General features: G+C 44.1%; 6 protein-coding genes across 10 annotated transcripts; 3 read left to right on the forward strand and 3 right to left on the reverse strand.

Annotated features, from left to right (window-relative positions):
- Positions 1-2,586: 2,586 nt before the first annotated feature.
- LOC120810820 (retinol dehydrogenase 13) lies at positions 2,587-6,091 on the reverse strand. The gene is made up of 7 exons (XM_040165748.2): positions 5,819-6,091; positions 5,337-5,477; positions 4,978-5,169; positions 4,638-4,799; positions 4,358-4,474; positions 3,894-4,098; positions 2,587-3,745 (listed from the first exon to the last, which is right to left on the reverse strand). The coding sequence occupies exons 1-7, from the start codon at positions 5,892-5,894 to the stop codon at positions 3,649-3,651; spliced, it is 990 nt and encodes a 329-aa protein (XP_040021682.1). The 5' UTR covers positions 5,895-6,091; the 3' UTR covers positions 2,587-3,648.
- A 234-nt stretch (positions 6,092-6,325) lies between these two features.
- Positions 6,326-9,107, forward strand: tmed3 (transmembrane p24 trafficking protein 3). The gene is made up of 3 exons (XM_078085513.1): positions 6,326-6,784; positions 7,010-7,255; positions 8,044-9,107. Exons 1-3 carry the CDS (start codon positions 6,641-6,643, stop codon positions 8,275-8,277), a joined length of 624 nt encoding a protein of 207 aa, XP_077941639.1. The 5' UTR covers positions 6,326-6,640; the 3' UTR covers positions 8,278-9,107.
- Positions 9,108-9,728: 621 nt separating this feature from the next.
- LOC120808420 (isocitrate dehydrogenase [NADP], mitochondrial) lies at positions 9,729-13,673 on the forward strand. Of its 2 annotated transcripts, none has more exons than XM_040161326.2 (11): positions 9,729-9,917; positions 10,750-10,841; positions 11,019-11,184; positions 11,313-11,473; positions 11,550-11,693; positions 11,822-11,958; positions 12,092-12,243; positions 12,343-12,455; positions 12,860-12,957; positions 13,039-13,131; positions 13,292-13,673. In XM_040161326.2, the coding sequence occupies exons 1-11, from the start codon at positions 9,806-9,808 to the stop codon at positions 13,374-13,376; spliced, it is 1,353 nt and encodes a 450-aa protein (XP_040017260.2). In that variant the 5' UTR covers positions 9,729-9,805; the 3' UTR covers positions 13,377-13,673. The 2 variants fall into 2 exon arrangements, with proteins under 2 accessions (XP_040017260.2, XP_077941638.1); XM_078085512.1 differs by lacking the exon at positions 9,729-9,917 and adding an exon at positions 10,410-10,480.
- Positions 13,674-14,566: 893 nt separating this feature from the next.
- On the reverse strand, positions 14,567-33,423 carry znf710b (zinc finger protein 710b). 3 transcript variants are annotated; one of them, XM_040202996.2, is made up of 5 exons: positions 33,065-33,423; positions 19,281-20,852; positions 17,426-17,617; positions 17,161-17,332; positions 14,567-16,262 (listed from the first exon to the last, which is right to left on the reverse strand). In XM_040202996.2, exons 2-5 carry the CDS (start codon positions 20,808-20,810, stop codon positions 16,081-16,083), a joined length of 2,076 nt encoding a protein of 691 aa, XP_040058930.2. In that variant the 5' UTR covers positions 20,811-20,852; positions 33,065-33,423; the 3' UTR covers positions 14,567-16,080. The 3 variants fall into 3 exon arrangements, with proteins under 3 accessions (XP_040058930.2, XP_040058922.2, XP_040058939.2); XM_040202988.2 differs by lacking the exon at positions 33,065-33,423 and adding an exon at positions 22,218-22,374; XM_040203005.2 differs by lacking the exon at positions 33,065-33,423 and adding an exon at positions 22,096-22,288.
- A 17,504-nt stretch (positions 33,424-50,927) lies between these two features.
- Positions 50,928-94,657, forward strand: sema4bb (sema domain, immunoglobulin domain (Ig), transmembrane domain (TM) and short cytoplasmic domain, (semaphorin) 4Bb). Of its 2 annotated transcripts, none has more exons than XM_040203234.2 (15): positions 50,928-51,138; positions 68,938-69,398; positions 79,424-79,584; positions 79,803-79,865; positions 80,451-80,549; positions 82,223-82,334; positions 82,635-82,751; positions 82,985-83,142; positions 86,794-86,975; positions 87,336-87,486; positions 88,017-88,227; positions 88,416-88,531; positions 89,056-89,213; positions 89,585-89,673; positions 90,049-94,657. In XM_040203234.2, the coding sequence occupies exons 2-15, from the start codon at positions 69,278-69,280 to the stop codon at positions 90,819-90,821; spliced, it is 2,511 nt and encodes an 836-aa protein (XP_040059168.1). In that variant the 5' UTR covers positions 50,928-51,138; positions 68,938-69,277; the 3' UTR covers positions 90,822-94,657. The 2 variants fall into 2 exon arrangements, with proteins under 2 accessions (XP_040059168.1, XP_040059160.1); XM_040203226.2 differs by lacking the exon at positions 50,928-51,138 and adding an exon at positions 57,718-57,968.
- A 6,244-nt stretch (positions 94,658-100,901) lies between these two features.
- On the reverse strand, positions 100,902-102,545 carry serf2b (small EDRK-rich factor 2b). The gene is made up of 3 exons (XM_040165880.2): positions 102,354-102,545; positions 101,465-101,573; positions 100,902-101,301 (listed from the first exon to the last, which is right to left on the reverse strand). The coding sequence occupies exons 1-3, from the start codon at positions 102,358-102,360 to the stop codon at positions 101,229-101,231; spliced, it is 189 nt and encodes a 62-aa protein (XP_040021814.1). The 5' UTR covers positions 102,361-102,545; the 3' UTR covers positions 100,902-101,228.
- Between the last annotated feature and the right edge of the window lie 3,940 nt (positions 102,546-106,485).

Here is a 106,485-nt window from a genome sequence, read left to right on the forward strand (position 1 = left end):
GCGACTGTGACTGCGACACGGAGGAGCTCAGTCACCGCGGTTGCTGTGATTCGGCTCAACACGTGCACGGACTCGTCCAAAAGGTAATCACGGCGTGGGCTGCACTGCCCTGCTACGCCTTGCTCTGCTTTACGCCTGTGAATGCTGCGAAGCTGCATTTCCCACACCTGCCCGAGGCGTACCCTGTTTGTCTCTGTACTCCGAAAGAGAGACACTGGGAAAGTGAGGCATACACGGGGAAGAATGGGGAAGAAAAGGGAAGATAGGGGAAGAAAGTGACGGGGAGAGAAAGAGAAATGAGGACAGACGTTGGGAAAATGTCGTTGAAAGGAGAAGGAGTCGGAGGCCTGCATACCAGAGGGAGCAAACAACGCAACCCGCCTCGTCACACACGTTCTCGTTAAGACTTTACGATCTCCGGAGGGAGAAAAACAGACACAGATGATCGGATGTTCTCTGCTGGGGGGGGCACATGCCACTGCCTGCACCTGTGTGTTAACTGACTCCACATTTCAGGGTGTATCGTGAAATGAGATCTGACTACGTTGGTTCCTGGACGACAATATGTAAAAACACAGTGCTGCCTTTATTTACTACTACTCACATAGTTCACGGGTTGCTTATAATGACTCGCATGAGTTTACACTCCAAACAGCCTTCAGGCACAAAGGGAGGCTTTCATTTACCTCTACAATGACGTCATCATCGGTGACATACATGGAACGAGCAATGATGTAGTAAAACAACGGGTTTGCTCCAGAATGAAACATCATAACTTAAAATGAAGTGCTTTGAGAAAGAAATGGAGATACACACGGCATGAGTGGGTAATCGCTCGCTTGTGCAACCGAAAACAGGAGGCATTTCCTTCTCCCTCTGCACGGGCCCCCACGAGGGGGAGAGGGGAGAACGAGGGCCGTCTAGGGACAGCTGAATACCCGAGGAGCTGACGGGTATGTGTACATATTGGAATGTGCTTCTCAGCCACACCTGTGGGCAACACACCCGCCAAGCCCAGCCTCCCTCATCCCACTGGCTGATCTCCGCGTGATTGGCAGCTGAAAGAACTATTTGGCTCCAGTCCACCAGAGCCGGGGGGCAGGTATGGAGGGTTCTGAGCGTGAACCAATGGCAGCAGAGAAATCCCTGCGAGCCAGGCGGGGCGGCAGTGAAATAAAACTCATCAATGGGGTGTGTCTCAAACGTTCGTCAGCAGTCAAAGAGTGAAGGGCCACAGCCGCGGGAAGCCCACTGGTCCCTCGCCGCGTGAGGATGCGAGCGGCTTCAGCTGGCAGGGATGGTCGAAAAAGAGACAGGTATTCCTCTCCTGCCAGCGAACGATAGAAGAAAGAAAAACAGATCTCGTCTGCTGCGACCGGGACCTCGAGGGAAAACGGACGGGAGTTTCACGCCGTCCACGATCGGGGACTTTTTTAAACCTTTCGGGACTTTGGCCCCCGAGAAATTGGATCATCACAATTTGCTAAAGAGTGTTAGAATTGTTGTGGCACTTTGGTCGCCCACATCTCCTTATCACTTTTCCAGCCCAGCTATAGATTATGTTTCCGTTGGACGGAGAACTGATAAGGGCATGTGCATGACATTACCTACAGACACTGCAGACACAGCATCTGAGACAGAAAGCCTTCGGTAATTCTGTCACTCAATTTATATTTGTTAATCCTGTCGACCGCTTTTATTAGTTTTCGTGCTTCGGTTGTTTGCTTTTGCTACTAATTCATTTTGTGAGGGAATTGCATATATTGTAAAGAAAATTACGGATGTATGTGACTTTGTGAGTGACTAACAATAACATTTCTGCTGCATTGTCATCTTATGATTTGTAAATAATGCAATGATTTTGTCCTTTTTAGATCATTTAGTGATGGGTACATTGGGTTGAGCTTTACATCCATGGACTGGAAGCAGTAAAACCTTTTCCTCTCCGGTAAAATGAGAGGCAGCGAAATATCAACATGGATTCCCCTCAGGCAGCTACGAGCACATCTGGTTCAAGGCCAAGTTTCCCCCGAAAATATGAGGGAAAGCAATCATCTTTGCCAGGTGCGGCATTACTGAAGACTGTGTTCTTCTTTAAAAACGTATATGAAAGTGTTTTGACATAATCAGTATGATCCGTAAAAATGAAATACCGGTATTGTGCACGCACAGTTCATGTGTCCAGGGGGTTAAGAAGCAGAAAATCAGTTATCCTGATATTACATATAGAAACCAGCTAGGTAAAAGTTCATTTTGAGACCCTGACATGATACAGCATGACTTAATCATGATGATGCAACAGGCGAAGTACTTTATGATGCATAGCAACATTCTGGTACCATTGCCACACCTACAAATGTCAGCGTCACCGCTGAGATGTTCAGGAAAAACCTTGTTACTTTATTATAAAAATCTATCAGAGATCAAAAATGTATTTTTCTTTCAAACTCCTGAAACAACTGCATTCACTCTTTTCGCCATCATTCTGCCTTAAACATACTTTAGAATGTACGTTTTTGCAACCGCTATTGAACAACAGAGAAAAGTAATAATCTTCATTGCAAAAAGTTATCACACTGCTGATGGTTCCCAGTTGTACACTTTCTTGACTTTATTTGGATAAGAAATGCTAACAGTTCAATTTTCACATCAAAACAATGAAAGCAACAAACCTTGACACGACAAACGGCTTCCGAACGCACACACACACACGCGCACACACACACACACACACACACACACACACACATACACACACACACACACACACACACACACACACACACACACACACACACACAGCAGGTCACTCCGTAAGCTGACGAGTCCTCTGGATCAACTGGCTGCTTCCTAACAGCAGTCCTCCGAGGTGTCCACTCCCTCTCAACCTGGTGGAGGATCCTCTCCCTTCTGGAGGGCAACAATCTTTTTGCCTCGGAGCCTTCATGCAGCACTTCAACGATACGGATATAGTACGGTTATAATACCCTTCAAACTGTACGCAAATAGGCTGTCTTCTAGCTTTCCCTGTAATTCTCAAGAAAACTGCTTAACGTGATTTTTTAATGATGCAATAAATTTGATGATAAAAAGTACTATACGATGATCGTATTGTATGTTGACGTACAAGCAGTTTGAAGTCTTAAAATTCCTTCGGGAAAGTAGACATTTTAGTATTCCGAATGAATGAAATTAAAATGTTCAAAAAGCAACTGCTCATTTATATAACGCCTCTATACTTGACTGGACAAAGCCCTTTAACATTGGCCACCCAGCCACACACTGCTGGTAGTGGAGCTGCCGTGCAAGGTGCTGGCCTGCTCTTCAGGAGGAAGAAATCAAACAATCGGCCTTGTTATTAAAAGGAGCCAGGGTGGTCGATTCAAAAGTGAGCATTGCCTCTTTTTGATCGAGACATAGCAGCATATAACACAGATATAAGCTAGGAGAAATAATGCATGATATAAAGATGAAGCAAAAGGTTTACGTTTCAATATTCACACAACTCAATGGAGTTTGAGATTAAATAGTGCAAAACTTTGGTAGCAAATCTTTCAGACCCAAATGATTGGTTCATGGTTCATGATTAATGCAATGCCCCTTCCTATTATATGATAAAAACACAGTTTAACAGAAGGAGCAGGTTGTTTAAGCTAGGCCGACCATGGAAGCACTGATGTCCCACAGCTTCTTGGCTGCAGCATCATCCAGGGCCTGTGGTGCCGGCTTTTTGGGCGCGCAGTCACTGCATGGGGAGATGAAATAGGGAGTGGAGATCAATGAGAGTCTCATATTATAAAGTGATCGACCACACTCGCTAATAGCCATGAATTATGGTTTAGTTGGCATTATCTGCAATTGTTCAACTGGTGGAGGAACGGTCATGCGCTTGCCTGTAGTAGAGGCCACTGGAGTTTGCCTGGCTCTCGTCCACGGCGCAGTAGATGCTGGTCTGGGCTCCAGCAGAGGGACTTTTGATCAGGAAGAGGAAAGGCTTGAGAATCACCCTCTGCCACAGAGCTAAAGTAGGGAGCAAGTGGCGGCCTAACTCGGTGCGGATGACACCAGGGTGAAGACTGTACACTGTCACACCGGTGTCTAATGAGAGAGAGAAGACCAGTCAGTGCATAAAACACCGCAAGGACACCATTAATGAAAAGAGAAAGAAACAAAATGGAACAAAAATAACTGACATGAATACGTCAGACTTAATTTAGGAAAATAAAAAACTGAGATGTGGTCAGGTGATTTCACCCCCCCATCAACTTAATCCTATATCCGAGCAATAATGATGACTTTCATCACATATTTTGGAACAAAAGGGTATTAATGAGACGCAACATGCATTGGACCCTACCCTGCAGTCTGGAGGCCAGTTCTCTGCAGAAGAGCACATTGGCCAGCTTGCTTTGCCTGTAGCTGTCATGGCGACTGTAGTCTTTATCAAGGTTGATGTCATCAAAGTGTATGCTGCCTGTAAGAAACAGTCCGCTGTAGTCCTTAACCAGAAATGACTGGCATGCAAGTTATTTCTGTTTTTTTACTTACCAAAATGTAATATTCCATGTGGAGCAAAATGCCATATATACAATTGTCACTATGTAGTAGATTTCATGAACAAAAAGCTTCGTCCGTACCTTTCTCGTGTGCCAGGCTGGAGACGATGACAATGCGACTTGGAGTTGACTTCTTCAGCAGGTCAAGAAGGCAGTTGGTGAGGAGAAAATGTCCCAAGTGGTTGACACCAAACTGCATTTCAAAGCCATCCTCCGTCTTCCACTTAGGACACATCATAATACCTAAAAGACAACAGATAAACGTAAAAATTCATATGTCGGTTGAAGCCAAACTGAAGACATATTTTGTCCACCTTATGGGATGCACTTGGTTTGAATAAAAGGTTGTTAAGAGCACTTATTCTGCCCCCTCTCTATGCGTTAGTATTGTATTACTCTACATACAGTGAATTCAAAATACCTGCATTGTTGATGAGGATGTCCAAACGATCTTCATTCGCCTGGACATCTTTGGCCAGGTCTCTGACAGACTGCAGTGAGGCGAGGTCCAGCTTCTTCACCACCACGTTGCCGTTTCCACTCCGCTGTCGGATCTCGTCAGCTGCAATGCGGGCTCTGGTCATGTCTCTGCAGGCCAGGATCACTCTGGCTCCTTGACACAATACGGAGGAGTGTCAGTGTGTTTAAACAGGAATAGTGGGAGTAGCGATGAATTAGTCGTCGAGGTAGCAGGAAATGTATTTTGTCTAAAGACAGTGACAAGCACAAAACGACAAAAAACAACAACTGCGAACATTTCATAGGGGGTGAAGGTGTTACCTCGCTTGGCCATATCCAGGGCCGTCTCCTTCCCAATGCCAGTGTTGGCCCCCGTGATCAGCACGGTTTTCCCGTCCAGTCTGACCTTGCTCCAGCACACTCCCCCAGCCAGCCACTTGCGCAAGGCCATTATGCCTGCCCCTGACAGGAAAACACATTTTCACTTTATTTATTATAATCTCTGGAGAGAATAAATATATTCAACTCCTGCTCTGTTATTTAAGTTAAAGCTTGACATCCAAGAGAGTAATACTATAAATTGTCTTAATGTTTGTGAAGTAGCTCACTAAGCTGTTTCTAGGAGCTATATACTTTTTATACATATAGTGCCTCTGTCAGGATGGAATAAACTGGTTCTTCTGCCTGAATGATGGGTTATGTGATTATTTTCAGCAGCTAGTTTCGATCGCTTGCCCTCGTTCCGACATTTAAGAAAACTTACAGCATATACAATATTAGTTATGATAAAAAAATGTATTTACCTGCAACAAAAGTAGCAGTGAGAATAGTCGCGTGCGTCTCTGCAAAGTGCCTGATTGTCTCTGCGTAGTTTTGCATATTTTAGCTTTAGCTTAGAAAATAAACAACTTAAATAATTCAAAGTTTTAGTATATATAATATCACTAATTGATGGTAAAATGGTCGGGTTTAGCAAAACAACGCGGTCGTCCTCAGATGGAACTACATCTGATACGATCACATTGCTTACTTAAGAAAACTATCTGTCCGGAAGTGGGAGCGTGGTCTTCCCCGTTGGGATTTTCGCAATAAGACTCTGGTTCGCTGTTTACTTCAGTTGTCTTGGCAACTGTTTGAAACATAAGCTGCTGCTTCTCGGGCTCTGTTCACAATAAAGATAAAATAGGTTGTAAGGAAGCAAAACTTCCTCCGTAGTGTTCACGTTTTCAGATTGAGAAATATATGTTTTTAAATAATGAGTGTGCTGCCTTGCTAAAACAAACTGACACTTATTTTGAAAAGTGAACTTCATGACAGTTGGTGCTCTGATTAGATCAGATAAACAGCACCGAGCGCAGTGTACATGCGACATAGAAATGTGGCGTTTCGGGGCCTTAACTAGTTTAAAAATAAATGTTCTCACGTTTAGTATCACCGTGTGTCTTTTTGACAACATTTTAGATTTGAAAACACCGGGCCTTTCAAATTTACTTGACCTAAAAAAAAAAATAACTTGACCCGGAAGTTCTTCGTACTCGTGCCACGTCAGAGCTACGACTACTAATATATCACATATACACCGGCCGCTACACATCTATTACACACCTATTTTCTCTGCTCTCACGATGCTGTTTCTGGGATGGATCTGCCTGCTGCTGCACGTGTTTGTGGCGTTTGGGACCGAGCTCACCTTCGAGCTCTCCGACAACGAAAAGCAATGTTTTTTCGAGGACATTGAGAAAGACGTGAAGTTTGAAATTGACTTCCAAGTAAGTTACACTGAAACGCCTCGTCCCTTCCTAACGTCGACAAGATACTGAATGAGACGTATAGCCTACACATGTTAAGCTTGTCATTTGTTTTGTCCATCGCTCTAGTTCTTATTCCAAATGCTTCAGTTCAGGCAAGCTCATTCACGTTAACGCCACCTCGATTTTATCACACACCTAAACCTCTCATCGGTCTTTAATCTGTGTTTTGTCCTTTTCTTTTAGGTCATTGCGGGAGGCAACTATGACGTGGACTGCTTCGTGACCGGCCCTCAAAACAATCTGTTGTACAATGAGAAGAAGAAGCAGTATGACAGCTTCTCTCACACCGCCACCATGTCGGGAGTCTACAAGGTCTGCTTCGGAAACGAGTTCTCCACCTACACGCACAAAACGGTCTACCTGGACTTCCGCCATGGAGATGAGAAGCCTCTGGTGGAGACCATGGTCGGAACATCACCGCTGACTCAGGTGGGTCTGCTGCAGGGGAAACATTTGGGTTGATTCCTGTGTGTGTGTGTGTGTGTGTGTGTGTGTGTGTGTGTGTGTGTGTGTGTGTGTGTGTGTGTGTGTGTGTGTGTGTGTGTGTGTGTGTGTGTGTGGTTAAAGTGCACAGACAAAACCACGCAACTCGCCTTTTCAGGCAGAATTTAAATACATATAATTCCTGCTGCTTGCTGATCATATTGGAGAGTTTTAGTTTCTGATTTTAATGACTTACTTACAGCAACTACTTCCTGGTAGGCGAGCACACAGAACACATACAGAGAAGAAGAAAGCTACAATCTGAACATCCACGTTTAGAGTAAGAGCCAGGTTAAAGAGACACTCAGGGGTTGTTTTCTCTCTAACTGATTAGCTGTTTAGGCTGTGCTTGACCCTTTGCTGTTAGGAGGTGTAGGTGGTTGTAACGTCCAGCAGGTGGAGCCAGAGCTGCCTTAACTTCAGTAAAAAGACAATTCATCCTCAGGGACATTGTGTTGCATTACTAATGCAAAGTTGGAAGAGTGCAAATATTAACGTGGAAGATGACAAGTATTGCCGTGCAGTGCAAATTCGCCACGGCTAAATCATATTTGCAAATACTTAAGCGTGTTCTCCATAATACCTGAAACACTCAGGTCTGTTAACTTTCAATTTGATTACACAAACTGGACTCAAACAACATTTTCATAACTAGTGCAGCCCCCCTCCCCCGCCCTCCTGTCTTCGTGGCCCTAGGTCTCTTCGTTCATCCGTGCTGACCTTTCTACTTCCAGATGGAGTCGTCTTGCGTCTCCATTCACGAGGTGCTGAAGGTGGTGGCCGACTCACAGACGTGGTACAGGCTGAGAGAGGCCCACGACCGCACGGGCGCCGAGCACCTCCACCAGCGGGTCACCTACTGGTCCATCGGAGAAACCGTTCTGCTGTTTGTCATCGGTGTCGGTCAAGTCATGATGCTCAGGAGCTTCTTCAGCGAGAAGAAGGGCTCCGTGGCCGCCGCTACTTAGTGTTTGTTTTCTTGATGTGCCGTCAGAGAGACGGGCGGAAGCTCGTCAATGTGAACACATTAGTGCGCCTGGAGATTAGCACGCGGCTTTCCGTATTTTCAGCAGACCTATTTGTTGAAAGGGATAGTTTGGGAAGACCTTTAAAAAAATGTATATATATTTTTCTTCCCCACCTAGTTTCATACAAACTTGTGGGTTCCCTTCATGTATCCTGATTTGTTCTTACGAAGCTGTTTCGGAAAAAAAACAACCATTATGCTTCTTTTGAAATTGAGATTGACACCTTGCACACATTATTTATTATGTTTTTTTTGTGCAACACAGAGCAGGTTTAGTTGGATATGTCTGTTAGTAATTAGGACAGAGTTGGGTTATATTGGTTGCTTGGTAATTACACAAGATGTTATGGCAGTTGTGGTTGTTGCTGAATGTATGTTTACTTTTTTATGTTTAATTTATGTGTGAAAAAATATAAAATGTAAGAGCTCTGTCTCCCTCATTGTGTCGCATAAAAAGTGCCAAGAAATCTTAGTTTAATTTCCTACCAAATGAAAAGTTTACGTTTTTTTGTTAATTGGTCTGTTACGTACAAACCTGTTGCTGATTGAATGGATTCTCATTTTTCACTCTTGTGCTTTATAAATCCATGTTTTATAAAGAGATGTTTAATGAATACTGACCCACTTATTGTGGCTTTTCTTCAACAAAAAAAAATGTTTGCTGTCCTTCTGGTTTATCTGTCTCTTAATCTGGGAAACGAGTCGGCAGACTTAATATAATTGGGAAGAAAGCTGTTTTTGGTAAAGACGAATTAAAAACTGATGTGCAAAGATTTGTCCCAAGATAGTATCTTCCCTGCTGCATCATCGAATAGGCTGTGTTACATGCAGTCCCCAAATTTCATTGTGATGTACAAAGTGCCACAATTAATTCTCTTTCTAGTTTATTTCACACCTAATATTATTAGATCCTAATTACTTTGTGAAGGAATAATAATCAAAGTATTATCAGATATTAAGATAAAATGATTAATCTCAAGATGGGATCTCAGGATGGTAATTCAAATTATTGGCTAGCAATATTATGCCTACCGTATTGGTATTTTAAGTAGATTCTCTAGTAGACTACTTTATTAGAGAAACCTTTGGAATGCTTTCACTTTCACTTTTTAAGTATGTCTACGCTGTGGCATTGCTAGTTATAGTCAAATATTAAAGTACGCTTCTTATTCCTCCACCGACCATGTGAGCAAAGACCCAACTCCCACGGTCCACTTTCCCCAGCTGCCGTCAGGCCGAAGACAAGAGGCAGAAGAATCAAAGCGAACTCGAACCCCAAATAAAATCGACCGGCGGCTCATCCAAGGCGCGTACTTCCTTCTGATTGGCCCGGAGCCGCTTCGGCCGGCCAATCAGGGCGAAGCGGGCCCTTTCCAAGCCGACGTGTGTGTTATGCGTTAACACCTGCGTCCCGGGGCCGGACAGCCAGCGGGCTTCACACACTATTGTGTTCCAGCGGACTTGTCACCATGTCGGGTTACCTCAGAGCTCTGACGTCAGCAGCCGCCGCCGCACGGTGCCGGCCCCCCGCTGTGCTCTCACCGGCCGCCGTCGGCTTCCGTCGACAGCAACAGAGGAACCGTGAGTCAGCCGTCGATTCAAATTCACACTCATTCGTGCTTTTTTTTCCCAGAGAGGGACAGTTTTGTATGACGAGCACTAATGGACACCGGTATCTGGCTGATCGACCATGTGCCGTCTCTGTTACGTAAGATCCCCAAAAAACAGACAAAGAAATGCCAAACTCAAGGCAGGACAGACAGTTAAAACGAAACAATGAGAGCTGTATCGTGGTGAATGGGAGATTAAGTCGTTAGTTGTAAAAGTCTCCCAGGTGACCTTTGATGTGTTCAGCATAAACTGTGCACTGCAAACACAAAGTAGTTTTATGAAGCCTATTTGTATTTCTGCGTGGGAGTTGAAAGGCTTGCCAGGTAAAAGCTGCTGTCAAAGCAGTCGTATAATCTCCAGATCACAATGCCGTGCAGGTTGTTTAGTAACTGCATAACTATAGCATGAAGTCATAAAAAGGGACATAAAACCAAAAGCAGGTGTGTTTGCTGGCAGGTGATCAGACAGTGTCACAGGTCAGCAGACTGCAGGAAACGTTGGCGATATTCTCAAATGGAGCTTTCCATTCGCATGTGAGTTAAAGGTTCCTTCCAAAATTGCAAAAGTCCTGCTAAATGAAAGTTAAACAACCAAGCAGCAGTTTCGACTGAGAGGAACATAGGATTTTAATGTGTTTATTCAGGGTCGACGTTCCAAGAAATTATTAGGATTACTTAGACCAAATGTGTATGTTGATTCCCTGACTGTTTTTGTTGGTTTAAACACAAAAAACAAAGATAAAAAACGATAGTTGAAAGGTTTCTTTGTAACTTGATAAAACATAAATAGCTGAACTTTTCAGATGCCACAGGGCGCATCAAGGCGGCCCGGCCAGTGGTGGAGATGGACGGCGATGAGATGACTCGCATCATATGGGAGTTCATCAAAGAGAAGGTAAATCAAATGATTTGGACTGTTTGAAGAACATGTTGGTGTTCTTCGCTTGAGAGCCAATTCAAATGGCTTCAATGGGTTTTAATCGTCAGAAAGGGAGAAACATTTTTTTCAGTGGTTCCACTTCAGTGCTGTTGTCCTTATCCAAACAAAACATCTGCATCTCTTCGCGTGCAGCTCATCCTGCCACATGTGGACGTTGAGCTGAAGTACTTTGACCTGGGTCTGCCCTACCGGGACCAAACGGACGACCAGGTCACCATCGACTCCGCCGTGGCAACTAAGAAATACAATGTGGCTGTGAAGTGTGCCACCATCACCCCGGACGAGGACAGAGTCGAGGGTGAGTTCTTTCGGCATTGTGTTGGTTCCTACCAGTCTCTACTAATTGTTGTTATTGGTTCTGTAGGAGTTCTTAAATGGATTATTCAATTGGGTCTTCAAATGGTAAAAACTGTTTTTTTTTACCAGAGTTTAAGCTTAAGAAGATGTGGAAAAGTCCCAACGGAACCATTAGGAACATCTTAGGTGGCACCGTTTTCCGCGAGCCGATCCTCTGTAAGAACATCCCTCGCCTGGTTCCCGGATGGACACAAGGCATAACAATCGGCAGGCACGCTTTTGGCGACCAGGTAAGACGTGCAAATGTGCGTTCGGCTCTTTGCTAAAGATGCTAAGAAATGGCCCATTTGACGGTTAATCTCACAGTACAGGGCCACAGACTTTGTTGTCGACCAGCCTGGCAAGTTCAAGATGGTGTTTGCCCCAGCCGATGGAAGCGCGCAGAAGGAGTGGGAGGTGTATGATTTTCCAGCTGGGGGCTGTGGGATGGGAATGTACAACACTGATGAGGTAAGGGAGGGCTTGCTCTTATGTTCAAATAGAATAAACTAATTAATGAGTATTTTCGGAAAAAAAATCGGATTTTCTATATGTTTCAAATCTATATGTTTTGATATTATTCATTTTTGTTTTGCCAGTCCATCACTGGATTTGCTCACAGCTGCTTCCAGTATGCCATCCAGAAAAGATGGCCTCTGTACATGAGCACCAAAAACACCATCCTCAAGGCCTACGACGGGCGCTTCAAAGACATCTTCCAGGACATCTACGAGAGGTAAGATTTCCGACCTCATTTTGGGTTGTTCTATGACGTTGCCCTTGTCATGTGGTGTCGCAGATTTTCATGTGTCACGGTCCACGAGTGTCCCTCTGACACGGAGACCTGAGGATTATTCCATCTTTTTCAGGGAGTACAAGCCAGAGTTTGACAAGCTGAAGATCTGGTACGAGCACCGTCTCATTGACGACATGGTGGCCCAGGTCCTCAAGTCTTCCGGAGGGTTTGTTTGGGCCTGCAAGAATTACGACGGAGATGTGCAGTCGGACATTCTGGCTCAGGGTCAGCGCGCCTTCCCTTTGGATGAGAGTTGTTTCATTGCTCAGCGAAGGCCACGGCCTGAAGGTTCGTGACGCACGCTTTGTCTTGGGTTGTGTCCAGGTTTTGGTTCTCTAGGTCTCATGACATCAGTGCTAGTGTGCCCTGACGGAAAGACCATCGAGGCTGAGGCTGCCCACGGCACAGTGACCCGGCACTACCGCGAACACCAGAGGGTGAGAACCGCCGGGGCCACGCCAGGCTGGGACTGTGTATAAGGTTTAAGGTTCTAATCAAAGTGGAGATTCTTTTTTTTATTATCAGCATTCAATTGCTGTTGATTTGAGTCGTTGTTATTTCACTCAGTTGGGTGAAGTGTGAAAGTGGGCATGAATATATTTTAATTCTTTGTTAAAAAAAATCAGTGAACATTGAGTCAACATGCTTGTTGAAACAAAATTAACAGCATTTCTGTCTGGTGAGTGTTAACAGGTTAAGTCATTTTGTGATATTCTGCATAGGTGATCAAGGTCATTAATAGTTTATACTGATGCAGATTATGTGGGAAGTTCTTTAGAAGAACACAAGGCACGTTGGCGTTTTTTGTACCTAAACCTGACTCTGTCCTCGCCCGTGTAAGGGGCGACCAACCAGCACCAACCCCATCGCCAGCATCTTCGCTTGGACCAGAGGACTGGAGCACAGAGGCAAACTGGATGGAAATCCTGATTTGATAAAGTGCGTTGTTGTAATGTAATATCCCCATGCAGCTCATTTCACGGCCTGATAATGTGTCACTCTGCCGTTTGTTCTCTCCAGGTTCTGCCAGACGTTGGAACAGGTCTGTGTGACAACTGTGGAAAACGGCGTGATGACCAAGGACCTTGCAGGCTGCATCCACGGCTTGGCCAAGTGAGTTCCCATTATCAGGTCCCTCCGTAATACTAAGTGCGTGTAGTGTGTGTGTGTGTGTGTGTGTGTGTGTGTGTGGTCTGCAACCGTTACCAATGTTTAAACATAAAGACAGATGTTATAATTCATTTCAAATTAAACCTCTGCACTTGTCCTGCAGCTGCAAGCTGGATGAACATTATGTGAACACGTTGGACTTCCTTGACGCCATCAGGACCAACTTGGACAAATTTCTGAACAAATGAAAAGTAATATGAGGACACACTTGCCGACGTGGATTGTAGATTTCCGACGCTTTTTATCCTTTTGCTTCTATAAATCTTTGAATTATGTTTTGAAGGAAACAACTTTACGTGACATTTTTGTGTTTGTATAGTTCACTCACACTGCTCATGCCAAATGTTCAGCCATGCGGTGCAGTTTAAGGTCATACTGTTTGAATCGTTATTAATTGATGTTAACATTATGTTACGTTTAAATACTGTTGTTTTCTATTGTATAATCAGCATAAATATATAAAAAAAAATGAATGGAGAGAAAAACCTGCAGTTTATCGAGTCATTTTGTTCATATCTTCTTCTCAGCAATACCTTTCCGTGCTGTTTAACCCAATAACAGATAAAACGCACAATTATTATGTGGGCGGTTGGATGAATTTTCCCAACCATCGAACATCATGTGCTATGATGACACTCACCACTTGGATTAGTTAGTCAGATTGAGGGGTTTTAATTAAATGTAAAAGGTGACAGAAAATTTTAGCTTCAGCTAATTAAAGTACTTTTCGGTTTTTGAGCTGTCAGAATGGAAATGGAAAGAATCTGTGTCACCAGTGGTCAGCGCTGAGCCAGATTAAAAAGGTTTGGCTAATGCGTTTACAGGAGAACACCAGCAGATGTCGACATGGTCAGCCACCCAGTCGTGTGGCTTCATTGTGTCACCTTAATGGACGCAACGGTGGTTTCAACTTTACATCTGAAAATCTATTCCGGCGTCTGCGGATCGTTATTAAAGTGCAGAACTCACTTCACACAACAGCTTTATTTTTTTGCAATCGCCAATACTGCAGGTATAAGTTACAGTAGTCGACCACTGAAGCTCAGCAGGTCGGTACTTGATTCTAAATTCTATATAAGGCAATAACGCTCCCTGCACACTGGAATCAATACTCCCTTCAAATTGTATTGGCAACGTTTGTCTCCACAAGATGGAGATAAGGGATCACATTCATATGAATGTTATTACACAATGTTGCTACTGGCTGTCTTGCTAAGTAGTTCAAATCCCTTCATTTTCCTCCACCGGCACTTGTTAGTCACTGGTTTTATTTCCAAATCGACATCTCTAGCACCATCAGTCCGGCTAAAAATAGCCGACTGAGGATAATCCCCTCCAGAAACAAAAAAAGACAGATTAAAAACACAAGTCTCCATCATTAAACTAGAGAACCTTTATTAAATAATTCATGGTAAACTTCCATGAGGTCTCAGTTTGATATTCCTCATCTGAAAAGAAGAACTAGTAGAGTGTCCCTCCGGTTTAGTGTGCATATCAGGGCTGACCTGCATGGCAGGACAGGGGGAGCTGAGCGTCTTCCCCAAAACAACATGATGAGTAACCGAACTAGTGTCAGTCCACTTTCAATTCAAGCCACACAAAATGCAATCCAGAGCTCCCAAGAAGCTTTTTCTTATCTCCAATCTACCGACGGGATTTGACACCCGCTGTGTTTTGTTTGAGTGGGGAAATACGTTTCTGAAGTGAATTGAAAGTGAAGTGAAAACCGGCCCGAATTGAAGAGTGCTGAAACTACAAACAAGAGAAAACGCATACTGCTGATTCTTCTCATAATCTGCTCATTCTTCAATTCAATTCAATGACACCGTGAAATATCCGCATTGAGGAAACTGCAGTTTACAACAAAAAAAAAACTACTAAGAAAGCACATCTGTTTGTGTTTAATAATATTGCCGTTAAGGGGGTTTGGAGAATCGTATTGTCTTATTTCCCACCGCTTTTCTCCTTAAGTAAAATGAGTTCACTGTCTTTGCCGGTCTTGATGAAAAAGGGCTTGAGGTTGTTCACTCGGTAGTTTGAAGCCGTGCATTCGCCACACGGGAGAGATTATCCATGTTAAGCTAAACCATGTGAGTCAAAAAAGGGCGCTGTCTGTTACAGAACCCAATCGCCTGCACAGCGACGTGTGCTCACATCGTATTCGGGCATCAGCTGACGCGGCGCAGGAGCCGCTTTGGGTGGTAAGACGAAAGCTACAGTGTCCTGTGCAGAAAGCATGCACGCATGGAAAAGGGGCCACCTGTTCAACACTGAGGGCTGGGAAGGAATGGGTGACTACAATAAGGAACCTTTTAGTAAGAGCATTCAAACCTATGAATATGTTGTGACTATGTATCAAAAAGTTCTATATTCAGTGAGCAAAGAGCCGGCGTCGAGGAAGCTTAGTTGCGGATGTTTCCAGCTGGCACTTTCAGACAAAAATATAAAAGGTCATACGTTGGCTGTGAATGACAAAACTGGCAAAATGGTAAACAGATTTCTATCACATCGAATGTAACTGATGGCTCTGAAACTTTTTTTCTTTTCTTTTGTTTTTTTTCCTCAAATAAGTGATACGTACACACAACAGACAACTTCCACTGTCCGCCAGCATGAGTCTTTGAGTCGCTCAGCGTAGTGATCCCCAGAAACCAGGAGCTGCGGACCAGCGTCCTCTGCCGTCACAGTCGCATCGTCTCCTGTGAAGTGCGTCTCCTTGCTGACCTCCTGTCAGAGGCCCTTCAGTTCGGCCTCTTCTGGAAAGGAGGCCGTACCCAAATGAAATCCTCGTTCCCGGTGTCCCCCAAAGCTTTGATAACAACTGCGTAATTTCCTTCTGCCTTCAAAAAAAAAAAAGAAAAACCCAAAGCGTGTCCTCCGGTTGATCAGCGCTCACGGTGTCGTGTAGCTGCTTGTATCCTTCCCGAAATTGTAATACTCCTCCATGTCCTCTATGTTTGCCGTCGTGAGTTTAGTGAGGTTCTGGGAGCCGCCATTGTCCATATTGTCTTGTGAGGTAAAGCCGAAGTTCTGTCCTTCATACTCCCCCTGGCCGTCCATTTCTGGAAGAACTTCTGAAAAAAGAAAGAAACATTATAAAGTGAATTTCTGAAGCGATCGTTTTCCCTTATACAAGGTTTGATCAGTGGCACCACGGTGAAGATGTTCATCGGCGTAAAAAAACTCATATATTACTGTCCTGTTAGAAGCTTTGGGCTCTTGCATCGAATTAAAAACATACGGAATTATTAATTACTGACTTTTGTCAAAGCCGTTAAAATTGTTATCTCAAATCCTAAATCATCCTCTTTACTGCTGGATATGTATCATTAAAAAGAAAAAGCAATAATCCCTTTGTCATATCAATTTAGTTCAACGCTGGCTTCATTGGAACAGCGGGTGTGAGAATAGATCATGTCTGATTATTAATGACCCAGCACCAAAAGATTCATCAACCCGTCATCAGATTACTCTTTTTGTCCACCTCCAACTAGTGAGATGTTCATAAAGGAGAAAAAAAGAGAAACAGAAATCTCTCACGTTTAGCAGAAAGTCGTGCGGTCATGTAGGATTGCATCAAACGTAAGACGTTGATCGAAACATTCCTGCATGTTGCAGCAATTGTAAAACTATTACATTTATGAATTAAACTTTGCCTTATGTGGACAACAAAATAAAACTGAATAGAGCCTTTAGTATTATTGTTGCCTGTATAAAAAAAAGAATCACTGAAGAATTACATCAGTGATTAATCTTTTGATCAGATAATAAGTTTAGTCTTCTTGCATGTCTGATATAAAGATAATGAGCACGACGGGGTCCAACGATATGGAACGTTCCGTCACCATCAAAGCCAAACAAGGAGGTCACTTGTGAGAACTGTGGACTAAAGAGCAGCACTTGCATACAATGGACCTTCACCTGATAAAAACCAGTTAAAGAACTCGTGTGACATCACGAGCGGCACGCTACCTTGTCCTTCCGGTGAGACGTCCATTCCGTGCTTGACCTTCATGTGCCTGCTGAGGTTCCCCTTCAGGTTGAACTTGCTGGTGCAGTACGGACACTTGAAGGGCTTGCTGCCGGCGTGGAGATGCATGTGGCCCAGCAGGTTGTACATTCTGTTGAAAGACTTGCCGCACACCTGCAGAAGAGAATGCATCATAGCACATCATTTCACAATGAGATGAATTAGAAGATCCTTCACTCCCCCCAGAATAGGACTTCAAACACTCACCTTGCACTTGAATGGCTTCACGGGCAGGTGGACGATCATGTGGGTCTTGAGGGTCTGTTTCTGGATGAAGCTCTTAAAGCAGACGTGGCACTGGAAGGGTCTGACGCTGTTGTGGATGAGCATGTGCCTCTTCAGGTTGGCGGACAGGGTGAACTCCCGCGAACACACGTCACACTTGTGTCCTTTCATCCCCTGACGGAGTCCAGAACAAAACAGGACAAAAGGGGTCGATCATTCAAATGCAGCATACTGTCAAATCCTTAACTACCGAATGACGCGATAAGTGTGAAAAAATGTGAAAAAAGGAGGCTAAAATAGTTGTAGCCTACTGCGTTACTCACTGACTTCATGGCATAATACTTCATTTACATCACCCATGGCATTATGGGAGCTGTAGTTCCAAAACATTGAGACGATTACCTCTTTTTATTGAATGTCAGATCAACAACTGCCGATGCAAACTATTCATTGGAATAGTTTTGAAAGGACTACGGTCTGTTTGTCTGGGAGGTTGTTTTGGTGACGTCATGACATTCACATCCTGCCTGTGACATGTGGCCCATTTGACCAAATCAAAATCCACGGCAGCCATTTTGGATGTAACAAAAAGAGATTACTACAGTACGGGGGAGGAAAAAACCCTTGCCGCCAGTCTTGCGTCTGTTCCAGTAACATCCTCAACCACGTGCGACAGGAAATGTGGAGTCATCGAGAAGCAGGTCACACTGAGACAATTCACAACATCCAGGGCCTGGAGGCTCGTCTAAATGAACGTGCTGCTGCATTACACACTTCACTCTGCAGTCGGTCTCCGCAGACAAACAAGGGAGCCTGAGTAACTGCTTTCTGGTCTAATGAGAAGGACTAATATGTACTTAAAAGGTTGCCAGCGGGTTGAGAGACTGCGGCCGGATCCTGCAGACGGTCTCGGCCTGCACAGCGAGTGTGTGGCGCTGCGGTTGTCCACCAGGGGGAGCAGTGAACAGACAGCCGGCCCAAAAGTACAAAAGAACATTCTCTCTACTGAGAACACTGACTGCTCTCTCATTTCCATGATGAGTGTGTGGCTTAAGGTTATTGTTCCCCTGAAAGTAATCAAATTTAGGTAAATCCTCAGGAATCCAGCATTTAAACTCCACTGCTGCATGAAGTAAAAGTCTGACAAATTGAGAAGAGAAAAAGAAATGTCAGAACCTCACATGTAGCGACTAATCGAGTCCTCAAACTGAGGGTCCAGTGGTGAGATCACTCTCTCTTCCCCACCTGTGTGTGTGTGTGTGTCTGTGCGTGTGTGTGAGCGAGTAGTCAGGGGCCGCTGAGCACATTACAGACATTTCAGTATTGTTGTAGATGTTCCCAATCAGTCTGTCTGACAGCCATGTCCATACTTCTTTTCATTTCCTTGATTGAAACGTATTTTTAAGTGAAAGTAATCTATTTTGTTCTGTCCTTGTCTTTGTTGCTAACATAAATAATCATTTTTCAAAGCTGGAAACGCATCCTGGAGCTTGAATAGAGAACTGCTGATTGACGTGACGGGTGATTGCATGCAAAAAAAAAAAGGTTAAAAAAACACAAAAAAACCCAGTTTTGCTCTTGTTACTTCTATTCTGACCTTCAGAAATGCCAAAGCGATTTTAGTCAAAAGAACGGCGAAAGGATGCCTGCCAAGGGAGGTGGTCTTACCGGTCTACAGACCTCACTGGGTGAAGGACAGACGATGAGCGGAGGTGTGCTAGCCTCCCTCTGGTGATCCGACAGCATTATGCTTTCTACTCTTGTTATTCTTTCCACATGACAAACGAAAAAATAAATACCGGGGTCAAATCTATGGTCCGGATGGGAGCGTCGGTACCTTGTGAGTGAGCGAGTGCTGACGCAGGTGGTGGAGCTGCACAAACTCCAGGCCGCACTGGGAGCAGGTGTAGGGCCTCGGGCTCTGGTGCTTCAGCAGGTGGTTCTGGAGCTGGCTGCGGTAGGCGAACGACTTGTTGCACTCGGTGCACTGGAAGGTGTGCGGGCCCTGGTGGCTGGTCTGGTGGCGTTTGAGGTGCGCGTAGGTGGGGAACTCCATGCCGCACTGGGAGCACACGTGGCAGCGGCCGCGCTCGTGCTTCACCTCGTGGGCTCGCAGCTCGCTGGGGTAGGCGAAGCCGCGGCGGCAGAAGCGGCAGCTGTAGGGCTTCACGTCGGTGTGCTGGAGCATGTGCCGCTTCAGGTGGCTGGTCTGGGTGAAGCCCTTCTTGCAGACGGTGCACTTGTGGGGTCGCGTGCCTTGGTGGGTCAGCAGGTGGGTTTGAAGGTGACTGGGCTGCTTGAAGAGCTTCCCGCAGTGGGGACAGGCGTGCGGCTTGATGCCGTTGTGGCCCAGGATGTGCGTGACCAGGTTGTACTTGGAGGTGTACGACTTGTCGCACATGCGGCACTTCCAGCGCTTCAGGCCGTCGCCCACGTCCACGCAGTACGATTCGTCAATCTGGATGTTGATGTCAAGCCGGTCCACCCTGCGGCCGCCGTGCCGGCGGGGAGGCTGGGGGTGCGGAGGCTGCTGGTGCTGCGCCCCGGCGTTCCCGTCCGTCCACATCATATTCTGGCTGCTGTCTTCGTACTCGCCCGCCATGCCCATTTCCGCCGAGTCGTAGCTGCCCACTTCGCTGGTCTGGAAGTAGCTGCTGATGGCTTCCTCCTGCTGCGTGGGCTTCATCATGTTGTTCCCCTGGTGATCTACCTCCTCGTCCTCCTCCCTGCCACCTCGGCCGTGGCCCCCCATGGGGCGCTGGCTTTGCAGTCCTCGGTGGCCCTGCTCCCCGCCTCGGTGACCGACCTGTGGGGGCGGAGGGTGAACGTGCGCGTTGGCTTGCGGCTGGCTGGTGGCTTCCCGCTCACACTCTGCACAGTTCTTGTTGGCGCTCCTGAGAGTGGCTGGATCCACTTGCACTAAACCACCTCTGGGAGCCAAATTGTTAAGCATGTGGACACAGGAGGGCATTCCAGAGTTCACCACTTCCCCTTTCACGTGGGAAGAGGACACGTCACCGCCTTGAAGGCCATGACGATCGGGGCCGACCATTTTTGTGTCCGGATGTTGAGGGGGCCCCTGCTGCCACCTCCTCTGACTGCAGCTGGGTTGCATCTGTCCGTCTTCGCCCAAGTTGTCTCCGAGGTAATCTCCGTTGGCTCCGATGAGCTGGTCTGCGTACTCGTAGTCGACTCCGTCTACTTGGGGTGCGGGGGACTCTTTGGGTTCGCCGGTGTAGAAGCCGTTGGGTGCGATGGTAGCGCCGAACACTTCATTCTGGGAGATGAGACCTAGCACGGCAGCCTGGGCCAGGGACAGCACGACTACTGGATCTGTCTGTGTGCCTATGTCCACCAGCCTGGCCATTACCTTGGGCTCACATCTACCCAGGCGCCGGCTCGCCTCCTCCTGGAATAGAAAGAGATGCACAGGCACAGACATTAGCACTGCGAGGAAGCAATTACCAAATATATGCTGAGATGTGGTCAGAAAACTCAGTTTATCATGACTAATTCTACTCGGCGATATCGTTTAGAGAAAGCTCTGTTTGTTCTGTGAACTATACGCCGAGATGCTTAGAAAACAATTGAGAACACAACATAGAGATAAATTGAAAGAGCACTTGTCAATGCAGGAACCTCGGGCTGCAACCAAATGGTCTGCATTCTAAACTATTAAGCATGAGACAAACTACAGAACACTGTTCTCAGGTGAGAGCATGTCCTTCATTGACACATTAGCCGTTCATCGAGCTCGATGGGAGAAAGAAAGAGGATTTTTTATGTCAGTGACCCCTTTTGTGCGTCTCTATTAAGGACACACAAAAAACATTTCCTCCTACAGAGACAACCTCATCACAAATCCATTTTTCCGGGATCAGAAGTCAAGCAAAGGCAAATCTTTAGATCTAGCGATAGATCCAGGGGCCGTGTGCCTGTGTGTGTTATGAGGAATAAGATGGCCTATCGATCTACACACAAACACACATTCAAGCACATGAGAGGGAGAAAGGGGAAGACAAAACTCAGCAAGATTAAGACATTTTTATAGAATGGAAAAGCAGCAGAGGAGACAACAACAGAGGGAACAGGGGGGGGGAGCAGAGAGAGACAGAGAGAGAGAGAGACAGAGATTAGAGCATGCAAGTCTGGCAAGGGAGGGGGGAGAAGGGAAAAAAGGAAAGGTAGAGGGAGAGTGAAGGAGAGATAAGGAAAATAGGGGAGGGGAGGAGGGAGGCTGAGAGAGAGGGAGAGACTGGAGAGGGAGGGGGAGAGCTGAGTGAAAGAGTGAGAGGGTGAGTCTAAGGCAGCAGTCAAAAGAGAGCAAGAGGAAGAAAGAGAAAGAAGGATATGTGGAGACAGAGGGAGGGAGGGAGATGAGGGAGGGAGGGAGGGAGGGAGGGAGATGCAGTGAGCAACCAGGAGACAGATAGAGAAAGAAAATGACAAAATGAAAGCCAGACAGAATGAAAGATAAGAAAAAAAACACATTTGAAGTGGAAACAGAGCCGGCGACAGAAAGAGAGGTACGAGGAAGAGTTGAAAACCACTCAAAAGAGGGCGAGCGGAGTTAATGCCAGACGCCAAGTCTCCATGTGTGCAACAAACAACAAAATCTGCAAATGGCAACTTTAAAAACAAAGAAAACCTACCAAGAATCAACGCATCCCTGAAGGCATCTTTCTACCTGCCTGTCAGTGGGATCAAGCCATGTTGCCCAGCGCTTGAGTAAACTACCTCTTGATATGCTACGAGTGAGAGCCAATGAACTCACCACGCTCCTCCTGCTGTGAGGTTTCAGGTGCTTTAAGGATCTCATTCTCCGGTGCGAGTGCGTTGAGTGAGAACGGGCTACGTTCTCTTCCTTCTTTATACGTGAGGGATGAGGGGAGGCGGGGCTAGTGTGGCCTGCCTCCAGCCCTCTTCTTCTCAACACAGTGTGGGGTAGTGACTCTGGTCACACCATCACAAACACAGACTGGACAAACAAATCGGTTGTGGCCAGTGGATTTTAAACAAACAAACAAACAAACAAAAAGCACGGCTCGGATATCACTGCCTCGCGCGAGGCTCCTCGATACTCTGATGATAAATGGTCAAAGCCACAAGACACACACACACACAACAACGTAAAATCAACATCATATCAGTCTGAAATGATGGATCCCGCCTCCCTCTCTCCGGCTGTCCTTCTCGGTCTTTGTTTCTGCCTATCCCTGCCAGGCTCTTTATTCTCCATCTATTGCCGAGTCCTTTCCTGTGTTTCCTCTACGCATCTCTCTCTCTCTGCGCCTTTATATCCTTCACTCCTTCATTTATCAAGTAGGGTTAATGAGTATGAAAAAGTGGTCTGTCCGGACTTGGATGCATGCAAGTATGTTGTATAGGGGGGGGAGGAAGACGAGAGAGAGAGAGGGAGAGAGGTTGACTGACAAGAAGATGAGCAAATGGATGAGAGAGAGAGAGATGATGGTGAAAGGGAGGAAGAGGGAGTGGAAGGACAGAATACTGAAGGAAAAGAGAGGGGAGGGCTGGAGGGGAGACAGAAAGAGAGAAAAATAGAGAGGGGGATGGGAAAAGTAGAGCAGAATGCGGTAAAAGAATAAGAAATGGAAGATAGAGGGAGCGAAAAAGGATAGAATGAGAGTAAAGGGGGAGAATGAAAAGGTGCTGCGCTTATTTTTTTTACAATTAAGTGAGCAAACAAGCAAATGTATCCCTCTCTCCTCAAAAAATAAACACAAGCGCATGCAGTCTCTCCAAAGCGTTAAGAACTTTTAGCCACCGGCAAAATTAGGGGATCGTGGAGAGATGAGACGGTGCCAAAGGTCACGCGCATCCTGCCCTCGATGACACAGACGGAACAGAAGCCTGCGAAACATGGAGGCAGACGAGCGAACCAAACCCTCCCAAGAAATGTATGACGGTACGTTAAACACACACAGCCATTGGCGCACTTTCAAACAAAGTTGGTGTCAACACGCGAGAGGACAAATAGGACAACCCAACGCCTCACTTCTCCTGCTGCGCTTTCCTGGGACAGCGTCGAGGGTGACGTTGCATGCAAGTAAGAGTGAGACTATCTCCGCTTTTTGAACCGTCATGCATCCTCCCACGTCACACGCAGTGCTGCAGTCGTAGCGCTCCGTTTCTGATTGCAGTGGGAGGCCAGTTTAAACAGCCCAGTTTAAAATGCACCCAGACAGATATGTTCTTCTTTAGCATCGCTGCTTTTCCAGTTACACGTCTCCATGGCTCTCATGGGAGACGCAGTGAAACACTTTGACCCCCACAGTCAAGGAAGAACCGGCGAATGTACAAATGAACAGACGCAGGTCGTGCCTTTGAGGAAACCCATGATAAACTTGTAGTCTAGGAAGCAACTGTATGTTTAATTCACGGGACAAGTTAAGTCTGCTTTGTTAGAATTAGAGTGAACAACCATCCGTTGCCTTAATGATTTGGAATAATTTATCCAAAATTGACCAAAGATGTTTCATAAACAAAAATGTGTATTTAATTACTTGAGAATATATTCAACATTTTTTATTTGTCGTGCTTTCTACTTTTAAGAGTCGAGACGAGTGACGATCTCTTCGCTTCCATGTTTTACAAAATCTACAAAATCAAACTCTCAGATAGTCACATCTCTTTCTCTCTCTCTCTCTCTCTCTCTCTCTCTCTCGGGTTGCCACCACTTCCTGTCGATCACAAGCCAGACAAGCACAACGGTGCTTTCCCCTGCATTTATTCCGTTCCGAATAAAGTTTTACTCTATTTACCTTGTGATAAAGTTGAAGTGAAGATAGCATGGAAATTAAACCAATACCGTTTTTTTAATTGGCCTTTTGCCCTGTTTAACTTTAAACTCCCAATTGTATCTTAAATCATTTATAGTTTTGCTTCCCTTTTTTTTTGAAAAAGGTTTTTCTATTTTCTAGCACTTCTTTCATCAGTCACATTTTCCCACTGATAAAATGAAATGGAATAGGGAAGTGAAACCTGACTAAACGTAATTTGATGTCTGTCTCGGCTGGATCCAGACTCCTTCTGGTTAAAGACCAAAACATGAAGGTGGTCCAGGACAATGTGGTCCAGGACAATGTGGTCCAGACTGTGCAAACGATGCAACTTCTGATTCAAGTCGTAAGGCATCTCGCCGTGGCCACGTTTGGATATATAATGGTTAAGAACAACAATTGGCAAAACATTGGCTCCAGCATTGGAAATGTGAGGATTTGCTGCATATTTATGAGAATTTTTAAATGTTTGGTTTGTTATGATAAGTAAAAAGTAGAGAAACTGGGCTCAATGCATTTTGGACAACGTTTGCCCAGATATATGCTCACAGTTGTAACACAAGTAACACTTTCCTCCATGTTTATTATGTGCACAGGTCTGTAGCTTTGCAGACCTGTGCACATTTGCTCCCTTTGCAACAACCTGCAAACCTAGTTAGCATTTTAACGCTTCCGGTCCCCTCGTCTCGACATTCTTCCAGGAAACCAGTAGGACGCTGACCTCCGGAGTTGGTCTACGGAGAAACGTCGAACCTGCTGCTCTCCATTGTATTGAAGGAACTTCACACCAGCAACACATCTGGACCTGCAGTAAAACCTCAGCAAACTACGGCAACTGTGCAGGAGGAGCCGCTTGGTGCTTGAGGTATCGCCCCTGTTGACCTGCGACCTGGTGCATCTACTTTACAGTCTCCTGTGAGGACGATTACTGTCACTTGCGGTTGTTTTGTTGGCCACTTGTTGAACATTGACAAATACCAGCAAACGGGGGCCTATTGCAGCCAGATGTATTGAACAACATGGGAGAGTAAATAGCAGCACAGAATGTAGTGATGGCGAGAGAAGCTTTTGATCAAGACAGCTTTCGTCATAGAATTCAAATGGTTTCAAACATGTTTTTTCTGTCATAGAAAATATTTCTTAAATAAAGTTTGTGACATAAATGCCACGGGGGAGTGTGGTAAACAACAGGATAGAGAGAACATGGAGGAAAGAGAGAGAAAGGGAAATGGCAGAGGACAAAATGGGGGCGTAATAGAGGCAGCAGAGAGAGAGAGAACAGATGATTGCACGGAATGAAAGAGGGATTGAAGGGAGAGGGAGGGGAGGAGATAAAGAGAACAGCGAGGGGAGGGCGAGTCAGTGAGCGAGTGAGAAAGGGGAGAGAGAAAATGAGAGGCAGCAGTTGGGGGAGGGGATGATGTAGAGGGAGAGCGAGAGGAGCAAGAGAAAGAGAGAGAGAGAGAGACAGAAAAGATGGAAAAAAGGAAAGGGTGGGAGAGCGAGAGAGATGGAGCGGGGAGCAACGTGAGAGCAAGACAGAGAGAGGGAGGGAGGGAGGGAGGGGCGTTGTGCAACGTGAGAGAGGGAGAGAGAGAGAGAGACGGAGGGGAGGGAGGGGAATAGCATGATGGTAACCGAGAGCTAGAGAGAAATAAAATGAGAGAGAGAAGGAGGGAGGGAGGGAGAATGAAAGAGGGAGAGCAGAGGAACAGAGAGGGAGGGGGAGGGGAAGAGAGCTGGAGAGAGAAAAACAGAAAGAGTGAGCAGAAAGAAGAAAAAAAATAGGGAGTGAGCGAGGGAGAAAGAGCGCACGAAAAGAACCCATTCGGCTTTATTTTGTGGTTTCACAAACATGGCCGCTCCAGCGAGTGAAGAAGAGGAAGAAGAGGAAGAAGGGCATTGCTGGTTAAAGTCCTCTCTGTGTCACACCGACACCAACCGGTAACATTACAAGCGACCGGCATCAGATGTAATCACCCATGTCAATCACTGGGCGGTGAAAACAGCTGCGTTCAGGTGTATTGTGACGTGGTCCTTCCTGAAAAAAGGCCAAATTTGATCCTTCTCAACTGCTAAAATGCTAAATAGTGGAGGACAAAAGGAATATACATGTGTAAATCAACACAACTGTTTTCTATATTTGTTTACATTTGGGCCATATGACAAACTAGCCATTAGCAGTTCATGTTTGCCATGTACTTATTCATGGATTAACTGGATTATGTTCAACGGAAAACATAAAAACGTGATGGTTCTCGGTTTTGAAATAATAGGGAGCATCTTGGAGCTACAACTGTTGCATGATACGAACAGATTTATGGATGTTTATTTAGGGATGAACATCAGAGATAATGGATATGCTTGTAAAAAGCGGTGGACAAACTTTTCCTTCATAATCCAGTGCTCTGATTGTTACATTCATTCAGTCATTGCAGGTCAGTTTTAACAGCACCGCGGAACCAATTCTGTAATCCCTCAATTTAAGTTCCTCATCAAAAATATTACAACACTAAAAGGTGAGTGAAAACGATGTACTCTGGAAACATCGGCCGATTAAGTGCAGGGACACGTCGGTGACATTAAAACACTTGGACAGAAGACAGAGTTCAGCTCTACTGGGTAATAACCCAGATTTAAGGCAGTGCTGATGACGTTCTTGAGGAATACAATATAACATATTTACAAAGAACTGTCCTTTGGGGGAAAAGTGTGCGTTAGTTGTAGGCCTGGGCGGGGCTGCCATAACAAGCTAACAGCTAACTAGCTAACGAGCTAACTCGCCGGCCAGTTGCGAGCAAGTTGTTCGGGTAGCCGGCGTCCTTTTCAGGGTCAATGAATTAATGTGACTTGAAAAAGCGATACCGTGACATACCGGGATACCGTCAGCATCTTTCTAAATACCGTGATATGGATTTTTGGCCATGCCGTCCAGCCCTGGTCAGCTGTCTCGCCTTTGCTCTCCTTAAAAGTGACTTATGAGCCACACATTCAAACGCTGTTTAACATCCATCCAAACCCAACAGCATTTCTCCATCAGTTCAAGATGTAATGTCTTTCCTCACCATGTTTCATGGCATGATAAAATATCAAGGCACAAAGCTCTCAACCCACTTCAGAGACAAATAAAGATGGATGCTGCTGTGGGCCCCTCATTTTGTTCGAGTGGTTTAAAGGTTTCAAACTACATCACTCTCTTCGCTCTGTCTGTCCTCATGTTGCCATGGATACGTCTCCTTCTCCAATAATCTCTCTCTTTCCTCACTTTTTTTGTCACTTCCTTCTTAACATCTAGTAGATCCCGACTCCTTCCTTCCATCCTCGCTTTTTTTATAGCTATAACAGGATGTCACTGTCTCCTCCCTTGAGAAAACACAAAAGAAAAAACAATAATTTTCTTCAGAAAATAAGATGAATGTTCTGGTATAATATTGATCCCTGTGGGAAATCTTTTTTCATTTGTTCTTCGGATATCAGCCAAACAACACCACACGCCAGAGACGAGGGGCAGATTTCGGGCCTGGCTCAAGGGCACTTTAGCAGGGCAGCCATCTCCTTTTTTTTCCCTTTTCAAATGGAGATTTAAATATTCCCACTTGAACACTGGCCTTTGTAACCCCACAGTAGAGTCACGTATTTGTCTCCTATATATGCTGTCAGACAGGAACATACACAGGGGAATGTATTCATAGCGTCACAGACTGTTGTTTACATGGAAAATGTGAATTATGGAGCTGTTCCACCATCTGACAAGCAGCACACTGGCAGCTTGACATGCTGACAAGCTGAATGTTTGTTAGGAGATGAGATTTGATCTATTTAACATCAGTCTAGATTTTAAGCAATTGTTCACCTCGCAACTTCTCTTTGGTTCGAGTGTCTGATCATTGGGAATTTGTCTGCATTGCGCTGCATTCCTCTCTCACGGATCCTGAGCATCTTGCACACCGGCAGAGGACAGCGTGCACCTGGACAAGCTGTGAGGACATTACTCCTTATGGCATAAACATAAACACATCACATATTTAAACAACCTGACATGGATACCCTAGTTTCCTTTCCCGCGAGTTGTCCTCAATACACACACTGAATGGGAGATTTTACAGTGTAAAAATAAACCTGTAAGTGCTCCCTTGGAGGAATATGTCATGGTCACACCGTTACTGGCAAACTGGTAATTAATTCTTCAAGTTTTACCACCTGAGTATTCCTCATGTTCCAGCAAAGTCTATCTAGAAGGCCCCATATTCATCTTAATCTTTTAACGAGCCACTTCAGTGTGTAATTCTCCTGCGCGGCTACATTTCCTCCCCCCTCCTCCTCCTCCATTATCGGCTTCGTTTTAAACCAGATATCAGCAGTAACGGCTGAGGAAGAGAATGCGTCAATCAAACCGGCGATGTAAAATGGCCGTGCCGTCTCCGACTCCCTCGAGGACAACGTCATCCGTCCACACGGAGGTGAGGTTACTGTCCGAGCGCCACTGGCCCCGAGTTCTGCACGCCAACAGTGTCACGACCGAAGGCGGTTGAGTGACGGGAGACAGAAAGGGTGCGAGGGGACAGGAAGGCGATGAGAGGACGGGAAACCGAGACGATAAGAGAATGAGACAAAACAGAGAGACACACAATGCGTGCACTCAAACACACAGGGCTAAAATTACACTGAAGAGGGCATGAACTAGGCCAGTGTGCTGCACGGTGCAGGAGAGTGGCAGTTAGCTAAGTGGACACCGAATGTGCGATCAGCTGCAGAGATTAATGACTAGTTGTGAACTTTACTATTAAATTACCAACTATTTTGATAATGGATTTTGAAATCATGTTTCCTTAACGTGAATCATTTCTGGTTTCTTCATTCCTTTGGGACGGAAAACGGAATAACTTCAAGCTCTGGATAACACGCGGCATTGGAAACACCTTTTCTGCAATTTTTTGACATTTTATAGAGCAAAGATTTAGTTGAGAAAATAATCGATTGATTGATCGACAATTGTTAGTTGCAGCGCAGCCCAAGTTAAAACCCTGTGACTGTCAGCTCACCACACACGATACCATCATCACCAGCCCAGATGATTACAGTCTGAACACAAACAATCAAATTGCGAACAAATTAGAATCAACATCAAATTTGAGCTGAGAAGAAACAAACAGGATTCATGACGCCGCGTCATGTTGATCTACAGCAAGGAACCGACAGCCATGACGCGCACCTAATGAGCAGCACACACTGCAGTGGCCTGCAAGAAACTCCTCCTGCATACACCCCTGGAACAAAACAAATATTTAATAGGACACACTAAAACACGGAATTTACAGTGTTCATTTGTGTGTTGTCTCATTCTGCAGTGTTCAAATTGCAGGATTAAGAGACCCAGCTAGCAGCTTAGCGAGTGCGCAGCTAAATTCTTCAACCTCGTTATGCAGTCCTTTCATGCCAGCATTTGCAATGTACATATAAGCCTCTTTGGAAAGTGTATCAGTTAATTTGTATTGGGTCCAAAAAAAAGGTATTTGATACGATGGTGTCGCCTGATGTGAAGTTAAAGGATCAACAAAGTCGTTTCTGTGACTGTGTGGAGAATAAAATCGGAAGGATTCACTCGCTCCCTGCTTAAAATGTAGAGCCACTCCATCAGATATATGTTCAGCTATTTCACAGAATAAGGTGAAACCTTTGACATTCACAGTACCACCGCAGTTATTATGATTCATCCACTTTCAGTCTGAATCAAAAGTGATGGACCAACACTCCCACGCTTAAGAGAAAAACCCATGGAACGCCGAAAAACAAAGTATCCCTCACAGTAGTTACAGATATTAGGTGGAAAACAGGTGAGGCAGGAGTCAGGATTAAATCCTGCACCTTTTCAATAAAAGCGAATACTTGACCCAAGTGCTACCAGCAGGGGCCTTTGAAGCACAATGACGTGTATCACATGATCTAACGGTAACATGTGCGCTGACAGTTAAGTTATTAGCCAACAATCAAACATGGCAAAGCGACATCCGTTATGCAACGAGACGATAGCCGGTGACCTTATTATCAATGCAGCCGTATAGAGAAAAGCAGTTAGCCAACGTAACGGCACCGAGCATCATTTGGTCATTTACCAACAACTCAATGCTGCAGGCATCACTTTCCCTTGAAGTAATGCAGCTCCCAGAAATACACAATACACATTACGTTCATCCAGCGCAAACAAAACAAAGTGGCACCGCGCTCAGGTCGTTCGGAATGCCCACGTGTACACATTAGCCTTTGTGCTTCTTTTTTAAATCTCTTTTTCTTTTTTCTTTTTTAAACCTTCCCTGCAGCGGTTCCCGAGCGCTGCAATGTGCTGACACCATCATCAGCGATTCTAACCCTTTTACCACAGCTTTATCCCCACAAAGAAAGGAGAGGGAGCGAAAACGCAGGCCTCATTTTAATTCATCTTCATTTACAAGATGTGTGTCTAATTTCCGGCGTCCGTTGAAACGATTGGCCGCTGGGTTTGTTTAAATGCATGTTGGTGATGTCCCGACGTGCTTTGTTTTTTGGCTCGCCCTCTTTCAACTCGGCCAACCTGCCGCTGATGATGATGATCCACGCGCGAGTGGCTGGCCATCCCCTGGGCAGCGTACAGATTGTGTAGTAGCAGCTTGCAGCAGCAGTGTAATAACACATTATCGATTCAAACTTGGGGAAACTAATTTATCACCGCTCAACTCAAGCTGGCCGAGCAATAAAAAATAAATAAATAATTGTTTTGTTAAACTTGGAGGAATTCAGAATGAAAGAAAGAAAGAGCACAAGCCTGAATTGTTGAGGACTCGAATGTGCTTTTGATGAGCTCACTGGTATTAGTCACGTTTTGGCATCATCACCCCATAATGTCAAAAAATACCATTGTATCATCAATCAGACATTTAACAGTATAAACAAAATATGGTCCAAAAACCCCAACAGAACGCGATCCTCATCCACCGCTCGGCACAATACATGAACATAACGAGCTTCTGGGTGTGTAGAGAAATCATTAACACAAGGTTAACACAGAAGACAACAAATACAGCCGCCAGCTGAGAGGCAGCCAGTTTGCAAATTAATAAATGGCAAGATGCCTTTGAGCAAAAGCCGACTGTAGAGGTTATCTTCCGACAGTTGGAAGTCAGGGAGGCCCAGAGATGCACAACACGTCCATCACTGGAGCTACTCAACAATCCGGGGTAAAAGGCCCAGCAAGTGCCAATAAATGCCCTCTTTGGAAGACAGAGGTGGACTTTGAGAAATACCCGGCCGGCGTCACTTCAGATGCTCCTACGGCACAGAAAAGGGGGGTGGGGGGGGCTGAGGATGCTCAATCTAAGAGCCGCAGTGAAATATGATCTCCTGACAAAAGGTCACTGTAAGACTAGAGAATGGGTGAGTTGGACAGAAATGGTTGGCACCCGTCATTCCCTCGAACACAGAGTTGATTAAATCAGTTCAGTCAAGGTGTCCTTTCCGGTTGCAAGTCGGCTGCTCAAAGTGACAGCAGAAATGGGTCAACTTTTCAAACTGCAATCAGTGAGAATAAGCGGGGGTGGGTGGGGGAGGGGGGGGATCGAGATCTGCACGGCGGCGATACTTCGGTCGAACCGTGCTGAGTCACTTGAATATTTCCATCGAAATGACCATCAATCAGGTGACCCGCAGACCGCAAGGGGAGGTTGTCTTTTTAATTACTGCCAGCCACTGAAGTGCACTGACACCTAACTACTGGACCACTTCTATACCCCCCCCCCCCTCCTCTCCTATATGCACTGTATGCAGCCACAGTATGCCTCCATCAGACTCTCTGTGGCAGGTATGCGAGGGGCCCATTCTGACCACAAAATGCCACGGAAGCGGTCCAACATAAGGAGCATGCACACGTGTATAATACACATGCACCTACAGCCGGTGGGCGATGGAGTGACCTCATTCGTGGCGTGGAGGATACCTGTGGCCCATCAATGATCCCTGACAGCCCAGTGAGGAGTCAGACGACCGGCGGTGGTGGTGGTGCACGGTCCCCGGGCTACAGGTTATCTACTGCAGTGCATCTCTCTGGTGCCCCCCCCCCCCCCACCCATCTGCACCGGGTTGTGAGACGACTCGTGCACGCTATCAACTCCCGAGCAGCTTCGCAACATGAACCATTATATCTTTAAAAAAAAAAGGAAAAGAAAAGAGCCCGACAACTTAAGAGCTAGAAACTTTAGTTGCCGACAGGCCTGCGGGAGGACACCTCGGCCTCCCCGGGTCCTCCGGCGCGGGGAGGCGGGCCGTGCTCGACGTGCAGGGCAGCCGCGACTAGTGATGTGCAGACCCGGGATAATGTGGCCTGGTGTTGCCCCCCCCTCCTTTACTCCCCTATGCGTCTCTTTACCCCCCCTTGTCCCCCCATATCGACGCCATCTGTTTGTGGCATGAGAGAATGTGGAAGTCACACAAAAAAAAAAGAAATGGAAAATACGACATTTCGACTGTAGTTGTTGACCCACATCGACCGGCGCGTTTTTAATTAAATACGGTAAAATAGAGGCACCCGCAGCGGAAGACGCCGGACGGAGCCGCCGCGGCTGTAAGATGTCCAGACGTTCCGCGCGTACATTTCCTGGCCTGGTCGGGGGGATTTGAATAAGTTGCGGTGGAAGACCTCCTCCTCCTCCGCCTCCTCCTTCTCCGCCTCGCCGGGCCGGACGACTCAACGCTCCGGCGGCGCCGACGTCTCCTCGACCGTCGGCAACAACAACATAAAAAAAAAAGAAAATGATAAAAAAGGAAAAAGAAATATTCAAAATCGCAAACTCACCTGATTCCAAAATCGGTTTATGGTGGCGGCGTGATTGTGGTTAATTTCTATATGTGGAAAAACAGTTGGTGGGTCCCCGTTGTGTGTGTGTGTGTGTGTGTGAGTGTGTGTGTGTGTGTGTGCGTGTAGCAGGAAGGAGGGAAGGGAAGGCGAGAGGAGCTGACGTGAATGAATAAACAACTGAGCTCCTCCTCGACGCCACAAGTAAAAGGCGAGATGTGGCTCACGGAGCGGAATCCGCCGCCGGCCGCTGCGCGTCCCGCTTCACGTCGTCTCCTCCACCGGCGATCACACTCGTCTTTCACCACACGAGCCCCGCAAACCTTTGACATTCATAATCACAGCCTGTCTTGTGCCGAGGAAACACGGACACTTTTGACATAATCACCACTAACGATTATGTTATTGTATTGTATTTTTATTTTTATTGTTTTGATATTAAATAACGCAAACACTAGAAGTCATTTTAATTGTAAAAACACAGTATTTCTTATGGCATTCACACAACCCACCAGGTGGCGCTATTTTAGCCAAGACTTCATTTGGTATGACGAGTAAAGGCCATTAAGACCCCATGCAGACACAAATACTTTGTTCAGTAAAGACTCGTCGGTTCTCAACAACAGATCAAACTTTTGGAAAAATCCGGATGTATGAAAAGTGTCACTGCTGGATTCAACTGGGAAGGCGTGTGTATGCATCATGTGTGTGTGTGTGTGTGTGTGTGTGTGTGTGTGTGTGTGTGTGTGATGTGGTACATGAGCGGCCTCCAAACCAGTATGTGGGGTGCCAGATGTTGTCTGCTGTCACACTGCTCTGACGTCATTGTAAAGGTGAAAACATCCAAACGAACACACAGCTTAGGAGTCGAGGGGCACGTTGATAAAGGAAGCTTTACCTTAAAATACAACGGAAAACAGTACAGAGAACCAGCTGTTATGATGTGACTGTGTGAACATCTTTCTTACCATTCAATTAATACCAGCAAACCCACAGCCGAAGAATTTACAATTAGCTACTGAACCTATTTCAGAGGAAAGCTCATTCATTTTGCTTATTTAGTACGATATGATGAGAAGCAGATCTCTAGAGGGATATTTGAGTTGTTGTCTCTTTGTTTTTTACATTAATTTACATTCATTCATTTGATTTGATGGGGAAGTGCATGGGGTGGAAAAAAAGGAATAATTTCACGCTCCCTCAATCAAAGGAAAATGCCGATAATAACATTTTGATTGATTAACTTCAGAAACTGTGTATTGTTTTAAAGCTGTGCCCCAATAACCCTAAAGAATAATTCACAAATCCAACACTAGAGAGCGCTAGCACTCCACTGAATTGCTGTGACTGAGCATATTAAAGAAATTTTGTCCAAATGATTAATCATGTCTCATGTGATTTCTTAATTCATTAATTGCTATTAATACGGAAATGACTGAATACATTTTCCTCTTATAAGCTGTCAGAGAAGATTAAGGCATGTCGGCCACATGTGATGCGCTAGTCCTTTAAAGGCATTTACAACATGGAAATGTTCAAGTTCATTTTCTGCTTGTGTTCAGAAAACGATGGAGGGTTCTTCTTGTTCTTCTTGTGAAGAATAGGAGTCAGTATTTGTGTCTCATAACTCTGCCTTCCAGTCCTTTTGTACTGTGCTATATCCGTCACGGACGGATATAGCACAGTAGCCTCCCTGTAGCCTCTGATTGTCTAGTGTTATTGACAGAAAATACTCATTTATATGAAGATGCTGTGGCGGCGACCTTTAGCATTCAGAGGCCCATCAATACACAAATGCACTGTGAATTTAAATGTTTATGGGTTGTTGATCTCAAACTGGGGTTAAGACTGTGTCTGCAAAGTGAGATGGGATGTTATTGATTGTTTTCATAGAAGATTCAGAGGTTAAAAAAAAATGTCAGATGGAAAACCCTTTAGAAAAGTTAGAAAACAGCAACCAGACAGTGTGGGGGTGTTTTTTATGAAGCTCATTGGGTTAGAAGTCACATTTCTGGCCATTTGAGGTTTCCTCATATATTTCTTTTTCTTTTCTTTTCTTTTCTTTCATCTTTGAGCATAAAAAATGCTGTTCACATAACGACCTGAATATGTGAGTTAATATGCAGCAAACGCTTTCAGTAACACACGCTCCGTTTTTTTCTTTTGCCAACATATTAATATTCCAGTCTGGTACTGTTGGTTCATCGTGATGCGCTACCGTGATAATTTCACTGCCTGCTATTTCGCATTGCAGGAATTTGTGCAGTTGAGTCTTTGAAAACAGCTTAAAAATGTTGTTCCTGAGGGTGGTTGATTCAAAAGCGAGGCCCGTCTCCTCCTCGCCTTCCTCATCTCCGGCCTGCCTGTCTAGACTGTGATAACCGTCTGCTTCGTTGCTTTGAACGCTCCACTGTTTGCGGTGCTCTCTCTCTCTCTCCCTCTCACACCCTCTCTCTCTCACGCGCACACACAAACAGCAACTAAAAAAAAGACATCACGTTAAATGCTACTGTAGATTCTTGCTGGACCTGTTGGATGATTTATCTGCTTTTATTCAGAGTATATTTATTGATAAATTGCAGCATTAGAGGCTGCTGTGCACCCTGTAAGTGCGGTATTTCCAGTCTGATGCACTGATGAGTTTGTTTGTAAATTTCCCCAAAGGAGGAACATGTTGCACAGTGGCTGATTCATCTGAAACACATATTCTTTTAAAGGAAAAAATCAGATAGAGGATTTGCCGTGACCAGTTTTAAGATGTGAAGTATGATTGTCTTCTATAAAGCTACAGATAATGGAACCAGTGATGATGTCATCTAAGAGCCAATCATGCAACACTTTCAGAAAGTTTGACACAGTTAAGAACAGGAATTTAGGCAGGTTTGTGCAGAATACCTGAAATAAAAGACAGTTAATTTCTCCTAAATTGTCCTTTGTGGCCCACAAACAATCATATATCAATTAAAGCACTGCAGTCTCAATCAGGCGCTATGGCTGCACACTCACATAATCTTACAGTTGGAATGGAAGTACAGATATTCTTGTCAATTACATATACTTCACTGATAGTCAATGTCATGTTCATTTTTAATAAAAAATATTTGAAGGGGCAAAAAAATGAGAGCGCCACACATGTGTAGTTTGCCTCCAGGCCGACGTGTCTTTACCGCTCATTCAGGTCAGTGTGGTACTCGGCACGCTCTTCTTGGGGTGTAAAAGCGTTACCTCGTTCTTCCTCTGACAGCTCTCTCCAAGCTTTCAGTGGCTCCCAGCGATGTACGGGCAGGGCGTGTTGGGGCAACGGAAGTTCATGTTCAAATTCAAGCTAAATCTCCAGAGAATGCAGAGACTGTTGCGTAAGTCCCTCTTCCATAGAAATATGCTGTGTTTTCATGAAGCATCTGAACCACAGAGTTGTTCCATATCTTGCCTCAAAGTTCCTCTGGATTGTAGGAGAAGCCCGTGAACCGGCGTGAGTGGCACTGCGGGTTCGGAGTGTCTCCAGAATACCACTGAAGTGAGGGGTTTAATGTAGCCGAGGTCGCTCTCACCCTTGATGGGAGACCAGTGATTACCGCAGGGTTCCAAGTTCCAAGTTCTTGTGCCTATTTCAGGATTTTCCGCTCCGGATAGGTGTGTTCAGCAGTGTTTGATGTTAAATGTATGAGCCGGCCGGCAGACACGACAACACCAACATGTAGGAATAAATAGACAATATGACGTGCAATATACAATAAAAGACAGCATTTGAACACAGAGAACACAATAAAACCCACAGAGGTTGGTGAATATCGTAATAATCTTTGCATGTAAGAGTGAGACCTGTATACTGGCCTAAGTACACTCCCACTCTCTATCAAGATGAGTAACACTTGTGGTAAAATATATCTGATCCTTCTTCTGGATGATGCACTTGATTTGATTACATGAGTGCTCGGTTTACCTGATTCATCTTCAGCCATGCTTAAAATATGGTTACATCATTCACCAGGTAAGACAAATCAAATGAGCCTTGTGTGACGTAAAATACAATTTATTTATGCATTTGTGCAAAACGGCTAAAGAAATTATGCGTCGGATGTTTACATTGTATGCAGTTCCCAATATGGGCTCCACGTTATTAATTATGGTTTATACTTTTTAAGATTTGTTTGCACCAACCAACATTTTTTTGAGTCCCCCAACAAGCATCCACAAGGGTTCATTGGTAAAAAGCAATGATGATGTAACAGCCGTTACCTTCGAATTGCTTGAGCACTTTTATCAGTGAACACAAGAACACAGACACTGAAAAAATAAAACAGGCAGCAATCTAATCACAACATTACTGAGTATATATGGGCCTATATATATATATATATATATATATATATATATATATATTCTATCCTGAGTGTGAAAAGTAATCATATTGATAAGCTCTTTTCGTCAGGCTATCTCGGTTTACATACCCCGAATAAGCCTTCATATATTAATTGATTAAAGTTATTGTTCCTAAACAGCTCAAGCCATAACTACTATCTTTAATTTTAGTATTAATCTGCTTTTGTTGTAACTACAGGGTTTGCTTTTCATAATAAAAGTCCCCCCCTCTTTCAGCAGAACTGTTATTCTGGTTTAAATGCTGCCTTGTTTAATGTGAATCTTGAAAGCCATTTAAATCCACTGCGAGATCTGTGGAGCTTTCCACTAACAACAATAGTGCAAGGCTAAAGCTGAATACATGGAAAAAACCTCAAAAATAAATATGATTTCATTAAAATATTCCGAATAATTTCTAAATTAGCAATTATTGTTATTTCCCTTTTTATAGTCTGGTTTTACTCTCCTTCTTGGCAGACTATGATGACTATTGCTATTTTCTTTTCACATCTTGGAAATGATTCCACATCTGTGAAGGATATCCTCATTACATGGAGTTGGAAATGGCCCCGACCCGTCAAGTTTCCTTGAAAGCAACGCTTTTAATCAGAATGGAAACCAGACCACCAAACACTTCATTTTTCTTCTTCCACTTTTTCCCTTGCTAGTCATTTTCATGTTTCGAGACAAGGTCAAACGGGTCACGGAACCTCTGCTGAGTTCAACGCAGATACATCGGTCACAGTGTTGGGCATTATTGCTAAATGCTAAACTGAATTATTAACGGAGAGACACGTATTGATTACTTCACATGTCACATTCTTGTTGCTTCCAGATAAAAACACTTACAGGCAGAGATCGAGCCGCTTCTATGTGTGAAAGATGTCTTGTTCATCTGGAAGAGAAGAAAAGGTTGTTGGTTGTGGTGCAAAGCTCTGATTTGGTGGACAGGAGGATGCAAGCCGCCCAGTGAGGGTTTCTCCCTCGCTACTTGAAAAAGAGAATGTTTCGCCGCCCGAGGTAAGTGGCGTGCGCAGGTACTGCCTCTGTTTGATTTAGAAACTGAGATCTGGGGGAAATCCACTCACCTGTATCCTCCCGAGTTATCGAAAACGTTCTCAGAATTCACGTCGGCTTTAAAGTACCTTTCGACATCAAGGTTGAGTCTTTGGCACTTAACAGAAGAGACGGATGTGGTTCAGGGACACAACGTGCTAGTTTGAAACTGGAGTGGGATGTTAAACCGGGAGTTTCTGTTTTGCAGGAGGTGCAAGTGTTAGACTTTATGCTTTATATCACAAATAAACAGCCTTACTTTACCAAAACTACCCCTACAAGTGCTCAATTGATGAAGATTGACTATTTCTGTACTGGTGGGGGAAGATACTCACATACTTAAAGAGTAATCCATTCAAGCATTAGGAAACACATAAATACTGGAGCTGAAGGTAAAGCTTGCAGTACATGTCAAACAAATGGTGAGTTCTTTGACTGCATTACAGACAAAGAGCTCCACCATTATTGTGACTCACGGAAAAAAAAACAGCTGTAACTTAATACAAGAAGGAAAGATAGATGGTGCGTTTGAAGCAGGATCAAACCTCATAACAGGAAGGACGTGTTGTGTTTTTGTCTTTATAAGGAAATAGATTTGACTGCAAGGTCGGTACAGTGTCCACATTAAACAGCACATTTTTATTTTCAAAAGGCATGTGGCAGTTAAGCTTTTTAACTTAAAAGGTCAAAACTTTGAATACTGCTGCACTGGTGCTCTGCAGTGGATATCTCAACTTATCCCAACAAATAAAAAACAAAAACCTTGTGCATGGCTTAGCCAGAGCAGTCGCACAATACTTCAACAACCTTTAATCAGGCTTCTTCTGACGTAAACATGAAACAGATGAAACCCGGTTAAAACAATTAGATTCGTTGGAAATAAAAGCTGGTCAGTGACCAGTTCTTTATTGGTTCATTGTTGTAGCAGGAAGATGAAAGCTGGTGTCACAGAGGCCACATTCACCACAAAAAGGATATGCGATGGGGCCTTGAACTGACTAAACGCAGCTGTACTTCATTCTCAGGAGATCTCGAGTGTCTGAAGGAACTTGCGCAACCTGTTGATGCTGTCATTCAGCTTTTAGTAGAGAAAAACCAAACTCTTTGGAAAGCTGCTTTTCAAAGGCTATCGCATCTTTAATATTCTAAATGGTGACGTGCAGCCTTGAGATTTCAAAGAGATGGCTTTTAATTTAAAACCGGACAGAAGAGGAAATACTTTAACCTTACCATCCCACACCAGTGAAAAAAACACATCCATTGGAAGTAATTAAACCATGACACGTGGCCCCCGACTCATGTGTCCCGTGTGATAGTTTCACACATGCTTTTATGTATCAATGCGACCCCATCAGTTGAAGGTTATCTAGTGATCCGAGCGGGTCAAGAGATGAGCCTGGGATGAAGCTTAAAGCACATCCTGTTAGCAGTGACTCACTAAAACCCTCAAGGACCGATTGTATTCATTAAAGAGAAGCAACGCTCACTTCTCCCTGACGTTACCGTTGGCAGTGATTGGCTCTTCGTCTTCTACTCTACCAAAGGAGCTTTAATGCAGCGTTCTCAATTTGATGTAATGAAAGGCCCAGTTTTAGTTAAAAATGTAGAGGAGACATTTCAAATGAACGAGAAAACACAACATGACAAGAAAAAGAGAAAATGTAAACGGGCTGGGAGGCCAGGTGTGCAGTAAATTTTACTTTGGAACAAATGGAATGAATTCCATTCAATTTATTTTATTTTGTGTCGGCCAAAACCACAAATTACAAATTACCCTTAGAGGGCTTTACGGTCTGTACGCATGCAACATCCTCTGTTCCAAAACATCACAACGGCACAGGAAATAACTCCCCCAAAAATGAAAAGGCCTTTCAACAGGGAGAAAGAGGGAGGAAACCTCAGGGAGAACGGTCCCTCTCCCGGGATGGACCGAATACAATAGATGTCATGTGTACAGAATAAACAGCGTTAAAGATGTACAGTACGTTCAACTCATATTACAGACTTACATGATTGAAATTGAGTAATAAGAAAACTGTTTCGGTGATAAACATTTTCTCACCAACAAATGTTTTTTAGTTTCTGGACAAAGTGGGTTTTTTTTGGAACGGCAGCTTTTTCCTTGCTTCACTTTCGTATTATTTATGCATACAGCCCTTATGTTGGACTGATTCCATCTCCAAGCTCCACTATATGTTAAGCCAGGGGGATGAAAACATTCAACCAATGCCAACGTTTTGTCATCCCTCCTATAAATGTAAATGATAAAGTAGGTCTGGAACAAAGACATCCATTCAAACCCCCTCCTGACTGAAACATCTGTCCGTGATGTTGCTCTGTAGAATTTGAAATGATGTATTTTGTATACAATATTGAAACTGCACTAATCAATATGATTTATGTTATGAAATGACAATGTGTGAGATGCAAAGACACTAATTGTTCCAAATCCACACATGGATTTTAGTGTTTTTTAGACAAGCATTGTTCATGGCTTCCAGAATAGTAGTAGTCATATTTTTCAATTTCTGTTTACAAGAGCTAAAAGGAGAGGGAATATTGGAATAACATTTGCCATCATAGACCTCTGTGCTGCAAACCATGAACATGTTGAGCGTCCCTTCATCCTGAAGCACAATAAGGGCACCCGGGCCGGGGATCTGCAGAAGATCTATGTTTTGGCATTGATGAGACACTGATTGACCCTTAACTACAGGATATGACGCACGTTTATGGAAAATGACTGTTTCCAGCTAAGAGCCCCTGTCATGTGTTGCATCACATCCTCTCCCATCCCTCTGGGCTGACTGGATTCACATGCGCTGGGATGGGCTCGGGTGTGCCGGAACGCGTTGGCCCTCCTGCTTCTCAACAAAGGTCAGCACTCGGCAGCGTAAGACCGTGTTTGTTGTCTGCTCTCTCCTGGCTCCCTTTCTGTCTCTCCCTTTCCTGCCGCTCTGCTCAGTTGCGTCAATCCATCGATGATGGATGTCCTCCCCGGGGGGGGACTTGCCTCATCTTTCACCTGCAGCCTGCCTCGCAGCTGTTCGGTGAGCTCAGCACAGGCCCACGTGCGTGCACACACGGCCCTGCACACCATAAGCTTCTCGGAGGCTGTGAGGCTCTTCATGAATCATCTCATATTCAGCACTTCCCCCAGCATTGGTTTTTGTTGTGTGTTATAGATTGAGAGGAGATTTGGGAGTGACAGGCCGGTGCAGATGCTACTGTAGCTCTGCCTCCTTTTTGCCACTTGGCTCTTTGTATGAGGATCAATGCTAATATTCAATACGTGTCACACACTCATTGCCATTCCCAGGAGCACAGAAATGGAAAAAGCCACTTTTCAGCAGCAGAGGCTGTAATTCCGTGTTGTCAAAGCCTATTGTATTGCAGAAGCTGAATCTGCTCTTGTCTTGTATTGTCTATTGATGGCGTTGAAGCGGCGGCCGCCTCGACGGGCCCAATTATGCCGCCTCACCAACCCGCGCTACTGCATTTCCCTTAACACGGCTCAGCGTTTTCTCGGAGCATGAGGTGAGGAAAGGCTGAATAAATATGTTTATACTCCTCTGCAATGGACCTCAAAGCTTTATTTCAACACTCAACTCCACAGCCTCCACAGTAATATATTTAAATTCTATATTCATATTCCCACATATGATGATCAGGTCATATACTCGCCACTGGCTCCTTCACGGTTCATTCTGCTCTTCTGGCCTTGGTTTTTTTGTTTCGGCTTTCTATGCTGTAGAAAGTTTCAAACCAAAATCCTTGCTTCAAACAGCCAGACCAGCATTTTTTGTTGTTATTGACATTGATATTTAGGTTTGTTGGTTGTATTATTGAAAAACCCAAACCGTACACATTAATGTCTGTTTATAGGAGTTAGAGAAGGACTATTGCATCATTTGAAAATAAATTGTATAAAGCCATCTGTGGCTGCAGAGGGAGCTTTTTCTGTAGCTAAATTGCCTTGAATGTCCCGTACCAGGCATCAGTTGAGATGAATAATGCAAGTTGTAAATATGAAAACAAATTTGAAGCTGCGGTGTTAGAAAGACTTGATCACACCAGACAGCCTGCAGTGCATTTTTATTTCACGTTATGTTTCTGACAGAAACACAACAAACAACAACAAACAACAAGCGTGAACAATGCATACAAATCCGGTCACGGTCCTACATGGATGGTACTGAATCAATTGCTACCAAGGAAACTGACATAATCCTTTAGTCCAGCTGGGAACACATGTAGCCAAAAATAAAATAAAACACTGCTTCTCGTTCCCGCTACACATGTTATGCTTGTGTTTGTCTGAATTCGTGTTCCTTCTTTTATCCTCATGATCCGTTGTATTAATACAAGGAGAGATCTCCCTTTCATTAAGTTTGACATGGACCCTTTCTGTTGTGGAAGCATAAGGCAAAGTAACTACAACCAACTGCTTGATTATTCACCACTAACAAACTGCTCGATCAAAAGGCTTTATTTCTTCTTTTCAGTCACATATTGTTCATCCAAATGCGGTGGAATGATGTTGTCGGGGCGAAGTTAACATAAAATATTGGGAATTAGTAGAGAAAAGCTCTGTGAGATATTGTGACTTACTGACAGAATGCATCACGTTCCATCCTCATGCACACACATATTCTGAGACCCAAGCCAATGGAATTCTCAAAATGTTTAAAGATATTTGAGATTACTGCATGCACAACAGTCCTCTTGGAATAACTCAAGTACTGCATTAATGAGAAGAAAACAATATGATTTCACTCGCAAGTAAATCTGAAGCTGCTGCTTTTCCCTCTGGTCATTTATCGGTGGTATTTGGTGTTTGTAAGACAAAGAAGCCCACTTGCCAATAACGGTAGTAGTAATACTGTCATATACAGTCTATGTTATCTCTATAAGAAAGTATCGGTGTTAATGAGCTAATAATCATAATTGTTGTGAAATGTCTCTTGATGACTTTAATGCTGTATTGAATCATACATTATTATAAATGAAATGATTATACATTATAACATTATTCTCATCCTTATATTGAGCGTTTGAAAGCAAACTTTTCCACCGTCTGTTTTCCTGAGTAAAACGTACAGCTGCCACAAAACTGAACTTACAATAACAGTGTAAGAACAGTCTCCACCCTTGGCTTAAAGTCAAAAGATCATTTGAAAAGGCGTCCGCAGCCGAGAGCAGCCCAAATCTGTTCCCATTTACCAGGAGGAAGTTGACCTCATCAACATGAGACTCGTCAGATGGCTGACATCACTGCGGCACGAATGCTCCCTCTGTCACATCTCCTTTCTCCCTCGTGTTGGTGTGTTTAGTGCAGAATATACACGTGTGTTTGTTCCTGGACCGGCCCGTGCACAAAAAGCCATTGAGCCGCATCGAGGGTGTCCGTAGCATAAAACCATCGATTGCGCTGCCTTCCCCTGCAGTGCAGCGAATGGACGTCTGCCACATCTTGACAGGTCTTCTTTGGTGGTTTGGGAGTTTAATGCCTTTAACATTTAACCAGGCCCAATGGGGCCAAGCTGACATTTGCACATGGCGCTGACCGATTATATACAGCCAATCGCAGAGGGGGAACAATAAGGTTTTCGTGGTGCCTTTCCAGTTGACTGGAAGATTTAATGTCTGTGATCTCTCTGGTTATTGGTGCTGAGTGGGGGAAATTGAGTAAAACACGTACTAATGGAGCACAACAGCCTTTTGCATTTTTCCTAAAGGCCACCGTAGTTTCTCAACACACTTGGAAAGGGAGGTGAAGCCTCCCAGCTACTGAACACTGCCCCTACAACTCACACAGGAACTCGTTTCCCTATTAATTCATTAATAGGAAAATTGAGTCATTTACAGTCAGCCCATTTTCTTTCCTCTCTGCAATCCTGCTGAATTGTGGAAAGCGCTTCAGATCTACGACAATATTTATCCCCATCGAAGGAAAACCTTTCGTCAGCCTTTTCCCCCCCATTTCCCTTATGTTCCCACTATCGCCATCAGTCTTGTGGATGACTGGCTGTCGAGGTGATTTATAGGCCCGGCTGGCTGCACTGCAGTCTGACTGCGATTCTGTCACCGACCGAATGGCAGACGCGCAGAACAAATGATTAACTAACTGTACAATTAGCCAAGGCGACCGACTGGCCCGCTTGCCGGCTGACTCTCATCAGTGGCTTGGACTTTTACATCACCCGATGGAGTCGGTGAAACCCACCCAAAACCGCGTGGTAGTCTCTTCCTTAGTATTTTCCGCCGTCCCCGGCTGCCTGTGTCCCTGAGCATGGAACCAATTGAGCCAGACTGCTCACGTAATACTGTTAAAAATGTCTCATGGGGCTCAGTTGGAAGGAGGTGATCAATGTTGTGTGGCAACCTTCAAATGAGCTTTGGGGTTGATTGAGGCTATTTGCTTGGGTCAGTAAATTCTGAATACACCACACACACACACACACAGTCCTGATAACGTTATGTGAGATTCGCTTACGCTGAAAAAGTTATACTTTAGTCCTTGATAATTAATGTTATGTAGAAAGCTACTCAAAACCAGGGGATGCAAATCTGACTAGTAAAGTAATTCCGTCGATGCTATTTTCTGCACAATAGGGAACAACGTGTCCATCTCTGGGCTGAGGACAATCAACCAGATAACTCCACGCAGGAGTCAGACCTTGAGAGCCCATTTAAGGTTTGGCAGCAAAGCTTTGGAGTTCGGGGGAGTTGTGAAAGTAAAACTGATGGGAGCAGATTAAAAAAGAGGTCAGCAGGGTACAGATTATGTTGTTCTCATAAAGCTTTTACCACTGTCATTTTTTTGCACTTATGATTGAGTAATTATCTCATTGTGTTACTCAAGTGATTTGTGTCTGACTTTGCCTGTGTCAACAAAATAAGCTGTTCCTGAGGATCTATCTGCCTTCCACCCGGGGTAGGGAAGTGTGTGTGTGTGTGTGTGTGTGTGGGGGGGGGGAGGGGGGGGGGGTCACACTCAGGGATTCTTTCCAAGAACACTCCTTATTAGTCCCTTTTCTTTTCCTCCTCAGCTGCCTCGTGAAACAGGGTCGAGTGATGTTTATGACTGAGAGACGTCCCGTTTCTGTCTCCCTTCAAATCTACTTCACCTACTCAATCATTCAAATACGTCAATGTTTCTGCTTCTGTTTCAACTATTGCTTTATCTGGAAGCTGATAAGTGGCATCTATTTGTACAAAGTGTTTGAATACTAGTCGGGGTGTATTGTTTCTGAGGTACGGGATGAACTTCAGGCTGCACCTGACTCTCATTCTTGGTCCCCCTAAGCTCTGAAAGGCCCTTGACCAGACAGTCCATGAAACTGGAAGATCTAGTTAAGAACAGAACAATTTCTTCTGCCAAAGGACACACACACACACACACACACACACACACACACACAAAACAAGTTAAAGTTCCTTCAAGACACAACTGGGCAATTAAAGCTGATGAGATACAGCTGAGGGGACAAAGTGATGATAATTCTTTTGACACTTCATTAAATCATTTGAATCAGAGCACGAAAAAGCCCCTCCGCCTCAAGAGCTGCACTGTGTGGTGTTGATGGTGCGAAATGGGACGACAAACAAGTACCCTCCACTTGCCAGCCTTCTGTTTAACTGGTATTGGTATTATGCTTTAAAACCTGAGTTGTTTAGTTGAACACGGTAAAATGTTATCAGTGCTGTTATATTTTACTTCACTTTTGAAGGAGGACGACATCAGACTGCTGTAAATAATTGTGTCTATTAGGGCCGTGCAGCAAATCACACGATGCAGCTCTCTGGTTTCATTTATTATAAAAAGGGTTGATTGGCAAATGCAAATGTGATTGTTTTTTGTTAAATTGGGCCGTAAAATAGGCAATACAACAGAACTGAAATGAGATACAGCACACCGAACTGCAGTGGAACGCAGTGAAATACAAACTCTGTCTGATACTATTATTGCATCTGCAAATCTCTAACAAAGGAGGCCGGAGGTGCACTGGACCGGCAGCACAGTAACTCAAAATGATTATATCAATGCAACATAAAGAGAACGTAACTTATATGTTGACAATATAAAACCAACTACACTTGCATGCTACATTTAGAAATTCTGAATAAAACAGAGATACAAATGAACCTAAATGCACTTTATATTGGTTCTTTCTGTGAAACGGTTGTAAAGATGATGAATACTGAATACATCTAACTCTGAAATAAAAACATGAGCCTCGTCAGATTACTTGTCATGTACAACAATTCTCGCTGAATGCATGAGACTGTGGATGAGAGACAAAAATATCTCTGCTCACTCTTTTTTATAATGGACATCAATCTGACAGAACACACCATTTAACTCCTGCTGCCACATGGGTGGTGAGCCTTAAATTGATCAACCTTTACATTCTGTTTTTCAGAATACATGTACCTTTATTCAGTGCAGCTATTTTCCGGTTTGTGGTCATGCGAGCGTCTCAATGGGGGGGAGAAAAAGGACAAGCATGTACCTTCTCCTCTGCACAACCTTAGCGAGTCCGTCTACAGCTGCTTGGGGGCAATAACAGGAGTCCCTGTGTATCCAGAGAGAGTGAGGCCTGGCCGTAGGGTTGCCAAGGCAACAGGGAACAGTGCATGCATGGTGGTGAAAGAAGAGGGGGTCTGCACTGATAGCGATAACTGGAGACACCAGGGGACACCTTTGTGCATTAGGATACTCCACACTCCCTTTTAAAGAAGAAAAAGAGAGTTCCTTTAAAAAAAAAAGAGAGAGAAAGTCACTGTAAATGTTTCAGCTTGAAATTGGGGAGCCCAATATCAGAGAATGGTCCTCAGGGGCGGACACAGAGCATTTTACGGGCATCCAGACCAGTGCGTGCGGATACTTTGATCTATTCTTATTATTGAACACAGTTGCAATTACGCAGTCACAGAGTGAAATACACCCTGTAAGAATTCAAACTAATAATAGTATTTATCTATAACTAACCAACTGAGACATACTGAGCTCATTTGGTTATACACATTGATATTTTTGCCATGAATACTACTTTCGGGGCAATAAACTTCTCAAAGTCAGCAAGTTCAAGTGACATGGTGATTAAAGATGTATTTGTACCACGTATATGCAACATCCCTGGTCAAATTACAGCTGGGTACCTTTGTTATGTTGCATGTGTTCCCATTTACTCCCAGCATTTACTCAAGTACACATACATTATGTATGCTACATGCCAGGTATATGAATTAAAAACATCTGTTGCTCTGTTCTACCTGAGGCCTGGATTTTGCCAAACATCTCCACAACGATTGTGCAAGAAATGCTGCGTCCAACAGCTCCTTTTGATCCAGCTGCACCTTGAACGAGAGACGGCCTCATAGTTACATCAACTTTAGAACCTGTGGACGCCGGGCACAGCAGATCCAAATGTCAATATGACCGTGAGCCTATCGGAGATAGACGACCGTATGCAGGTTAATCGCTTTATCCAACCATGGTTATGGCGTCTTCACGTCGCAGTTTAAAATCTCGTCAAGAGACATGTTGACTTGTCGCTGTAGAAAAAAGCACAGCTGTGAGTAATACACGATGGCTGGATTTGATTTAGTTGATTCAACTTTCCGAGTTCTGGGATACTGGGGCGCTTAAACAAAACAAAGCTGTTGCTAATGTTTTTACACCTGTGCTTCATCTACTTTGAAATGCTGTATATGATGTGAACTAGGCCTCTCATTAATGTCATTTTCTGTGCATTCTGTTGTTTCATGGCTGCAGGATACAAACTCCTCTTAAATTAACAGTTTTAACTACATGGCAAACATTTTGCATGAAAATTAAATCATATGTTCAGCAAAGTGGCAACTGATCCATGCGATGTCATGCAGCCGGTGGAGCGTTGCGTGTGCACTTTGATCTGTCATAATGATGTCAACAGTCTTAATTAGTGCTCAGTTTCCAGAGCCTGGGAACGCTGCCACCATGTTGACTTTAGATGTGGCTCCTTCCCAACCGGGGATGATTTTGCCATTTTGTTTCAGCTTCACTGGAATTCGCAAAATACGAGGTGGTCGCTGTAGGCAAGAAAATACCATTACTTTAAATACTACTACAAACTGCATTTATATGGTTTGAATGGATGTGATAAAATCCAAGTATATTTATGCCGCTTTGAGCCGTGGTTTCTAGTATAAACAGGCCTTAGTCTCACCTAAATGAGTCGTATCCACTTTGTCACAATTCATTAGTAATTCAAGAGGATATCTAATGGCTTGTGACAAATAAAAGGTCAAACTTATTTAGAACATCATTACAAGTCAACAGAACCAATTTTAAAGAGGTATGGCTGAAAATCTCCAACATCCGACGTGAATAGAGACGTGTGGTCAATTTCGATGATGACCAATGCTGTGAATTTCCTTTTCAATACGCACCGACGTACACAAATGCTTAAAATTAGTTCAAATTAGGCACCGCTCTGGTCTTTTCAGCCCATCTGACAGAAGATGCATGCAGCATTCCCGGTATTCCCAGTAAGCAATTGGGAGATGAGGAGACAAAGACGTAAAAAGAGAAGATTCTTAAGCCAGTTGCTGATTATGGACTAAATCTGCCCTAACTTGAAACATCCGCATGAATCATTGTGGGGAAGTTTGTCTTAGTGAAAATATCCAATATTGCATAAAATTAAAGAGGCAGGAGAAGTGTGAGTGGCAGTAGTTCTAAAAGCCGCAACAATAAATGTGCCAGAAATATGTTAAATAGAGAACAACCATCAATCATTTAAAAGCTTGGTGATTGCGTTGGTGTCGCATTAACCTTTGTCACAGCTGAGTGCTGAGTCATTGTGCTTGTTGTCTCTCAAATAAAGCCCCGCTGCCACTCCTGGAGTCTCGCACATAATAAACATGTCTTTGGCGAGTAATATCTAATGGTGCACGCATTAAATCTGTGGAATGCGATGGTGAAATTTGCCATATTCACCAACAAGAAGCTCACTCGACAATGCTGACCTTTGCAGGGACCGAGAGCCAGAGAGTCCAAAATCGAAAAAGCCAGCTTGTTTGTTGTCGCCCAGCTTTTTGAAGTCACTCAGACATTAATACCTCTAATATAAGTGACTGAGTAAATTTGCGCTACTTAAATTGCATTTGAAACCTCCATCTCCTTCGCAGTTAGAACTGCAAAAATAGCCCTTATCAATTCCTGATAATGAATATTTTGGGAACATCTGCATATCCCGGCCACTGACTAGCAATAACCCGCCAAGCCTGGCAGCTCATCCCCAACAGTACTTTCCCAACAAGTACTCACCATGTCAGCCAGCTTTTCGCCCCCACCTGCTTTGTGTGGCCACTTTACTGCCTCGTACAAGAAAATACATGCGGTGGGTGCAGCTGTATTACCACACTATAAAGATCTAAGTCACTCAAAGCGTAGATCAACATGGACCACTGTGGAAATTAATGACAACAGCTGTGGAAAGTCCTCCTTATCTACATGTTCCTGCCACCTCCGTCCCTCCTATCTCGTTTTCTGCTTGTCTGGTCCCAGATTGGTACAGACAGAGCAGAGGTGCAGAGATGACCCTGAGCTGTCTTTGTTTTTCCTACCGACGCCCATCCGTCCGTCTCTTTCTCTCCTCGCTTCTCCCTCTCTGCTCCCTTTTAGGGATGGCAGGCTGCACAAAGACAGGTGATTGTTGCTGCTGTAAGGTGAAAGAAGTAGTCTGCGTATGTGTTTTTTCGCTTCCATTTAGCGACGTGTTTTGTCACAGCCGGCAGAAAGTGTTTGGAATCACTCACCTGAAATGTCAGTGACTTCCTAACAGGGTGTCCATCAGTGCTTTTTCAAACTGACAAGGGAGCCATTAACTTGTGGCCGTATGATGGAGAGGCGTGGGTTTGAGATTTTCTCTTCATGTGTCAATCCACAGCCAACTGGTAGCCTCTATGCCATTGAAGTAATACAAAAAATGAAAATCAGCACATGTGAGAATGCTTATTTATTGTTACCATTGGTTTGGGTACATTATCTACAAAAGGTGGTGTGAAAATTAGATATTTTTGAGCTGTTGTGCTCACATGTACACAACCACAAACACAAGTGTCACACACACACACACACAGGTGCAGCACCATGACGACACTGCACTGCATGCAGCATGGAGACAATCTTTCATCATCCTGTTGTCCGCTGCAGAGGGAGAGTATACAGTGACGGTGATGCAGACACAAACACTACGACATACTCACACACACACCTTCCCCCGCCCGTAGAACAACCCCCCCCCCCCCCCCCCCCTCCTGCAAACCCACCATTCCCTAGTCCATGATGTAATGCTACCAGACCCCTCCTCTGCTGCCTCTCCCTCCCTCCGTCTCTCAAACACTCCTCTCTTTCGCCTTCTCCTCATTCTATTGGTGGTTCCCGTCTGCATCTGCTGGATCAGCTCTGACTCCCTGCACACACATGCACATGCACACACACACACACACACACTTCCACACCTGCATGCACACACACAGATGCACACATCCACGCTCCCCCTTACACACTTTTTACACATACACTACCGGGGGGATTCCTCCGCCACTGCAGCCTCAGCTCTCTCCACCTGCCTCCTGTCTTCCGCCGTGGGGGGGAAAGCATGGTGAGTCCCTCCTTTCTCTAATGACAGCGGGCGATAGTGGGTCACAATGAGACAATAGGATGAGAGGATGCTGGGGGTCCATATTTCTGCCGAGCGTGGCGGACAAACACCGGTAGGCACTGCTGCCACTGCAGCCTCCGAGGAGAGGGCTCGCAGCTGAGTTTGTGCTGGGGGAGGGGGGATCAGGTGAGGTTGCTCAGTTACAACAGATACCGGTCATCTAGGTGCTGGGTGCCATGGCAATAGATTGCATTCAGCCAGGGTCTTGGCTAATTGTATGCCTGTATCCTAGTAAGGGGCTAGAAGCTGAGGTGCACGTGTCAGTGTGTGTATGCATTGTGCAGACTAAACATGCTCCAGAGTGCTGTGAGTTATTTGGTTCTTCTCTTTGAAAAATGTCAGTCACCTTGCTTTGAGATAACACAGGAAAGGAATCACACAAATGTAAAACAATGCAGCCTGTGCATTAAATTCCTCTGATGGTTTATTTTATTCTGACTACTGCCTGCTGCACAGGGAGGATATTTTGGCTACAATAAAATCCTGAGATTCTGACTATGTAAGTGTAGATTGTTTCTGTTGTGTCACGGACAAAACAGGGTGTGTGCATGTGGTGTGAACTGAAGCACCTGTGACATTTGGACCAAAAACAAATGTAAAAGCTGCAGGGCACATGTGGAAGGAAAGACTCCTTCCACATGTGCCCTGCAGCTTTTACTCAAAGGCTCAATGACATTGAGTCAAATAGGAAAAGTAATCATATCAATTTCCCTAATTGCTAAAAGGCAATTTAATGATAATGTGATCGAGGAGTGACTGCTGCATTTTTCTTTCTTGAGGTTGACCAAATTGCATTTTGTGTATTCACTGTACGCCGACCTAACCTCACATATCAAGTGTGTTGACATGTTAATATTTTATAGGGGTTGGTCTACTCAACATGTGGACACTCTCATAATTAATTCATCCAGATGTTTTTTCCATTTCTATATCACACGGAGCTGTGAAGAAGCCAGACATGATTTTCTGTTTTTCCATTTCAAAATAAATATCCTATTTTGATTGATTTTTAAGTATCTGCATCTTGTTCAGTTGATTAGTGCATCACAGGGATCCATAATTCAATCAAGTAAATGTGGTTGGAATAATCTATCAGTTCCATTGGCACCAAACTAAACAAAAGGTTTTCTAAGGCAAATCATTTGCATGCCATTTTCAAATAACCAACACACAAGCTTTGCAATGCTTTTCAACTGGCACATTATTATCCGGGATTGCAGCTGTAACCACATAGAAGGGATGAAACTCCCCAAAATATATTTTGGAAGTCAGCTGGCCTCGTTCAATTTCTCTGCAGGCCCTCGTGGAAAAGTGCGCGCAAATATGTTTGTGCATTTCTTTCTAAAGCAATGATTAGCACATGAATCCGTCCTTGCCCGGGGCTGTCTGACTGGGGTTTAATCTCTGTAGGCATAAATGGAAAGTAATTAGGATGGTGGTCCAACATTGGTCCCATTGGTGGTTGAAGCAGTATTTGGGTGCTGAAAAGGTTAGTGTGTGGTTACTTTAATTGATTCCTTATCGTTTGATTGCCTTTACAGCCGACAACCGACAATGTTTTTTCCCACTGCCTCGAAGACCTTTACAAGTAAGACGGGGAGATAATGTTGTGACCTGGCAGAAAATCTAAATGTTAATATTCTCCCTGAAGCAGTTCATCTATTACTGGATCATCCTCCGATGGCGAGGAGTCTCTTTTCTCATCGGTTTTGTCACACATTCTGGCTTTGTGAAGTTGAGGTTAGAGAACTTGTGCTGTTGATATCATGATAAGTTAGATGCGAATGCCCTCACTGGGTGTAATGCTGTCAAACCAATAAACTGAAGTGAATATTTATATTTGAAATCACTCACAGCAGAATTGCGAATGACTAGGAAGTTTAAAAAGGTCAATTTAATCAATATTTCATAGACTCTGCTGGCTGTGTAACCAATTTGGATCCTGAATACGACTCAGAAAAAGATTTACATACCTTTCTGTCACTGTTTATTTTCCTACTCACATATATACAACAGGCTTTTACGTGTAATCCTTTCAGTCTTTTCAATGATTGTGAGTGCTTGAGTTTTTTCCAGGAATGAAACATGTGATAGTGTGGTGCTTTCTTGTGGAAACAACCAACCGATAGTTGCTCTGCTTCTGCCCAACGCGATAAAAACACTGGAGAAATATTCCATCCAAACTTTGCTTGTTCACATGCTTTGAACTATCAAAATGCCTGCGTGGGATTTTTAACATCTTACATTGCTGTCCAAGCAGCTGATAGAAATGACCTTCTGTCACAACAGACCTCAAAAAGGGCTTAAAATTCCAAGCACTGAATGGATTAACCGGCCATTAGGAATTACGCAATTTGTTAAATACATCAAAAATGATGAATTCATTGATTTATTCCCAGTGCCTGGAGGCTTTCTTCCACAGCCTCCCCTCTGTGCAGCTGTGCACGACCTTCACCTATGCCCTCCTACTGCGGCACCCACAGCGCCTCTGCTTCAAAACCAGGAAGGAAGAGCCAGACAGAGGAAATGCATGTTTCCAGCAAACAGACGCACTGACTTCATTTTAATTAAAGCTGGCCGTCAGCGATGTCGCTTCCCCTGAGCTCTCAGGAGAAAACGGCACCACATTTATATGTAAGAACTCTTTCCGGTGTGTGCGCCGAAGCTGTCAGGCAGCAGATACCTCTCATCGTTCTGTACAGAAGATAAAGATGCATCCAAAGAGTTCAACCATAACTCCAGCATCTCCTCGCGGCGCGAAGGGTTCGAGAGCAGAAGTGAATATGATCCTAAAAGATTTGCTTCCTTCTGTCCTGCCACATCTTCAGCTTCAGGCAAGTTTTTTTTAATTTTGTTTTAGCAAGCAGGCAAACCCAAGAACATCAAAGTCATTGACATCAATTCGAGACCTTTCATCATCAGTTGCTGTGATTCTTCAGTCTTAAACTCATTTCAATTTTTCACAATGAGTTGACGAGTTAGCCGGTAAACCTCTAAAATTATGCGGTAACAAAAAACATAAAAAATTCCCTTTGAGATGAACATGTCAGGAAGGAAAGAACCAGTTAAAGCAGGTGACATGATTTGCATCTCTTGTTTTATTCTTTTCCCTGATCACTATAAACAAAGGCTTACTTCTAACATGACCGGGGGAAGAGGAAAGGCGGCTACGAGGCTGCAGGTATGGATGGAAAGGCTGTCATTGATACGGACAACAGTCATTTACCTCATTCTCCTTATTGATGCGCTCACGACGGCGGTTGCCAACAACTCTACCACGACTTTAGTGCACTCGCTGGTTTCTTTAAGAGTCAGTTCACACAGTTTACAGAAATGAATTCAACACGGTCCCTCACATACCTCTTATGGTTTCTAGCCATGAGTATAGTTGTGTGTGTGTTCAGATCTTGGGGCATTTGATCCTGAGATTTGTGGCTTGACCCAAATTCAATAAAGGTGAAAAGAATTATATTTGCTGCTCTCAAATCAAAGCTCATACTTTCCATGATAAATGTAATACTTATTTTCCTGTTTTTCCATAATTTTTTGGCGTTGTTTCACCTCCAACCATAATTTATTTCATCTTTTTTAGCTGCTGGCTGCTTACTTCATTTCCGTTGAGAATTGCATGTTGGAAAAATAGTCCTTAGATTTAGGCAACAAACCGACTTCAGTTTAGGAACTGATGGCATGAAATACTAGCCAATCAACATAGAGCGGGGTAGAATTATTGGGTGGAATGAAATAACGTGCTTGCCTCTTTTTATTAATGGCACAACTGTTTACTCAAATAATGTATGTTGTTTAATCTGTGTGCTGTCTGATTCAACTATGTGCTACTAAGATAGCTACTAAAAAGCTGTTCAGAATCAGGGAGATCACAACAGTCTGCATGATAATGAGACAATCTGATTATTTTCTATTTTAATTTAAAGTGCATTTGGAGTTATGTGGGTTTCCATTACATACGAATGGAAATGTTGGATGATGGTTTCACATTTACACAAAAGTTATGATTCTCATCTGGTTAAAGAAAAGGTCTCCATCGGTTTCCCAATTGGACATAAGACAGCATTTGCATTCAAAAAAATAAAAAAAGCAAGTATTTTTTATAAAGATATGACCAACATGTCAAAGTCTTGGGGGGGGGGGGGGGGGGGGGGGGACAAGCACAGGACTGCTCTGGATCCATCCCAGTCTGCAGAGGTGGAGCCCAACATGTGCTCAAGGGATCTTTGAGTTCTTTGGTGTAAAGGAATAAAATATGTATTAAGTTGTGTCTCTCACCATTCAGTTTACCACCGAGGCAGTAATCAAGGAAGACAAAGCCAGTCAGCGTCCTTGCACACTGTGAGTCTGTACAGTAGCTTAATGCTAACGTCAGCATGATAACACGTGGATGTTGAATTCTCCATCGTAGCGTTAGCGCGCTAACAGCTGCTTATTATTACCCGACACAAAGTGCCCCTCTCAACCGGGTTTTCCTCTTGCAAGTTCTTCTTGTTGCCCATGCAAGTGACACAAGGTCATCTAAACTTCATGTGCATTTGAGACTATTGCTCAAAGGAGACACAAGGACTTGATCACATTGACAAAAGCTTATTGGGTCCTAAAACACTCCAAAGCTGGTGTTGGGTATTACTGAAAAAGTCTGTCATACACTTAACCCCAGTAAAAGCTCCATGGGAGGCCTTGACCTTGATATGCTCCCCGGTGCGTTTGCGTGCCAACACGAGGAGATATTTTCGAGGGCGGCGGCAGATTAAGGTCGATCTGATCAACAGTCCTGGAGCGTTTGTGAAATTCAACCTTCAGGACTTAAAACAGCTCCGAGTGATGTTTTTTTTCTGTTCCATTTCCAAGTTGTTAAATTATTTTCTCAAAGTGTAAAATGTCCCAAATAAACCCCGGCAAGCTCATTACCGAAAACGCAAATTACTTCATACCAAAGTGCTTCACCCAGATCTGCACAGCGACAGCGTTTTGTTCTTGTATTTTCAGTTCGGGGAAACCAAAGTGGGTGCAACTATTTTTTTGCCTCTAAAAAACAATTGAGATCTATACTTAACATTTTGTGTATCATATGTTTTTGAATAACTTAATCCCAGCTAAATATACAGGTATGTGTATATGTGTAACCAAATATCTCTGAAGAAATAGAAAAGCGGCAGAGCTAATTCCATCCATTTGCAGGGGAATTCATAGTGCGCTCTCCTCCCTGTTGTTGCAAACCTGATTTCTGTACAACTTGGATCATTTTAATCTTTTCAGAAGTAATCCTTGATTAAATTTCAGGGATTACAGAGGGCTTGGCAGATAAAGGAGAGAAACCTTGATTCGGCGTGTCTGTCTATCAGGGAACACATAATAAGAGAGAAAATGGAAAACAGGGACGGCGAGAATGACGTTCCACGAGCCATATATTCTCCCAGTTAGGAGTGGTTGGCCTTAGCTTTATCCTTTGCACAGTTATGTAAAGCCAGTCAGAGAGTGTCAACATTTCCAGAATAAAGTGTCAGAGTTCTGTCAGACTGGGCCATCAGGCTGCAGCCTCAAGCGCTCAGCGGCCGGCTGGCTCACTGTCATCAAATGTTTTTGGTGTTAACAGCCAAAATATCTGACAGGTTCTCACATTTCAAGCAAAGCGCTGGAGACTAATTATTTATTTCGTCTTGTCTCCTGGGGGGTGTTAAGAGTGGTTGTGTGTTATCACTGAGAATTTGCTTTGGGATAATTTTGATTGGATGTCCAGAGCAGAAATTGAGGCCAAGTTGTGCTTAAAGGAGAACTACATATGACTAAGTGTCCACAACTATAATTATTATTATTATTGTTTTGGGGATAAAAAAAAGAGATTGCATGAATGGTTGAGTATTGCTTGTGTCTTTGCCTTAGTACATAATCTCTTATAATTCTCTTTGTGGTGGATGCTCTCAGTTGTCATCAATTGTTTGACGACTGCAGAATAACCCCGAGAGAAGATGAAACTGGCAGCAGAGACAAAAGAGCAGCAACCCTGTGAAAATAAATCAGTCTGACAGACGTTAATGTAAGATATACATTTGACAAATACGCTAAGAGAAACACAAATGCTTAGCTTTATCTATCCTATTCAATGCTGGCAGCGTACTGTAGGCTTTATTGTTTACATATTAATTGTATTCATATTATATGATATAAGCCTTTGTGTTTATGACCAGGGTGATTTGGGTTTATTTTTTTAAAGGGGTATAAAACCCTCAGCGCGCCGCTACATTTTTTTACAACTCTTCTGTCATAAATATATGAAAAAAACATGAGACAACATGTGTCACGCTAGGATAAAGCCATTATGGGCATAAATGCTTCCAGTTCTTGGTAAAATAAATTGTAACACGACACAGCATGACGGGAAAACTGGACGTGTAATCGGGAATACTTGTGATATTGTGATATTGGTTGACTCGATGTGACTTGTGGGACCACGTGCGTCTCGGGCTCTTCGTATCCGCCCGGCGGGCGGCGTGTGCTTGTGGGAGGAGCCAAAGTTCACCAGCACGAGAGCGCCCCGCCCCTTCAGGTCCGTAGTAACGGAGGCTCGCTCAGTAATGCTGCGATGATGGACCTCACCTCGCCGACGCAATAATGCCGGGCTCTCCGTGCTCTTTTCGAAACGCGCCTTGTGGATTTTAAATGGGCTTACGTCCCTTTTTTTTTGGTCGAAGGTTTTTCCAATGACTGTGAAGACTTGAGCGTTTTTTTGGTATTATTCGCGCTGCAGCTCGTGGACGGTAAGGTCCTTTTTTCTTCCTGCCCGGTGTTCTTCGGTTTTCAGCTTGAGACACCTTCGAACGGAGAGATTTGAAACAAGAGTGCATTCATCACATGTATATCAAGTTACGTTCGGGAGGTATTCAGTCCGGCTTGAATAATAATTGCGGTTGCAATGTTTTCTAATATCAGAGCGTTTATGCGTAAATGAAGGTTTTCTGAGATGTTTTGCCTCATGATAGTGGCTATTAACCGACCATGTCAATGTAGACCTGTAGACTGCAGTGTGCTTCTCCCTACAGCTGTTTTCATGTCATTTCAATCAAGGACGAGCTTGATCAGGGTCCAATGTGCAAATTGCCTGCTTTCATTCCGAAATCTTTGCTACAACTAATTATATTGCAGGATTATCACTGATTTCGATCACGGTTGAGAAAGTCTGCATTAGTGTGGACACTCTGATCATCAGGATCAGGATCCAAACAGCCCCTTTTCAACCCAAAGACCCCCCCCCCCCCCCCCCCCAAGAAGCCCTTCTTCTGAATTTACTCTGCTTTATTTTCACCCCCACTTAAAGTCACATTGGCATCATTGGTGCTGTTAAGGACTGTGAGCGCCATGTGGAGCCTTTTGGAACTGACTGTGCAGCGTTACACTTAATGACAGCACGCCTGTTTCCTGTAATCCTCCTCCAAATAGGCCGCCTACTCTTATCTATGCTGGCATGTGTTGCGCCTCCAATATCTCTCTGCATTGCAATGAAACAAACACAGATCCACCACTGGATGAAGCATCTGCTTGTGCTCAGCGTTCAGATGATGCTGATGTGCTTTTTTCGGAGTCAGCCTGTAAATGACCTGTGAAACAGTCTCTCCCCTTCGGGCCTCTGCTGCTCTGCTGCTCCCTGTTACCAGACTTTGACTAGATATCAGTAACACTAAGAACACCGATCGCTCCCGCAGTCACTCCCCCCCCCCCCCCCTTTTTTTTTTGTAAACAAGCACTTTTATCTGGAAGTATTCGGAAAAAAAAGAATCTTGCCCGCTTCCGCCCCGTCCTCCCTCCGTTTCTCTGTAAAACGTTCTCATATGCAAACACAGGACCCCTTCCCACGCAATCACACACACACACATTCAAACACTCAACAAGCACACAGACTCAGCGCTCCACCCACTGTAGCAACTTCAGAGGAATGGTCAGCATGTGGCGAGGTTGTTGTGAAAGAGTTGGAAGGGGAGGGGAGTACACTCTGGTTGTATTTAACCCCCAGTATAGTGTCCACGGGGGCTGGATGTGCTCGCTCTGATCTGATGGGACCTTTTGATGCCTCCGTTTAGTGAAAATGTTCCTCTTTGAATGGCGGTGGAGCAGATCCAGCTGCCTCTACATCAGCTCGGATGAGTTTAAAAGGGTTTGCTGTCCATTTCCTGAAGCTAAAACATGCTGCAGGAAAGGCATTTCAGTTTGGGAGAGAGTTGTTGTTGAGTTGATGCAACTAAAACTGTGAAAAGTTGCCGGGGCATTGATTCCCTAAAACCTATCTGCAGAAGTGTCTCCGCTCTGTGCATGACATTTCGTCTCCTCTGCGGGGCCATTCGTATCCAGTGTGACCTGCAGGTAGAGCGCCCGCCCAAGCCTAGAGGGGTTTACTGTACATGTTGGGCACGAAGGAGGGCTCAGCGTGCAGTTGATGCCCCTCTGGGGGGGAAAAGGCGGATAAACCTGAAATGAATTCTGGCCTTACCTCACAAACAAATCTGCTTTCCATGGTTACGTGTGTTCCACCTGCACTTGACTCATCTGTTTGAGACTGCTGTCATGCCCGGTCATCACTGTTCACACAGGACAGCGGTCTTTAGCCGCAGGTCCACACACGCTCCACCGCAGGATTACTCAAGTCCTGACAGACGTCCCGTGTGTTTGTTTTAGGCTGTTTGAATGAATGCGTGTGAGTAGAAAGCACACTGTCGTCTCCGAAATGCGGTGTCTGTTCCGTTTACACTGGCGGCTTGGCATGGCACGTCGCTGGAGATATTTTGTATTTTTTATTTAGGCACCTTTTTGTTTTTTAAGGTTGTAATGATATACTTCCTCATAACGTTCAAGCACGTCTGAGATTGAGCAGAGAAGAAAAGTCTGCGAGGACCAGAATGGGAACTGAAATTAGTGCTGGAATATTTGTTTCAGAGAAGCGTGTTCACACACGCATGATGAAGTTAAATGTGACAAACCCGTGTTTAACCGTTGCCGGGCGCGGCCTGCGAGGCAGGTTTTTATTTTCCCTTAACCTTGTCTGTGTGACAAGTGTTGGAGTTTGTCAGGAGTGTCCTCTGCATCAGCCTGAATGGGGCCGTAACAAAGGTGGCGGTTTTAGGGTGGAAATATATTATGTAACCTGTTCTTCTTCAGAGAGAAATGAACGTCTTGCCTATTTTCCTTCCTCTTGTTTTGACAGAAATGAAGAGGAAGAGAAACTGTGACTTTTGTAATGGAAACCAGACTTTATGTTCCTGGAATGTTTTTCCTCGAGACTTTGACTTTACAGTTATTGTGTTTAAATGTTGCCCCGAAAATAAAGTGAAATCATATTATCACACAGCTGTTTTAATTTATTTTTAAACGTTCCTTCTCATAGGGACAGTTCATTCTAAACCACATCTTTCCTTTTAACCTGTAGGGCTATTTCTCAATCCCGATAGTGTTTAGTGTGAGTTGTTTTGGCGAGTTATCTGCTAGAAGTAACAACAAGGTCTGTGGATTGTCTTTCATAACGAGGTCATGATTTCCGATGAGGCTGTTTAGTTTTTAGTTGTTGCTTTGAGCACCAATGTCCCATATATTCAAAAGGAGGCAGACATGTTGATGGCCGATATTTACTAAAATATGCAACTCATATCCAAACAATCTAAACATAACAGGTGAGGGCAAAAATATGCACATTACCAAACTATGTGCTTCCATCCATCCGTCCACTTGTTGGCATCAGATATGTAGTCATTTCATGTAATGTAATATAAAACTACCAACATGTATGTATTCAAGCAGTCTATTTTCAAGAAGGGACTTTATTCCCTTTCTTCAGCGTGTTTGATTTGATGATCGTCATGGCGCAGGGAACCGCAAGGTTGGTGGTTCGAGTCCCGGATGTCTCAAGTCGAAGTGTCCCTGAGCAAGACACCTAACCCATAATTGCTCCCTGGGCAAAATGTAAAAGCCAGGGGTTAAAAATGTTATGTGAGTCGCTTCGGATAAAAGCGTCAGCTAAATGACCTGTAATGTAATGATGTAATCTGAATTTTAATAGGAAAATCAAAAATGTTTTTGAAGAAGATTTCCAAAATTAGGGTGCAGAATTAAATGAGTTGAAATGGTTTTATGGTTCACAGTTTATGTACAAGGATGTATTTGGCTATGGTAAGTGGTAGGTATTGCAGTTTTTTTCTGATCCATCAATAGGGGGACTTAAGAGCCCCTCTTCTATTATTTCTCTCTCTCTCTCTCTCTCTCTCTCAATATATATGATTAATTTATATATATATATATATATATATATATATATATATAAATTAATCATTCCATTCTAATGTAATCCATCTTTCTAATCATCTCCAAATATTTTTTTATACTGATTAAGGTTAATAAATTCTCCATGATACGTCCCTTATCGGTGTATCAGCCATTATCAGCGGGATTGTCGCCAGGAGGGACCACACTGTTGACTTAATACTTCCTTTATTGGTGAGCACTGCTCACCAAGGCCAAGACGAGAGTCCCTAGCGGTAAACAAACCAGAAGTGCTCCAGCTGTTTCTTTTGATGTCGACATATTTGCAGGGAGTAAACCGACCCAACGGCCGAGGCCGAGGTGGCAAACCAGAAAAACGGCACCGACAAACTGTCGTGTTTCCACTCGATGAGAACGAGAACCGCCGCCTGGTCAAAAATCCCAGCGTTAACATCCGTACCAGAGCGCGCCGCCTCAGAACCGCACTGTGCGGGTCTGACCGGCTGAACCGAGGGCCAGCGAGAAAATATTGTCATCTGTTACACTTTTTAAATCCCATAACCTTTGCCTGTCGGCTCGAGTGGAGAATCGAGTCCTCACGTCGGTTTAGCTGCAGGGATTAAACTTTCCCTCCACCACTCGATGCTCAAGCCATGAGATGAATAGCCCGCCATGGATCGCCAATTCCTCGCGTTTGATGGCGTAATTAGCAAATGAACAGTGATGCTAAAACAGCGTGGTCTGGACCTCACAAAGGCCGGTTGTCTGTGAACTGTAAATCTTCCACTCTCCTTTTGTCACGCCATTGAGCTTGTTCACAGACGTGTGCCCGACCTCATCAACTCGGCAGAGGAATGAGATGCTGTTCTCGGGTTGCTGCCGTTTTCCCCGCTTTTCTACACCACAACGAGACCAGTGCCTCTTCTCACTGCTGACGCCTTTAGACCGCCATTAAGTGGCGGTCTGTCGCAAGCCGTGGGGGGGGAATCGGAATTCTTCTGTCCGTCGTTTTGTTTTGATTGGTCAGCGCACTTTATTAGTCTAGAGGTGGATCATCAGGTTAAAAGTGTGGGGAGCTTTTCGTCCCAGATGCACACAATAACCAAAAAGAAAGGGGAAATCTGTTTTCTATTGAGTTTGTCGTCCAATAGCGATCCTGTTAGAGGGAAATCCCTATAATTGGCTTGAACATCTCCAGATTGCCATAGTTTCCGCAAGCCGGGTTACGATTGAGTGCGACGCTGGGAAATGATGTCGCTCGGCGCGCGGTATCCTGACTGACGTGCAAAGCTCATTATTGACGCTTTGCGAGTTCTTCAAGAACCAACCTCCCACTGTTTCCCCCGTCAGGCTTGAATAATTTGAAGCGAGGGCAACTCTGTATCATAGGGGCTAAGGTGACCCCAACTCTCCGTTAAGCACTTATCTCCTCTGCCGCTTCTGCTTCACTCGCTCTTTTGAAATGATAATTGCTTCTACCCGCGTGGCGACTCTGAGCAGCATGTGCTCTAATGTAAAAGGTGGTTTGAATATTCCTCAAAGCCTTTTCGAGCTTCGATCACTCTTAAAGTGGCGTTACATCACACTCTTTGTTCTTGATTCCAACAATGTGTGTGTGTGTGTGTGTAGCGAATTTTGCGTATAGTTATGACTTGTAACCGGAAGATGATGTAGAGGGATTCAGAGTCTGAGTTCATTACTGCGTTTTAACAAATGCCTGTGACACAGAGACGCCGGCGTGATGGGATCACGGGAGCGGCGCCGTAGTGTAGCTGTCCTGCACCTGTCTGCCGGCTCAGGATCATTCAAGGCTAATTAGGACCAATTCAATGTCTTTAAGGCTCGATGCAGAGAGGTGGAACAGAGAGTGGTTGTGATAATATGCATTCCAATAACCTTTCCAATTCCCAAAATGTTGTTTTAGGGAAAAATGTTTTCATTTTCATTTCAATTTAATTTGTATTTCCTGTTAGTGTAGTCCGAACATTGATGCACGTCATCCAGAAGCAGCTCAAGCAATTCCAAAACATCAGTTCCTACAACAGCACAACATGAGTGCTCTCTAGTTCTTCTAAGAGGAAACTCTTATCCGTGTATTGACTTTTACTGGATGGCGGTGTGAACCACAAGTGACTCTGTGAGTCATTTTGAGGCCGTGGGAAGGGAATGGCTTATGACCTCAATAGCCGTCAGCTTTGAAGGAAGTTTGATGCCTCTTGAGTAAGATCCTCGGTTGTAATTTAATTTTATTCCTGTAATTTTGTTGTTTTAAAGTCGTCATAACTTCAAAGCACCAGGGACACACGACAGCAGGACGCATTACAGCCAGTCATCATTAGAAAGATAATTCAATGAATAATTGATAATACATGCAGGAAACATCAGTATCCTGTAACTGTTGTCCTGGGGTCACACATTTGAATTAATAATTCAGTAAATGCTGTTGCTTTCAATTCACTGACACTTTTGTACTACTGTGAAATGAACGCAGGATTGCAGATAATGTTCTGTGAAGAAATTAAGCTCACTGTCTTAAAATTTCTGCATTTGTCGCCTCTAAACTACAAGGGGGTTGATAATTATGACTGAATAGAAGGTTAAGACGTATCTGGTTTATTTGCATCAACATATATATATATATATATATATATATATATATATATACACACAGTGAGTCTGAAGTCTTTCATGTGTGTTTTAGATATTTCTATTTCTTCCATGTCTTCATCTTTTGTAACACCCATAGTAAAGAATTGGGTTGCAGTCAACACCCTCAGCTGCTAGCCATCGTTAACATAAACGCATTTTCATGAAGGAAACAAAGAGGGACGTGTTGAATCAATGCCTCTTGATTTTGTATCAGATCAGTGTCTTTGTGCCATTTGTGGACGTGTTGAGGTCTTTTTTTCACAGGAAGTTTGCCTTTGGGCGTCAGGATAATGACTCCGTGCAGCTGTCCGATTGTCATAGATTCAGGGGTTGAAGCGTGCATAAAGGTTTTTTATTTTATCCAGTGTTAAAGTCTAGTCTGCAGGGTAAAAAATGAAATTGACCCAAGCCAAGCTGCTTTGGGTCAATTTGTTATAGTCTTACTGATTCCTTCACTCCCGTTGACATTTCAGGTAAAAAGCTCAATGTACATTTGATTTCCGGCTCTATATGAATTTGCCTTAAGAAGCAAAAACAAAACAATGTCCGGCTGGAATGGTGTTTTCATAAAAGCTGTGTAGTGTTCAGCTTGTTATGACAAAGTTGCTCATATTAAAAAACTACTCAAAGGCCTCTACGAGATAATATCCTGGAGATTTGTTTTCTGATAGATGAATTACCTGTGAGCTGATGTACATTCCAATAAAAGCAATAAGCCATTTTGGCACAAGACACTCAGAGCTTCTACTGTTACAGTTTTATAGAGTCTTGATTTATTTAGGAGTCTGCTTTCTTGGAGGAGTCTCTCAGCTACACCTTCCCCTTTACTCCCCCTTATCTCATTCCCAGGTGGGCCGCATGAGAGGACACGTGGAGCCCCCGCTTCACACAAATGACGTAGCGCTTTGTTTCTTTGGCTCTTTGAAAACAACAGTGCTACTTTACCTTCGACCCTTGACTGAGGAGTCTTTAAACGCTTAAGAATGTGAATGGTTACTTCACAAAGTACGATGACCTCTTTTTGTTCTAAAGGATCTATTTACTTAATACTTTTTCCAGTTGCACCAAATTCTCTACATGGGGAAAGTAACTTGATGAGTAGCACATGATGACTGACAGAATACATTTTTCTTTTCTCTTTTTTTTAAAGAGGGAAATTTTTATTTATATAGAAGATAATGGTTTTAGCTTGTTCCCAGTAATGAATTAGCAGACAACTCACAGTCTATGCAAAGCCAGTAATGGACTGTTTGGCAGCAAAGGTTTAGCCCCCGTCGCCCCATTGCTTGAATCTAAACCAATCACGCTCTGCTCCCTCCTGCTATAAGTGAGAGTTATAATGGCAGCCTCAGCGGGCAGTCTCTGCCCTGTCAGTCACCTATTGAGACCCTTTCTGCTCAACATAATGGCTACATGAATCTCTCTGAATAGTGACCGGCACCCATGTTGTTTTTAGGGTCGGACTTTGGGAGGATTTTCCTCCCAAACGTCACTGCAAGGCAAGGACAAGTAATGACCCTTCACTTAATCCTGATGTTTCCTCTTTTCTATATTTGTTTGAAACTGTTACTTTTAGTTGCATTCTTACAAAGTCACCCTTAAACCAGCAAAGAAGAATTTTTCCAGTTAAATACTTTTATAGTTCTCTCTTTTTCTTATGCATTTGGACACACTTGTGATACCGTTAATGGGTTGGACGTCGGCCTAATCTAACATCGTGTCCAGCTCCGTGATGGCGCTCTCATCACAGGGGTGCTGCCCAGCCGCTGATTATCTTCGTAAGTGCCTCGCTCTGTGCCAAAGACCCAGAAGGAGAGACCAGTCACTTTGCAGGCGTGAGTTATCGGGAACCGCTGGCCAAAGTCCAGTCGTTTAAACGCATGTAGCCAAATGGTTTCGCATTCGTGACCGGTGGACTTGCAACGACGTGGCCGTGTGTACCGTCCGATACGTACGCCGCATCCTTTTCTCTCTGTCGCGCTCTCTCTCAACAGACGCAGGTATTAATGAGAAGCCCCGAGGGAGCTTTGAAAGGTTAATGAAACTGTAGCCTTAAGCAATATGGCACCAGATTGACCCTTCGTGGACACGCGGGGCAGCAGACCTTCTCCCAGATGAGCAGATGGGTCCTGTGGCACCGAGCGTAGTGGGTTGTGGAATAAAACGGGATAAGTGCGACTGCGTTCTTTTACCCGCTCTTCAGGCCAATCCTCCACGGATCTGCCTGTCGGGTGTGGAACATCAATCTTGTCCTCTTCAGGTTGCTGGCCTCCGTAACGTCTTATGCTTCACACTTGACTCATCCTGTATTTTGGATTGCCCAGATACCTTCAGTTGTCTCAGTCAGCTACAGGGGCCTCTTCGTATTGACATAACTGAGTGAGACTGAGCACGCCAGCAACTTTACAAGTGCAATTTTACAATCTTTCTCTGCTAAGGGGATCCCAAGAGACGTTTTCAAATACAAGGGACACAATGTATACATTTGACTAGAGTAATGAAGATCTATTTAACTTTGTGTAAGGCTTGTAGTACTTTTCACTAAGCAGCTTTCGTTTGGTTTATACTAGTTACTTCACATCTGAGAAATGGTGTCTCTCATTTTATCTCTGAGTTGTTTTGATGAATAATAGTTGGACATGATTTTGAGTCTTCATCTCTCAATATGTTTGCCATTCATTCAGTTCTTTAACACGCCTACTTTACCAGTGACTATTTATAACCTGTGACTTTGCACGGCAAACACCAACTACCATTTTTGGCCTCTGAAGGTCAATGCAAGTGTAGCGATATTCATTCATGCATAACTGTACCTCAGAATTGACCAGCAAAGCCTCAGAACAGCTCCCCCCTTTTCATTAACATTTAAAAGCCCTCTGGAGTCGCACACGGATAAGCTCTGGGAACATGGTGACCTGGGGTGTGAGCACACGCTGGGCTGACATGCTTGTTGTTGCCGTCTCAGCAGACATGGGGGGGACCAGTCGATAAGGGGAGTCGGGGGGGTGGGGGGTGCTACCGGATTGTGGACCGTTGTTTTAGCCTCCACCCCCCACGGAAATGGCTGCTACAATACATGGCATAATGTCAACAAGCGGTCCAGTTAGCGTGCTGCTAATGGTGCCGCCGCGTAGGTGGGTTAGCCAACTGCTTTCTCTAGGCAGGTGGGGGGCAAGATGGGGTTGTAAATCTCGATTTGTCCTGCTTTCAGTTGTTGTAAGACCAGTTTGATCAGAAGTTTGAAATGCCCTTGTCTCCGCAGACAACATGGGAGCCACTAAATGAGCCGCCTCGGTCGTATGGATTTATTAGCTTCTATAAATATTTGAAGGAGTTCCCGTGGGAGTTGTAGCAGTGATGTAAGCTCTTTACCAGAGACGCCATGTGCTCTCCAGTGTTTACTTTTCTAAACGTCACCACCTAAGTGAGATGTCAGGGGCACTTAGACGTCCAGCACTGTGCAACAAGTAGCAGTGAGTTGGGCTCACATATTACAGGAACAGGCTGTGCTTTGTTAACTAGATGTCTCCACTCATAAGACATTGGTACAATCGTGTAACAATTTGCCCCCAATTCTCCGGTTGAATTTGGGTAATCAACTGACTCCTCGTCTAGCACCATTGGGTCGACTTAGAGACGTATCAACAAAATCAAAACCATGTGACGGTCCCATCGAGCCTCAACCATCAGTTTAGTGTTGCTAACAACTAGCTGGTGAAAGTGAAACGTTCAGCATCTGCTGACAAAAGAAATACTGAACGTTCATTTGACATTAAGACGACTCTCAGTGAATGTAGCTTGTTATTAGCTGGATTCACTCATATGCAACTGATTGCTAACGAGTTCACCATTCCAGCTGGAAGCTAACCAGCTTTGGTGTCTCCAGCTTACTTCTGCTGCCTCCGAGTAGTCGAAACATCCTTCATTCATTTAGATACTGCAAACAAATTTACAGGTTATTTAATCCCAGAAGTCTATGGTCATTTTTCACATTTATTTTAATCACATGCCTTGCGTTTGCTTAGTACAGAGGGAGTAGTTCATATTTCATGGAAGGAAGACAACCCCCTACTAAATAAAAGATCTACACAAAGCTTATCTGAACACTGCTGAGGCCGATAAAAGTCAGAGGGCAGATGTGTTCATTGCTCATCCTTTGAGACAAATTACAGGCTCGGCCTCGGAGTCGCTGTTCTTTTCATTTATTTCCCAACATAGCCACAGATAGCAGCCATATATAGCAAAGCAGCCATGTTATCTTCTCGCAAATTTCTAACCGATTATTGATGACAGCATAATTTAAATACTGGGATTAAAAAGAGTCCTCTATGTGTTTTTTTTATCTCGGAGAAAACTGTTGTGAGCTTCAGAGCAATTTGGACATTTACTTAGACTTTAAAGTTTGTAAAACCTTTAAGCTGCCACATGATGTGTGCGCTCATGTCGGCTGGCTGGCGCTCTGTTTAGTGGAGTTCTTCTTTGGCAGCGTGGTGAAAGAGCAGTAGGATTTTATATACTTGTTTTTGCCGTGAAGGCTTTAGGCGAAGCCAACAGTGTGTTAAATATGTTGAAGTCTCTGGACAGAGGGATGCAGGGGGAGATTCCTGGGGGATGAACACAGTAACTGTAAAATTCAATCAATTTGTTTTTTGCATCATTTCGCCCGAATGAACCACATCAAAATGCATCAGTCCTTTCTCTTTTCTAGCTGTGGGTTACAGCGTCACAAGTTGGATTGGGATCTGTTCTCCTAGCTTGTGTTGCATCTTTGTTCTTTTTCTTTACGTTCTTGGATCGACCTTAAAGGAAAAACTTCTCTCTCTCTTCTCTCCACAGAATTAACATGACTTTTAATGAACGGCCACCGGTTGGAGCTGGGTGCCGATCTATCGAAAGAGCACTATGAGGAGATGACAACAAGCGGCCTCTAATCCAGAAAGGATTCCTCTCCTCTGTGTGAAGAGCCTGCTAACCGTGTGCAAGGACCGTTGGGAGTACAAGAATCAAGTCAAGGAGACGTTCGCCTCCCCGCCTCCCTCCTCTCAGCTTACAAGAAGATGGGAGTGAGAAAATAAAGCTCCGCAGAGTAAAGAGAGGCTTAATGAATTCCAAGGAATTTGAAAACAAACAGTGTGCATTTGTGTGTGTGTCTGTGTGAGCGGATCAGGCAACCATCATGTGCACGTTGGCTGCGTCTGTCCACTGTCTTCTGGCTGCTGCGCTGATATTGGCCATCTGCCTCCAATCATTGACCGCCACTGAGGATGATGTCACACCACGCATCAGTTTCTCTTACAGTAAGTCAAAATACTTACCATGCATATTTTTGGGGTATTACCAAAGAGAAATGAGACTCAGGAGTTTTGTTGTAACGATGACATGGTCAAATGTAAGGTAGCCAACTTGAAGAGGCCTGAACTACAACAGTCCGATGAATACGTGCAGTTATGTTTTTTTGATAATAGCAATCACTTGTGTGGCATCGCAAAGTGTTTAAAGCAAAACAAAAGAATGCAACAATTTTGGGACTGTGAAATACAGTCTGCCCTCGTCGTTCATTCCTTCAAAAACATTGACCATTTCCCCCGTTTGTTGCTGTTACTATTGTACAGCTGAATTAAACAGTTTATCTCAGAAATATGGACCTATTTTCTCTCCTGGCAAATCCAGGGATTGGATGGAACCTTTTTTTGCACCTGACCTCATCATTGTATGTATTCGCTGTATACTGCAGCACTCCTCTTATTATAATGAGACTGGGTTAAGCTTTTATAATGCAAAAAGTATAATGAGCCAATCTGTTTTTCACTATTGGCTCAGCCAAAAGCTTTTTGCTAATTGATTGATGCATTCTGGCAGCGTAGGACAAACGAGGGGTGAGAGAAATAAAGATGCTGCTTACAAAACTCAATGTTATCAGGGAATACTGCTAAACACCTATTTCTGTAACCTCTTGTGATGTAGCTGCTCTCTAAAAAGAGAATCCACAAGTTGATTCTTAATTGTTTTTCTCGCTCCTGCAGTGTATTTTTCATATTTTTTGTTTGGCAACAGTGCTCACACTGACAAATTCCAGCAGCAACCAAAGAACAGGCTTTATGTGGATGTAGTGGTGCGTCGGCTCCTGTAAAGACTCCCTGTCTCATATTCGCTACATCAATTTAATGCCAACTCGATCGTCGTTCGGTAATTCACATGCAGCATCTCAAAATTGGCACCGCTCCTACCCGGAAACAACTTGGGCCATTTCACTTTTTTCCTGAAATTGATTAATTTTGCCCACGGCTGGTTCCCAGCAAAGTGTGTGTCGCCGACACTGATTGTGTCTTATTCATTAAGAGTAAAGCTATGCAGAAAAAAAAACAACTTCTGCAGCATCACTGACATGCTAAACGTTTTGTATTTAAACCTCCATTCAACCTGCGCAATTGATGCAAAACATGTAAAGCAGGTCACCGTTCTAATCCTCCGTTCTGGTTTGTATAGTCTGCAAGACGGGGCAGACCGGGACTGTTTTCTCTCAAGAGGACCCTTGCCTTGACATGGCCTTTTTCCTGTTTCTTTTTGTCTTCCTCCCTCTCCTCTCGCTCCTTCCTTCTCCCTTAATGAGCAGGCTAATCTCTCATGTAAAGTGGGTGGAGGTTTTTGTGGTCGCTGCGGTGGGAGAGCCCTGTCTGTTTTTCATTACTTCTCTTGTGAGACGGCACAAAGGATCACGGGACTTGAAGCTTCAAGCATCAGTTATGCAAGCGGGTATGAGTGTTAGTTACCAGGAAGATCTGCTGCATGATGGCACTGTCTTTCTCCAGATGTGCGCCTACCAGATGAATCATTTTTCTTTTTATTTCTTTCACTTGGAACATGATGGAGAAATTGAAGTACTGCAGTTAATAAGGACAGTTCTCTTCTTCTTTTGTGATTTAGCAGTGTATTTATCTTATGGACTCAAGTGCATCCAGAGAATCTGTCTGTCACTACGGTACATACACGGTTAGTAGGAAATGTATAACAAACGAAGGGGGAAGATTTTCCATTTGAATGTGCCCATTCCTGTTCATGCTTGATTAATGCCCTGCGAATATTGTGCGCTTTCTCTCATGCATGCTGAAACCTCGGCAGTGCATGGACCGCCGTGTGGAACCAGGGGAGGGGCGGGCAAGACGGGGCTCGAGCACATGGTCGTGACATGCTCCGCTGCCCGCTTAAAACCCCGGCCAGGACACGCCACCCGATCCTGAAAGAAAAGCGGTCTGAGGCTTCCAGCAGAGGTGGCACTGACAAGTGCCTGCGCACAACGCCGTAAGGCCGGGCAACAACGCAGCGCAATTACAGCACATCGGCTCGGTTTGCTTCAGACACTTTAATGGCTTCGTCACTTGCACGCTCCGGGAAATGTACAGAAAAGTTCTGTCTTTGCAGATTTCAACCAGGAACATTTGATTTGAGGACAATGGCAAGCAGCGAGGAATAACGGCGCAGGTTTTAATTAAGATGGACAGAGAGGAATGCAAGGTTAAGAGAGTCATTAGGATTTGTTTGGGGGGGGGGGGGGGGGGTCACTGGGTTGCAGTGTGGGTTTTTCCAGCACTAAAATTATGTTTCCCTCATCAAGATTAACATCTTGCAGCAGAGATTTGCTCGTTTTAACAGTAATGGTGACACAAAGAACCCCACCTTCTTTTTCTCTTTCTTTATATTTTGAATTTAGCTTATTTACTGCACGATGAAGCGTCAATAAGGTGAAGTAATAACATTTTATTATTTGATACATAAACAGGTTTTCTGTCACAGTGTTCACATTGCTTTAAACGATACATTTATTTGTTTCTATAAAACAAGTCACGCAATCTCGAAAAAGCCAAATGTAAATGCATTCAACAAGTACAAAAATTTAAAACAAATTAAAACATCAGGTCGTCAGGTCAAAAATCCCGGTTATTTGTAAAAACATAACATAATAAATGAATACACAGTGAAGAATGTAATAAAAACAACAATGCACTACATTTGATTTGAGGCAGAACTCGTGTGGTTAAAAGCAGTTGTCTCATGTGTCTTTCATTAAGAGTCAGAACTTTCCTGATTCAGCTCCAGTACATAATGTGTTCCGCGTGCGTCTTATTCCTGCTAGTGGGTGTATGTAGATGGAGAGAGTGAGGTGTGTGTCCCAGAGGCCCGACTCTGTCACTTACACTGAGCTGAAGGACTCGGTTACAAGGTGCAACTGTACAGGAAAAACCCATCCGTCAGATTTCGGAGCGCAGGTGTAGCACTCGGATTCATTGCCCTTCGATGACTGACACCTGTTGACGGAAATATTTGTTATTCCTTCTTTTTCTTTTATTCCAGCTTTATCAACAGCATAACCGCTGTGAGCCATAATGTGGAGGCTGCTGATAGCAGCATGACTACATTAAGTAGATGTGTGTAAAAGAAGAACCATTAGCGAGGATCCTAAAACCAAAGCGCTTGACTGCTTTTCGTCCTTAATACTTTACATTGTGGTGGATGAGTAGCAGACTCTGCACGCTTGCTCTTCTCATCAAGGACCTCTCCAGAGATACGCACACAAAGACACACACACACACACACACACATGTAGGGTAGAGAGTTGTGTCTGCATGCTGTGGTCACACTTGAAGGCCTTTAACACATGTCGGTTCAAAGTGAGTGTACTCAGTAAACTGGTGCCCCCAAAATTGAGTAGCGTGTGCCAGCTAGAAAAGGGCAGAAGAGATTATCGACGTGCACTTTGATGGGATTCAGGCTGTAGCAGAAACCATCTGTAAGCATCTGCAAGCCAGCTGGATTTGGCCATTTATTTTCTTCCTCAAGTCCACTTGGCTGAGCCTTAGAAACGATGACATTCATCAAGGCAATCGTTTTTGGTGGGTCTGTGTTTTGATTTTTCTTTCTGTGGCTAAGAACATTTGAGGTAAGGGAAGGTGGTTTAAGATGTGGAAAGTCAGATACCCCTAAAATTTTTAAGATTTATTTTCAACAAGACATAAGGCCCCTGAATTACAGATGCATTTCTGATGGACGATCATGTCGCTGCTGCTGACACATGACAGCTTCACAACAAGAAAGTTATTTTGTGTAGAGACGTTGAGAGGCATCAACAGTAACTTACAACAGCCGGGATAGAGCAGTGTTGCAAACAGGAATACTGAAATTCACTCTGTCATCATTGATCTCTACTTTGCCTGAATGCAATTTAAGGTTTTCAATGTTCTAAAAAAAAGGGTCAACAGCTGAAGGGATGCTTAGGAAAACCAGAAGCAGGACCGACCGGAGCTGCGTGTCACAAAATAATCTGTATTCTAAAGGGACTTTTTGTATAAGCTGAACGAGGAATAACGAGTGCAAATTAAAGGTCAGGCAACACACGAGTGCGTCTGAGCCGGAGCGTTTGCTAACGTTGGCGCTAACCTCCCACACTCACTATCAGCAGATTGCAGGTGTCTGGCAAACACGGCGGGGGAAGGGTTGCTTGTTGAGTCCTGGCATTCATTCATTCATCGTCAAAAAGCTTTACACGCGCTGCACTGCTGCTTGATGTAAATTTCAAAATCAACGTCCCAGCTCCACTACTTTAGCAAATTACAGAATGAAAAGGTCCACTTTCTAATGTATTTTTGTACTTGGAAGGCTGAAGTTGTCTGATTGTATTTTCTGAAAAAAATCTGAGTTTGTGCCTCGGATTCCGGTGACATACTACCGTCTTCATAGAGCGGGTGGGGCGAGGACGGGGGGGGAGGAAGAGCGGTCGAAGAGGTGTCTCACACGTGACACGTGACAAGAACAGGCTTGTCTCTTTTTGAATTGTATGTGTGAGTAAATCATACCAACTATCTCCTCGTCTCCCTCCCTCTGTGCTGCAGCCTGCGTTTGAATAACCCACTCAGGTACCACGTAGAGAGTCTCGCCTAGCTAATATGCAGGATTTTGTAGGCTTTTCACCCGTGATGGACCACTGTGCTCCATCGCTCCACTGCTTTGTGTTTGCTGGGTGCGCGCCAATCTAGAGTGCATCAGGATGATGCCAGAGAGCCAATAATTACAGAGCACAGCATCGCGTCTGTGTCGCCTCCTTGCTGTCTGCTTTTAAAGGTATGCGTAGCTTCATGCACTCGTTGCTCTTTTTTCCTACAGAGGCGAAAGGAATCCGGGGTACACATGACTGTTCACATATAGCAAATATTCAGTAGTTTTTGTTGTCGTTTCTCTTATTCAGAGTCTGCTCATTTAACCATGTGGCAGCATTTTTCTTTTTTTTTTTTGCTGCATAATCCCCACACACAGCAAACACTGCACTTACACATTGTCAGCCTGTACTTATTATCTGCAAGTTGCAGCTGTCTCTCAGTATGATGTGAACACCCTTGCACACATAAAGAGCGTGTGCAGTGCACACAAAATTGCAGCAAAGCCACACCATCATTCCCAGTGATCACAAACTACACAACACATCTGTGAAACCTTGCTGCCCGACCTCAAAGAAGCTCTCCGACTGATTCAGTGCCGTCAGCTTTATTTACAGCCTCGTAGTGTGATTTTTTTTGTTTTCTTTTTCTGTACTAGCTTCTGTAGAGTTGTTACGAGCTGTGCATTAATTTGGTTTTTAAAATACATCACAATCCACTCACGTAACCACAGTGATTTCTTTGTCGACAGTTCAACAAAGCCACGGTAAAATGTTCACGTCACAGAGGAAAGGGAACGCGTGAAGTTCGCTCCGTGTCCTCCGACTGTGCAGACAGACAGAGTTCCTCTGGCCTCTTGGCTGGCGTACTGCAGCAGCTCCTCGCCAGTGATCACAGACGCTGAAATAACCGTCACTCTGCCCAAACGTTACGGGGTTCAGCGCCGCGATGACCTTGAAGCGACTCCTGTCGTCTTCTGTCGGGAGCTCCTGCGCCGCTTAGCGAGTCCATTGTTGAATCCTGTCAAAACAGAGAGCCTTGAAGCTGTGCGCTCTTGTGTAGCATCAGCTTGCAGAGGGCAGAGATGGGTAGCGGGGGGGTGGTGCATGTAAGATAGGCGTTCAGTGTGAGATTAATATCAGCTTTGCTTCACTCACTTCTCCTTTTTTTTTTTTTCTTGTTCTCCTGGCAAGCCCCCCTTGTGTCCCCGTTGCCCTCTAGTCTTGTGACTCACACCGCGTCAGCTAATCCGGGCGTATGTTTACAGTCTTTTAGGAGTTTCTTGCCAGTCGTACAAGCAGCCAATCAATCGGCCCACCTTTTAGGGTGCCATTACCCTCTTCAAAAAATAGTTTGAACCGCCTTTGAATCTTGTTTTCCCTGAAATATGATGCCTGCCAAAGGTGCTGGCATGTGTTTTGTCTCTCAGTGACACGGTGTCTGCAAGCTGGCACCGTCTGATGATATCTCAGTTACCTCAATGGGGACTCAGCTGTGATGTGAATAAACGGATTCCCACCACAGTTATCTTAATTTGATGTCACTATGCTATTTTGGAGGTCTCAACAATGAGAGAGTTATCCGGAATCCTAAAAAAAGCTTTGGTTTATGTCTGGAATTTATAGTTTTTTTATGATTCATAAAGATTTGTGCCTGAAGGGCACTCACTTTTATATCTACACACATTACAGAACCTTATTTTTCTCAAAGTATGAGAATAGAAATACTAAAAATAAAATGTAAATGGGACGCCTGGCTCTGTCCAAATGTAACACAATGTCAGTACCAACAAATCCAATGCTCCCAAATGAAGATATTGTATTTCAAATGTAAAAAAAACTATTTTATACTGTTTATGTGCTTGTCTGTTATTTTTGTCTCCCGGCAGGAAAAATTGGCTGTTTTATCGCCAGCAAAGCAGCTCACATCAACGCTAAAATCCGTACGGAATGCAGCATCCTGCACATACGGAAGAAGGCGTGATGCGACTTTCCCTTCATGTAGCTGTTCGTCTCGTGTGATGAGATTTAGTCTGATCCCCTCACAAATATTTCTGTGATCACTGCTGTGATTTCTCCCTGCACCATGATTTGTTTCCGTCCATCTTTACCACTTAAAAAAAAAAAAAAAAAGTCATACATTTACAAATACAATCCTGAGATTGAATTTGGACCAGTGGATTGCTGAGGAGTTATTACGTGTCAGGGAGAAGAGTCATTCGCTTCTTAACTGTCCGTATTTCAAGCAGACCTTGATCTGCTCTCAAACCACGCTCCATTTTTTGACTTGTGCCGCCGCGCTCCGGTTGGAACCGTTGGCTAAATTTCTTTTGCAGCTTGTAGGCATTAATAACCGCGGAGAAACGAGGCAACTACACGCAGTTTGACTTCAAAGAACCTCTTGCTGCTAACTAACACCGCATGTTAACGCTGGCGATAGAGCAGATATATTGATGTGAAGTGATGAGCGTTGGCAGAGGTTCAGGCCCCCGGTTTGGTGACAGCCGACTGATTAAACGGGCGGTGTAATGAATGGACCCGGTGCCCGGCTGCGAGATGGCCAGCAGATGCCCGGCATTCTGCTGCAAGTGTGTCAGAACACACAACGGCTCTGCTGCCTCGGAAAGTATAAAAAAAAAAACCAAACAACCGCCGTAGATGTAAACCGCAGAGACAAAACCTTGACACAACTGACGTTTGTTACTGGCTTGACCTTCTGCTCTAATCATAAATCCTTCCCAGTGGTGCTTTGAAAATAACATTTTCTTCCCTTTTGTCTTCGTGCTTCTTTATAGGTCAACATCTCAATCTTATCTTCCCGGTTACCACAACTCCCACTCAGCGTCCCGACCCCCCCCCCACCCCCCCAACAACACACACATACACTAAGTATCCCCGGTCCACTCAGAGCGAAAGGTTCTTGAATTTGCTCTCTTTTGCTCGTTATTCCATCCTCTGTCTAGCAGGATGTCACTGTGATTTATGTCAGACGGTTTTAATATGCAGAGCGCAGGTGGTTTTTGGTTCAAGTGAACGGCCGAAACTCAGTGGAGCAACGATGTGTTCCCCTGTCTGGAGGAGAGATGGGACCGAGTATACGACTCTATGCGGCATTTAGGACATTTTCTTTAATTCCCTTTCAATCAAAAGATAGTTTCTGCTTCTCCACATTGGACATTTATTTTTTTCCCTGTCTTAAATGACCAAAGAAAGTCTTTAAGTATTTATTTTCTATCCCATCGCTGAGGTTTAAAGCCAGGCCCCTCCCCTTCATTGACTCCAGATGTCACAACGTTTTAAACAAAAAGGGCGCTGTTGATCTGGAAAGGGCCTGCGATTAGATTTTGGACAAGATTACGGCCGTGCAGCTGGTTTTCTCTCCCGTAAGAGGGAAGCAACCGCCTGCCAACGAGCCCTGAGTGAGCATGTTGGAAAGTTTAAGTCGTGGGTTGTAAACATTTATCGCTGTTTACTGTTTGCATTATGCAACTCTTGTCTTATTTTTCTTTCTGTCTTTTGGAAGCATCTTGCTGGTTATACGCCAGGGAAATACTGTAAAGGGTTAAGCTGCATCAAATCATGCCGATGACGACTCCTGATACGAAGCAAATGGAGGCCGTGACCCTGGCTGTTTTGGCTTGGGGAGCACATGTTGTTTTTTTGTTTTTTTTTATTCTAAATGTTTGGAATGGGAGGCCATAGATAAACAACATGGTCAAAAGCTGCAAAGGGTAAGAAGCATGTAAGCAATGGAAGCACAGATATTTCATTGCGTATGTCGCACGTCTTTGGAGGCCTGAAGAAGAATGTCAGCCGCGATGATGTACGTTATATCAAGTGACGACGTTCCACGCGGACTCACGTTCTACAGAATCAACGAAAAGAGAAAATCCGCCGCTGATGCCCAGTTGGTGATCCTCACTTGTTGGGTGCCAAGAGAAGTTTAAAGGGATCAACGTGTTCTTTGAGAATCAACGTGTTTCATTGTGAATCTCTACGTCATTGCTGAAACTACTCGAGGCTGCAGGGAAAGGGAACGACGTGGGAAAGAGAAGTAACTCCGTTGACCCGCGGCCCGCCTTCTAAAGAGATCCACTTAAAGAGGCTTTGGCAGAATGAAGGAGTTTCAGGTTGGCGATGAGTTGAAGAAGCTTTTTTCTTCTTTTTTTTTTGCCAGTGAGAGAAAGAGAGAGGCAGCCAGCAGAGGAAAGTGTGGACGTGGCTCACTGGTATTCTGCTGCAGCTACAGTAGCTGCTGGCTGTGCGAGAGGGGTAAACAGAGAGGACGGGAGGGAGGGAGAGAAACGACAACACAACGAGCTCGGGGAGAGCTTCCCCCCTGTTTGTGTCGTAAATCGATCGCCGCCATGTGTTGTGCCGCGCGCCGTGTTTGTAACGCGACGTCTGCCCCCTCGTACCTCCCCGCCGGCTGGATCTGTGGCTCCATGTGTGGCCTCGACGCAGACTCACAAGCTCGCTTTGAGTGCTGGAGTAAAACACGGGTTCAGATGTTGTTACCTTTCCCATCGTGTGTTTGCGTTGGGCCAACGCATTGGAGTGGGGGGGTTATTTTGTGTTTACGTGGGCCTCAGTTTTTTGGGTTTAATGATGCGTGTCTATTAACTCAAAGCCAACCTCTGAACTGAATTTTTGGGATATAGAACTCGACTTTAGCCTCAGAATCTGGCTTCTTAGTTCTACATTAAGATATTTATTTTCATCATTTGCATGTTTTCAGCTGGACATTCTCCCTGAGGGTTCATGTCAGTTTTTCCTGTGCCGATGTGAGGGTTTCTGGACAGGGGATGTCGCATGTGTGCAGACTGTAAAGCCCTCTGAGGCAAATTTGTAATTTGCGGTTTTGGGCTATAAAAAATGAATTGAATTGAATAATAATGATTCACATTTGATGCATAAAGCCAATTGCTTGAAAATTAAGACTTTATAGCTGATTAACGAGTCAGAACCGTAGACTTGCATAAGATACAGTTGATGGCAGTTGGTTCTCAAATCTCTGCATAAGACTTGACGCTATGTTGTACATTCTTCAGATGGTTTTAGTGCCGTCAACTAATAATTATAAAGTAGTATCACAAAACCAATCCAGTTGACAGGTATTTCATATCAAATAAAATAAATAAAATGATGACATTTTGAAAAGGTCACTCCCAAACATGCATTTTAAATCCTGGCACTCTGATAAGGAAATATTTGATTGTTTTTCTCCCCACAGAACACAAAATCAACTTTAATATGGCGAGCGGTTTCATTTGGGGCCCATTACTTTGCGCTCTTGTTCTTGTTCAGCATCAGGACCCGTTCTGTCCCCGTCCGTTCCTCTCCGCTCCGTCCTGCTCTCTGAACGATAAACCTTTGTTTCCTCCTGCCGTCTTCCAGATGCAAAGGAGAGATCGGCCAAGAGGTTTTCCGTGGATGGCGTCTTCAATTACACCTCCTTGCTGCTCAGCCAGGAGGACGACATGCTGTACGTCGGAGCCAGGGAGGCGCTGTTTGCCCTCAGCCTCTCGGACATCAGCAGGGCCAAGCTCCAGAAGAACGTTAGTAGTGGTTTATTAGAGGGACTATTGTCTCACAATCCAAAATATTCACTATTGAATACATTTTCTGCGACGTCAGAGGTCACTTTGTTGATCTCCAGACCACAGCCCTGTGCTTTCTGTACGTTTTGATGGGAGAGAAACCGCCCTCGGCAGAATCGGCACGGTTCCCTGAATCCGGCCCGACTTACTCTGTGTTTCTCTTTTTTCCTCCTCAGCTGACGTGGGGCACTCCTGCTGGAAAAAGAGAGGAGTGCAGCTTCAAAGGGAAGAACCTGCAGGTGAGGGGCACCTTTCCTCCTCCTTCAGCAAAAAGGCCTCCGGAAGATACTCGCGTGATGAGAATCTCGAGAGCGTGGGTTCTGCTTTCGCAGGGTGTTTGTTCTTCCCTTGCAGCCGTCTCTAAAATCGCTTCACCCGCGTCGTGAGAAGATGAAGCGAGCGCCGAGTGCCGCGTTGACAAACCTTTCCTGCAGTTACAAATACATTTGTCATGTGTTCAAACTCGCCAGGGAGTTGTTCTTTTCTGTGCGCTGCGTCTCGCTCTGTGTCTGTCTGTAACCTTGTTGTCATGCCAGCTGTTGTATCCCTGGGCGACAAACCTCTGTAATCTCTATACTGCAGTGTACAACTATTGCAGAAACCCCACCAAGCAACTGCTGTGTGATGCCGGGAGGTTTTCCCATCTGCGTTTGAGGACAATTTGTGTTTTTTCTTCTTTTTGCGACGGGTGATTTACTCCTGATTATGCGCTCCAGTATTCCAGGCACATGTTTTGAGGAGTCGGCCAGAAAAATACATTCAGTTCTCAGAATTTCTTGTGCACTTTATGGACCACGCGCTCTCTCTATTTGTTCCCCATCCAGACTGATTGCTTCAATTACATCAAAATCCTCCTCCGGCTGAACAGCACTCATCTCTACGTGTGCGGCACCTACGCCTTCAGTCCTATTTGCGCCTACATAGTAAGTAATTAACTCCTAATCTACCCATTGTTCACTTCCAACAGTTGATTTTGTTTTTTACTCCCCTCGTTCTTGATTTCTATTTCTCCCCAGTCATTAGAGCCGCTTTGGACTTTGGATTTTCCTTTGTGTGAGTTCTTGAGGGAATCGAGCCCTTTTATCCACCGTGTCAGTATTGGATCTGCAGTTATCCGAGCGTAACCAAATGCTGCTGAGGCGCTTTAGCCAGACGAGTCAACGGGGGTGGGGGGTTTACGGCATAAGGGAAGCAGGAGATCTGTTTATCTAGTGGTGGAGTACATCTGGTGTGATGGCAACCGGCAGCAGGATGACATTGATTTCAGTGATGGGGAGGAGGGGTGTCAAGCCTGGAGACGGCTCGGCTCTAAAAGCGGGGCATTAAACTCTCCGCTTCTACGTCAGAGTGAAAGAAAAACACGCGATTTCTCAGACTGTAGATCACTTGGCAGGACTTTAGGCCCTGACCTGAGATTCCAAGCCGCTCTGAGCGCGGTTGGTCGGGAGCAGAACTCGCCCAGAGCGGCCAGGCTCTCTCTGAGATGCATATTATTAACATTGATAAATGTTTTATTTTCATAGCTCTTCTCAAAACAGTCCGGGAGGGATTAACGGCAGAGTAATAGGACACTGAAGCCAAGAGAAGACACTAAACAATCAGAGGACGGACATTAGTTAAAACAAGCCCTGAGGACAATAACTCCTAAAGAAGATTCTCAAGAAGCACTCAGCACTGTCCTGTTTGGTTTGATAAAACCAGTTATTGCAGAAAATTCTTTTTCATGTGTATATCGATGGAATACAGAAGTTCCCGTTTGAATATTGAGACCCTAATTGCTCAATGGAAGAGATCCATTTTATTTGCCTTTTTCATGCAAGTGATGAAAAATGCATTGACCATAGCTGGTTCTAGAGTCCCTGTGTGCTTTTTGTGAACGCAGAGTCTCTGTTAGAAGCCCAACCCTGAGCTCAAGCAAGTGATGTCATTTTTTCTTCGACTTGCCAAAGAACGCACAATACAGCTGCTTTCACAGGCTGATTATTGACCCTTATACATGCTGTAGATTTCTGTGACATACACACTTGAGAAAACAATATATTATGTGCATTTACCAGCCTAAGGCCCCTGGAATTACAGAGTAAGTATGTATGTTTTGAGGCATGTTAATTAACAAGGTCTGGTACTGAATCTCAGTTCACCATCGGTAAAATCCTTATGAATCAAGTTGTTTCTTTCTGTAAACCACATAAACTTCCTGAATCCAGATGTTATATAAAAAAAGATATTGTAAAAGGTAAATTTAAAGCCAATGAAAAGCCAATAGAACTTAAGTGGGTCCCTTAATGCTTTCAGCTTGTCTCACTCGGCCTCAAGCCAATTTGTTCCCAATAATCAGTTTTCTTAGATTTACTTTCTCTTCTTTTTATAAATGCTGAAAGGAAATCCTGGTAAAGGTAAAGTTGCCTTTGACAGACAGAGCTACTGTGTGTCCAGAGTGGCGGGACCCCATTAAAGTCAGTGTGTTGTGCATATTGTAATGAAGAAGTGGGGAGAACAGGCGCTGAGCTTTCTTTTTTTAATTTTTTTTTTACGGTAAATTCAATTTGTTTGGACTGCGCCTGAGGGACATTTGCTTCTCGTGTCCTGTCTCCAGAACACGTCAACATTCACACTGGAGAGAGACGAAGTGGGCGAGGTCGTGATGGAAGACGGGCGCAGCCGCTGCCCCTTTAATCCAGAGTATAAATCCACTGCCATCATTGTTGGTATGCATTAACATTTTTTGCCCTTTTTGCATGCCACACTAAGTTCTGATGATGAGCTCACAATGTGCCGTCTGATGTTGTTTGTCTGCATCTGTCCTTCTTTAACAAGCAATTAGGGAAAAATTAATATATTAATTGAAGTAGTTTTTGGTCTAATCCCTCAACTCTTTGCTCTGTTTCTCGTAATTCCCTCTGAACTATACCTTTATCTGTACTGCGTTTCTTTGTACTTTAAAATATTTATTTATATAATAGAAAACCAGGTTCTTCATTTGACATATTTGAATTGTTTTCTTCCAGATGGTGAGTTGTACACTGGTACCGTCAGCAGCTTCCAGGGGAATGAGCCGGTCATTTACAAGAGTTTGGTTCAGGGAACTGCTCTGAAGACCGAAAACTCTTTAAAATGGCTGCAAGGTAAAGTCCTTTTTTTCCCCCCCTTCTCATCTCCCATTATGTACTTAACAGAGCAGATATGCTCCACAAACGTATTAGCAGCAGGCCGAGAGCAAAGACGAGCCCTTCCGGTGCGATCAGTCGCTTCCGAGTGCACTCTTGACTTAAGTGAGGCAACATCATTTTCCCTTGAGGGGACAACAACGGTGTCTCTCTAACCCTCGTGTTTATTTGCGTTCCTCCACTTTGAGCAGATCCAGTCTTTGTCGGGTCGGCTTACATCGAGGAGAGTCAGCCAATAGGAAACCCCGTTGGAGACGACGACAAGATTTACTTCTTCTTCAGCGAGGCGGGAAAAGAATTTGACTTCTTTGACAACACCATTGTGTCGAGGATTGCTCGCGTGTGTAAGGTAAGTCACCCGCAATTAGGTCGAGGTCTTTATACGAGACGGCCCTGCAAAAGTCAGAGGCGCAGCATCGCCCTCCTTAATCCCGATACAATTGCCCTAAAACGAGGCGAGGCGCGCCCTTGTCAAAGCACGTCGGCTCACAATAAATACGTCATGCTTGTTTAGATGCAATGGAAATGTGTCACTGGCGCGGCTGAAGCTTTTTTTCTATTTCACTGTGCAAACATGTTTTCAACAGATTTGGTTTCCACTCGCATTGAATCATCTGCTCCCACTCACCGCGCCCCTCCCTTTTCTCTCTGCAATGTCATCTCCCCCCTCTCTCCCTTCATGTCCCTCACAGTGTCAGCTGCACTCGTCCAGCCCTCCAGCTCTTTGCCTTTCTCCACCAGCGCCTTGAGCTTTGCCGGCATTATTAGTATTCAAGGGTGCTTTGCAGCAATACGAAACACACACACCCGCACAGTTATGTGGTCTGTATGTGTTGCAGGAAAAGCAGGCAAACTGCAGAATTAACTCTTATTATTTAAACTGCTGACGTCATTCTCCTCCTCCTCCTGAGAGTTTAGTTTGCTCGATCGCCCTGAATAATCAGCGGCAGACTTTCTCCCTCTTCACCTGTATTCAGATCAATTAAACGGCCGCTAGACATACATGCACTTACCTCCCTCCCTGACTGATGGCTCTTGCGCACGGAGGCAGTAATGTGAGTAATCGCAGGGACAGCATGTAATCTTAAGTGACAGCTTAATGACTTGGTCCTGCTGGGCTCTGGCAATCGGTGCTGCAGCACCTCTCGCTGGCGGAGCACCTCTCGGGTTCTATATATGGAAATATCATTGACAGAAAGGCGTGCAGACTGTGGTAACTTGCTGCAGATGAACTGCGCAGCGGAGACAGTAGAATGGCTTTCTCGGCTCTATAAGGCGCCTTTATATCTCTGGAACGCAGCAGCCAACATTTTTTTTCAAATGCTTTTCTGTGGCAGCTCAGTAGTGATGAAGGAGGTTAATTTCCTAATTGAAATGCGAAATGAGAGCTTTCCCAAATCAATGTGTAGAGATGAAAACACAGGAAATTCACTTATGGAGGAGTCATCTTGTGCAGAGGGACAACACCCCTCATGTGTTGGCCCTCTTGTCGTCGGTCCTCAGATAGATGTTGACAGAAAGTATCATTTTTCCATGCAATCAATTTGCTTACATCTTGGAAAATTGGCACCAACAATTCAGTTTGTAATATGCTCATGGGTGTACAGAAACCTGCCACCTGATTACTTTGATTATCTGGAATGTTAATGCGTGATGGAGATCGTCTAAATGTGCAACTCACACTGAATCTAAAGATACATGTCCGTGCATTTAGATGCGACTGAGCTGTGACTCAGAGAAGGAGGCACAAATTGCAGCAATCAAGCTCTAAGGGTTTTAAAGCACCATAATTGCCACCATGAGCTGTGTGCCATCGTTGTGTACCGCCGCTGCCGTCGGTCTTGTTAGTGAGCGAGTCGAACTGGAATAACTAACCTCCTGTTGTTTTCCCCGGCGTGCACCTGTCCGCCTCTCACAGGCTATTTTCCTCGTATCCCTCGCTTGTCCAAAATTAGAACGCATCCCTGAGAAACCACCCCCTCTGCAGGCCCACGCCTCCCCCCCCACCCCAACCATTAGAAAATCCACCTTTTTTTTTTATCCGAATGGTGGCTCATTTCCAAACGCACACGCCTGTTAGGCCTCTCCCTGCTGGTGTTTTAGTATCCATAACGCAGCCTTGCAGACGGATAGCAAACATGTGGTACTTTTGTGTACGTGTGCCAGGTCAAGGCCTGTGTGAAATGTGCTTTCATTTGATATGTCAAATATTTCCTACGCGTTGGTTTCATCTCACCAGACATTTTGTTACCTTTTTAGTTTCTCGTAAGATACGATAAATCAAAGGCAAACTGACGTCTCACTGACGTCGCTGCCAAGTAACTCGGCTTCCGAAGTTGTTTCCCCCCCCATGTTCCTATCTACCCGCCTCCCTTCTTCCACTCCCTCCTGTCTTTTGTTTATTCAGGTGTGCGCACTGAGGGACTCTGGAAAAGCGCGTGTGGAACCGTCCTCTTTGCTCCTCGCTTCGTCTTCTTCGGGTTTGACGAACGTGACGTGAATCTGAAATGTGAAGTTCAGGCGAGAGAGAGAGAGAGAGAGAGAGAGAGATGCAATACGGCACAAGAGCAGGAGCACATTTCTGGAGGGTTGTTATCGTTGGGGGGGTGGGGAGGGAGGGGGTTGCTGGTCGACCCTATTGAGAGTACAAGCTGCTCGGCGGAGCACAGCAGCAGCAGCGGCGGCGGCGATGAACAGCTGAGAGAGCAGGAATGTGGTCGTCTCATTATGTGCACAGGCTACTGGCACAGCCTGGTAATTGGCTCCCAGGCCGTGCATCTGTCCCACGAGGTTTCACCTCCTCGTCGTCGAGCAACGGGAGCGCTTGTGTGTAACAGCACGCAGAGGAGTTGTTAACGGGGGGGGGGGTGAGGGGGGAGCTTACGGTTTTTGCATTTTGTCGTCTCCTCACGGGTGATTCACGCTGTTGTGTAGGAGGGTTTTTTTTACGGTTTCAGGGGCCTCGCTGATGGATAGTGTGTGTCTGGAGATTGGGCCGGACCACTTGTTTTGGTTGTGATCTTTCCAGCTCCTCCCGTGTTTTTCGGCTTGCTTGCGTGCTCTATTTGAAAAGGAGTTTGTGTTTGGTTTGTGTTCACAATCTCTTAGATAATTGCCGGCCGCAGGAAGGTGGTCTGATAACTGTTTATGTGAATATTTAGTGACGACCTTAAAAGGAGCAAACTCCTCTTCTTTGTCTCGGAGGAGAGGTGAACCACGTATGCTGGCTGCAAAGCTATAATTATAATAATTAATAATTATAATTGAACTAGCTATTCTTTTTACTTTCTCCTCCTTCAAAGGGCAGCATCTATTTTGTGCTAAAGCTTCTTTATCAAGCTTTTTTTGTTACCTGCATGTTGTTGCATTGTCAAAATGTCCTTCATAGTTTTTATTTAAAGGCACCACATATATGCTGCACAAAGGAGAAGGATTTTAAATCTTTGATTTGCATCCAGACCGTAAAATGGTGCTTGATGATTGTTTGTCCAGTTAATTTCCGTAAATAATATTATAACTGTCACAGGAACAACTTTCAGCCTCCTTTACCACAACAGCATCCTAAAGCAAAGAGTCTGCAGGTATTTTCTAACGGCTAATAAATTGCACCATGTGTTAAGACCCCCCATCCATAATATATTTTGCTTATTATTACGTATCTTTGTTAGAGCTTCACTGTGCATAATGAGTGAAACACGAGTGTGTGTGACACATGAAGCCATCCGTGCACACACTGAGAGAGGAAGTACGAGACAATTACCATGTTGGAAAACTATTTGCATTTTAATTGAGACTACTGTTTTTATATTGTGTTTCATTTGTTGGGCATTAATAAATAACCTAAACATGTCTGGAGGGGATCTTGCTGTGTTCCTGTCTCAATTCCTTCACCCAGTAAATGACATGTTCTTTTCAGGGATGTTAACCATGGTGTTAATAAATGATGGTTTAATGAGACATAACATCTTCTTTAACGTAGCATGAAACACTTTGTCTGCAGGGGGATAAAGGCGGCGAACGTGTGCTTCAGAAAAAATGGACGACCTTCCTTAAGGCCCAGCTCCTGTGCTCCCTCCCTGATGACGGCTTCCCCTTCAACATTATCCAGGACATGTTTGTCCTGAAGCCCACGGGAGACAGCTGGGAAAGCACCGTCTTCTACGGCGTCTTCACCTCGCAGTGGTAAGAGACGACGAATGGGATTCATGCCGCTGTTCCATGTTGCGAGTGTGCCCGTTTTCAACACACAGACCAACACTGCTCTCACGCACCATCTTGAGACGCTTTCTATTTCATGTCTGCAGTCAAACTTGGCGAGTTGAATTCAGAGCAGCCGTAATGAGCTTGAAACGGTAACACAAGCTCATGCAACCCCAATGTCTATTTAACGCTTCCACAAAATACGGTTTTAATATGGCGATCATCTAAGCGCCCACTCAACAACTGTTCTGCGGTTAGAAGTTGCGGCTCCCGCTTCATGAATAAAGTGACGGCCGCGTGGATGTATTGGGTGAAATTATGGTAACGTGTCTGTGTGAACAGGTATAAAGGAGCATCAGGCAGCTCAGCGGTCTGCGCCTTCACCATGGCACAGGTGGAAAGGGCCTTCAGCGGGCGCTACCGAGAGGTCAACCGGGAGACGCAGCAGTGGTACACGTACAACCACCCGGTGCCAGAACCACGGCCCGGAGCGGTGAGTGATGCAGGAAACCATACAGTTCAGCTTCTCTTTGCCTTCACTCTGTGCATCTGTTATTTGTCTCTGCTCAGTCCTCGTTGTAAATTGTTTTTACCATCGCAAATGTCTGTTTTGTTGTCACGCTGACGAACAATATGGATTACATTTCCACTTGTAACCCGAAACTGATTTTCTTTCCCCCGTGGTGTTCAACAAGTGAGCTTGATTTAAAGCAGATGTTCTCCTTTAAGGTTCAAAAAGTACCGTCTTGAGGACGATCTTAACTCTTAACTCCCTGAAGCAAAACAAATGCTTAGAAAAGCTTAAAACGAGTAGTAATAACTTTAGAAAGAAGACAGGGCTCAAAGACACGTTCACCCCGGTCTGCCATTTTACATAACTATTGTTTCCCCCCAAACTGACTTCAAAGAAAAGAAAGAAAACATACAGGTCAATACAACATCCTGTGTCGCTGTGTGTTTGTACTTCCAGGTCTACTTGAATAAGCGGAGATTCATTTTTCATTTCTAATTCGCTCCCCACAGTGTGTGACCAATCACGCCAGGCAAATGGGAATCCAGTCGTCCTTGCACATGCCCGATAAAGTGCTCAACTTTGTCAAGGACCATTTCCTGATGGATAGCGTGATCCGCAGCACCCCCCTGCTGTTGAAACGCAACGTGCGCTACACTCAGATCACCGTGCACAAGATCCAGGGCATGGAGAGGGCCTACGACGTGCTCTTCATTGGAACAGGTGCAGCTCGTCGCACAGCAAGAGGATGTTATTTGTTCGTTTTCCATAAATCTTTCAAAAGGAAATGTTGTATTACAGATGTGCACACCTGCCATGTTTTTTATTTTAAAAAATTTGTTTTTTTTCCAAACAATCCTGTGCCCTGCGTTCAGTAATACTCACTTTGACTCGTTCCCTGTGTATTCCAGATGACGGAAAGCTCCATAAGGCCATCAACGCCAACGATAAGATGCTCATCATAGAGGAGATGGTTCTGTTTCCGGAGCCTCAGCCTGTGCAACACATCGAACTTGATCCCCAGAGGGTAAATCACAACCCGTTCATTCCAATGCAAACCCATAAACGTGCGGTCTTGTGTCAGTTTAACGTGCAGGATTTTACCGGAGAAAATGTTGGTCACAGACACATTCTTTCCAATCAGGCCGCTCTGTTGAGTTACGGCAAAGTATGGAAAAGTGTTTCTGACCCTCGTCTTCCCCAGAGCTGGATTTCATTACCTGCCCCTCTTTATTACATAATGGCCTCTCCCCGGGTCAAAGCCAGCAAACTGGAATCTAAGATTATGTAATTCTAATAAAATCAAATGGCATAATCCACTTGATGTCTATATAATATACTGGTAAATGGCCTAAATATAGACTGCGCTTCTGGGAACACAGGGGTGTGCTGGGCATCAGTATCAACGTGACATTCATGGTGAACATGCTTTTCCAGATAAAAGTAATGGACACAATGATAATTTCTGTAAAAGAAGTCAAGAATCAAGTAACAGAAAGCCAATATTCTGTTTGCCGCTTCAAACTTTTTGACGATTTTTCTCTTCTGCAGGGTCTGTTGTTTGTGTCGTCCAACTCTGGGCTGGTGGAGGTTCCTGTGGCCAACTGCTCCAACTACCTGAGCTGTGGAGAGTGCGTGTTGTCCAGAGACCCATACTGTGCCTGGACCGGACGTCTGTGTCGGGACGTCAGGATGGCTCCACCTGACAGGTGACAGATCTCTATAACCTGTTCATTTAGAATTTGGTCAGCTGACGTAGTTTACAAGCTGTATGTGTTTGTAAAGGCATCTTGAAGTTTTTTTTATATACATACTTTTTGTGTTGGATGTATAGTAATATCCTGCATAATTAAAATAATTATTATACTGGGAAATCTCATACCCTTACAACCCCATTTGGATGTAAACATGCACCCAAAACAAGCTCGGATAGAGGAGGATGTCCTCTTAGTCATCGGGATGAAGCTACACTGGCGGGGATCACAAGGACAGACCCTCGGAGGCTCAAATGACAGCATCCATGGACGGTTCCACTTGTTACAGCTGCTCTGCCTCACCACGTTGCTTTGTTTTGTTCCAGTCACTGGCAGCAGGATGTTGAAGAGGCCGATACATCTGCGATTTGTAACAGGGTGTCTCCCAGCACCAGCTTTCCACCAGCAGCTTCTCGTGAGTGTGTTCCCTTTGTGAATGGGTCTGTAATTAAAGTGTTGTCCCCTAACCGACACCACAAAGGCCTGCGCATAGAGCGGTCAGAGTAGAATTGACGACAGCAGGTCTTTTACTCTTTTTTTTTTTTGTCTTGCAAAAATATTTTTTCTGTAAGCTTCGATAGAGACAGATGAATGTTTTCACCTCAAAGCCTGCTGTTTCCCTGCTGTTTTGGCTGCTAGTCTTCTAGTCTTCTAGCTGTAGCTTAATATTCAACCGACAGATGTTCGAGTAAAAACAGACTTATTCCAAATGCAATTAGTAAAATATTACTATAGCTCAATCTTTTAGTGCTGTGGAGCAACGTTGTTATTTTTCCGTTTCTACATCTAGGCGGCTCCCACTGTAAACTCATCATAATCCCGGCCAACACCTTCAGGGTCCTGCCATGTAAACTGCGGTCCAACTTGGCACAGAGGAGGTGGCGTTACAGTGACAACGCCCGCCAGTTCCTCTACGCCACACCAGAGGGAGACCTGGTAGTGCTGGCGCAGCCCGACAGGACGGAGACCTACGAGTGCTGGTCGGAGGAGGAGGGTTTCCGCCAGCTGTTGGCCAACTACTGTGTGAAGGCGGAGCCCCGCCAGGAGAGCACCACTATGATCGGTCTCTCGCGCACGCCGCAGGTTGAGCCGGCAGAGACCATCGTCCTGCCCGGCGAGTCTCGTTCCGAGCAGCACCACGCGAAGACGTACTGGAACGAGCTGATCGTGGTGTGCGCCCTGCTGGCGTTCTCCGTGGTGGTGTTCTCCCTGTTCGTCATCTACAGGAACCGAGATCACATGAAGTCGGTGCTGAAGCAGGGCGAGTGCCCCAACATGCAGCAGAAGAAGCCGCGGATCGCGGGGAAGCCCGCCGAGAGCTTGCCGCTCAACGGCAACACCATCCCCGTCTCCACCTCCGATCACAAGGGCTACCAGACGTTGAACGACAACTACATCTGCAGCACGCCGACCCACGAGTCCTCGCCGGACAACAGCAAGAGCTTCTCCGAGGCGTCCGACAGGCGGCCGCTTAACGTGAAGGAGAGCCACGTGGAATACTCGCCAACCTGCCCCCGGCCCAGAGTGAGGCTCGGCTCGGAGATCAAAGACTCGATTGTTTGAGAGCGACGCGTTCGCTGAAAAGATGCCACCCTGTGTCTCAGATGCAGGCCGCCGAGCAAAGGAGAGGAGACGCTGACATCCCCTTTACGTCGCAGCACGTTTCTTATTTTAGTCATCTTTTGTTCTGTGATGAGAGGTCATTTACGTCGTTTACTTATTTCCACTCTGAAGCCATTGGTTGGTCTGCTCTTCCGGAGGAAGCAGCGTTACACTTGGGTTTGAACCAGGCTCAACAACCATGGTAGCTGCTCAGAGTAGTTATAAAGGTCTTTGTTTGAGTCGTCCTCATGGCCACTAATGTGTGTGTGTGAGCGAGCGTAGGGCCGGGGAATGTAGAAAGAATAAGGGGAATATTAGAAAATGATATAAACAGAGGACTTCTTCCTATATTAACATTCAGCACAGTATCTCTTTAGGTATTCAAGAGCCAGTGTTAAAATGACCAGTTGATGTCTATCACATGATAAAAACAACATACAAAGAATTTAGAATTTCCCCGCCCGGTTTGAGCCTGTGTGACCTTCCAAATGCTCCACAGAAGATGGATGCCACAAGGGCAAGAGTTTTTTTTAAGCACACCGGGACCAAGTTACAGCGCCATGATGACCTGGAGTTCAGGTTTAGGAGAGTATAATACATGCGTTCTATGCGCATACTTATTGTGATCCACACATCATGGAGGCGAGTCAGAAGCACATTTGTTCCTTTTTCGCTGAATAAATGTCACGACTGTTGGAGGATAACGCTGCTGAAAGAAAGGTCGAGGAACTATTATTAAAATGACTGAAAGAGAGTTCATCAAAATGCTCCAGGGCCTCAAAACGTGAACAATAACCTCCTGAATGTATATTGTTGTTCTACGGTTTCATTCACACATCACTGCACCACGGACAACTTTGAGAACTGGTTGCTCCTCATCTTCAGTATTGACCTGCAGGCACCATGATAAGCAAACGCTCTGGACCCTCTTTTGGAAGCATATTCGGAAAAAGAGACCTTTAAATTTGTTCAGTTTTAAAATTGTCGTTACGAGCCGTCAGAGGAAGGGGAAGAAGGCGGGACGTCCACTCTTCTCCTTTCATCCGGACCGCACCAAATCATCACGTGCATTGTGCCAAAACAAAGGAACAACTTCTAAGTGTAATAGTGCCATACGGTCATGATCACTCCCGTGCTTTGCGATAGCATTGATCACCGTCGACGAGCACATGGGGACGAGTCCAGAAGTGGGTTTCACAATAAAGAAAGGTGCAAAGTTTGAAATGACTGTTTCACGCCCGTATTGGGCAAAGCTCATTTGACTTTTAAAGAAAGTGGCCTGGAGATGAGTACATGTGAAAACCGGTCTGGTTGCCAGGTGAGAAAACACCAGTTTTCCTTCATCCACCCTTAATGTCTCATAAGTTCTTGGAATACGCTGAAACAAACAGGTACAACTAGTTTGAGACTACCGAGCTGGATGAGCGCTGACAACACAAACTATGTGGTTAATTCAAAGTGCCAACAACTCAAAGGAAGAAAGAAAAGTCACAGCAAGTGTACGGGAGAAATATGATCGTATCCAGAGTCGCCTACGAAGTGGTGCAGTTGCACAAAGCGCTGTGTCAGCTCAATATAACCCTCCAGGTTCCATTTCTTACATACGTTGAGTTCCCCACACTTACTCAGATGTCATTGGGACAGTGAAAGCACAAGTAATCAGGGTTGTGAATACTCGCAGGTTTGCACGTCAGTAAAATCAGCTGGAACTCTTAAGAAATGCAACTACTGAGAGGCGGACGGTGTGGACATTTTTTTATTTTTTTATTTGTTATTCCAGGGACCAGTGCAGCCATTACGAACACACACCCTTGCACTCATTACTTCAACTGTTGAGACTTAACAAGCAGAAATTCCCAAAGATGTAGGAAGCAGATGGTGTCGTGTAAATCGGAGCGAGAAACCGCTACGCAGCCATGGGGACAACATGGCACCACGCGTCTTAGAATACATCACACTGTATTGATCAAGTTAGCCTACAGTAAACAGTATATTCCAATATCCTAGCGAGTACACATTTAGCTGTTTCCAACACTGAGCAGATGACTAAATGCTGTGTTACTACTACAAGTGGACAAAGTGCACAGCATACTGCGCAACAGCGGCCAGTGTTTCCTTTGCTTTGCTTTTCTTTTTCGTGTGTGTGTGTGTGTGTGTGTGTCTGAATATATACAGTATCTGTGCTTAATATTGTGTGTTTTTTTTCAAGGGACCTTGTGCAAGATGTGTTGTAGAGATAGTCTTGAAACTAGAGAGTGGACACTGCTGATATTTTCTTTTCATAGTGCTTTACTGCCTTCTCCCGCTTACATTTCAAATCTTGCACAGAATACTGCACATGCATCGCCGTGCTGTCAGTTCAGCGCCTGGGCTCGTTCTTTTTTTTTTTTTGTTCTTCTTCAAGCATGCTGAAGCAGGTGGGAGAACCTTGTTTTTATTTTGTATTCCAAATTAAATTGAAGGGGGTGGTTTGATCTTGCAGGAAATATGCTTATTTGCTTTCCCGCTAAGAGTTAAATGAGAAAAGTCCTGCCACTTATAACTGAACGCTTCATTTTAATCTACCACCAGCTGCTGGCAGGAATCGCTTGAAAGCTTCTCGAGTTGCTCGTCTTTGTGCTAAGCTAAGCGGTTGTTTGCTGAGGCCTATTCACCGTGCACACGCGGGTGGTGTCGATCATCCCATCTAACTCTTGGCAGTAACACAAATGCCGGCATTCCCCAAAAGGTCTAACTATTCCTTTTAGCGTTGTTTGCTGAGACTAACCAAATAAACAAGAGTAAAACATTCGCCAAAAGATGCGTAACAAGAATAAATGAGACTCTAAAAAGCATTGTTTGCCCCCACTGCTAAGACATGTTTAATATGACCCCTGCTTCAGATGCTTGGTGGAAAACGTCACAACCTACTTTCAATATGCCTTCAGGTGTCAGGGTGTTCTGCCTTTAGCCACATCGTACACTACCCCAACAGTGAGGCGGTGAATGGCGTGATTGTAGCCCTCCCGTGGGCACACGTATCTCCACAACACGGGTCAACGGTACATGTACACATTTACCCGAGCCACCGTTCGCTTTACCTGCGAAGAGCTGCTCAAAATGATGCACCGTTCTGCAGTTTTTGCTTGTGTCACATGTGATAGATGTGCACAGCGTGTATCTGAAGACGTCAAGATTTAGGAATAATCGTAGTAAATCAGAAGTTTCAATACCATTTGACCTTCATAGTAAAACAATACCAAGTTATTAAATACAATAAATGACATGATTTTCATTTAGAAGCAAATATTACCATTTTGATTGATGCATCATTTTGAGTGGCTCCTCAGTAATGCAACACACTACTGGACATGAATGTAGCCAACTATTACATATTTTATAGGACCTAAAATGGCTTTGGTAGGCAATCCACTGCAACATCTTTTTAGGATTTTCTTTAAACGGTCATACTGCAGAGAAATAGAAGTAATCATATTATTTAATCATTTGTGCTGCACAATGTAGTGTTTCAGATGCAAGCACAGCTCCAAATCCTCCATATCGGCGCAGCCATGAGACAAAGCAACAGCATTGCCATAGCATCCTGAACATAATGAGCTTAGTTGACTGAATAACTATTAGACAAATGTGGTCTTGCCTGCATGATTTCCTTTTTTTAATTGTTGTGTACAAATAACATTGTTTACTGTATTTTTTGTATCATTGAGATTGTGACTGTTGTTTTTATTATATTGTACATAAAAAGCACTTTATTTTAATTTTTTAAGATAAATTAATAAAATACATGTTTTGACACACATGTCAGTCTATTTTTTGCGGTTATTTTGGGGGTTAGGTCGTGGAATGTTTTAGAGAAGACATTGAGGATGAAACGGTGAAAATGGTTGACATTCATGTCTGTTGTTGAAAAGCAGAGACCAGAGTGAATAGCTGCAAGCAATACAGTAATTTCTTCCCTTTTTAGATTTTTAATCTCCCTGGTGGAGATAGTTTTAAAATCAATGAATCTAAACAAAACAAATGTTATTGTACAAAGATACTATTAAAAGCAAATAAGGCAATGAAATTGAAAGCTGGTGAATTATCTCCTCCAGTACGAACAAAGTACCGCTCATACTTTCATCCATTACTGACGGTCTGCCTTGTGGCGGATATCCACCACTTGTAACCACGGAGCCTTGGCCTTGTATGCAAACCGGGGAGATTACATCTTCATGTGCTTGCACCAGGCATTGTAATTACAACTTAATTCCCTGTATGGACTAAGGACAAAGAGCTCGCTTGTGGACATGCAAAACCAGAGTCAGTGTTCTGTTGAACCTCAATTCTACAGGAAACTCTGCTGAGAGACAGGACCGGCCGCTGTGAACACATCACACCTTGAAGTCTCAACACTCCTGCTGTGATCAGTTGCCAGCCGGAATAATGTAACAATCTTTCCTCACAGACAGCCTGTGTCCTCGAGAGCTCTGATGGTCCCGGATAGCATGACGGTAGGATAGCATGATGGTCTAGAATAGCAGAGCGGTCAAGGATAGCATGATAGTCTAGCATAGCATGGTGGTCTAGCATAGCATGATGGTGCAGGATAGCATGATGGTCCAGGATAGCATGATGGTCTAGCATCGTATGATGGTTTAGGGTAGCGTGATGGTCTAGAATAGCAGGGCGGTCAAGGATAGCATGATAGTCTAGCATAGCATGGTGGTCTAGCATAGCATGATGGTGCAGGATAGCATGATGGTCTAGCATAGTATGATGGTCTAGGGTAGCATGATGGTCCAGGATAGCATCATGGTCTAGGGTAGCATGATGGTTTAGGATGGCATGATGGTCTAGGGTAGCATGATGGTTTAGAATGGCATGATGGTCTAGGGTAGCATTATGGTCTAGCATAGCATGATGGTCTAGGGTAGCATGATGGTCCAGGATAGCATGATGGTCTAGGGTAGCATGATGGTCCAGGATAGCATGATGGTCTAGGGTAGCATGATGGTTTAGGATGGCATGATGGTCTAGGGTAGCATGATGGTTTAGGATGGCATGATGGTCTAGGGTAGCATGATGGTGCAGGATAGCATGATGGTGCAGGATAGCATGATGGTCTAGGGTAGCATGATGGTTCAGGATAGCATCATGGTCTAGGGTAGCATGATGGTTCAGGATAGCATCATGGTCTAGGGTAGCATGATGGTTTAGGATGGCATGATGGTCTAGGGTAGCATGATGGTCTAGGATAGCATGATGGTCTAGGATAGCATGATGGTCTAGGGTAGCATGATGGTTTAGGATGGCATCGAGGGGATAGCAGAGCTGACGCAGAGGACTCTCATACAGGATCATGACTCTGCATTGAAAGAATAATAATAATCATCTTTTCTCTCTTTGTCTATCTGTGGTTCTCTACTTCTGAATCAGATCTTGACACATTCTCTCTCTTTTGATTATCTGTGACAGATTTGATTTACTTCCAACCCCAGCCGCTCATCTGCTGTCACCAACCATTTGATGAAGAGCAAAGAGAGCAATTTGCCATTGGTTATTAACAAATCACTGTGCTGTGAAAAGCACCTTTTGTTTTCCTCAGCTTCGAAAACAATTACAGTCAGCTTGTATTTCTGTTCCATATTTCATGACGACGCTCCAATTATGGTGAAATTGAAAAGCAGATTTACTTTTCACAGTCAATGAAAGAAGCTGAAAATTTGTTTAAAGTCCAAATCAAACTTCTTAGATCCCGCACCATGACGTCTCTACTTTGGTTATTCACATGGTCGATCATTTTATTGGATGCATGCTGATTTTAATTCATCTAGCAATAATTTGTCCGTACAAAGATGTGATTGTAGCTGAGCACAAAGACTGTCAACTTTGGGAAACAGTCAGCCTGGCTTTCTCCAAAGCTAACAGAATCCAACCAACCAGAAACTCACTCCTTGAAATGTTGTACCGAACAAAGTATAACAACTAAAGTTGACATTTTCCAAGGGGTTATGTGCCCAAGTGTTTCCTGGCAGTAACTTATTCCCAGACATTCAGAGGAGGCCAAGAAAGAAGTCGGCACAGTGTCAAACTATTGTTTTTAATCCAAATTGTGGAAAAACCTACTTGATAATTTTTACTTAACTCTTGGATAATAAGGGTTTGGTTTGAATTACACTTTTCATGCAGACCAATACACATGTGCTTCATACTATAGATTATTTTATGTGCATGTACACATGTTTCTTGCTTGTGTGCATACATGGTGATATTTCTGCTTTGGCCTTCCAGGAGCTTGGCCAATTCTCTATTTCACAGAGATATATTGAGCAGTAAAATGGTCTTCTGGGTTGCTATCGTGAGAAACATTCATGTGTGCAAGGCGTCAGAGGTGCAAGACCATTAATGAGTGAACCAGAGAAGCTCCTTTGTCTACACACATAAGCAATTAAAACCATGTTTTGTGAAGGTGTTGGAGGTCAATACGATCATTTGTATTGAAAGCATGTCATGAGGTCTTTCATCTTCTGTTCATTCATTTAGTGGGTATAGAATTTAATCTAAACACTTTATTTTGAAACAGTTTCCGTGTTAAGGTATTGTGTGTGTCAGTGTGTGTAATGTGGAAAGTGGTTACAGCAGTGTCACAAATAGGTTGTTTACAGAAAACTAACATTATTAAAGTGCCGTGCTGCTTTTACTGTCAGCACAACAAAACAAGTGCCCGTCCGAGGTCAAATTTATATTATTTATAGATATGTCTGCCTTTATTGGATATCATATATGGATTTATTAGTTTACAGTTTATTCTGTGTATGTTAGCGTAGAATTGCATTTGGCAGTGACATGGACACCATGAAACACAGTGTACATGTAATAAAATACGAAACACGCAGTGTTATTTAACTGATGTTGTTCTGAGTGGCGACTATAGAAAGAAACCATTTCTCTTTGCTCTGCAGCGCCAGCCTGAAGTTCCCCCCCAGTTGTGTCCAAGGTGTGAGAGGTCGGCAGTGATGTGATCATTTATGAACGGAGGGAAGGTTAGCACTGGATTTTCTCTGAAGTCTTCACTCTGTGGTGTTCCTGTTTGCTGGCTGATAAGAAGCACACATTGATGGATGTGCAGAGAGCAGACTGGCTGTTTGCAGTCTGTTTAGTAAGTGACAAAAATGTCCTAAACACAGGTTCCTGGTGTTATTGTGTGTAGAAAAACTGAATCATAATCACAGCAGCCAGTTTGGGCTTGTTGTCTCCGAGAATCTTTGGTGAGCCCACCTGACAAAAGGTAGTTCCAGAGACTCAACCACAGTGTTGGACTGGCGGCTACTGACCTTGTAATTAGGGGGCAGCGTGTCTGGGCGAGACATTGTGTGCTGTGACTGAGCTCTGAGCCCGGCACACTTACATCAGAACAAGACATCTAAGCTGTCGTACAGATGTAAAGTTATTTTAAGTAGGAATGGGACTGGGTCGTATTCAGTATGTCCCATCAGACCTATAAACCGTACTTGTGTCTGTGACACCAAAAAAGGTTTATAGGTCTTGCTTGATTCACACTTGAAGGTTATTTTAGATTAAACGACTACACCCATCCTTGGTGTTGGTAGTGTATGGCTGTATTTTAACATGAGAAAAGCCAAACAGCTCCATATACAGTTTCCCATTTTCTCCCCAGTTTGCTCTTTGACAACAGCTCTTCTACAACGATGCATTTTGACGCAGTGCTCCCCTGTTTTGACAAATTTAGCAGAGACAAGGCTTCTTGTATCATTATAATTAGACGGTCTTTTCTTTGCATTCTAATTCTCTCATTACCACTGAGCTCCTCTCTTCATCTGTTCTGTTCAAAATCCACATTCAAGTCATGTTCGGCCTTATGCTTGAATTTAAGTCAGATTTCCCCAAAGCTGCAAGCAGAGTATCATGGATCAAAGTGGATAAAGTCAGAACTTTCTTGACTTTAAGCATTTGCTGATTCTGCATTTGTTCCCTTATCATTGTTCAACTCTTTAGCTACTTCCCCTGCATTCTGAAAAAGTTTATTTTATGATTTATTTATTCGTCCTGTAATCTGAGAACCGAGGACACAAACTTAACACATATAAAAAAAGAAAAGAGAAACAGCTTATTGGCTATGAATAGGCTGGGCTGTAGTGCACGCGATATGCATATGATAATTCATATGCATATCGTGTGCATTCTGCGCTTATATTGTCGACAATAGCAGAACATGTTTGTCCTCCATTCATTTCAATAGTGTTAACAGCATGTTATTAAAAGGTTTTTTTTCATTTATGAAGACCCTTTCAATCTTGAACTGACACATCGCTCAAACTGTATGTGCTCTTGTACCAAGTAATGCAAATGATCAAGGAATTACTCCATAACCAAATCAATCAAACGCAATGTATTGCTGTATTACCATTCTGAAACAGCCAACGTCCACCGATCAAAATGCAGTTTTAAAAACACCTTGATGTGCGTTTCCACCTGGTGGTCAGAATGCCGCAGCAGGATTATCCTTTCTGCTGGAACACTTTGTCTAATTACAGATATAATGTTGTATATTCCGGCTCTAGTGTTACACAACCCAGGCAGAGCAGAGACGGAACACAGATGTGTCCTTTCCTTAACCACAAGTTGCCTGTGGCGAGCAGGACCTCAAATAAGTGCTGTTCTTTATTACATAACTTTTGTTTTTGTATTTTCTCGTGGAGCAAAATGGGGAAAGCAAATGACACCATGTTGCACAATGGCAAACATACTTTTTAGAGTATAATATTAAATGAGAATATGTCGACTTGTGGGCGGCACGGTGGCGTGGTGGTTAGCACTGTCGCCTCACAGCAAGAAGGCCCTGGGTTCGATTCCGCCCAGTGGCCTTTCTGTGTGGAGTCTGCATGTTCTCCCCGTGTCTGCGTGGGTTCTCTCCGGGTTCTCCGGCTTCCTCCCACAGTCCAAAGACATGCTCTGGGGATCAGGTTAATTGGGGACTTTAAATTGCCCGTAGTTGTGTGAATGTGAGTGTGAATGGTTGTGTGTCTCTGTGTTGCCCTGCGATTGGCTGGCGACCAATCCAGGGTGTACCCTGTCTATCGCCCGAAGTTAGCTGGGATGGACTCCAGCCCCCCCGCGACCCTGTGTGCAGGATAAGCGGTCTGACAATGGATGGATGGATGGATGTCGACTTGTTTTCCACCTGTCTAAAAAAAGGCAGCAAAATCATCATAATTCGAGCCAATAAAATGAGCAACAAAATGGCAATTGAGGAAATGAAGAAATTACAGGTAGACTATAAATATTTACCCTTTATTATTGTGGTCAAAAGGGTTTGTTCTCAGGACAATAAACTTTGATAAGCTGGTTAACTTTTTTAAGGTGTCATCGTGACTTAACAAATGGAGAAATCTATTCTGGCGTACGACATTAGTTATGATAACGCGTTTTTAAGTACGCACACATCGCAGCTAGGTGGCCATGAATAGGCAGTTATTACTGTACTTGGCAGCACAGACACGACAAAGTTTGTCCTGTTAAGTCTTCGTAGTCCTTGCGGTCTCAGAAGGGCTGTGAGAAAAAGATGTAGCAACCCGTATTAAATGATCATGCACATTTTCTTCATGTGATTCACTGCTTTAAATCTGCATTCGTGACAAAAGACCATAATTTTAAAAAAGGCCAACTGTGGTCTGTCTCGTCTCTCTGCCATTATGTGCAGATAATGATAATGCACAAAAAACCTGGCAGTAGTTGCAGTGTATTTTAATTTAAAATGTATTGAACTAAATAAAGGAATGAAGTCAAACTCTTCAAATTCACTAAGAAATAAGTGGTAATAGTTTATACAGTAATGATTCCCAGGCTGCTTTGCATTATTACATTTTTGACATACTGACAGACATGAATTGCCTGTCAGTGTGTGCCATGGATGAAATATGCTACAAGATATAGCTAACGTGAATAAAAAGTAAACATCATCCCGACAATGACCCACAACAGTTTTACAGATCATGTGAAAATAACAGCCTCAAACATTCAGAATAACTCGAGCGAGCATGAACTAAAAAGATACACTTTATTTGAAACCAGCAGGGGATATTTTTGTACAAAAATACACAAATGTTACGTAGGTCCTGCGTGTCTGCTGCTTACACCACTGATGCTTCTATGCATGCAGCACCAATGTGGGACAACCATTAACTTGATAGGACAAAAGTAAAAAACAAAGTATCCAACAAGCATGTTTTTTTTCCATGGGGAAGAACTTGGGACCCAAGATTCTTGAGGCTAGACAAAAATCATCATTCTGAGAAACATCAGGAAGAATGCTTAACATGGGATGTTATTGAAGCGCCGAGTTGAATTTGTTTCCGACAACCTTCTCTACTTGGACTTGGTCTCTTCCTTCCCGCCTCCATCCGACTTTTTCTGCTTCTGTTGCATTATCTCGGCATCCCTTTGGGAGAGAAGGGGGGGTTTAAAGAGAGAACATACTGTGGAAAGAAGGACTGCACTCCTGCAGAGGAAAACACAATATGCAATGTTTGTTTTGATGATGTAAAAATCATCACGTTTTTAGTGTGCATCACACTTCTGTATTCTCATGCACATCTGCCTACCTCTGCTTCCGTGCAGCAGCAGAGAGTCCTTCCTCCCCCTTCTTGGGTTTCCCCTGGTCGGGATTCTTTTTGGCATTCTTCAGACGTGCAAGCTCACGTTGATTTCCTCCTGTATGACAGACAATGCGACAAACATATTTAAAAAAAAATGAACGGAACAAATGGCACTTAAATGAGCAACCAATCGGGAAGGTGAGCTGCACACTTAAAAAAACACATTACCCAAAAACAAAACAAGTTTCCAAATTTAAAAAAGAAAAAAACATGTTTCAAGTGTCTACAAGACATGCTTGTCATTACACAAACATATGGTGGTATAAAGAAAAACTGGTGCAAAAAAAAAAAAAAAAACAGCCGACGTGGCAGAACAGGCCGAGAGCAGCTTCGAGCAATAACAACAACAGAGATGATTTCCGTCCCATTACCGACTGACCAACCGCTCTAAAATACACAGACAGGCGACGATGGTACACAAAAGGACTAGGTTATACACATCTAACTGGTTTAGGTCCGTGGTACCTGGCTAACGTTAGCTCTTGATCTGAAAAGGGCCTGGCGCAGACTATCAGCTGGGCAGGAGTCGACTCACCGACACGTCCTTGTTGACAAACGTTCCCCCGCACACAATGTCAACGTAACGCGCAGCTGTGCGACACTTGTAACAACGCCGGCGCGTCGACTAATTTACTAACAAAACAGGCCCATCGGAGTGCGAGATTCATAACCCTGCGTGATGGTAATGGCACGAAACGCGTGAAATAAGAAGTCGAGTCCATTTCAGCAAATAGACGAAACCCGCGGTGGCTAATGAGAGGCCGAAACACGAGGAGCACTAGGTCTAAAGACATTACACAGCTGCCTTACAGTCGAAATATATGTCGATACCCACTCGTCATTTTAATAGACGCTCCTTCTTTCGTTCAAAAGTCCAAATAGTTCAGCTCAGCCAAAGGGCCGTGGGTTCCCGTCGTCGCTCCAGCGGCTGCTTCGTTGCGCCTCTGAGGCTGCCAAGTAACGCGAGACTTCCGGGCGAGAAGCAGAACGTCACTTGTCGTTCGCACTGTCCAAGACCGCACTGCGCCTGCGCAGTTTACTTATTTCGTAATAAGTAAACTGCGCAGGCGCAGTGCGCAGTGCTAAACTGCTCAAGCGACTTTGGTAAGAAATAAACCCTGGAACTACTTTACAGAGTACGAGTAGCACAATCAATACAACACCTTTTTAATGGAAAGGCATGAGAAATTGAGTTTCTCAAATCTGAGTTTTTACTGTACTTTTCCGAGTCCGAGGCTTTGATTGAACGGACTTCAATGTCCGTATAAAATTGGACTTTTTTCTCTCCTCCAGTCATCCTGGCTTTCGTGTACGTATGTGTATTAAGCAGGTAATTTTGCCACATTTACGAGTTAGATTTAATAAACTCAAATACAGTGAGACATTAACTTAATCAATCACAATGCACAGATATCATCTTAAAATCTTACTACAAAAGAGCCAGCAGGTGGCAGACTAAGCCAAAGTAAATTTAGAAACAAAGGCACTTGTGTTACCGTCTGCATTGGCGTTTTAAATCAAAGGCCATCCGAAGTGCGTAAGAACAAAAGTGTCAAATACTAAAAAAGTGGATTACAGCCACGATAAGTGAGCCTTCAAGTGTGTCTAAACCAGGCAAACTCACACTGGGAAAACAAGTGTGAGTTTGGCCAGTGGTGGCCAATTAACATAAGCGTGTATACAAATTTGATCAAATCCCCAACGTAAGATTCCGGTGCATTATTGCTTTACACTGCAGTTAAAGTGCAAAATGGAATGTTGTTAATTGTTTTATTTCTGTTCCACAATATGAACCACATTATGTTTTTCTTGCAGTTTTGGTAAAGTGATTTTGGCAACTATGACTGAGTCATGTCTGCCCAGAACTACTACGCAGACACAGACACTATGAATAGAAGACAATTTCCTGCTGCCTAACGCACTGCTTCATGCCACATTCAGACAACTGGCGTCATTTTTCAAGTCAGAAAATCTGGTTCATCTGGAGGGAAAGTTCTGATTGTTTGCAGCTCCATCTGCTTAAAGGACACGGCAAGGCTGCTGTTTTTCAGTTATAGGAATCAACAAAAACATTAAACTGAACATAATTGTATATTTTAATCAAGAGCTGGAAACATAACAACTATACAGCCTCCATATTCCATCTGGAATAGAAATCTTAAAGTGTGTTCATGGAACTTTGCTATGTATGAAGACAGGGCTAGGTTTCCCTGCTGAAAGACAAATACTGTATTTTAAGGCCATAATTACTGTTTGAATACAACGAGCCATCAAACTACTGCTGTGATTGTCTAGCCAACAGTCTATTTGGTTTCAGAAAAGTTATTCTTTGAATTTAATGATATGCTTAAGTTTCTTCTGGTCTGCAGCCCTCTGGATATTATTTATTTCATCACGCTCAGCTGAAAACTTTAACTGATAAAAGAAGATCCCAAAAGCTTTTTTCTTCATGTTTCTCATCAAAGAGTCTAAAACTAGGGATCCTTAAACATAACGAGCATAATTTATAGTTTCATTTATGTCTTTTAGACAAGTGGTCACACATCACCGACAGGAAATCCCTACAAACCCTCTGTTACTAAAGAGAAATGTGTATTTCTTTGCGACTTTCACACATGTGCGGCTCATTTTGCAAAAATATTTAATAATATATTTTGCTAAAAATATACTGTAAAAATTAAGGATTTACGTAGACTATGAGTAGCCACATGGTTAATAGGAGATTTTTACAAATAATAATTGTCATCAAGTTCTCTAAATTATTTGGCATATTTCAAGTCAAGTCAAGTCAAGTCATTTTATTTTGTATAGCCCAGAATCGCAAATTACAAATTTGCCTCAGAGGGCTTTACAGTCTGTACACATACGACATCCTCTGCCCCGAAACCCACCATCGGCACAGGAAAAACTCCCCAAAAAATGAAAAAACCCTTACAAGAGGGAAAAAAAGGGAAGAAACCTTAGGGAGAACGTCAGAGGAGGGATCCCACTCCCGGGATGGACAGACTACAATGGATGCCATGTGTACAGAATGAACAATGTATAATACATGCAATTCCTATGACAGAAATGATTCAAGTAATTGTGAGTAGTAAGCCAGGCGCACAGCAGGACCACTGCAGAGGCAACCACCATCAGATAGAACCACCATCCACAGAATCCTGTGGGGAGGGAGAGCACAGAGATTTTAGGAGAGGGTAATGTCGGTTTATGAGTAAAGTAATATTATTAATATCTAAAATAATGATGATGATGATGATGATGATGGCAGCAGCAGGCGTCAGCATGGCCACGGTAGGTGTCAGGACCAGGGTCCCGAAGGAACCATGATCTATGGACCTGATAGGGGCGAAAGCACAAAAAAAAACTCCCGGAAAGAAGCTGAATTAGTCATGTGCATTAATAAAACTTGAATTATGGTAGAACGAGAGCGTGAGAGAGGAGCTCGGTGTGTCCTAAGAATTCCCCCGGCATTCTAAGCCTATAGCAGCTTAACTAAGGGCTGGTCCGGACTAACCTGAGCCAGCCCTAACTATAGGCAGAATCAAAGAGGAACGTTTTAAGTTTTACTTTAAAAGAGCTGACCGAATCTGCCCCCCGGACTGAAAGTGGAACCTGGTTCCACAAAAGAGGAGCTTGATAACTGAAGGCTCTGGCCCCCAGCCTACTTTTTAAAACCATAGGAACAACAAGTAACCCAGCATCTATGGAGCGCAGTTGCCTTGTAGGGCAATACGGTGTTACAAGCTCTTGAAGATACAACGGTGCCTCACCAGCAAGTGCCTTGTAGGTGAGGAGAAGTACCTTAAAATCTATTCTTGATTTAACAGGGAGCCAGTGCAGAGAAGTTAATACAGGAGTGATATGATCCCTTTTCTTAGTTCTTGTTAATACACGTGCTGCAGCATTCTGAATCAGCTGGAGAGGCTTAAGAGATTTATAAGAGCAGCCTGATAACAAAGAATTACAGTAGTCCAGTCTGGAAGTGACAAACGCATGAACTAATTTTTCTGCATCACTTTGAGACAGGAAGTTCCTGATTTTTGATATGTTACGTAGATGGAAATAGGCAGTCCTTGAAGTCTTCTTTATATGCGAGTTGAAGGTCATATCCTGGTCGAAGAGAACTCCCAGATTCCTGACGGTGCTGCTGGGTACCAGAGCAATTCCATCCATAAAAACTGTATCACGCGACAGCTGGCTTCGAAGGCGCTCTGGGCCTATCAGGATAACTTCCGTTTTTTCTGAGTTTAGCATCAGGAAGTTGCCAGTCATCCAAGTTTTGATGTCTCCAAGACATTCTTGGAGTCTAACTAACTGGTCCGTCTCTTCTGGCTTGATCGACAGATACAGTTGAGTATCGTCTGCATAACAATGGAAGTTTATGCGGTGTTTCCTGATAAGATCGCCCAAAGGAAGCATATAGAGGGTAAATAAAATCGGTCCAAGTACAGAACCTTGTGGGACTCCGTGACCAACATTGGTGGTCTTTGAGGATTCACCGTTTACAAGCACAAACTGGGATCGGTCCGATAGGTAGGATTTAAACCAGCTGAGTGCAGTTCCTTTGATACCAATTAAATGTTCTAGTCTCTGCAACAGGATACAATGGTCTATGGTATCAAATGCGGCACTGAGGTCCAGCAAGACAAGAAAAGAGATGAGTCCTTGGTCCGATGCAAGTAGAAGATCATTCGTAATTTTCACCAGTGCGGTTTCTGTACTGTGATGCACTCGGAATCCTGACTGGAAATCCTCGAACAAAGCATTGTTTTGTAGAAAGTCACATAATTGATTTGCGACGGATTTCTCAAGGATCTTAGAGAGGAAGGGAAGATTAGAGATAGGTCTGTAGTTAGCCAACACCTCTGGAGCAAGAGTAGGTTTCTTAAGAAGAGGTTTAATTACAGCTACCTTGAAGGACTGTGGTACATGTCCTGTTAACAAAGACAGATTCATAATATCTA

The sequence above is a fragment of the Gasterosteus aculeatus genome, chromosome 12 (genome assembly GCF_964276395.1).
Source record: "Gasterosteus aculeatus chromosome 12, fGasAcu3.hap1.1, whole genome shotgun sequence".
Classification (NCBI taxonomy): Eukaryota; Metazoa; Chordata; class Actinopteri; order Perciformes; family Gasterosteidae; genus Gasterosteus; species Gasterosteus aculeatus.

Coding starts and splice junctions, on each gene's coding strand:
- LOC120810820 (XM_040165748.2), bottom strand. CDS start 5,894: ATGCAAAACTACGCAGAGACAATCAGGCACTTTGCAGAGACGCACGCG. Junction 4,800..4,977: donor CATCCTCATCAACAATGCAG/GTATTTTGAATT, acceptor GTTGTCTTTTAG/GTATTATGATGTGTCCTAAG. Junction 3,746..3,893: donor TCCAGTGGCCTCTACTACAG/GCAAGCGCATGA, acceptor CTCCCCATGCAG/TGACTGCGCGCCCAAAAAGC.
- tmed3 (XM_078085513.1), top strand. CDS start 6,641: ATGCTGTTTCTGGGATGGATCTGCCTGCTGCTGCACGTGTTTGTGGCG. Junction 6,785..7,009: donor AGTTTGAAATTGACTTCCAA/GTAAGTTACACT, acceptor CTTTTCTTTTAG/GTCATTGCGGGAGGCAACTA. Junction 7,256..8,043: donor GAACATCACCGCTGACTCAG/GTGGGTCTGCTG, acceptor TTCTACTTCCAG/ATGGAGTCGTCTTGCGTCTC.
- LOC120808420 (XM_040161326.2), top strand. CDS start 9,806: ATGTCGGGTTACCTCAGAGCTCTGACGTCAGCAGCCGCCGCCGCACGG. Junction 12,456..12,859: donor ACTACCGCGAACACCAGAGG/GTGAGAACCGCC, acceptor CGCCCGTGTAAG/GGGCGACCAACCAGCACCAA. Junction 12,958..13,038: donor GGAAATCCTGATTTGATAAA/GTGCGTTGTTGT, acceptor TGTTCTCTCCAG/GTTCTGCCAGACGTTGGAAC.
- znf710b (XM_040202988.2), bottom strand. CDS start 22,262: ATGAGATCCTTAAAGCACCTGAAACCTCACAGCAGGAGGAGCGTG. Junction 20,853..22,217: donor CTCACAGCAGGAGGAGCGTG/GTGAGTTCATTG, acceptor TTTCTATTCCAG/GAGGAGGCGAGCCGGCGCCT. Junction 16,263..17,160: donor CGTCTCACCGGAAGGACAAG/GTAGCGTGCCGC, acceptor TTCTTTTTTCAG/AAGTTCTTCCAGAAATGGAC.
- sema4bb (XM_040203234.2), top strand. CDS start 69,278: ATGTGCACGTTGGCTGCGTCTGTCCACTGTCTTCTGGCTGCTGCGCTG. Junction 69,399..79,423: donor ACGCATCAGTTTCTCTTACA/GTAAGTCAAAAT, acceptor GCCGTCTTCCAG/ATGCAAAGGAGAGATCGGCC. Junction 82,752..82,984: donor CTCTTTAAAATGGCTGCAAG/GTAAAGTCCTTT, acceptor CACTTTGAGCAG/ATCCAGTCTTTGTCGGGTCG.
- serf2b (XM_040165880.2), bottom strand. Junction 101,302..101,464: donor GCTGCTGCACGGAAGCAGAG/GTAGGCAGATGT, acceptor TCTCTCCCAAAG/GGATGCCGAGATAATGCAAC.